Below are 108,042 nucleotides of genomic sequence, written 5' to 3'. Positions count from 1 at the left end.
TAACCCAAAATTGATGCACATGATGTGGAGATGCTGGCATTGGACTGGGATGGACACAGTAAGAAGTCTCATTACCAGGTTAAAGTCCAACAGGTTTATTCGGAATCACATGTTTTCGGAGCGCTGCTCGTTCACCAGGTGAGAAATTGATATAAACAGGTAGTAAAATACGAGTTTAAGATGTCGGTACTCGAAAAACATGGATTTAAAGTCAAAGCTGTAAAAAGTTTGTCTTCAATTCACCACTGGTTTTGTACCAGTGTCAAGGCAATTGAGGGGATAGAGTCAATATTTCTCAGGAACCACAGAGGTAAATCTGACAGCTGAAATAACAAGACACCAGTTTCTTCAACTGATGGTAGATCCGAGGCCATTATTCAAATCAATTATCGTAAGATTTGAAACAAAATAGCAGACATTGTGAAGAAATTCCCATGCACGCATCATTCTTTGGTGATCAAACACTCTGAAGTAAATAAAAACTTTTTTTTCCAATATTTTCCCAGCTGCAACAGAAACCAAATTACCAGTTCAATGGAATAGTTGATTTCCATCTAGTTTTGTTTGCTATAGGCTGGGAAGATCTGCCCATACTTGAACCAATTCCTTATTCTGAAAAAAGCCCTTCATTTTAAAATAATAGCAAATGCGGTAAATGTCCAGGTTGAGTTTGCCAGACTTTTGAAAATGAGCTTGCATTTTAGCTCATTCTGTATTTGCTGAATCATGGTGTGCAACAAAATTAGATTATCAATAGTTATTATTTGTAATAGTATCTTGTTCTAATTGTCAATAAAGTTGCATTATTCTAGTTTAATTTACTGCAGATATGACTGATTGCAATTCTTGACTCCTTCCCAGAAGCATGATGTCTTACTGAGCTCATATTTAGGTCTTTTACAATACGGCCAAAACAATGTGTCTTTTCTGGGACTGTGCTTGGCACAGGCATTGTGCAGAGGAAAGATGTTGGTGACTAAATTGCTGATTTTTTTGGTCGGGAAACAATTTCACATTTCGCTTGAGCTATACAAGGTCTTACCAAGAGGAAATTATTTCACAGAAACTGTAGAGTTGATAATGACAAGGGTGTCTAACTAAAACCCATTTCAAGCATGCAAATGCAATGTTTTCATTTCATATTTGATTTCTGTATGTGGGAAAGCCTGCAATGATGATGTTTCTCTAAATGGAAGCCAAAACAAAGCAGCTCTCCAAACATTGTCATGTTTCCCCACATTTGTTTGGCGGGTATTTAATAAATATTGCTCATTGAATGCATTGCTACAGAACTGGGTTATCTGTTATTACTGCAGACAGTGGAGAATGAGAAAACTGAGGTTTCCACAAATTCAGCCACACCATCAATGTAAATAGACCATGGTCCCACCACCCCCATCCCCTCCTGTAGCCACACATACTCACCATCCCAATGGAATCCTGGATTCACATTTGACCTGTGTCTTGCAAAACATTGGTTTTTCAGAGTTAAAATCAATGAATATAGAGGAGGTCTGAAATGTCAGCATTGCCAGTTCTCATTTTCCATCACATTGGCTGATAGTAGAACATAGAACATTACAGCGCAGTACAGGCCCTTCGGCCCTCTATGTTGCACTGACCAGTGAAACCAATCTAAAGCCCCTCTAACCTACACTATTCCAATATCATCCATATGCTTATCCAATAACCATTTGAATGCTCTTAATGTTGACGAGTCCACTGTTGCTGTAAGGCAGGGCATTCCACGCCCTCACTGAGTGAAGAACCTACCTTTTTTCCAATTGACGAAGGATGTCCAGGGTACGTGGGGTCCTTAAGTATGCTGGCTGCTTTTCTAAGGCAGCGGGAAGTATAGATTGAGTCAGTGGATGGGAGGCTGCTTTGCGTGATGGACTTCACCCAACAGTTAGAAAGCTTCCACACTGTAACTCCTGCCAATGCAAGATGTTCATCTTTCTCGTGTACTGGGCTAGGCATGTACAGACTGCCAATGACTGTTATTTAGCTATGTCCAGCCTGCCAATAACACCTCTGCACATGTGTGAATAGTTATGAAGCTCTTATAAGAAACTGTTATTCAGTAAACTCTAAATGCATTACATCTGCCTTTGTTACAACACCGAGGATTCTTGAAATGCGTGGGCTAATCTGAAATTTTAGAATACTTTAAAACTGCAATTATGCAATAAAAGCTTGTAAAGCTATTGCTGTTCTCTGCCCACATAAGGGGAGATGACATCTAGCCTGTGCACAGTGGAATTCTGTCAGACACACAATATTAGACAGCAGTGGCTTCCCTGCAATCTTTAGAGTAGATATTTGGAGTTATTTAATTTCCCATTCCAATTTCAATGATCTGTAAAATTGGCAAATGTGACTTCCATCTTCCCGATCCCTTTCGCATTGATTTTTTTTTTCCTAAGGTCCTTGTCAGTGCTCAGACAACGTTGTTAAGGAAAGTCCCCAATTCACACAATAATATAGCCCCATAACGGATAAATAATTCCCAATTTTTTTTTGCAAAATAGTGGGATATAAGATATAGCAGCAGAATTAGGCCATTCGGCCCATTGAGTCCGCTCCGCCATTCAATCATGGCTGATATGCTCCTCGTCCCCATTTTCCTGCCTTCTCCCCATAACCTTTCAACCCATTACCAATTAAAAATCTGTCACTCCTCAAATTTACTCACTGTCCCAGCATTCACTGCACTTTGGGGTAGCGAATTCCACAGATTCACAATCCTTTGGGAGAAGTAGTTTCTCCTCAACTCTGTTTTAAATTTGCTACCCCTTATCCTAAGATTATGACCTCTCGCCCTAGAATGCCCCACAAGAGGAAGCATCCACTCCACGTCTAATTTATTCATATCTTTTGTCATCTTGCATACCTCAATTTGATCTCCCCTCATTCTTCTAAATTCCAGAGAGTATAGGCCTAAACTGTTCAATCTCTCTTCATACGACAAACCCCTTATCTCTGAAGTCAATCTAGTGAACCTCCTCTGAACTGCCTCCAACGCCACTAGGTCTCTTAAATAAGTGGACCAAAACTGCACAATACTCCAGGTGCGGCCTCACCAATGCCTTGTATAGTTGCAACAATACTTCCTTACCTTTTATATTCTATTCCTTTAACTATAAATGCCAACGTTCCATTTGCTTTCCTTATTATCTGCTGAACCTGCATGCTAGTTTTCTGTGACTCATGAACGAGACCACCAGATCCTTCTGCTCCGGAGTACCCCAAAGTGTCTCCCCATTTGGACAATGTCGCCTTCCCATTTTTCCAACCAAAATGCATGACTTCTCACTTATCCATGTTAAACTGCATCTGCCACATTTTGGCCCACTCTCCTCATCGATCTATATCCATTTGTAAGGTTCTTATTTCCTCATTGCAGCTTACTGTGCCGCCTATTTGTGTGTCATCTGCAAATTTGGCTATAGAGCCTTCTATCCCTGTATCCAAGTCATTAATATAGATTGTAAAAAGCTGGAGCCCAAGGACTGAACCCTGTGGCACCCTTCTCATTAGTTACTTGCCATCCAGAAAAAAAAACATTTATCCCGACTCTGTCTTCTGTCCATAAGCCAGTCACCCATGCCAGCAAATAAATGACCCCTAATTCCATGTGATCTAACCTTGTGAATTAACCTTTTGTGCGACACCTTATTAAACGCCTTCTGGAAGTCTAGATATATCGATAGGATCCGCATTATCCACTTTGCTTGTTGCATCCTTGAAGAACTCTAGCAAATTAGTCAAACATGATTTGCCTTTCATGAAACCATGCTGACTCTGATGAACAGCGTTTTGACTTTCCACATGTCCTGATATTGCTTCCTTGATAATTGATTCCAACACTTTCCCAACAATAGATGTTAAACTAACTGGTCTGTAATTTCCCACATTTTTCCTCTCTCCCATTTTGAATAAGGGCATTGCGTTAGCATTTTTCCAATCCATTGGAACCTTTCCTGTGTCCAGGGAATTTTGGAATATTATGACCAATGGATCCATTATCTCCGCTGCCACTTATTTTAATACCCTAGGATATTGGTCATCAGGCTCGGGGGACTTATCAGCCCTCAATCCCAATAGTTTGCTGAGCACCTTTTCCCTATCGATGTTGATTGTTCTAAGTTCCACCTTTTCTATTACCTCTGAGTTGCCCGTTTCTCTAGGAATGGTACTAGTGTCCTCCACTGTGAAAACTTAAGCAAAGTATTGATTTAGCATCTCTGCCATTTCAGTGTTCCCCACTATTAACTCTCCAGTTTCATCGTCCAAGGGACCAACATTCACCCTAGCGACTCTCTTCCCTTTTATATACCAATAAAAGCTTTTGTTATCCTTCTTGATATCTTGCGCTAGTTTTCTTTCATAATTTATCTTCGCTCTTTTTATTACTTTTTCAGTATCCCTTTGCTTATGTTTGAAAGTGATTCAAATATAATATGATTCAAGACTTGGCAATACTAAACTCTGTTGCAGCTTGGCCGTGTGGCTTAGTGGGCTGACGTTCTTGCTTAATGAGCAGGAGATGCTGAGTTTGAACATTAGTGGTATCTCTGCCTCCTCCTGCAAATGTGATGAATCCAATTAATATTTCAAATCTAGATTGCAAGAACAATATTTGGCTGGAAGCTTTGAACAGGTTCCTCAGAGAAGGGCAAGACAGTTTTCCATAATATGTCACAGGATCCAGATTTCTTGGCTCTCGACTATTTTACAGGAAAGTATCTGCTATTGCACAGGAACAAATTCCAAACTATTAGCAAATGTTCAAACTCCTTTGTATTACATGTTCAGTGTTTTAAAATGTTGACCAGTATCACTTAATGTTCCTATTTTGCAAATGTTGCTGCCTGAGGGGTGGAGAAGGAGGGACTTGGCTTAAATTTGTGTACTAAATTTAGAGTAAATATGCTTGACTTTTGGATGTTTGTTAATTTGCAAATGCTAAAACCGACTCTAGTTAAATGTGTGAATCACTGAAACATTGCTTATTTATGTGACTATAGCACAAAAATTGATGAGAGGGTATGTTTAATAATGGAAAGTAGGGAGCTGGCAGATGAACTGAATTTTGCATCAGTCTTCACTATGGAAGATGCACCTAACATCCCAGAAATAGCTGGAAATCAGAAAATGGAAGGGAGGGAGGAACTCGGAAAAATTACAATCACCAGGGAAGTGGTATTGAGCAAATTGGTGGGGCTGTGGATGGATTTCATGCTAAGGTCTCGAAAGAGGTGGCTACAGAGATCGTTGATGCGTTGATTTAATTTCCCAAAATTTTCTTTATTTCATTAGATTGGAAAATAGAAAATTTATTCGAAAAGGGAGATGGAGAACTGGAAACTACACACCAGTAAGCCTAACCTCTGTCAGAGGAAAAATGTTAGAAGCTATTATTGAAGATTTTATAGCAGGACATTTAGAAAAATTCAAGGCAGAGTCAATGTGGTGAAAGGAAATCATGTTTAACCAATTTAGTGAAACTCTTTGAAGCAGTCATGTGTGCAGTGAATAAAGAGAACCAGTGGATGTACTTGGATTTCCAGAAGACATTTGATAAGGTGTCAAATCAAAGGTTATTGTGGAAAATTAAAGGTCCTGGTGTAGGGGGCAACATATTGGCATGGATTGGAGATTTGTTTCCAGTTATTTAGCTAGAGAGTAGGCAGGAATGAGTCTTTTTCTGGTTGGCAGGATGTAACAAGTTGTGGGCCATAAGGTTCAGTACTAGGACATCAACTTCTAACAATTTACGTAAATGACTTGGATGAAGGGACCAAAGTTATGGTTGTGAAATTTGCTGATGACAAAAAGATAGGTCAGAAAGCAAATCGAGAAGAGATCAAAAAGAGGCTGCAAAGGGGCATAGGCTAGGTGAGTGGACAAAGATCTGACGAATGGAGTATAATGTGGGAAAATGTGAAGTGGTCCATTTTGGCAGGAAGAATAAAAAGATAAACTTGTTTTTATTCCATTTGTGGAATGTGGGTGTCCCTGGCTAGGCCAGCTTGACCCAGCAATAGTAAAAGAATAGCAATAAATTTCCAAGTCCGAATGGTGAGTGACTTGGAGGGGAACATCCATGTGATGGTGTTCCCATGTATCTGCTGCCCTTGTCCTTCTCGATGATATTGGCCGTGGGATTGGAAGCTGTGGCCTACAGAAACTTGGTGGGTTCCTATAGTGCATCTTGTAGATGGTACACACTGCTGGCACTGTGGATCAGTGTTGGAGGGAGTAAATATTTATGGATGAGATGCCAATCAAGTGGGCTACTTTGACCTAGGTGGTTTCAAATTTTTTGAGTGTTTGTTGGAGCTGCATTCCATCTCCTGACTTGTACCTTGTAGATGGAGGACAGGCTTGGGGAATCAAGAGGTGAGTTACTCACTGCATGTTTCTGAACCGCTCTTGTAGAGACAGTATTTATCTGGCTAGTCCAGTTTGGTTCCTGGTCAATGGTAATCCACAGGATGTAGATAGTAGGGGATTCAGCAATTGTAATGCCATTGAATGTCAATCGGTGAAGGCTAGGTTCTCTCTTGTTGGTGATGGTCATTGCCTGGCACTTGTGTGGCGCGAAAGTTACTTGCTGCTTGTCAGCCCAACCTAGATATTGTCTAGATCTTGCTGCATTTGGACATGGACTGCTTCAGTATCTGCAGAACATTGAATGGTGCTATCTGGGGAGAGATTGCAGAGCTTAGATTCAGAGAGATCTGGGTGTCGTTGTGCATGAATCACAAAAGACGACTATACAGGTACAGGTATTATGAAGGGAATTAATTATGAAAGTAGGGAAGTTATGCTTCAGTTGTACAGAGCATTAGTGAGGCCACATCTAGAGTATTGTGTACACTGTTGGTCTCCTTAAGGAAATATGTAACTGCATTAGAAGCGGTTCAGAAAGTGTTTGCTCGACTAATACCTGAAATGGGAGGGTTGTTTTATGAGGACAGGTTGGGCTTGTTTTTCTGGAGTTTAGAAGAATAAGAGATGACTTAATTGACACCTTTAAGATCCTGTGGGGTATTGACAGGGTGGATGTGGAGAGGATGTTTCTTCTTGTTGGAGATTCTGGAACTAGGTCATGGGGGTCACTCATTTAAGACAGAGATGAGGAGAATTTGTTTGAGGGTTGTGCGTTTTTGGAACTTTGCTTCCAATGGCTTTTTGAGGAAGAATTATTGAATATTTTAAAGATGGAACTAACTTCTTGATTAGCAAAGGGTGAAAATTTAGGCAGGAATTTTTTTTTATTATTCATTTGTGGGACATGGGTGTCGCTGGCTGGCAGCATTTATTGCCCATCCCTCGTTGCCCAAGGGCAGTTGAGAATCAACCACATTGCTTTTGTTCTGGAGTCGCATGTAAGCCAGACCAAGTAAGGACAGCAGATTTCCTTTCCTGAAGGACATTAGTGAAGCAGATGGGTTTTTGCAACAATTGACAATGGTTTCTTGGTCATCAGTAAATTCTTAATTCCAGATTGTTTTTATTGAATTCAAATTTCACCATCTGCCATGGCGGGATTCGTACCGGGGTTTCTGGATTAATAGTTTAGTGATAATACCACTGGGCCATCACATGAGAGGTTGAGATTACAATCAGATCTAACGGAATGGCGGAACAAGCTTGAAGGACCAGCGGCCGACGATTCCTCCCAACTTATATGTTTTAAACACCAATTGCAGATGTAGAGGTGGAAGTAATGGATAACAGATAACTCAAAGCTACTGGATCAGGGAGTGAAAATGCAGCTGTGATTACTTGAGCAGTGCCATTTTTGGTTCTAGAACATAGAACATAGAACATAGAACATAGAACATAGAACATAGAACATTACAGCGCAGAACAGGCCCTTCGGCCCACGATGTTGCACCGACCAGTTTAAAAAAAAAACTGTGACCCTCCAACCTAAACCAATTTCTTTTCGTCCATGAACCTATCTACGGATCTCTTAAACGCCCCCAAACTAATAGATCTGGCCTCAACTACCCCATCACTTTTTATGATGTAAAGGAACAATGGAATCGATTGCACATGTTCGACATTGGCAGCAAGAGCAAGCTAAATTAGTTTGGCAGTGCTTCGCAAACAGACCTAAGGCTATTTCTATTTTCTATTTTGCACTAACTGACTATCTGACCCAGAGGGAGAGTTGGTTTGATTAAACTGACACACTGTATGATCTTCTGAAATTGGGAGTATTATTGTACACTTGACTGGATGTCTGAACTCCAACACTATTGCTCTTCCTTTTCACAAGCATGAGAAAAAAATAACATGCTCATGTTTTGGTATGTAATAAAACTTGGTGTGACCCAGACTTTCTGCCAAATTTGTGTTGAAATGGGAAAATTGATCTGTGGTTTTATTTTTCAGAACCCCATACAAGCTGCTGCTGCTTTTGGAGTTGATAGTAACTAAATGAATGCATAAATGCCTTTGACAAGGTACCGCATGGTAGGTTGTTGCATAAGGTTAAATCTTACGGGATCCAGGGTGAGATAACTAAATGGATACAAAATTGGCTTGATGATAGAAGCTAGAGGGTGGTTGTAGAGGGTTGTTTTTCAAACTGGAGGCCTGTGACCAGTGGTGTGCCTCAGGGATCAGTGCTGGGTCCACTGTTATTTGTCATTTATATTAATGATTTGCATGAGAATACAGGAGGTATGGTTAGTAAGTTTGCAGATGACACCGAGATTGGTGACATAGTGGACAGTGAAGAAGGTTATCTCGGATTGCAACGGGATCTTGATCAATTGGGCCAGTGGGCTGATGAATGGCAGATGGAGTTTAATTTAGATAAATGCGAGGTGATACATTTTGGTAGATTGAACCAGGACAGAACTTACTCAGTTGATGGTAGGGCGCTGGGGAAAGTTACAGAGAAAAGATCTCGGGGTACATGTTCATAGCTCTTTGAAAGTGGAGTCACAAGTGGACAGGGTGGTGAATAAGGCATTTGACATGCTTATTTTCATTGATTGGAACATTGAATACAGGCTTTGGGACATCTTGTTGAAGTTGTACAAGACATTGGTAAGGCCACACTTGGAATACAGTGTACAGTTCTGGTCACCCTATTATAGAAAGGATATTATTAAACTAGAAAGAGTGCAGAAAAGATTTACTAGGATGCTACTGGGACTTGATGGTTTGAGTTATAAGGAGAGGCTGGATAGGCTGGGACTTTTTTCTCTGGAGCGTAGGAGGCTGAGGGGTGATCTTATAGAGGTCTATAAAATAATGAGGGGCACAGATCAGCTAGATAGTCAATATCTTTTCCCAAAGGTAGAGGAGTCTAAAACTAGAGGGCATAGGTTTAAGGTGAGATGGAAGAGATACAAAAGGGTCCAGAGGGGCAATTTTTTCACACAGAGGGTGGTGTGTGTCTGGAACGAGCTGCCAGAGGTAATAGTAGAGGAGGGTAAAATTTTGTCTTTTAAAAAGCATTTAGACAGTTACATGGGTAAAATGTGTATAGCCGGGATATGGGTCAAATGCGGGCAATTGGGACTAGCTTAGGGGTTTAAAAAAACAGGGCGGCATGGACAAGTTGGGCCGAAGGGCCTATTTCCATGCTGTAAACCTCTATGACTCTAAATAGCAATGGGGTATTTGAAAATATTTCTTTTTAGCAACCCCTTCCATCCTTCACCAAAGATAGTTGCCACTTGTTTAGCTTTGAATTGAGATGTCAGGAAGTCTTTAAAACTAAAGTTAGTGAAACTCCCATCAATCTTCTAGAACTGCATAGAAATGAGAAAAGTAAAACATGTCCTTTGGTCCAACCAGTCTATGTTGTTTTTGTCTTCCACATGAGCATTAATCCTAATTGCATGTGCCCATGCTACTTCCATGTCTACGAAAGCAAAATACTGCAGATGGTGGTGACCTGTAATAAAAACAAAAATGCTGGAAATATTCCACAGTCAAGCAGCATCTGTGGAGAGAAACAGGTCGATGTCCGTTCACTTTCTTTTGTGTGAAACATCAACAAGGAATAGTCTTGAAAATGTTCTACTTCCAGCTGCTTTTCTGATCTTGAGCTAACGAGAGGTGCAAAGCAGCTGCCAATTGAGGGAAATTTTCAACCGTAACAGTAAGTAGCCTTTAATTGTCTGCACTGAGCACCTGACCAATGGGCTTAGAATCATACAAAGGTGGAAGCTAAACATCACATTGGCTTTTGAGTCCTCTCTCTCCAGTTTACAGTCAGTAGGGCTGAGTGGATGATCCATCTTGGCCTAGCATCACATGCAGTCTTCAGCCATTTCTTGGTTTCATTTGGGGTGAATTGAATTAGCTGAAGGTGCTAGGCGCACCAAATCTGTGGACAACATCCCAACTACAAAGCAACATTGCAGGATTGTTGAGTGAAGACAGAAGGAAGGCACAATTAAGGAAACCATAATGAGGTCCAAAGATGTATGGGTTAAGTGGATTGCCCATGCTCAATTGCCCGTTAGTGTCAGGGGGACTAGCTAGGGTAAATGCATGGGGTTATGGGGATAAGGCCTGGGTGGGATAGTGATCAGTGTAGACTTGATGGGCCAAATTGCGGCCTCCTGCACTGTAGGATTCTATGAATGACAGTTTGTCTTCTCCTACCTCAACTCAGTGAAGCAATGTGTCAGACACTCCTGCTTCCCAAAGTGGACTGTCATCCAACTTCTTCATCTGCTGCAGTCACAATTTGAGCTCAAAATGAGCTTGACAGTCTATGGCTGTCAAAGTTGCAACAGACTCCTTCCACGCTGAAGCAGATGACATCAGTCTTTTTTTTTTGCTGTGCTCCGCTGTCATGAATATCTCTCACCATCCATACCAGGAGGAACATCCATGTCACCTCGACAATGGATAGAGTGGAGCAGAATGGGGGAGCACTGCATCGCAAGGTCTAAGCATTTTGTTACACACCTCTCTGCTGCCCCCTCTGTTTGGGAGGTGTAAATAAAGTTAGCTCAATGGCTGTCTGCTGTTAATCTTTGAAGGATGGCAGTTATTGTTCATTTTAACAAATTAAGGACTGAAGACACACGTTTTGGAATATCTATAGTTGGTTTTGAGGAAGTTTGAGCAGTGTGAAAGTTTGTTCCATGTACACGTTGTATTCAGGGATGCTAAGTCAGCACTGTATGCAACTGAAAACTGGCACTGAGGGCATATTTGGGACAATGGGGGAATTCAACCCTAACAACGAGGACTGGGAGGAATAATGAACAGAGCATACATGTTTAGTTGAGAGCAAATAAAACCAGAGATGAGGGTAAAGTAAATGTTTTCCTTACGATGACGGTGCCAGTCTGTGGACTCTTCTAAAATTAGCGATTCTGAGTTCATATTATAGCACAACCAAGAATGATAGTGCACTGAGTTACATTCTGTCAAAGGAAACAGTTGCCAAGTGAAACTGTTGCAGATTGCATTCCCAAATGGGAGAAATTCACTCTCTTCACTGAGTATGGCGCAAACTTAGAAATTGACCTTAAAGACCTGTTTGTAGGGGGCCGAAAGAACAATGAGATCTGAGCTAAGCTTTTGAGCAAATGCAATAAGTGGGGCCTGTGTTGAGGCCAAAGCCTTGGAAGTGGCAGAAAGAAAGAGATGCAAGTTGTAAGGGAGTTCTGTTCCTGAGCTGGCAGGGGAGGTCCACCAGATTTCAATTAAATCTTGGTCATGGCAGCCAAATTCATTGTCCAAATCAGAAATTTACATGTCACTGTTGCCATGGTAGCCACCAACTATTTAAATGCCCAGTCAAAGAGCTATGCATGTGGGAAAGTCCATTATATCCATTCGGCATGCTGGAGTAGAGCAAACAATAACCCTCTAGATTGTAGTCATGCACCAGATTGTGGTTAATGTCATGATCGATCTAAAGCTAGTTCAGAGTCTCAAAATCCTTGAATGCATGTCTGGTAGTTGTGGAAACAGAAGTTGATGTTACCGCTTATGAAGATCACAAATTATACTCTGTCAGAGAGCAAGAAAACAGCACATGTGAGATGAGAGTAATAGGGCTGAAGATATAATTCCAGTATCCACATTGAGGATGAAAGTTGGAAATCTACAACGTGCTTTAATAATTGTTAAAGCTGCAGCCATGTCTATTATCTCATGAGGAGAGTATAAGAAATTTCTAGTCACATTTCCTTATACAAAACTGATGTGAAACTATCCATCCAATAGCAGTATTCTAGTATTAGGAAAAGTTAGTGTTAGGAATATGGTGATGCTTCCTCTTGCCAGTGGGAGGAGGGAACAAAGTCTCCCTGATGGGAAGGGCTTGGTTGAAGAAGATACAGTTAAGCTGGACAGTTATTTACGGTCAGGATCAGTAACAGTAATTCTGACATTGAGAAAATGCTCAGAGAGCACAAAGTGGTCTTTGAGCAAGGAGGACCAAATGATAAAATTAGGCACCACAAGGCCAAAGTCAAGATAAAGGACAATATACAGCTGACATTTTCCAAGGCTAGAACAGTGCCTTATTCACAATAAGTAAAGAGCTGAATAGATTAGAAAGAACAGGGGGTGATTAAGAAGGTGAAGCGCAGTGAATGAGCCACACGCACCCTTTGTGGTTGTTCAATAAACAGACGGGTCCATTTGGATTTGTGGAGATTATAAGCAAACAATAAATAAAGTGATCGATAATTACCCATTGCTTATTGGTGAAGATTTGTTTTCTAATTTAGGCAATTGCTAGGTGTTCAGGAAGATAGATTTGTCAAATGTTTGTAATTAGAATTAACTAACAAGAACAAAGAACTGCTACCATTCATACAAAGGGTTGTACCTGTATGAATGGTTACCATTTAGGGTGTTTACTGCTCCCACTGTTTTCTCATGGATTAGGTATTAAATGGGATGAAAGTAGTGTGCTGTTTCTTAGATGACATTCTAATTAGCAGTAAGACAGAGAAAGAGCACATTGTAAGGTTGAATGAAGTCCTAGATCAACTTCAGGAGTGTGCTAACAAAGGTTTAAAAAAAAGCACAGTGTTGTTTCTTAGCATTCAGTATAACATTTGATCATCAAAAGGTGATCCTGTGGTACATCCCTGGCTCAGGGCAGCTCTGCTTGCTGTTTAGAAAATCACATAATAATGAGCAGAACATACACACAGACGGGTCAGGTGATGGTATGTTTGCATTATTTAGTTTATTAAAAAAAGGCATCATCCAGTCCATAACATTATAAGAATCGACATCTGGACAAGTTGTTCCAACTGACCTACGACATTGTAGTGCTAATTATGTCGATACCTTCACAATTGATGTGATAGTGAAGGTATCTACCCAATGCAGGTGAAGGTCGAGGGGATTTTGAAAGCAGAGACCATAGAACAAAGAAAAACTTTCACAATCCCGATGAATGAATCACTGCACGTTCCATCGTTCCAAATTCATAACTTACGTTACAGATGGGGAGAGGTGGTGGGATAACTTTCACCCGTTCTCTTCACCTCTTGACCAGATGTGCTCCAGAGAGTGTGTTTCGAGCCTTTGTGTTATGATTTTCCATAATCACAAGGCAGACTTTCAGGTAAGTTTAAATAAAAAGGAAGGAACTACCCAAAATATGAACACAATGAAGCAAACTCACTCCCTCAGACATCCAGATAGACAAGTAAAGATGCATTCTAGGTTAAAAAGCATGCGTAGGGTTATTAGCAAAGGAATACACAAGAAATAGATCATGTGTCCAAATTTCATTCCTTTAGCAGGCCTGGATGGATTTTCTCTCCTGGTTCTTTTGATTAATGGAAATTGTAAGCCTCTGGGTCTCCAGATGAAGTCATGGCCAAGCTTTATGGAGCCTAAGCTTTACAACTGAAAATGAACTGATCCCTTTCTCTCTCACTGTCTGAGTTGACAATGGTATCATTCACTTGGCCATTCATAATACCTGCTGTCTATCTCATAGCTCCAACCTGACTGGTCACTTGCTCAAAAGTTAAAGCAAGTCTTGTGAAATTAGGTAAGTGGGGTGTACTCCCATGGAGTTGGGGGGAGGGAGGGGGTGGGGGGGCTGTATGCTTCAAATTGGGCAAACAGAACATCTATCTGTGTAAAATTCACAGTAGCTTGATTCGTAATTATGGCCATAGCCTTCCTTGCATATCTGACACCAACTAATTAACTTGTAATTGAATGTAGATATGGATATTAAACATGGAGGGAAAAATCTGTTGTATTCTATTTTACTTTGCGAGGTGGATTGATGATACTTAATGTATTTATTCCTACTCCAAAATATTGGGACTATACTGGTAGCTATTGTAAGATGGAGATTTTGTGGTGCAGTGGGCAGTGTCTCTGCCTCTGAACCACAAGTTCCAGATTCAAGTCCCACTCCAAGCCTTGATAGCCAAGGAGTGTGCATTCATAATACGGCCAAACAAGTCGAGTATCTAGTAAATCCTTCCAATGAGCATCCATATCAGCTGGTAACAGTGGGAAATATTCTTGATCAGCCAAATGATGGAAAGAGAATTGAAGCCATTCAGGCTGGGGTGGATTCCAGGACCTCATAGAATCCCTACTGTGCAGAAGGAGGCCATTTGGCCCATCGAGTCTGCATTGACTCTCTGACAGAGTGTCTTACACAGGCCCTTTCCTCCACCCTATCCCTGTCTCCTTGCCCTATCCATGGCAAAGGTTGTGGCACTATAGATCAGACCTGCCTTTGGGCAGAGAATTATAAAGGTGATTTTTAAGGAGATTGTGATGAAGTTAATATACTTTTAAAAGCATAATAGTCAAAAACATCATGTAGATGACGCAAAGGATAGAAGATAGAATTCCTGGGCCATTCAGAAAAATGTGATCAATTTATCTTGATTCCTAAATTGCTAGTATTTTCCAAAGATAATTTAAAAGAATGCAGTAACCCTAAGGCTGAATGCATGGTTCATATTTAACGTTTTTCAAAAGCGCCTTGCTTGTAGGTCAATGAGATGTCCATACTCCCCAGGGCTTGTCCAACACATTGCTGAACTCTGAGGATTCCTTTCATTTGGCACTTCTGCCATGTTAAAGGTTTGGCAAATAAATTTTTGGTGTCTGTAGTTCAGATACAGAAAGGTTCTGACTTTACAGAAAACAGTTTCTCACACTTATTATCTGAAACGGCTTTGTGACAATCTTTCTCCCACTTATTTTTGAGCTTTGCAGTGATCACTGGATATATGCCAACATAATTCTGAAATTGCCTTGATCTCCATGTGATTACTATTCAAAAAAACTCCAGAAGGGTGGGTCAGTATGAAATAAATTATGACAAAATAGCAGTAGAAGTATTGCTTGTCCGGGTCTCATGATTAAAGCAGAGTCCAACTCCTGGAAAAGAAAAGATGATGAATTAAAGGCATTGGAGAGACGCCAAAAGATCAAGAGTTTCAACATTGTGACCAGATTTTTCCTGCAGGTTCCTGTATAATTGTTTTTGCTTTACTCGTGCACAAAAAACATAGACATCCTCGGAATAAATGTAGAACCAGTTGAACTGTATCGCCATGTTGGTAATGTAATGTAGAATTGACGATGCAGAAAAAGGCCATTTGGCCCAATTGGTTTGTGACAGCGCTTGTGCTCCACAGATTTCCCTACACACCATGTCAACATATCCTTCCATTCCTTTCTCCGTGTTGCTTATCTAGCTCTCACTTATGTGCATCTAAGCTATTTGCCTGAATCATTGCATGTTGCACTGATTTTCACAGTCACAGCATTCTCACTGAGAAATGAAGTTGCTCCTGAATTCCTCATTATGGTTGGCACAGTGGTTAGCACTGCTGCCTCTCAGTGCCAGGGACCAGGGTTTAATTCCAGCCTCGGGTCACTGTCTATGTGGAGTTTGCACGTTCTCCTCGTGTCTGCGTGGGTTTCCTCCGGTGATCGATCTGTCACTTCCTGATTTCTCTCTCCCCTGATACACAAACAAAAGTGTAACATTTCAACGCTCCAGTCCTCTGGCACCATCCCAGTGTTCAGTTTGGATTCTGCCAGAGCTACTCAACTGCTGACCTCATTACTGCCTTGATCCAAATGTGGGATAAACAAGAGCTGAACTCAAGAGGTGAGGTGAGACTGACTGCCTTTTACATCAAGGCAGCAGTTGAGCGAGTCTGGCATCAAGTAGAACCCGTTTCGGCATGGGTTTCCTCCGGGTGCTCCGGTTTCCTCCCACAGTCCAAAGATGTGCAGGCTAGGTTGATTGGCCATGCGAAATTGCCCCTTAATGTCAGGGGGATTAGCAGGGTAAATCTGTGGGGTTACAATGATAGGGCCTGTTACAAGTTTGATGGGCCAAATGGCCGCCTTCTGCACTGTTGGGATTCTATGTTCTATATAGAAGAAATTAAATATAACAGGAAAGTTTATTATCTGGGCTGAATTACTCTTACTGGTATAAATCTATTGCACTATGCAGCCACCTCCAACAAAGAATTGGAAAGGCATATTGCTGCAGTCCACCGCTACCATTCTGTCAGTTTACTCTTACTATATTCCAGGATGAATCCGGCAGAGACTGGGGACTCGTCTTGAGAAGCACTAACCCAAATAGTATTGTTCTCTCTCCTAATCTGCTAAAATACCAACTCCCTGATCACTAGGCCATGATAAAGCAACAAGATGGAACAGTGATAAATCAGCCATAAAATGTGCATTTATCCCATTTGTCACCTCGGGCGAGCTTTTTAACTTCTTCCTGCAACATGAGCTACAATAAGGCCCTCCAGTGAAGCAAATCCTGGTGAAGTTATACCAAGCAATGACATGAAGGTCAGTCAGCAGGTGAAAGGTAAGGTAGTGTTTTCTATTGATCTCTTAATTTAAACAAAAACTTTTAAGTATTTTCAAAAGTTTGTGAAACCTTTGAAATAATTTAATGAGCCTGTAAAAACTTCTAAAATGTTTAAATAATTGGAAAAGCACATTGTTCTGTCTTTAAAAAAGACAAAGCAAGTAAGTACAATTAATAATTTTCTAAAAATCACTTATTTACTTGCTTACAGAGAGTAAGATGGCAGTGCAAAGAGATGATGAGAAAAAGAGGTATCAAAGCTTTACTGATGAAGACTTCAACACTCTTCTCAATGAGATGGAGACCAAGTGTCACCGGCTTACCAGTAAGGATAAATGTAGGGTGCATAGAAAAATGAACATCTTGGTGGAGAAGGAGGTGGTGAAGCCTATGACTGTCAACACATCGTTCCAAAGATCACGGAGCGATATCGCAAGGAACTGAATGATTTGACACAATCTGCCAGCATTTGCAGAGTTATTGGAAAATTTTGTCTTTAAAGCTTCATTTAATATTTAAATGGTTGTTTCTTGGTGATACGTTTGGTGTTAGGTGAAGTCAAATGATCATAAAATTCACATAGGATTTTAAAATGTCATATAGGTTTTTTTTAAAAAGTCACTTCAATCTTGTCTAAGAGTCTCAAACATCAAAGAAGAGCAATCTGCTTTGGCAGAAGGACTGAGAACCAGAGGACACTAATTTAAAACGATTGTCGAAAGAAGCAGCAGCTTTTGGGGAAAAATGTTTTTAAGCAGCGAGTGTTTAGGGTCTAAAACGCTGTCTTTGATTTTCCTCAGGTTGCTCATAAATCTCCTTTCTGCTCCTCGCCTATTCTGAACTATTTCTACCCTTCTCACTTCAGCCGGTTTTACCCACTTCTGTTTTTTCTAGTTATACAGTATGATTCCTGTGCTGTTTATATGCTGCAATGGATGGCGTGGGCATTAGCAGGGCTGGTACTAATATCCTGGCAGGGAGATTTGCTAGTGCTGTTGGGGAGAGCTTAAAGTAGCTTGGCAGAGGAATGGGAGCGTGAGAAGGAGCTCAGGGTGGAGAGAAACAAATCTAGTATCGGGAACTGGAAAAGTAGTAAATTAAGTTAGAAGGCAGAGGAAGAAAAAGCCAGCATCAAGTAGTATCAAAATGTGAAATAATATTAAAAAGACAAAGTTGAGGGCACGCTATCTGAATGCACGCAGCATTCACAGCAGGGTAGATGATTGAAAGGCACAAATAGAAGTAAACAGCTATGATTTAGTTCTCACTGAGGTCATGGCTACATGGTGACCAAGACTGGGAGCTGAATATCCAGCGATATTCAATATTTAAGAAGAATAGGCCGAAAGGAGAAGGAGGTGAGGTACCGCCATTAATAAGGGAAGAAATTGGTATATTAATGAATGGAGATTTTAGATTGAAAGATCAAGATGTAGAATCAGTTTGGGTGGAGCTCAGAAACAGTAAGGGGCAGCAAACATCGGTGGGAATTGTTTATAGGCCAGCAAACGGTAGTGGTAAGTTGGACAGGGTATAAATCACGACAATGGTGGTGCATTTAATAAGGGTAATAAAGTAATCATAAAATCACAGAATTGTAGGGCACAGAAGGTGACCATTTGGCCCATTGTGTCTGCACCAGCTCTCTGAATGAACAACTCATGTAGTATCAATCCCCTGCTTACTCCCCATGACTGCATGTTCTTCCTTTTCAAATAACAGTCTAATTCTCTTTTAAATGCTTCAATTGATACTGTCTCCACCACACTCTCGGGCAGTACATTCCAGACCATAAGCACTCGTTGTGTGAAAAAGAATCTCTTCACTATTTTGCTGCTTATACTAACTACATAAATCTATGTCTTCCTGTTCTTGATCCTTCCACAATTGGGAACAGTTTCACCCTATCCATTCTGTCCAGACCCCTTATGATTTTGAAACCTGTCAAATCTCCCCTCAGCCTTCTCTTCTCCCAGAAAAACAGTTCTAACTTCTCCAATCTATCTATGTCGCTGAAGTTCCTTATTCTTGGAACCATTCTCGTGAATCTTTGCTGTACCCTCTCTAAACTTTCTTAAAGTGTGGCACGCAGAAATGGATGCAATACTCCAGCTAAGGCTGAACTAGTGACTTATGTAAATTAAACATAACCTCTTTCTCTTGTACAGCATGCCCCTATTAATGAAGCCCAGGATACTGAGCTTTTTCAGGCAGCATGATGGCACAGTGGTTAGCACTATTGCCTCACAGCGCCAGGGACCCGGATTCGATTCTCAGCTTGGGTCGCTGTCTGTGCAGAGTCTGCACGTTCTGTGTCTGTGTGGGTTTCCCCCGGATGTTCCAGTTTCCCCCCCACAGTCCAAAAAACGTCAAGTGCATTGACCATGCTAAATTCTCCCTCAGCGTACCCAAACAAGTGTTGGAATGTGACAACTAGAGGATTTTCACAGTAACTTCATTCAATAATTTATATATATGTACACATCCAGGTCCCTCTGCCCCTGCACCTCCTTTAGAGCTGTGCTCTTTGTTTTGTACTCTCCATGTTCTTCCTACCAAAATGTATCATTCCACATTTTCTGCATTGAACTTCATCTGCCACCTGTCCGCCCATTGCACCAACTTGTCTATGTCCCTTTAAAGTTCTACACTATCCCCCTCACAGTTCACAATGCTTCCATAGGAACAAGAGTAGGCCATTCAGCCTGTTGAGTCTACTCCGCCATTTGATTTGATTATGGCTGATAAAACACTTAAATGCCTTTTGCACTCACTATCCCCATAACCCCTTAATGTTAGTTAGTAATCTATATCTCTCTGCTTTAAACATACACAATGACTGAGCTTACACTGCACTTGGGCAGAAAATTCCAAAGATTCATAACCCTCTGTGTAAAGAAATTTCTCCTCATCTTGGTCCTAAGCAGCATCCCCCTGATTTTGAATTTGTGTCCCATGGTTCTAGACTCTCCAATCAAGGAAAACATCTCAGCTGCATCTACTCTGTCTATTTCTTTAAATATTTTGTAGATTTCAATAAGATCACACCTCATTCTTCAAATCTCTAGAGTGTACAAGCCCAGTTTGTCCAATCTCTGTTCATAAGACAATTCCGCCATCCCCGGAACATGTCTGGTGAACCTTTGTTGCAATCCCTCTATGGCAATAATATCTCTCGGATAAGGGAATCAAAACTGCACAGCTACTCCGCAGATGTGGTCTAACCAAGCTCCAATACAATTCAAGTAAGACTTCACTAATCCTGTACTCAAATCCTCTTGCATTCCCAATAGCTTGCTGCATCTTCATGCTAGCCTTCAATGACTTATGGACCAGGACAAGGTGCCTCACGGGGCCTGGGTTCAATTCTGGCCTTGAGTTATTATCGATGTGGAGTTTGCATGTTCTCCCTGTGTCTGTTTGGGTTTTCTCCCGGTGCTCATAGTCCAAAGATGTGCAGTTTAGGTGGATTGACCATGCTAAATTGCCCCTTAGTGTCCCAAAATATGTAGATTAGATGGATTAGCTATGGTAAATGTATGGGGTACAGGGAGGGGGCTTGATAAGACACTCAGAGTTAGTGCAGACTTGATGGGCCAAATGGCCGCCTCCTGCACTGCAGGGATTCTATGACACCAAGTCATTTTGTATATCTATATTTTCTAATTTCCTACTGCAGCAACGTGGCCCCTATATTGGGCGATCCTTCACGGGCCACATGACTGGGTTGGAACCAATGAAGCATGAGTGTGAGTGCGCAAACATGAGCCAATCTGGAGTGAGGGTGCGCATTCCTTGGGCTAGAAGGCTTCAGTTGCAGTCAGGGCATTGTCGGGAGTAGACCTGTACAGTTGTGCTGTTAAACCCTAGTTGTACATAGTCCTTCTCTGTCAATAAAACTTTTAGGTTGTTACCTGCCATATTAAGTTGCCTCAAGTTACTACATTGGTGACAAGGACAAACTGGATCAGTCATTGAAAGCCCACATTGCAGTGTTAGAGGGGAGGAGAGTGATTACTCCAAGATTTCACTAGAAAAAGCAATAAAGGTGGCCCAAGCAACTGAGTGCACTGAGTAAGGCGTGTGTGAGCAGCAAGGTGTGCAGAATGAGGTGACCCAGTTGTTTTGGGAACCAGCTGCTGTCAGGAACAGCCCATGTGGGGGCGCAGCGGAGCCTGAGAAAATCGATTTAGCATTTGGGTCCAAGGCATGCTGTTGGTGTCGGGAAGACCACCCCCAAGAGATGTGCCATTGCAAGAATTTTATCTGTTTCAGATTCAAAAAGAAGGGTCACCTGCAATCTAGGTGTAGAGTGAAGCAGGTTCCACAGACACTCCAAAAAAAAAATGAAATGATGAATACAGCCCCTGTGAATAAGCTGGCGAGGAACCGAAGGAAGGGGCCAAGACTTGCACAATCAGTCAGGTCCAACTGAGCAAGATACCTCCTATTGAGGAGAGAGCGGGTAAATGGAGTTGAAATCAACCATGATTGAATGGTGGAGTGGACTCGATGGGCCGAATGGCCTTACTTCCGCTCCTATGTCTTATGGTCTTATGGTATTGAGATTGTTTTAATAGTTTACGGCCATCCCCTGAAAATGAAAGTTGACACTCATGCTACGGCTGCTGTCATTGGTGAAAAAACATTCAAACATCTTCTGAAGTGACTGCAACCCTTCTCAAATCTTATACTCTGATGTTCTCCCTAAATACACAGTCCATGTAAACCAAGAGGTGAAATGTGGTCAGACACACCAGACTCCAAAGCCAAGTGATAAATGCCACCAAAACAACTTCTGTGGATTTCTCATCAAATCCCCCAGATGCTTGTTATACTGTGAGCCAACTGGTCTCATTGGAACTCTGAATTCCACACAAGGATTTCCAAACTCCATTCTCAAACAACACACTTGGAATCTTGTACCAAGGAACACTTGCTCTTGGATGCCTTTACCAAGTATCCACATCCAAGACTTCAACTTTTCAGTATTCCTTTGCACTGGAAGACCCGGCCTATGGGTTTTGACCAGGTGTCTTGTTAACTGAATAGCTTTATTTGAAGCCACCCAGTCACATGATTGAAACTTGAACTATTTGAATTGCTCAAGCTTTGAGTTTTATCTTTAGTTGTAGTTTAACCTCCAAAGAGAAGTGGACTCTAAGCTAGCAGCCTATCTTTGACCTCCATCTCTTTCCAAGTCTGATCTCCAGAAAGAACTCTATATTTTGCCTATAGAATGAGCTAATTTCCAAGATCAAAAATACTTGGCTGAATCTTCAATGGACTCAACCGGCAATCGAGTTCCTAGGACCAAGACGAGGATTTCTGCCAAACAAAGTTACTTGAAAGTACTTTCATTGGACACTGACTTATTAGACTCTGGACTTGTATGAAACCATAATTATTTTTATGGTGCTCTTTGACTTGAATCTTTTTCCCTTATCCCTGTTTTATCGTATGAGGGGTGGATGTTGCAAAACCTCTTCCAATGTTGTGTGTGTAAAATAATCCAACCCTCTTATTTCACTTTATCTCGAGTTTGCTGTGGGGTTATTAATAAAGGATTACATCATTCCAAAACTGAAGAGTTGAGGGAATATGTCATCACTTATAAAGGGGAGGAAATCAAAAACATCTTTCTGTTTGTGGACAAATAGTGAATGGAGAAATCAGGGCTGTTTTAAATTAAGCCCCTCCTGTCTTTAACAGCTTATATCTCTGCAAAATCTCGAAACACACCACACAAAATGTGCTTTTCAAGGGAAGTTGCTATTTTCACGTTGGCAATAGATGGTGTGGCTGTTAGATATCAAAGCAACTATTAAATATTTGCTGGAAGATGGCACCACCTAAACATTAACGCCAAATTTCAAACAACGTGGCATTCAAAGGTCTGACTGCAACATGAAAGAATTCTTATGATGTAAATCATTGCTCAGGTCATTAATTTTGAACTAGAGAATTTGATCTCTCCAGATTGAGCAACACAATGGCCTTTATGACATTGCACCGTAATGTGTCACAAAAAGCTGCTTCCTCAAAACGTCCCAGCAATTATACAGTTGTGGAAGGAATACATTCAAACATGTACTTAAACCTCATGGATTAATGCTCTTCCTTTTTTAACATCTTGTATATCCAGTATCTTGTGGTGTACTTGTGTGTATTGTGCACTACACAACCTTAAAATAACATCTGATGATGTAGCTTTTCAAGAAGAGAGGAGACTTCCGAGGGCAATAATGTAGGTTATAGTTCAGTTTCTCTAGGCACAACAGAAAAATATTAGGTTAAAGTCCAACTAGTTACACCAGGATCTGCAATGCCTGCCCAATTATAAGGCTCCGAAATCCTGGGAATCAACTTTATCATACTAATGAAATGAGTTTACCAAACCAATTGGGACTTCATATAACATTGTCTTGTCAGTTTCCCTCATTGCTTCAGTCCTCTATGCTGTTTGGCTATTGGCAAGAGTAGATTATAAATTTCATGGAGTTGAAATAATATGAGGAGAAAAACCATAACTCGCTCTGATGGACAGACATCCCAGCTGTCACAAGGTTTCATTGGTCTTTTATCATGTCAATGTGTTTTCATCGTTCACACTTTTGGCAGACCACTTGAAATCTTCTTGCACTTGTCTTTTGCCCCCACCACAAACTTTACATCCTTGCCACTGATTCCATCTCACTCCCCAGGTACTGTCTCGGGCTGAACCAGACTGCTCGCATCCTCAGTGCCTTACTTTGCCACAAACCGAGCTCTGATCCCATATTCTTTTCATCACAAAGATTGCCTACTTCCATTTCTGTAAACCTGATTCAGTCCATCTGCTGCTCAAATTCTCATATGTGCCTTTGTCAACTTCATGCTTGACAATTGCAATGCTCTTCTGACTGTCCTCACATTATCAATGCTTTGTAAATCTTAGATGCCAAAACTCTGATGTCCGTATCCCATTCTGCAACAAGTCTCACTCATCCATACTGACGTACATTGACTCTATTTTCTAATGCTTCCAACTTAAAATTGTTATAATTGTATATAAATCGTTCAATGGCCTTGCCTCTCTTCATTTCTGTAACCCTCCGGAGCTTCGCAATCCCCAGAACTCCTAACTCCTCTCTCTGGCCTTTATGCATTCCTCCCTTCTGCCCATTACTGGGAACATGCCTTCAGATGTTTTAACTCCATCATTCTAAAATTAGTTTCTTAAATCCCCCTCTTCTCCACTCTCTCCTAAGACTTGCCTCTTTGACAATACACCTCTCTTAAAATCTGCTTCTTCAGCTTGGTGTCCATTCTTTGTTGATGACTGTTCTTTGAGACACCTCAGTGTTTTTTCTACATTAAGGGCATTATGCCCCTTTAGAGAGGAAATCTGTTATCCTTACTTGGTCTGGCCTGCATTAGAATCCAGACCCACAGTAATGTGACTCTTAATTTCCCTTTGAAATGGCCTAGCAAGCCATTCAGTTCAAAGATAATTTGGGATGGGCAATAAATTCTGGTGTTACCAGCAATGCCCACATCCCATGAAGAATACATTTTGAAAAAAATATATAAATACAAGCTGTTATTATAAAATACTGTTTGCTGCCTATTTCAGTTTAGCAAAACTCCTGTGCAAGGCAGATAATTTCAGATATAAAAGCAGCAAAATGTTGGAACAACTCAGCAGGTTTGGCAGCAACTGGAGAGAGAGAGAGAGAGAGAAACAGTGTTATCGTCTCAAATCCAACATGACCCTACTTCAGGCCGCCTTCAGCAGCCGGTTCCACAGAAGAGTCATGTTGGATTCGAAATGTTAATTTTGTTTCTCTCTCCACAGATGCTACCAGCCCTGCTGCGTTTTTCAAGCGTTTGCCGTTTACATTTCAGATTTTCTGCATCTGCAGTATTTTGCTTTAATTTTGGTAGATAATTTCGGCTATTGATCTGGCTGGATATTTGGTCACACTTAGCTACCAAAAATATATTCTGGTAATTTAAGCACTTGCACATTGCAACAAGAGGATACTCTAATAGATTTGATGCATTTCTGTAGCTGAAGGGTCTCTGATGAGCGGCCATAGTGGCAAGATTAAATGTAAAAGACATTGGGCCGGATTCTCCAACCTCGCTTGCAGCCGGGATACTCCCGTCCTGCTGGTGCGAACGGAGATTTGGCTGAGCGCCAAATTCTCCATCCCCGCTGGCAGGGGCGACGGGCATGAACGGCTGGATAATTCCAGTTATTGAGTAAAAGGCAAGGGAAATTTTTCGCATAGTGTTGTGAGTTTCTGAAATTTATTTTTAGAGTTATTACTTGAGGCAGAAGCTATGTTAACATTCAAGTTTTGATTTGATAGCTGGATGGAGGGGGAAAAAAGGCAAGTGACAATGATTAGGGCTAGTTGTTCATGTGGAGGGTAAACACCAACATGGGCTGGTTGGACTATGTGGCCTGTTTGAGTATTGTAACATTGATAAAGGTGACCAACTGTCCTGTATTTTAAGGGACTGTTCTTTATTTTGACTCTTTGTCACCCGTCCTCTCAAATGCAGCTTTGGTGCCATATTTCTCGGAGAGTGCCTGTGGGAAACTGAGAGTGGGAGTCTCAGTTCAGTAATTTGAGCTGCTCTACAAGTCTGAGAGTCAGCCAGCTGAGATGACAATGTTGCGGCTCCACAAGATACACTATAAGTTTTGATTGTTTAAAAGACCGTCGCCACCCCCCACTCCCACTTCTCTTCTGGTCACCAGAACACTGCCAAGTACCCACCCCACCCTGCCTCCGCTCTCACTCACCAGTAACCCCAAACCCACACTTCTGGTCACCAGCAACCTCGACCCTCCCAGTCCTTCATTTTGTTTCATATGAGTTCGTCACCATGACTCCTATATATATTTCTGTGCAGTAATTTCTTGAGGCTGTGTGATTCACTGCTTATGATACTGTTGGGTATGGATTTCTTTCTGCCTGTTGTACTGTGTATCAAGAAGATGCACAAAGCCCTCTCTTATGGCAGACTGTGTCCTTTTCTCAAACATGAGACAAATGTTACCGTTAAAAAAAGAATCATTTTCTCTTCCTGTCTTGAGGTTGTGGTTCTTGAACAGGCAGAATGGATATCTTGTACACTAGCTGACATAAAGGTCACACTTCACGTGTAAACCTAGATAGTGAGCAAGTGAAGGCCATTTGTTCATCTGTGACTAGTTTTGGACTGTTAGTTGGTCTCAGTAGGGGGCTGCAGTTAGCAGTCTAGGTGCTTCTGAACTGGGAAGTGGAGAAGGCAGTCAGTGAGCCATGTTGGAAAGTTTTAAATTTATTTATTGGTGTTACAAGTACGCACCTCAGGAACACTGAAGGAGAGTTTAGCATGGCCAATGCATCTAACCAGCGTGTGTTTTGGACTGTGGGAGGAAACCAGAGCACACGGAGGAAACCCACGGGGAGAATGTGCAAACTCCGCATAGACAGTGACCCAAGCCGGGAATTGAACTCGGGTCTTGGGCACTGTGAGGCAGCAGTGCTAACCACCGTGCCACCGGTGTTGTTACTACACGAGGTCTGACTCAAGCTCTGTCCTTCATCTGTATCCATAAAAGAAGCCACATGGATCTGGATCCATGCAGCAGGAACCCAGGTACTCTTCAGAAAAGGCTTTAAAAATGAAATTTAATTTGTGTTTGTTAGAAGGATGACACAGTGGTTTATTTAATTTAACACACTGTCTTATGTAAGTCTGAAACTTTTTCCATGATCTATCGGACCACAATATTCTCCAAGCTTGGGCAATTGTTATGCATTCAAAACACTAGTTTTATAAAAAGAATAAAGTTTTCGACTTTACTGATTAAACAAACTTATATAGCCAAAGGCAGATTGCCATATTGATTAAATTATTTTCCTGATAGCCTTGTAGTTGTGATTTTTGTCCAAATGTTCTGAATTATCAATGCAAATACAATTACACCACTCTTATGACACTCCTGTACTTTGCGCTGTTACACATGTGGCAGAGTAAAAATCATAAAATCTTCTGTCATGTGCTTTATACTATGTGCTATTGTGGTGAAATCCAGAATGATCTTTGGTTGTCACACTTAGTGATAAGTGAAGAGTGTTGACCTAATTTCACATTTATGTCAATAGTAACGTTTTCTGACCATTATTTCTCTTTTTACTGGGTATGCGCACTTGTATTCATCAACTTGAAGGATGACAATGTTGGGAAATTGAACTGACTTTTGAGATATTTCTGACAATGTCCATATATCTCCCAAGTACATGATAGTATCATCTTTCTGAGGAAGGTTGCCAAATCAGTGCAGATTGTTGCTGTGTGAGCAGGAAACACGTACTGCTAAATAACACCAGGTTAGCCATAACAGGAATCTTTGATTCTGTTTTTTGTCAGTTTGTTATTGCAGAAGTATGACTTGGAATATTTATTTTACCTCAAAAATTTCAATCAGCTAAAAAGATCACTGTGAACCGAACATTATCCATTGGACAGAGTAAGCTCAGTGGCTTAGTTTAATCGAGTATCTCTGTGTCTTAAATAAAGAGCTACTTAGGAAAAATGCATGAACCAGACCTCTGCCTAGATTAAAATTGATATTAAGATTGGTGTATTTGCTTTTCCTTTGTTATTAAAATATTTAAAAGGTTTTATCATCTAGATCAGCAGCAGTCTGGAAGACAATAGTTTTGTGCTGTGATGGAACAAAGAACAAAGAACAGTACAGCACAGGAAACAGGCCCTTCGGCCCTCCAAGCCTGTGCCGCTCCTTGGTCCAACTAGACCAATCGTTTGTATCCCTCCATTCCCAGGCTGCTCATGTGACTATCCAGGTAAGTCTTAAACGATGTCAGCGTGCCTGCCTCCACCACCCTACTTGGCAGCGCATTCCAGGCCTCCACCACCCTCTGTGTAAAAAAACGTCCCTCTGATGTCTGAGTTATACTTCGCCCCTCTCAGCTTGAGCCCGTGACCCCTCGTGATCGTCACCTCCGACCTGGGAAAAAGCTTCCCACTGTTCACCCTATCTATACCCTTCATAATCTTGTATACCTCTATTAGATCTCCCCTCATTCTCTGTCTTTCCAAGGAGAACAACCCCAGTCTACCCAATCTCTCCTCATAGCTAAGACCCTCCATACCAGGCAACATCCTGGTAAACCTTCTCTGCACTCTCTCCAATGCCTCCACGTCCTTCTGGTAGTGCGGCGACCAGAACTGGACGCAGTACTCCAAATGTGGCCTAACCAGCGTTCTATACAGCTGCATCATCAGACTCCAGCTTTTATACTCTATACCCCGTCCTATAAAGGCAAGCATACCATATGCCTTCTTCACCACCTTCTCCACCTGTGTTGCCACCTTCAAGGATTTGTGGACTTGCACACCTCGGTCCCTCTGTGTTTCTATACTCCTGATGACTCTGCCATTTATTGTATAACTCCTCCCTACATTATTTCTTCCAAAATGCATCACTTCGCATTTATCCAGATTAAATTCCATCTGCCACCTCTCCGCCCAATTTTCCAGCCTATCTATATCCTGCTGTATTGCCCGACAATGCTCTTCGCTATCCGCAATTCCAGCCATCTTCGTGTCATCCGCAAACTTGCTGATTACACCAGTTACACTTTCTTCCAAATCATGGTCAACTGTGTTCAGCATTGCCCGTTGTGACTCAGCAATCCACCATTGGCATGGTAATCTCTGCCACATTTGCTGCAGAGGATGACAGTGGGCTGAAAAGGTGAATGATTCACTGGCCTCTATTTTCTCTGGGCTCCCTTCTCAACAGCTGACCCATACCTCATGGTCCATGCCCACTATTGTGTGGAAATTTCTCTGTAGGTAAAGAAAGATATTCTGTTTGAGGGATTCTGCTAACAGCAGTGTCAAGTTCCTCTGAGAACAGGTCTTTTGCCTTTATGTTGGTGCATAGCTTTGGAGCATAGATCCTCATGAGGTTAACCGACCCTGTTTAAATTGAGAGGCGGAGCAAGAACATGTTCTGAACCATTGTGCATATCCTACAATGGAGTAATAGGCAAGAAAGCAAGTCCAGAGCTAAAGGACAGTTCTAGAAATTAGAGGATTAAGAGAAATTTCCAGGAACATTGATGTAGAAAGGAACAAAGAGGAATGCTATTGGAACTGGGTACTACTCGTTGATAAAGTCAGAGCTGAAAAGTGCAGACCTGGCAGAGTTAGCTAGTGAAAAGCTCTATTGGAAATGCACCTAAGGTTGGTGATCTTACCCCAGCATGTGAAGTAAAAGGTTGAAGCAATTATGAAGCCATTGGTGGCTGGATCCCTGAGAGAGTGTGAAAGTTTGAAAGCTCATCTGCTGCTGAAACCCTCATCCATGCCTTTGTTACTTCTAGACTTAACTATTCAAACACACCTCCTGCCTATGCAATACAAAAGAATACTTAAAGGCGAGTTGGAAAACCTGGAGGCGAATCCTTGCTGAAAAAAGCTGAGGGAAAGCATTTTTTTGAAAGAAGATTCCAAGGTATGCTTGTTTGAGAATGGAGTTCGGAGACACTCGGGTGGAAGCTGACGTCCAATAAGATCTGTTGGCTCACAGTGTAACAGTCATCTGGGGGGATTTGAAGAGAATTCACAGAAGATCAATTGAGTGACTTCTGCCACATAGTTTCAGAGTGAAGTTTCTGAGTCTGACCACAGTTAGCCTGTTGGGTTACAGGGATGGTGTATTGCTGAAATATTGTGTAACCTGTTTTATCTTTCAAATCTGTGTACATTTGTGAAGATAAGTGGTAGTGAAGGAATACTGTATTGTAGTCAAACTTTTCATGTTTAATAAATGTTTTTTTGTTAAAAGCTATTTGGTAATCGTGTGACTCTGTTCATCCATGCTTTCCAAAAAAAGTAAAAGTTGTGGACCTTTGAGTCAGTGTTCTGTCCCGGGGACTTCCCATCCAGTAGTAACACCAACTGGGGGAGATGGAGTCCAGTGGCAGGTGCACACATCAAAGAAAAATGGCTCTGTACTGCATGGTGTCAACCTTCTGAATTGTTGGTAAGGATAGATCCTTGGTGTGTCCCAAGGATGTTTCCTTTGTCGTCTCCTATTGCTTTTGTATGTCCTGCCCCTAGGCAATATAATTCAACAACTGGATGTTAGGTTTCACACGTACACCAGCAACGCCACAATACTGGTACACTGCTTTTAACTTACCATCATTTACGTCGACCCTTCACTGTTTCCAGACTGTTTATCTTATATCTAGTACAGAGTACTGAATAAACTGAAATTTCCTCCCAATTAACTATTGGGAAGACTGAAGCTATTATCTTTAATTTCTATCACAAACTTCGTTCCCTATTATTGTCTCCATCCCTCACCTTGGCAATTGTCTGGACTGAATACGATATTCACAATCTTGGTGCCATACTTGACCCCAAGATGAGTTGTTGACTACAGATTCATACCATCATGAGGCTTCCTATTTCCACCTCTGTAATATTGCTCGACTCCATCCCTGCCTCAGCTCACCTGCTGCTGAAACCCTCATCCATGCCTTTGTTACTTCTAGACTTGACTATTCAAACACACTTCTAGCTGACCTCCTGCTTTCAACTCTCCATAAACTTGAGGCCATCCAAAACACAAACCCAGCTTGCAGTTATGATGATGTCCTCATTATTCAAAACATCCTCTCAGTGCAAGTTTTGTCAAGAACACAAAAACATAAGAAATTCGAGCAGGAGTGGGCTATTTGCTCCCTTGAACCTGCTCCGCCAATTCAAAAAGATCATGCCTGATCTGATTATGGTTTGACTCCACTCTCCTGCCTGTCCCTATTAACCCTTGATTCCCTTGTAGATCAAATATCTGTCCAACTCAGCCTCAAATACATTCAATGACCTAACTTATACTGCCCTCTGGGAAAGAGGATTCCAAAGACTAATGCCCCACTGAGCAAAGAAATTTGTCCTCATGACAACTTAAATGTTGGATCTCTTACTTTGAAACTGTGTCCCCTCGTTCTAGACATCCCTACAAGGGGGAACATCCTCTCGACATCTACTCTGTCAAGTGCCCTTAGATTCTTAAATGTTTCAATGAGATCATCTCTCTGATTACAGGCCCAACCAGCTCAACCTTTCCTCAAAAGACAATCCCTTTATCAAGGATCAACCCAATGAACTTTCTCTGAATTGCCTCCAATGCAAGTATATCCCTCAAGTGAGAGGACCAATGCTGTATGCAATTCTCTAAATATCATCTGATGAATGCCATGGTCAACAATTGTAGCAAAACTTCACTACTTTAATACTTTATTCATCTTGCAGTAATGACTAACATTCCATTTGTCTTAATTACTTACTGTACCTGCATGCTAACTTTTTGTGATTCATGCATAAGGATACTCTATCCCTCTATACCGCAACATTCTGCGTTCTCTCTCCATTTAAATAATAGATATGAGCTGATACTATCCCAGCTGAGGTCCACAGGAATGGAGGTCAATGCCTGGTCAAGTGGCTCACTGAACTCTTTTGGTCTACGTGAGAGCAAGGAACTATCCCGCAAAGAAAACAAAAGATGTCTCCATTGTATACCTGTACATGTGGAAAAGAATTTGCCAATCTTGTGATAATCGTAGAGGAATCTCATTCTTCTCCATCATCAACAAAATCTTCACAAGAATCCTTCTCAAACACAATGCAACATCTCAACTAGGATCTGCTGCCAGAGACTCAGCTTCAGAAAAGGTCGAGGGACCACTGAAATGGTGTTTGCACTTAGACAGCTCCAGGGGAAATGCCAAGAACAAAACCTGAACCTCTACACCATGTCTGTTGACCTGACCAAGGCCTTTGGCACAGTCAACTGTGAGTGCCTTTGGAAAGTAACAGGGAAGTTTGGCTGCCCTGAAACATTCACCATGATGGTTCAACAATTCCATGACAGCATGCTCAAGTGTGCTCTGGATGATGATCAGTCTTCTGCCCATTCTCATCCATTAATGGAGTTAATCAAGGCTGTGTCAGTCCTCTTCAGCATGCTTTTATCTGCCATGCTCTCTAATGCCTTCCATGATGGTGATTCTGGCATCCAAATCAGATACCATATGGGCAAGAAGCTGCTCAATCTGAGATAACTCTGGCCTCCGAGGATATACTTGATGATTTCCTGTTTCGCAATGACTGTTCACTAGCTGCTAGTTTAGAACTGGACATACAATGCATGGACTTGGTCTCCAGTGCAAGTGACAACTTCAGCCTTGCAATCAGCACAAAGAAAACTGAAGTAATATCGCAGACTGCTTGAGGAAAGCTCTACCTTGACCGGCACCACATTCTCTTGAGCTGTCTATATTGATGACGAGACACAGGCAAGAATTACCAAAGCAAGTCTGGCATTCAGCCGATGTTGAACCTCAATCTGGGAATGAAGAGGAGTAAGTCTGGCTACCAAACTGAAAGTCTGTGGAGCAACAGCCCTGCCCACCCTGCTTTATACATGTGAGATTTGGACTGTTTACCTGCACTACGTCAAGCAGCTTAACCACTTTCGCTGGAGCTGCCTTCAAGAGTTTGAGACAATCAGATGGCAGGACAAAATACCAGACACTGAGGTGCTCACTAGCTGGTATGTCAAGCATCCGCACCATATTGAGACAGTCACAACTGAGTTGGGCTGGTCATGTAATCAGAATTCTGGACACTCTCTTATGAAAGCACATCTTCTATGGAGAGCTTGAGTCAGAGGTGCACTGTTTTGATACTGACTTTGAGTTCTGGGAGAAGATTATCCAGGATCACTGCACCTGACACAACCAAAAGGAAACAGTGCAGCCTCCTTCAAAAACAAGTGTAGATCAGAGGCAGAGAGAACACCAAGGAGATGAAATCCTGAGCTAGCAACTCATACAAAACTCAATCTCCCGCAGTGTCCTTGTTGTTACAACAAGGTGAGGATGGATATGCTGGTTTTCCTCTTTTGCCACTCACCGTTTGGTTGTAGCAGAAATTTTGAATTTTAAAAGGATGCAGTATTGCCAATTCACTGTGTGCAGTTTGGATAAGAATTATGCCAAGCAGGTATTCTTGAGTCAAACACATAAGAGGATTGTTTTATTGTGCTAAAATCCATCCAGGGAAAAGAAAATTAACGATGTTAACATGTAATTACGCCTTACTTCTCACTATCTGCACAAACATGCACACAAGCATGCAGGAAAAATAAAGTATCAGATGTTAACCTTGGTCGAGTAAGAGGCAGATTAAAAAGATAAAATCAGTAAAAATTCAGATTGTGTCTGGACTCGGGTTGTTCACAGCTTTTCAGTTGTGCTTGGTAGATCCCCTTTTCTAATGGAATCATTGTTATAGAAAATCCAATGACATTTTCATGGAGTCTCTGTTTGCTGTAGGAATGTAGACCCATTTATATCTCAGCAAAACTTGGGTGGAATACTTTATAGAGAGAGAAACAGCCATGCTCTCCAATGACTGGAATATTTCTGCCTCTTTGTTCAAAAATCTGGCAGTTGCACAAAAGCGGGTCACGTGCCCTCTTGTTTAGTCACAGCAGTTCAAAGAAATCAATTGTGAATTCCAAAGGAAATTGGTTACCCATGTCTGGCCTTTTAGTCGAGATAATTATTTTTTAACATCCCAGCCATTAACTCCTGAGTGATCCATCCCCCATCTTGATGAGTTAGGAAGGAGCTGTACACATCTCCTTGGTCTCTGTTGTGATCTCCATAGTAAGGAGTCTAACAACACCAGGTTAAAGTCCAACAGGTTTATTTGGTAACAAACGCCACTGGCTTTCGGAGCTCTGCTCCTTCGTCAGATGGAGTGGAAATCTGCTCTCAAACAGGGCACAGAGACACAAAATCAAGTTACAGAATACTGATTAGAATGCGAATCTCTACAGCCAACCAGGTCTTAAAGATACAGACAATGTGAGTGGAGGGAGCATTAAGCACAGGTGGATTTCCACTTCATCTGATGAAGGAGCAGCACTCCGAAAGCTAGTGGCGTTTGCTACCAAATAAACCGGTCGGACTTTAACCTGGTGTTGTTAGACTCCTTGCTGTGTTTACCCCAGTCCAACGCCGGCATTTCCACATCGTGATCTCCATATACATTGTTTCTCCAATGGAATGGAATGCGACTTCATAGGTGCAAATTAGTAGCTATTTCAAGTCAATATCTTTTGTTTAGCAAAAGTTATTTTTAGAAAGGTTTTTTTTACATATATATATATGACCAACTGATGAAATTACAAATTAATATTCTGTATAACATGTCTTCATAGTACTTTCCTGTTTGTGATCGAACCTTGTGTGTGCAGATGGGCCTTAGCTGTCACTTATGTACCCACCGGAAATTTACCAAATACCCCAGATGGTGAACATGGTTAACTTCGACTCAAAGAACAAACAAGAAATAATATTTTGCTTTTTTTCCTGCCAAAGTGGACAATCTCAATGTTTTCCCACATTATACTCCATCTGCCACGTTCTTGCCCATTCACTTAACCAATCTGACACTCTATGTCCACTTCACAACTTACTTTCCCACCTGTCTTTGCCTTGTCAGCAAATTTGGCTCCAATATACTTGCTCCTTTCATCCAAGTCATTAACTTAGGTTGTAAATAGTTGAGGCCCCAGCAGTGATCCCTGTGGCAACCTACTAGTTACAATGGGCCAACCTGAAAATGACCCACTGCTCGAAGAAACCGACATATATACACCCTATGAACTCATTTTCACAACTACCTTTGCCAATTTATTGGTCCACTCTATGTGAAAATTAAAATCGTCCATGATTATTGCAGTTCCTAGCCTAAAAGCCCCCATTATTTATTGATATATATTCTGTCCTAGTGTAGCTACTGTAAGGAGAGGAGTTGGGGAGGCTGTAGCTAGGCCTAGCATTGACTATTTCCCTTGCTATTTCTTATCTCAACCCAAACTGATTCAATAGCTTGATCTTCTAAGCCAAGACCATAGCAGTTCCTGAGGATTTGCAAGACCTTCTCTGGGTCATACTAAAGTGCTCCACTGGAGTGGCCTAGGTATCTAAATCTCACATTCAGCAACCCAATGACCAGTTGGAAGGTTGCTTGGGTGAACCCATAACAGGTATTGAACTTCCCTTCTGTTGCAGTGTCCTGGTTCCTCACAGGCTATGAGCAACCATGCCTTCAGTAGGTATTCTTTGTCCCTGAGAATCTATCCCTGAAGGTGGGCTCGAACAGCTCTGAAACTTGGAAATATCAGAGAATTGTGGCTACTTCCAGGGAACCTTGCACATACTTGAAATATCCAGTTTTGATGACTGGAGACTAGCTGGACATTGTTGGAATGGAAGCCCTTCCTAATAATCAAGGCCACTGGCTGGACCTGGGGAGTCTTGATGGCCGCAATCATGGAATGAATGACAGCCCACACCTGAGGGAATCCAGCAATGGCCCTGAACCCAGTGGATCTCTCTGCCAGACTGTTTGGGTTGGTGTGATAGCATACCCACCCTTTGAACAGGGCATTGGCTGCAGCCTGGGAGATCCCACACAGTTCTCTCATGGATCCAGAGGAGTAGCATTTGAGAGCCACTGTAACGTTCAAAGATTAGGTGTTCCCCCATGGTTCTCAGTTCATCCTGCATGGTATGGAGATCAGTGATCGTCTCCTTGGGGAGTCTCAGCCTGCACTGACACTGCTGTTTGGTCTTCCACAGATGGTATGACTCTTTCCTGGGGATAGGCCTGTCATTGCACAGGAGGCACACGGTGCTCCTCTCTGTCGTTTTCTTCAGCGTGGCTGCCCATATTGTTGCTCCTAATGATCCTTTTCTGCCCTCACTGGTGCCTGAACCTCCCTCCCTCTGAGCTGTTCCTCAGTCAGTGATCACAAAGACTCGGTGGATTAAGCCCATAGAAGATAGGCTCTCTCTTGAGTTCTGAGTGTCTGTACAGCCCATCTCCCCTCATACCTTGGAAGCAAATGCTACTCCAGACAGCATTCTCCCTCCATTATCACTGGTGGCAGCATTCCTCTCTTATCCCTGCTAGCTTCATCCCCTTCTGCCAATATGGGGCAATGCCCTACTTTCACTACCCTTTCCGAGGTCAACATCGCAGACGTCAGAGCAGCCTTCTGGAAAGTCAACCCATGGAAAGCGACTGGCCTGGATGGGGCCAGCTCTCAGATCCTGCGCAGACCAGTTGGTGGAAGTATTCACAGACATCTTTAATCTCTCTTTATACCAATCTGAGGTCCCAAACTGCTTCATGAAGACAACCATCATCCTGGTACTAAAGAAAAGCCAAGCAGCGTGCCTTAATGACTATCATCCAGTGGCTCTGACATCCATCATTATGAAGTGCTTCGAAAGGTTAGTCATAGCTCGAATGAATTCCAGCCTCCCAGTTGCTTGATCCACTACGGTTCACCTACTGCCGCAACAGGTCCACAGCAGACGTCATCTCCCTGGCCCTGCACTCAACGCTGGAACACTTAGATAACAATGACACCTATGTCAGACTCCTATTTATCAACTATAGCTCAGCCTTCAACACCATTATTCCTACAAAACTAATCTCCAAATCCCATGGCCTGGGGCTTGGCTCCTCCCTCTGTGACTGGATCTTCGACTTCCTAACCCACAAACTGCAACACCACCTCCACGATCATCCTTAACACCGGTGTCCCACAAATCTGTGTCCTCAGGCCCTTACTATACTCCTTTATACACCTCTGACTGTGTGGCCAAATTCCCCTCCAACTCGATTTTCAAGTTTGCTGATGACACCACCGTAGTGGGTCGGATCTGAAACAATGATGAGACGGAGGGCAGGAAAGAGATAGAGAATCTGGTGCGATGACAATCTCTCTTTCAATGTCAACAAAAGGAAGGAGGTAGCCATCAACTTCAGGAAGCGTAGTGGAGGAAATGCCTGACTACATTGAAGGGGATAAAGTGAAATGGTCAAGAGCTTCAAGTTGCTAGGTGTCCAGATCACCATAAGAAATACGAGCAGGATTAGGCCACTCAGCCCATCGAGTCTGCTCCACCATTCAATCGTGGCTGATATTTTTCTCATCCCCGTTCTCCTGCCTTTTTCCCATAACCCCTGATCCCCTTATTAATCAAGAATCTATCTATCTCTGTCTTAAAGACACTCAATGACCTGGCCTCCACAGCCTTCTGCGGCAAAGAGTTCCAGAGATTCACCACTCTCTGGCTGAAGAAATTCCTCCTCATCTCTGTTTTAAAGGATCGTCCCTTTAGCCTGAGGTTGTGCCCTCTGGTTTTAGTTTTTCCTACTAGTGGAAACACCCTCTCCATGTCCACTCTATCCAGGCCTCACAGTATCCTGTAAGTTTCAATAAGATCCCCCCTCATCCTTCTAAACTCCGTGTACAGACCCAGAGTCCTCAACCACTTCTCCTACGACAAGCTCTTCATTCCAGGCATCATTCTTGTGAACTTCCTCTGGACTCTTTCCAAGGCCAGCACATCCTCCCTTAGATACAGGGCCCAAAACTGCTCACAATACTCCAAATAGGGTCTGACCAAAGCCTTATACAGCCTCAGAAGTACATCCCTGCTCTTGTATTCTAAACCTCTCGATATGAATGCTAACATTGTATTTGCTTTCCTAACTGCAACTGAATCTGCACGTTAACCTGAAGAGAATCTTGAACACTGACTCCCAAGTCCCTTTGTGTTTCTGATTTCCTAAGCATTTTCCCATTTAGAAAATAGTCTATGCCTCCAATCCTCCTTCCAAAGCGCATAACCTCACACTTTTCCACATTGTATTCCATCTGCCACTTATTTGCCCACTCTCCTAACCTGTCCAAGTCCTTCTGCAGCCCTCTGCTTCCTCAATACTACCCGTTCCACCAACAACCTGTCCTGGTCCCTCCATGCAGACACTATAGTTAAGAAAGCCCACCAAGTTTCACAGTAACTTCATTCCGGTGTTAATGTAAGGCTTACTTATGACTAATAAATAAACTTTTAGTTCAACGCCTCTACTTTCTAAGGAGGCTAAGGAAATTTGGCATGTCCACTACGACTCTCGCCAATTTTTGCAGATGCACCATAAAAAGCATTATTTCTGGTTGTATCAAAGCTTGGTCTGGCTCCTGCTCTGTCCAAAACTGCAAAAAACTACAAAGGATCATGAATGAAGCCCAATCCATCACGCAAACCAGCCTCCTGTCCATTGACTCTGTCTTTACTTCCTGCTGCCTCGGAAAGGTAGCCAGCATAATCAAGGACCCCATGCACTCCGGACATACTCTTCCATCTTCTTCCATTGGGAAAAAGATACAAAAGTCTGAGGACACATACCAACCGACTCAAGCAGCTTCTTCCCTGCTGCCATCAGACTTTTGAACAAGCCTGCCTCGTATTAGGTTGATCTTTCTCTACACTTTAGCTATGACTGCAACACTATATTCTGCGCACTCTCCTTTCCTTCTCTATGTTAGGTATGCTTTGTCTGCATAGTGCAAGAAGCAAAAATTTTCACTGTATACTAATACATGTGACAATAAATCAAATCAAAACCTCGCATTGGCTCTCTGGATGTGTAGCTGGCAGAGGAAGCACTGAACTGCTTACCACCTCCTTTAAACAGGGGACGCTCTGAAACCCCATGGCCCACTGATAATATTAGAAATGGGTTAATTGACATCTGTCCCGCCACATCAATGTGAGACATTTGTGTTCCAAGATTTCCACTGCTTGTGACATCTGTCAGGACATTAGGCATTTGATTGAATGTGCCCTAGTCACAACTTACAGCAACAGCACCACCGCACGCCCCCCCCCCCCAATCTACTGCCTCCAAACTGACTCTTAATGCCCCAGACTATGGATGTGCAGTTGATATGCACCCATCGGAGTAGAATCATGCACATCTACACTTATTGGTATACAGCTCCAATGATTTTTTATTCACAGAGAATCAATGGCATCTGCATTGTGGGAAGACTGCATAGATGGTTGCTGAGGGTACCAGGACCTTTTGGGAGCTTTGATTAGGATCCTAGCTATAGAGAGCTTCAGTTATTTGGCAAAGCGGGGGTATATGACAGTACAGTTCAATCCAGCCAAGGTCTCCAAGAATATGGTAGCCCACAAACTCCTTAGCCATTCACTCCATCACTCTCCCAGACGAGGTTGCAGGCTACATTATATCGTTTGCAACCTTGGCATCATAATTGAATTTGAGCTGAGATTCTGAATCTATTTCCTCTCCAATACCAAAATGGGCTATTTCCTAACACTGTAACTCTCTACCTCAGCTCATTTGCTTCAGAGACCTTCATCTATGACTGTGTTACCATTAGATTCTATTGTCCTCCTGGCCAGCCTCCCACCTTGCACCCTTTGTAAACTTAAACATATCCAAAGCTCTGCTGCCCTTACCTTAACCTGCACTAACTCCCATTCATCCAGCATTCCTGTGTTCACTGACCTCTATTGGCTTCCAACTTCACAATTTAAATATTTTTACACAAATATTCTTATTATTGTTTCAAATCCATCCATGGCTTCATCATGCTCTGGTTTCATTCCACAGTCCAAAGATGTGTAGGTTAGATGGATTGGCCAAGATGGATTGGCCATGATAAATTGCCCCTTAGTGTTCACAGATGTGTAGGTTAGGGAGATTAGCCATGGTAAATGTGGAGTTAGGATGGGGGGAGGGAAGTAGGCCTGGGTAAGAGTCAGTGCAGACTGGATGGGCTGAATGGCTTCCTTCAGCACTGTAGGGATTCTATGATTGTGTGTGTGTTGGGCAGCCAAAGAATAATCTAACAAGGAAATGGGATGTGAAAGCTGTGCTTAAACTAATGGTAGGACTTCCCTTAAATAATTCGGTGACTGTCTGCCACCTTGATAAAAGCAGGAATTTAGTGGCAGGAGGAATGCTGAGACAGCAATTGGGAGGGAGAGGGGTGGAAGGTTGCTGGCTACAATGGGGAGGAGGGATTCTGTTGATGAATGACAGCAACTGGGAAAGCTGGTGGGCAAGGTCGGGGAGGCCAAAGACTTCCACTTGAGACCAGGGGGGAGCATTCCTGCTCCTAAACATGCAACCAATCTGAAAACATATGTGAGCCTCTTCTGACCACTTGACCCCTTCACATCATGTTGCCACTGCCAGGCAACCCCCTTATTCCACGCCCCCCACCATCCCCCCCCAACCATCACCCCCCCCCCCCCCCGCTTACCACCCACCACCACCGTGTTGAGGTTAAGAATAAATTGCCTTCTTGATATTCCCACTTGTTGTGGATCCTTCACCAGAATCCCAGTCGGCTCTAACCTCACGAGCCTGCATTTTTCTCTTCACAGTTGCTAACCGATCTGTTATGGTATTGCAGCATTCGCAGAGATTTGACTTGTCGTGACCCAGAAGTCAGGAATGTGGGGCAGAAAGGCTTAAGAAAGGAACCTGTGCTATTGCGGGAATGCCGGCTTAAACTTCGGTGGGCCTCTTTGGGTAGGGGGAAAGGGCATCGCGAGTCGGTGCAGTTTTAGAAAAAAAGAGAAACGCTTAGCAGCAAAAAAAAGAAAGGCTGGTGTAAAACAGATGACGAGTAATTGTACCAGTCGAAGCTGAGGGCGTTATTGAACGGAAGGCTCTGTGGCCATTGGAGAGTGTGGGGGCGGAGGCAGTTGGTTTTCCAATCACATTCTTTGTGCTTACTGGTAAAGACGCCATCAATATATAAGATTGAGTGCACATCCTCCCAGCTCACATACACAGCTCTGCTTCCCCGAACTGCTGGCTTGTGTGTGAGGGGGAATTTTCAAACCAGAAAGAACATTTACAGCTACCAACTTCAAGAAACCGTTGACAAACACATCTCTTCAAGATCTGTAGATTCCTCAGCCGACGTTTGCTTTCATTATATATATATATTAAAATTGTATTTTTTGACATAGTTCAAAAGAAATAATTTTAAGATATTGATTTTTTTTCCCTCTTCTCCCGCAGAGATAGGTGTGGTTTTAATAGACTTTGATTTTTTTTATCTCTTTCTCTCTCTTCCCTCCCTTTGTCTTCCAGCTTTTTTTTTGGAAAAAGGAAATCTTTTGTTGCTGGGAGTAAGAAGAGTTAAAGGAGGGGATTCATTCCGACCGTGAGGAAGGGGAGGTTCCCCCACCCCCGACCCGCGTTTTAAGTGATAATTGCAATTTTTATTCTTTCCCACCCCCGTCAATATAAATGAAAACCAAATTCCCCAGCGCAGTGGACACTCTGGGGATGGGGCTACTAATCGCACAGAACGGGATCCGCGTTCAGCATGAGGAGACCACCGAATACAAAGCGGGAAGGCAAGACGTACCCGACCCCCAGACCAAGCATAAAGCTTATCTCTGGTGCAAAGAGTTCCTTCGAGGTGCTTGGAAAACCTTGTCAGAGGACGAATTTCAAATTAGCATCATAAGGTTTGTGTGTGTGTGTGTGTTTTTAAAAATATTACCTTCTTCGTGATAGCGTCTTTTTACGTTGCCTGAATTGTTTCTGATATTTTTTTTAAAAATGGAGTAACCGTGAATCTACTGAGTTCATTGAGGGGCACGAAAAAAAATTAAACGTGTTGATTGAAAATGGAGGCTATGCGACATCCTGCGTGGGGGGAGGATCCGAAATGATCTGCAGCATAATCCACGCCAGTAATTTTCTTTCGGTATCACAGTTTGTATGGTTTTCAAACGGAACTGTCAATGAGGAAAACCAAGAGTGGTCACTAAGGCTTTTCTGATCGCTCCGTGATAACACTAGCAACCTTTTTACCTTGTGCTCAAATGGGGAAGTGCGTATGTCTCTATGGCGGGGGAATAACACTGGATTATTTCAAAAATATAAAATCCAAATTCTATGTGGTATAGTGGTTTGAAATATATAGAATGAATGCAGGTTTACCCCAAGAAAGGGGATCTTTTGACTCCAGCAGAATTTGATCCAGCATTGTTCTCATCACAGAATTGCGAGGGTGCAGAAAGAGGCCATTTGGTCCATCCTGTCTGCACTGCTTTCTCCAGTGAGCAACTCGCCTACTTCCATTCCATGCCTCCCCACCCCATAACCCTGCACAAGCTTCCTTTTGGATGCTTCAACTGTGAACCTGCCTCCACCTCATTGTCGGGCAGAGCATTTCAGACCTGAATCACTTGCGTAAAAAATGTTTTTTTTTCATCTTACAATTGCTGCTTTTACCAATTAAACCTGTACTCTCGTATTCTTGACCCCATCAATAGAAACAGTTTCACCCCATTTACTCTGCCCAGACTCGTGATTTTCAATATCTCTAGCAAATTACCTGTTAGCCTACTTTTCTCCAAGGGAAACAGACCCAGCCTCTTCAATCCATCTTCGTAACTGAAGTTTCTCATCCCAGGAACCATTCTCGTGAATGTTTTCCCCACTCTCTCCAATGCCTTCACATCCTTCCTAAAGTGCGAGACCCAGAACTGGGCGCCCTGGGCGCAGGGCGGCACGGTAGCACAGTGGTTAGCACTGCTGCTTCACAGCTCCAGGGACCTGGGTTTGATTCCCGGCTTGGGTCACTGTCTGTGTGGAGTTTGCACATTCTCCTCGTGTCTGCATGGGTTTCCTCCGGGTACTCCGGTTTCCTCCCACAGTCCAAAGATGTACGGGTTAGGTTGATTGGCCATGCTAAAAATTGCCCCTTAGTGTCCTGAGATGTGTAGGTTAGAGGGATTAGCGGGTAAATATGTAGGGATATGGGGGTAGGGCCTGGGTGGGATTGTGGTCGGTGCTGACTCGATGGGCCGAATGGCCTCCTTCTGCACTGTAGGGTTTCTATGATTCTATGATACTCCTGCTGAGGTGAAACTAGTTTTTTTTAAGTTCAACATAACCTCTTGTACACTATGCCCCTATTAATAAAACTCAGGATACTGTATGCTTTATTAACCATTCTCTCAAGCTGTCTTGCCACCTTCAATGACTTGTGCACAGATACACCCAGGTCTTCTGCAATTACCCCCTGTTTGATAGTGTCCACATTCTTTCTACCAAAATGAATCATTTTGCACTTCATCTGCTATCTGTCTGCCCATTCTATCAGCTCTACACTGGCCTCCTCTGTTTACAATGCTTCTGAGTTTTGTGTCACCCCCAACTATTGAAATTGTGCCCTTACTCCAATCTAGATCATCTATAATCAGGAAAAGTAAGGGTTCTAACACTGACCCTTGGTAAATTCCAATATAAAAAAATTCACCCAGCCTGAAAAACATCGATTAACTAGAAGTCGCTGTTTCCTGCTACTCAGCCAATTTTATTTCCACATTGTTATTGACCCTTTTATTCCATGAGCTACAACTTTGCTCACACGTCTATTGCGAGGCATGGTATCAGACATCTTTTGGAAATCCATGTACACCACTTCAACAGCATTGCCACCTTCAACCCTCATCTCTTCAAAAAACTGCAAGTTAATTCAACGTGATTTTTCCCTAAAGAAATCTATGCTGGCTTTCCTTAATTAATTAGCCTGCATTTGCCCATGTGACTATTAATTTCTCCACCACTGAAGTTAAACTGACTGACCTGTAGTTGCTTGACTTATCCATACACCCTTTTTTTTTAAATAGGTTGTTATGTTTACAATTCTCTAGTCCTTTGGCACTACCCAGAATCTAAGACTGAAAAATTATGAGCAGTGCCTCTGCAATTTCTCTCTTGGGTGCATCTCATCTGGTCCCAATGCCTTATTAGCTTCAAGTACAAATTGCCTATCCAATACCTCTTCCAATTTAAATCCTTCTAGAGTCTGAACTACCTCCTATTTTGACCAGGGCCTCAGTAGCATTGTCATCTTTTGTAAAGTCAGATGCAAAGTACTTATTTACTATCCCAGCTATGCCCGCTGCCTCTATGTAAATTCCATTTTTGGTCCCTCAATATCCCTACTCTTACTATATATATATATATTCCTACAGCAGACTTTGGGATTTCCTCATGTTAGGTGTCAGTCTCTTTTCATACTCCCTCTTTGCTTCTCTTAGTCCCTCCATCTGCCCTCTGAACCTTCTGTATTGAGCCTAATTCTAATTTCTACCTGACACCTGTCATGAGCACACCATTTCTTCTTTATCTTAATTTTTCTGTTATCCAGGAAGCTCTACATTTGTTTGCCCTACCTTTTACTTATGAGGGAATATTCCATGACTGCCCAAATTAGCTCCTATTTGCAGGTACCAAATTGATCAGCGACTGTTTTTCCTGCCAATCTTTGACTCCAGCTTATTCAGCCAGATCTGTTCTCATCCCTTCATAGTTGACTTTCCTCCAGTTAATTATCTGTACTGAGTTATTCCTTGTCATTTTTTCATAGTCAGCCTCAACCTTATGATACAATGACCACTGCCCCTTGACTATTTCCCCACCAGCACTTATCGACTTGGCCCATCTCATTTCCAAGAATCATGTCTAACAGTGCCTCCCTTTTCAATGGGCATACTGCTGAAAAAAATTCTCCTGAACACACTTTGCTCATGTCTGCTCTTTACACTAATACTATCCAAGTCTATATTCAGATAATTAAAGTCCCTCATTATAAGTACTCTTTTTTTGCACCTCTGTAATTTCCTTGCAAATTTGTTCTCCTGCATCCTTCCCACTAATTGGTGACCGATACACTACACTGAGCAATATAATTACACGTCTTTTACTCCTTAGCTGCAGCCAAATAAATTCTGTCCTTGACTCCTTGGAGTTATCATCTTTCTCTAGCACTGCAATGCTCTCATTAATTGATATCACCACCCCTCCTATTTTTCTTTTCTGTACGACTTGTATCAAGAATATTTAACACACAGTCCTGCCCTTTTTTTTGATGTAACCTGGTGTTGTGAGACTTCTTACTGTGTTTACCCCAGTCCAACACCGGCATCTCCATATCATGACTTTTTTTGAGCCAGGTCTCTTATTATCACCACAGTATCATATTTCCACATGGCAATCTGCATCTGTAATTCACCAGTGTTATTTGCCACACTTTGTGCATTCACATACCTACACAGTAACCCTGAGTCAGACTCTGCTACGTTCTTTTCCTTTGACACCACCTATTAACTTGCTATTTCCCCACTCTCTAGTGCTATCTATCTTTCCCAATATTCTATGTACCTTGATACTCCTCTCTGGTATTATCTCCTGGTTCTCACACTCCTGCTGAATTAGTTTGAAACCTCCCCAACAGTATAAGCAAAATGCCTTGCAAGGAACTCAGTCCTGCCCTGGCCAGGTGCAACCTGTTCAGCCAGAATGTTCAAAATGCATTCCATTTGAAGCCAATTTCTATTAGACTTAACAATGTTTATTTGATGGAAATTTAAAATGTACCCATTTAATTCCATTCCAAATACAAATGATATGGTGTTAATTAGTCTAATTCTGATTTGGAATAATAACAGGAGTGGACCATTCAGCTGCTTGGACTTGTTCTGCTTTTCAGCTAGATCATGACTGAACTGTAACTCCGCTCCATTTTCTCACCTTTATCCCATATCCCAGAACATCCTTGCCAAATAAAAAGCCATCTATCTCAGTTTTGAGAGCTCAATTTTCTTCGAGCATCCACATCAATTTGGCAGAAGAAGTTCCAAATTTCTGCTCCCTCTGTGTGAAAAAGACTTTGCTGATTTTGCTTTTGTATAGCCTAGCTGTGATACTAAGATTCATTTTGCCACCAAAGGAAATAGTTTCTCAATATCTATCCTGTGAAATCTTTTTAACATTATAAACATGTTAGTCCTCAATCTGCTATACTCATGCCAGGTCTCTGCAATATTTTCTCATAATTTAGCTTTCCCAAGTCCACTAATTTTCTTTCTCCTGACTTTAAAAAAAAACACTATTCAGGTAAGTGGAAATATTCACTCTCTAGAAAATTAACTGGTGTGGCTATGGAGTGTATAACATCCATGCTGTGCAGAATACATTGGAGCAACACGTAACATTGGGAATACCTGCAATGTTGAATTGCTCAATATGGGTGGCGCAGAAGGCTTGGTAGTCTGTTTGAGGAAAATATTGTAGTTAGTTGTTGTGTATGCTGCAAAAAATCCCTTGTATTAATGCATACTTTACACTGTCAGGTTTTCAGATCACAAAAAAAATTGCATGAAGTTGTGACTTTCAACAGCAGAACATTCACTTTTAACTTGGTCAAATTTGAAACATGACTTCTTTTGGAGAAGGTCAGAAACTATGTTTGAACAGTGCAACAGTTCAGGTTTTCTCTCAGTGCCTTTTTTTTTCTTGCAATCACAGGAGAGATAATTTCGGTAAGAATGCCAAGTCTCCATTGAATTGCAACCTGCAAACTTGTGCATGTTGCGTGCCTCAGAACCGCCAATAAGATTTCCTTGATATAAACTTTGTCTAATTCCCCAATCTTTCCATTGCATCTGTTAGCATTTCAAACAATCATGCAGCCAACAGACAAATTTTAATTAAATTGAGTTGTTAAGCAGTACTGAAGTACCAAAAAAGAACATTAATTCCTGGTTCCAAAGGAATTGGCTCCAACAATTGCTGTTCTTCTTACGGACATTTTCGAGAGCTCCGTTCACACAGGCCAAATGTCAGAGAGTTCAGAGGTAGCAAATGTCTCCCTCCTGTTCAAAAGGCAGCAAGGGATGAACCATCAAATTGTTACTTTTCCAACAGTGGAATAAAGCTATCATGAGGGATGATACGAGAGTATCTTGAGGAGTATGAGCAAATCAAAGGGTGAGCATGGTTTTAGGAGTGGGTGGGCATGTCTAGCACATTGCATTTCTTTGAGGAGATGATGGACTTGGTGGATAAGGAAGAGGCCGTTGATGTTATCTACCTGGGTTTCAAAAGGCATTTGATACTATCCTAAAAAGTAGATCATGAGACAGATGGAAATATATTAAAATAGATTGCAAATGATTGCTGGATCACTACAATGGTTCCCAGGCAATGTTTTCTAAAGAAGCAGATAGAATTTTGGAATGCATTGCAAGGGATATAAATCCTGAGGTGATTTTATAAAGACAAATTCAGTCCTGGTGAGACTGAATTTGGAATAATGCATGCAATTTTTCAGTTTTAAGGGTCAACATACATTATTCCCTTAAATTATGGAATCAACTAAGAGGAAAGATGGACTATCCTGGGTCTATTCTGCCAAAGAGAAGACTGAGTATGACACACCTCAATAACAAAAGAAAAGAATGATTTGGGCAAATTTGATTAAAGTAAGAATTTAAGAACAGTTTTTTAATACATTTACAAATTCAGAATAATAAAGGAAATACAGGATTAATAATTTAAAAGCATTGGAATTATAATTAACTAATCATAGTCACTGGTGGTGGAAGAATAAATGTTTGAAATTTTCAGGTATGGCTGAGAAGGTTCTTGTCAACAGAAGGCATTTTGTGCTGATTTGCCTGCATACCAGTGAGTAAACAACACCTTCAGAAGAGATTTGAGGTCTCAAAATTTATAAGAAATTAAAGTCTTCATAAAGGAGCAGAACATTATTTGTGCAGGTTAAACTGACTTTTGGTCAAATTGCACTGACAAAAACACCATAGCAACTGTGAAGAAACTCTACCCCAAGATACTTGGACCACTTATAAAAATGGCTAGTGTTGCTGTACCCATGAGAATATCTAAGGCAAGATCTCAATTTAGAGCAACTAAATAATATTTCTTGACCTGGCATATCATTTTGTAACTAATTTGGCTGCAAAACCTTCAACCATCCCATTTTTGGTTTTGTATTTGTAATTTTCTGTAATTTCTTTATTATTTTACAGGGGTGGTCTTAGTAATCTACTTTTTCAATGCTCATTGCCTGATACAAAAAGCTGTGTAAAGGATGAACCACGGTGTGTTCTCCTTCGATTGTATGGTGCAATTCTTCAGGTGAGACTGCGTTTCCCGATGTGGGATGTTCATTTATGATGTATGTCTGTCTGAGAGCTAAAGATGTGTCCGTTAAGTATTAGAAATTAGTGAGAAATTGTAATGGAATAAATGATTTGATTGAATAATAAATTTTCATTGAGTACCATTTTTATTAACTAAGAATGGATTTTAACTTGTATCCATGTGAATCAAAACCATTCTGCATCAATAATAAAGTTTTAAAATATGATTTTAAAATTGCACTAATCTTGCTTTGCTCTGAGCAAGAGTAAATGACTTTTATTCAATAAATTGGTACAAATGTATCTCGTTGTTGAAATTCCTTGTGAAATAAATATACTGAGCTTCTTGTTTAATCTACAATATGAGCAGAAACAGAAAACAATGGATGTAATACACCGAGATGCTTAAAATACCTCCTTCTAATGAAAGATTTGAATTAACCAGTTTGAAGAGAAGTACATAGAAAAGTAATGCAAATTAGTCATTTTGTGTGACATGGAATATTTTAATATCCAGTAACTGACGTAAGTGTAGAATAGAGTAAATGGCAATCCAGATTGATGTAAAGCTCAATGAAACATTTAATAGTTCACTGGAATTGAGAAATATAGTAGCTAATAAGAAATCTGCTTCTTTTCAGAAAAAGTGCAACTGAAAATGACCACTTTCCCAGCAGATTACTGAAACATTAATCATGAAAATGCATATAAAGGAAAATCAATTTTTTAATATTCCATTTTCAATACTGCTAGACATGTTACTGATTTGGCCTTGCAAACATTGGGTCATGGTGATAGAACTGTTTGGTTTAGTTTCATGTTCTTTAGACCAGACCCGTAAACAAATACTTAACAGTTTAGAAGAAACGCCTGTTACAAATGATCAAAAGGTAGGATTCTACATTTATACGTCAGAGCTGTGTTGAACTTTATGCTGAGAATTCTAATAATTAATGGTGGTCATGCGCTTATTATTGGATATGTGAAGAGTGAAAAAAATCAAAGACAAGTCAATCTTCCATGTCCCTGGTGACCTTTGTGTATGGCTATGGTAGTTAATCATTACAAAGAGTGCCAATTGCCTTTAACTTGCAGTGTTTGCCATACAATCAGCAACTAATGGGAAAAGATGTAATTTGAGACAATTTTGAATGTTCCTCTTGTACAATAAATGATCCGCAGATCACCACAGATACAATAATGCACACAGATCCTATTTCTCCCTATATATTCTGATGGAAACAATGATCATGGAGCAAATGTATAAATCTAACAGTTTGTAGCTGTTATTGACTTGTCACAGGAAAGCCATGAAATGGCTCAAATTGATACACTGCTTATGATAAAACAAATTATTTTCAAGTGATTGGATGAACTAATCATTTATAAAAATGATCTTCTTGCAAAATACAATCTTTGTACTTCCTCAGTTTTTCTCCTTTTTCCCTCTTTTCCTGAGCTTGCATAGATTTATTTAGAATATACAGTACAGAAGCAGGCCATTCAGCCTAACTAATCCAAGAAGGTGTTTATGCTGCACGTGAAACCTCTCTCATTCTTCCTCATTTAACTCTACCAGAATAACCTTCTATTCCCTTCTCCCTCATATGCAAACTTACCCTCCCCCTAAATGTATCTTCATTATTCACCTCCAATACTTTCAGGGGTAGGGTATTCACCAATCCTCATGGAAGGTAAGAAGTTTTTTTTTAATCCCCTATTTGATATCTTGGTGACTTACAGTGATGGCCTCTAGTTTTGCTCTTCCCCATAACTAGAAACATAGGATGGGATCTTATGGTCCAGCCAAAGACAAGCCCCTCCCTCCGCCCCCCCACACACACTGGATTCTCTGGGGGGGCGGATAAGCCACACAAAAGCTGTAGACATTGGTGGGTAAATCCTGCTCATACGCTCTGTGTTTATCCTGTCAAAAATCTTTCACTGCTATAAAGATCTCTATGAGCTCACCTTCAGCCTTTTGCTCTCAAGATAAGAGACCCAGCCTGTTCATCCTTTCTGGATCTGTATATTCATGCATTTCTGGTATCACCCTTTTAAATTTTTGTTACATCTTCTCCAGTGTCTTTTCATATCCTTTCCATAATATAGTGACTAGACTATGCAATACTCCCAAGGATATACTAAGCAAAGTTCAATAAAGCATAACTTCTCTACTTTCCAATTCTATCCCTGTAAAAAAAAAAAATAACCCTAGAGTTTGGTTTACATTTGTTATGGACTTATTGACCTTAATCAGAATTTGCAGTGATTTGTGTATTTGTACTCCGTAGATCCCTTTGCTTCTTGAGCCCATTTAGACTCTTATTTTAAAAGTAATAGGTGATTTCCTAAATGTTGATACTCATTTAATGGTCGTATGTTCATTTTGCACACCTTTTTGTCACTTTTGCATTCCGCCTCAGTGTTGACCATCCCTCCCATTTAGTGTTGTCCACAAATTTAGAAATTGGTACTTTTATTCCGAAGTTTGAATTTTTGGTATGAGTAGTGAACAAGAGGTCTCAGCATTGATCCTTGTATGACAAACTTTCCATCTTTTGCCACTGTGAATAGATACCCCTTGCCTTCGTCTCTATTTCCTGTCTTACAACCAACTAGCTATTCTTCCAATTCGTTGACTCATGCTGAGATGCAAGCACAAAATCAGTGTCACTCCACTCGGCTCACTTGACAAGTGCAGGTTGGAAATCTGGTGCACTGTTCTCAAGTCATGTCTTGATTACATAATGAGGTGCTCTTGCTGAGTAAAGCTGATACCTATATTACTTGGTAAATTTTCACCTTATGTCCTGGGGTGGAGTTTCCATATTTGGAATACAGAAATGAGAATTTGGGGCCTTCTGAAATATGCATTCAGCATGTGCATCTCTGTTCCAAAGTGAAAATATTAACTTATTCATGTAAGATTGATCATCAAAGGAGCTATCTGTCCAAATTTATTTTTGTTTCTATTGCATCTAACTTTGGTGGACTGCAAAAATAACTGTCTGCTACACTCAAGACTGTTCTCTTATCATCCACAAAAATAGAAGTTGCATTTTACAAGATCTTACAGTTCATAATCTGATTACTCCAGACCTCATTGCACATATATATTACAATTATTTTGGTAGTAACTCTGTTTGTAATAGACACTAAAGCAGGTCTTTCAGACTTCCAAAACTGTTCTACTATTCAGTTAGATCATAGCTGATCTGTACCATTCACCATCTTTTCCCCCATATTCCTTAATACCTTTAGCCTCGCAAAACTCTTGTCACCTAGTCATGAAAATTGCAATTAATTTGGCATCTGCAGCTACTTGGGGGAGAAAGTCCCAAATTTCCCCATACTGCAAATAGATCTTTATTTCTGGCATGTTAAACTTACATTTTTCATGAATGTAGAAAGTAATTCTTGGAAAAATTAGCTGCTTTGCTTCACAGTACCAAATTAACATTACCTTTGAAAGCATATGTACATGTATAAATTCAATAATATGTACTTTTTCCTGTTGTGGATGATTTTCAGTAATGGTTTGTGCCTTGATGGCTACATGTGTTAATTTATGATTTACATAGTCAGAAAAGATGAAATCAATTGTTTCAAAGGAGTGCAGAAACAATGGATAAATTCTTCAAAACATTGAATGGGCATGTACACATTCTCAAAAAATTGTCATCCAGTCAGAAGATAAAATCAACCATTGTCATCCATTTTGTAGCAGAAAAAAAACAGGAACAACTATTTCACACAATTGCAATATCATTCATCAAATGAAGTGTTTCAAACATAGATAAGATCAAGATTATAAAAGTTAATCTTAATGAAGCATCAGACTAGCACATCCATCATGTAAAATAGTGTGGTTTATTTAAATGATAGAGCAATAAATATTAGTAAAAAATAAAGTTATCAGAATAATGCAAAAGAGTTAACATTGGGGGTTGGGAGGAGGAGAAGAAAAGCAGTCTAGTTTCAACCTTCAAATAAAGCAGTGGGACTGGGAATATGCCGATGGACATACACTTAGGAAAAATAAATTTAACAACATTTATGGCAGCACAATATTTATTTCGGTAGAATGAAGGTGAGAATTCTGTATTCAAATTATTAAACAGAAAATGCATAGAGATTTAGTAATCCTCACAAAACTTTCTTCAATAATTAAAAAATTTAATCATTATACCATTGTGTAGAACAGTTTTATTAATCACAAGTACAGTTTTCTTTCAAACATTTGACAGTCTATTCTCTTGCGTAAGTGGAAAGTGTATTTTTGTAAACTATTATTTTAATGTGATGATGTGGACTTGAAATGAAATATTTCCAATTAATGTTTAGTGACATTAAGAAATGTTAAATCCACGTTTTATCCACATGAGGTTCAAAACTATGATCCTCCCCAACCACGCTAAAGGATGATCAAAATAATTAACCTGCTGATGATTTTCCCCACAGTTCATGAAGAACTTTGATACTGAATGGCCAGCTCTAGTTTTGCACTTGTACCCTCTTGTTCTGGACTCCCCCACCAGAGGAAATATTTAAATGGCTAATCTCTTAATTGCCTTAAATACCTCAATTGATCCCTTAACCTGTTGTAATTAAATGAATACAGACCTACTTCACACAACCTGCCTTCATAATTCAACCCTTTTAACCCCAACATCATTCTGGTGCATCTATGGCACCCACCTTCTTAGTGTAAACATGTGAAAGTTTGGTACTGCTTGGATTCAAGTTGGAGCCTAACTTACTAATTACAAATAAAACTACAGGGTACAGGTTTTGATTGTGTAGTTTTTTTCACTGTCATGTACCAATTTTATTTTTATTTGTACATGACGAACACCAGACTGCAATACTTACAAGAATTGTGTACAGCAAAATGTCAAACAGAAGTAATTAACTTCTAAGCATTTTAAGTAGGCTTGGATTTTTAAGTAACTGATCGCCGAGTCCTGTATTTCCATCTATCTTTGCCCAAGTACATCAAGCACAATAAATTGAACAAGCTTTGTTTTCCTGTTAAAGTATTATACAGAATAAAGCAAAATATTTGCTGATGATTCTTATTTCCTCTGATAGTTTGAAATAACTGAATATTGATGGGTGATTGTAATTTAACACCCGTTTATACTGATTTCACATGGGCTACCGAGTTTCCATTCTCTGTGATTCTAGCCAGTACCTTATTTAATTCATTAAGGTTAAATAGATCTTGAAACTAAAAGTTCAAGTAACTTGGATGTTCTTATTTGTAATTTACAATTTAAAAGTGTATCTTAATACACTTGCAATTCCATCTAAAAGATGCGTGAGATTTAATAATTAGTTTGGAAGAAATGCCTGCAGCATTTACTTGTTTTACTTTGTTCTGTATGGCTGAAGATTTGCATAATTCACACGTTGTCCACATTGGAAATCTGTGGTTCTTGTATTGCAGAATGCACTCAAAAGTTTAAATATTTCCAACTGAATATCTTTTAATATAGTTATAACATTTTAAAATGTGAGTCCGAGTCAAAATACCACGTGTCCACTGCCAATTACTTATTCATTCTGTACCTTCATAGAAATCATGCTGTTAACTTCCTTCACATACATTCTAAGCAATGTATATGAATTTTGTATTTGTAATAACAAGCATGTTCATTGGAAAACTTAACTTGTTCAGCGTCTTCACATCCACAAAGAATAGCTGAATAAAAACCAAACATTTTATTGTGAACTCATGATGCAGTTCTTCTGAACACAGAGCTCCTGCTTGCCATTTAGATTGGACCTTGCCAACAAAAACAGATACGCACTACTAGATGTGGGAGAGGAGGCAGAGTGAGAGAGAATCATATGACCAAGTGAAGTTGCCATAACCTGATGCTTTATTATAAGTAGATTATATTGTTGTGCATTACAACACTAATAAGAAAGCTGAAATGAACTGATGTACAACCTACCCCCCCACCCCCAAAATCTTAAACAGATATTTTTAGTTGGCATGGATGTAATGATCAGTTTCAATTTCAAAATTGCTACAAAGATTTGTGACAACCTGCCCTACCAAGTCCAAATAACAACAAAAAATTGTTCCTGTGCATTTAGCTGACAATCCATGGGTAGGGCTACGGAAATAATAGTTTTGTTTTAGTCATATGTGGAAGGTTTTCTTTGTTAATTGACAACTGTGCTAGAAATTCCATAGAAATTAAAAACAAAATTGATGGCAATGATACTAAGTTACTGAAGCTGTATCATTGGAATGAATCAAGGTTGGTTAATTTACAGTTTAAATATTTGAGTAAAGACAATGTTGAACTTCTCAAAACCAACTTTCAGCTTTTCAGTTTGTTAACATCTTCAGTTTTGATAATGTTTGTTGTAATCAAATGAAATATTGACAGTAAAATAAAAAGTCAGTGTGCACAAACTTTTAAGTACAGCTATAGATTCTATTTATGTTGATACTTCTGGTTGCATTCTCTACAGAATGATGCAGTAAGTATTCTACAATATATCTTTTTTTTATCTTTTTACAGAAATTCCGGATAGTGTCAGAACTTCATGTGCCAAAACTGGCATGGCATATGCATGCTTGCAGTTCAAACTGCACAATTCGTTTGATTTGTATAATGCAAAATTGAAAACAAGTTGATTGCTGTATGAAACAGCTTTTTTTTAAAAAAGATATTGTACTTTCTTCATATTTCTTTTCAGTAAATATCTGATCATAGTTGCTGTGTTTAGGAAGGTGTAAATTGGAAACAAAATGATTGTCCAGAGGAAAGGAAAATTTTAAGGGTCTGTGACCAAATATTTGCCTCCCACTCCTGGCCTCAACATCCATTACTACGCACTCAATCTGAGTATAGAGGAGGCATGGGAACGAAGTGCCTACCAGTCCTTTTACTCATTCAATGGTGTTGATTGGTATCAGACGGTAGAGAAAGATCTTTTTATGTTTTAACAAAAGGTACGAAGATTACTTCATTTTTATTTCCAAATGTAAATGGTAAATTAGATATAATACATGCTTACATTATTGGAGCCCCAACGAGTAGAATGATGCATAATGTACTGTAATTTATTTCAAATTGGGCTTGGAAGGTTCAAATTAAATGGAAACATTTGGAAATATTGATCTAGAAGGTGGCCATTCAGCTTAAAGCGTCTGTGCTGGCCCAAAACAGCTGTCCATCCAATCCCACTTTCCAGCTCTTGATAGATTACAGCCCTTGAAGTGCATTCCCAGGTACCTTTTTTTTAAAAAAGCAATGAATTTCAGACCGTCACTAACCTCTGAATGAAAACATTTCTCCTCAGTTCCCGTCTAATCCTTCTGCCCGTTATTTTAAATTTAAATTTATTCCAGCCTGGTTATGACCACACTGTCAAGGGAATAGGTCCTCTATCAAGGCCTTGAGAATTTATACACCCCAATTTAATCTCCCTTCAGTATCCTCTGTGCCAAAAGAAACAAGTGCAGCCTATACAGTCTTTTTTCATACCTAAACTCCTTGTTCCTGCAATATCCTCTTGAATCTCCACTGTATCCTCTCAAGTGCGATCAGATCCTTGCTGTAATGTGGTGACCAGAACTGTACTCAGTAGTCTACTTATGGTTCAACTAGTGTTTTAGACGATTCTAGCAGAATTTTCTTGCTGTTATATATCTTGATAAATTACAATGACAACACATTTAACATAATCAAGCATTTCAAGGTTCTCTGCAGGAACGTTAGAGAACAAAATATGATACTGAGCCACATAGGTTGATGACCAAAAGCTTGGTCAAGGAGCTGGGGTCATAGGAGGAAGGCGAGGTAGATAGGCCTGGGGAAGGTATTGCAGAGCTTAATAGGCAATTGAAGGTGCAGCCATCAATGGCAGAGCGATTAAAATTTGGGATGGCCAAAATTAGAGGAGTGCAGATAACTGAGTGTGTGGCTGGGGGAGATTCTAGAGATAGGAAGGGTGAGACCATAAAGAAATTTGAAAACACTGAATTTTAAAACCAAGTTGTTGCTTGACCACTGGCCAGTGCAGGTTAGTGAGCACAGGGGTGATAAGTGAATGGGATTTGGTGTGAGTTAGGGCAATAGCATTTTGGATGGCCTCAAGTTTATGGAGGCTTTAATGTGGGAGGCCAGTCGGAACTGCCTTGGGTAGTGAAGTCTAGAGGTAATAAAGGTATGAATAAGGATTTCAGTAGCAGATATATTGAAATTGGTGAAGTAATGGAGGTTAAAATAGGCAGTATTATTGGTGACACAATGTAGTTGGAAGCTCATCTCTGGATCAAATATAAACATACAGGCTATGAACAGACTAAGTCTTGACTGTTGCCAAGGAGAGGAATGGAGTCAGTAGTTAGGGAATGTAATTTTAAATAGCGACCACAAATAATGGCATCAGCCTTCCCAATATTTACTTGGAGAAATTTCTATTGATCTTGTATTGGATATTGGAAAGGTGAGATAAAGAGAGAGGAAGTTTTTAAAAAAAAAAAGTGGAAAACAAGTGATGGCTAAAGGAAAGTGCCATATGTCTTAACCACCTTTATTTACTTGTCCTGCTACCTTTAGGAACTTGTAGACTTGTACACCAAGATCCCTCTGTTCCTTCCATATGTTATGGTTTATTGTTTATTCCCTTGCCTTGCTTGCCCTGACCAACTGCATTACTTCGCATTCGTTCAGATTGTGTTCCATTTGTCACTTTTCTGTCCGCCTGACCAGTTCATTGTTATTGTCCTGCAGCAAGTTTCTCGCTGTCAATCACACGGCCAATTTTTGCATCATCTGCAAACTTCTTAACCATTTTCGCCTACACTTGAGTCTAAATTATTGATCTGCCCTCCTATTTTAGCCCCTTCTTTGCCCTTTCTCATATTTCTGTAACCAGGAATCTTAAGCTGTCATCACTGCCCTTTAAACCATGTTTCAGTAATAGCTATACTCATAAGGTGTCAGTGCCCACTTATCTGCCTTATTTACCAGACACCTTGCTTTGAATAATTATTTATTTTCTTGCATTTGTTTCCTAGACCTTGAATATTTGCTTCCTAAGTTTCTGCCTTCCATTTACAACTTCACTTCTCTCTCTCCCTGAATGAAACCCATACCCCTACTATTCTAATCTCAACATTCAAGATGCTATTTATTTTGTCAGGAGTAGATTTTCTTCTGTCTTACATTATAAATGAAGAGCAGAGTTCACTGGTGTCAAATTAGTGTCACCTGATCACCTCTACAAATCCAATAATCATATTCTTCCTTTTCCCCCTTGAAGCCAATAAAATAATCTATTATTGAAGTCTTAAAATATTCTTTAGACTTCATCTAAAATTTGTTTTACAGTCAAATGTAAGATTGATTTTTTGATTAGGAAAGAACAGTGCTATTGAAAATATTTAAAGTTTTTTTTCTTTCTGTAACTTGTGTTGTGAAAATCCATGTCAACATTGAGATCACTAAATATTGGGGTTTCAAAGTTACAGGTGCTACTTTTTTCACCAGCTCCATACCCACCTCCTGAATATGATTCATACAGGTGGGTTCAGTGGGGCGCTGGCAGCCCTCATTCAGGTATGCCTTTAAACCATTGATGTTCCAGGTTGTTTGTCCTGGGTTTGATTTTCGCCATAACCATCGGCCAAATGCATGTTTTCCAAAATGATTTTTGGGTAGTGATTAAGATCAGGTTCCTTGGTTGAATTTTTTGTCTCTTTCAATTATGACCCCATTCCCATGTGCTGCTGTTGTCATTTCAGGATTAGGTTAACTCACTTGACAGAGAGTGAGATTTAACCTGGAATCATCCTTGACTGTATGACTCAAATGCACCTGAACTTGCACATGCCATTAAACTTTCAATGCAAGATTTCAATTTTATTATTTAAATTGAATATCTTTTATAAATATTGCGTGTTTATAATGGAAAGTTAATCTTCAAAACTGAATTAGAGCAAATAGAGCTGTTTTTATTGTCAAAGGAACATACTTGACTGTAGAATTTCAATTCTGGCTGCTTATTTATTTTCTAATCACCATGTTTGAACAAAAATATTTAATTTGCTGTGTACATGATTTGAATAATACTTAAAGTTCCAATACCTCCAGTAACATAAATGTTGAAAAAAGTGATAATCATCTTAATTGAATGAATAATATAGCAAGATTAATAACCAAAAAAAAAACAACTGATTAGTGAAAAATCATAGGCATATATGTTAGTTTTTACTTTGTGTATATGCTACAGTACAAGTTGGTATTGAAATATATGACCTCCCAGTATGAAAGATGATCAGCAGTTCTATTGTATGCTGTGCCTGGTTGAGTTGTTATGGCTCAAAAGAAATAAATAGTAAATATATCCTACTGAGTTGTCCCATAATCACAAATGTTACATATATTTGTACAACTTGTCAGTGTCTCTCCACAACTTCTTGTTCCTCTGTTTAATGCTTTAAACTTGGAAGCAAATAGTTTGTATAGAACTATCCCTCCTGCTGTACAGTGGATTGAGGTCAAAGTTTCTGATTTCACTGAAGGAGTATTTTATAATTTTGTATGAGGAATAAAATATTCCTGCACAGATTGTCTTCTTCCAGGTTACCTTGAAACATAAAATTTGGTAACAAGCGCTGTTGAGAGACATGGAGAAGTGTGTAGCTAACTCCCTTTATAAGATTTTAATTTGTCAGGCAATGTAATACTTTTTAAAAATATAATCCTAGTGCTGGTATGTAGCAAACACAGTAGTCGTGATCAATTTTACCTTTTTATTTAATTGCTGAAATCTAAAATGGGGATAGTTGTAGAATCTTTGTGCAGGCGGTCAGTGCTTACAGTCTTTGTTTAGGATGAAAAAGTCATTTTTTTGTTGAGCACTTGCAGAGAATTTCTGATTGGGGAAGAGCTGTGCTGAGACTTAATCAACATTCCCAAAGGGTGAGTGAGTTATGTCATTCCTGAGGTCATGAGATAAATTTGTTTCCAGTTGATCTCAATTCTCAACTGGCAATTTTATTTTAACTGTATAATTCTGTACAGGTAAATAACATTACAATTAATAAAACAAGTGAGACCTAAAGGCTCAGCAAGTTTATCCAGTGAAAAGCAAGCTATGCAAAGCAGAATATCACAGGTTTAATCTTAAATCTATACATTGTTAGCTGATTTCAGGTAGGGGACTAGACCGCAATGGTTCCTGCTCCTGACCACAGTTTTTAGTTGGAAGTTGAATTTCAACATCCAGTGATGACTGGGCCATCTCAACTGTTAAGTTGCAATGCACTTAATAGCCAGCTGACACTCATGGCTAAATTTCACACATGAGAGAATGGCCATTTGGGCAAAGATATCTCGGGGAGCCTGGTGCCTGTAGAAATATGTTTGAGAAAATTGGGCAAGCCAAAGGGTTAAAATTTGGCAAGCCAAGACTAAAGGCATGTGATGGTCATATGATCTGAAATCACATGATCATCTTTTACTTCCGAGTTGCATAATCTGTGCAAAGGATTTAGGATGATTTTGATAACAAATGTTTCAAATTCAAGTACAAGTTTGAAACCTAATTATATTTGTGTGGTACAGGAATAATAAATTTCTAGAATGCATTTAATTGGCCAAGTGAACTAAAATGTGAAGTATAGTTACAACTTTAAAGGCACTGGTAAGTAAATCTAGCCCTCTGCTGATGGCCAGTAGTTAAAATAGCTTGCCAAATTCATTTCATTATAGATTTTTAACTACACAAAATTATGGAACACAATAAAATCATAAATTTGTTTCACCTTTAGTTTGCTATCATATAATGTCACCTGGTCAATGCCCAAGTTGTAGCGGCTTGTGAGAGGTTTCATGTCCAAATAATGTAACTTTGTTGCTGAACAAAACCTTTAGATAGAAAAATGGAAGATGTGTAAATTACTGTTTGGATAATGAGCTAAAAGACTGAAGCACAATGGAGAAGCTTTGTTGACTCAGTAAATCTTTTGCTGTTGCCACATCCCTTTTAGCTTTGTACCATGTGTTCCACTATTCAAACCAACTACAGTATCTAATAGAATTCTATTTTTTCAAGTTAGAAAAAAGTACTTGGAAAAATTAAATTAAATCTGCTTCGCAAATGACAAACATATAAACAAGAACAGTACTACAACAAGGCAGCAATTATTTGCATAATATCGTAAATGTTGTTATAAATTTGATGTTTTTCAAATGAACTTCATGATGTCCAGAATTATACCCAGCTCAGCTGTTAGTAATGTATTTTTAAACCAACTTGGATTTAGTTAATTTGTCAACAAAAAGCCATTTGGACTTGCAAGTATGACCAAATTAATCCCATCTAACGTGATAGGCTATCCCTCAAGAATTGAAATATGACCAGGTGAAATCTGACTAGGCAAATTAGGCTGGTTGGTTTATTGATAATTTTTAAGAAATCTTGTAAAATGATATCATTTAAAATTATCTTTGTGAAAGAAACCGGATCTCAATCTGTGACGTCTTTGCCGTAATGTCTGATGTGTGGAGTTGCGTATGTTGTGGGGGTTCTATACCACCTTGGCTGTACTTGCATATGTTCTCTGCTGCAGGCTCCCATGCGATCGTGCCTTTGCGATCGTGCCTTGAGCACTCTGGTTTCCAGGTGACAGACACGATTCACGGTACAGTATCTGATCTCTGACGTTGCAGCATCTTCTACAGTTGTAAACAAATCCTACTATATTTTTGTCTCTATTTAAATTGGACCTTTAAGTTCACTGTAAAAATATTTTGCTCAACTGTAATTTTTTTTTATTTTGGAAGTAATTTCAATTTAGGCTTTTGTATAACTGGTTTACATAATGGTTTTGGAATGTGCTTGATAGCAGACAGTGCAGTATGGTTTAGCACAAAAAAATGCCTTCCTGCTTTGAAACTTCAAAAATCAAGTGGCCATGCAGAAGAATGCATTGACTCATTAAAGAGTGGTCAGATACCAGACCCTAACCTGTGATTCCTCACATCGTGAGTTCTCAATCTCAAGGGAGGAGAACTGCCAAGTGAAAGCATAGAATTCCCTTTAAGGGGAAATAAAATGTAGAGTAAGTTGGCCTGGGTTACTCTCATATGGCTCCTTTAGCTGACCCAAGTGTGGCATTGGTAGAACCCTGGGAGCAGGGTGCTTGATGGCCTCAGTCAGTATAATGGAGGGTGACAGCAAGTGAGAGAAAAGTGACCTGCTGTAAGGAAAAGGGAAGAATGTAAGATTAAAGATCTTTTTGTGTAAAAAGCAATGTGCCACCTAGGGAAAAGCTAAACATGGTAAAACATTATGCATGTAAATAATAATGGATGACTGGTTACATTAAATATAACTTTATTTGTAAATCCTGGAAAACCAAATAAAGCCCAAATTTCATTCATGCTGAATGTTTGGCAAAAAGTTTACAACTTGCTTCCAGCGAGCCTTCATTTAAAAACCTTCCCATCTATGGGAATCTGTATATCGACTGAGGTCAAAGGGCTCCATAGGTAACTGCTGTTTGCAATTGCTTATACTGACAATTATATGAATTGACATTGAATGTGCTGTAAAGCATCTCAATATCTTGCACCCATCATTTTATAATCTAATTCCATAAATTTCTCATGAGGTGATAAGTGAGTGGAATGCCACAAAAAAATCCTATTCGTTTATGTTTGAGTAAATCTCAACTACTTAGAATGTCCTGTGGATGAAAGTACAGAGAATTCTTGTGTAATCTTTAGTTTTTCCAATTCCCGTCAGGAACTTGAAAAATCTTTACTATTGGAAGTACAAAGGCCCATTTTGCTCCTGGGTTTGGAATGCAGAGATGGGAGACCACCTGGCAGCCGATAGTTATTTTCATTTCAGGGAGTGGGCTAGATTCTAAGTCGGGCCTGCTGCACCTGGAAATAACAAGGGCCGATTCTTTTTAATGTCACACTTTTTGGTTAAAAAAATTTGAAACCCAGCAGAGTTAAATCCCTTTGACAGCTTGACATTTCCAATGAGTTTATGCAATTTTTATGCGCACATGTTTGTGTTTAACAATTTCAAAGGTTGTCTTTTCCCCTCCCTAAAAGGTTCCTTGCCTTACTCAAAAGTCTCCCAGGACTGTATCCAATGGTGTGCCTTACCTTTCTGGCTATCGAAACCAATCTGCCAAGTTCACACTGGTTCTTGGGGTCCTGGCCTGCCAAAATCTCACCTCAGTAGAGGGAGCTGATGATTTAAATACCTCCATGGAACACACATGCATAGACTTCAGTCCTGTCCCCACAAAAATAGGAAATGCCTTGTTTGGGAGCAGGACTTCCAGCAATTTCCACTATTTTTGCCATGGTGGGGAGCCTCTCTATCTGAGTGAAATTGTTAATTATTTTGAAAACACCTCATGGTTATTTAATAAGAAGTCTGATTTTTTTTCCTAAGTAATGTAAAAACGTTACTATAAATTAGCAGTGTGATTCCCTGCCTATATACGTGTGCATCTCTTGTGCACTTGCCCTGTTGAGTCCCAGTCTTTACTGCCCACTGGTTTATCTATCTCTTTGATGTAGTTTGTTTGTCTATCTTGCTGTAACACAGATTTTAAATGGATGGTTATGGAAATCTGATTTATTTTGTGTGTGGTTTCACACACCCTCATTCTGTGCTTGTAACAGTATTTTTGCCAAATATTCAACTTCTGGCAAAAGGTTCTAGAGGAGTGCAAGACGAATAGTATGACAGCAAAATTGTTAATATATTTCTTTGTCCAAAGGACCCGGCTTAAACCCAGGTGGCACTACTTTTTACAAAATTTGTAGTAACTGACATCTATATGTTTAAAGGCACAGCATTGTACTTGTGCCCTAGCATTAATATTTTTAGATGTTGAATCTCAGATCAGTTTTTAGCAACTATATTAATGGTTTTTTTGCGTGGGGAGGGGGGGGGAGCGGTGGGGGGGGGGGAGCGGTGGGGTGGGGGGGATGGGGAGAGGAGCATCAAATATAAATGGGGCGTAGGCTTGCTTTACTTTTCATTTCTTTTAAAAATGAGTTGCTTTCTGTCTTGTTAGATGACCTGTAATAAAGGGGAGTCCAAACAGACTAACCAGGACACATTTTCTATTCGGGTAAGTTTGTCTTAATTTAAAATTATCTTCAGAAATTATTAAATCTTTATACCCATTTGCAAGGGGCGGGGGGGCTCCTTTTTTTGCCAATCTCTTACCAAGTTGGACAGATACTTTGTTCAGCTGTCTCTGCTCCTTCTGCTTGCCTCCTAGGCCATATTTCCTCCAAGGCTCCCCGGCCTTAGCCCTAAACTTGCAGCTTTCTCTCCTTTCAACACTCGTGCCCTCTCTGAGCTTACCTTGTTCATGAGACCCACCTCCTATTCACTCGATCCTTTTCCCACTAAATTGCTGACCACCCAACTTCTTTCCTTGACTCCATTTTATCTGATGTTGCAATGGTTCTCACAACTCCAGGTATTGTCCTTTTTTCCCCTTCAACATTTGACCCCTATCTCTTTGCAAACTGCTCTCCCATCTTCAATCTCTCTTCCCTCACTGAATTCTTTCAACGTGCTGTTGCCTCCCAAATCCGAGTCCATCTTGTGTCTATCATTGAATCTCTAAGTAGGTTTTCACCATTGTCGTAATCCCAAATTGGCTCTTATCAGAGTCACATATGATATCCTATTTCATCATGACCATGGTAAACTATTCCTCCTTGTCCTACTCTACTGATCTTCAACCGTTGACATGTTCTCCACTCCATTCTCCTCCAACATCATATCCCTACAGTGCAGAGGGAGGCCATTCGGCCCACAGAGCCTGCACTGGCTCTCTGAAAGAGCATCCCACCCAGGCCTTCCCTTTCGCCCCATCCTTGTAACCCTGCACATTTGCCATGGCCAATTCACCAAACCTACACATCTTTGGAAACTAAGGGGCAATTTGGGCACCTACTTGCCATGGCCAATTCACCTAATCTTTGAGCTGCAGGAGGAAAACAGAACACCTGGAGGAAACCCACATAGACTGGGGAGAATGTGCAAACTACACACAAGTCACCCAAGGCTGCAATTGAACCTGTCCCTGGCACTGTGAGGCAGCAGTGCTAACCACTGTGCCACCTTCCTCAATCTTTCATTTGCCTGGTTCCACTCATATCTGCCCAGTTGTCCAGAGAATCACTAATAAAGTTTCACTTGAGGCTCATACAGTTACCTCTGGTGCCTCCCAAAGATCTGTCCTTGTTCCCTCCTAGTTCTCCCCTGCATGCTACCTTCTGTGACATTATCCAAAAACATGATAGATTCCACATATTTTCTGATGACTCCCAACGTTATCTCATCATCACTTCACTTGAATGCTCCGACTGGGTCAGACTGTTTATCTGATATTGGATGAGTAGAAATGTCTTCCCAGTTAAATCTGGGGATGATGTAGGCCTTTGACAATTCACTCCACCAGTCTTCCCTAGCCACTGACTCTATCCCTCTCCGTGGCAACTATCTGAAGCTGAACCAGATTGTTCTTGTATGTTGAAACTGAGGTGAGCATCCTGTCACGTAAAGATGCCATCACCTACTTCCAGCTCCGTAACATTACCTGACTACCTCTGCTAAACTTGTGTTGAAACCCTCAACCTTGCTTTTATTAAATCTAGGTTTGACTCTTTCAATACACTCCTGGTCAGATTCCTTTCATCCATACTCTAACTTGTACCAAGTCCAGTTCACCCATTACCCCCTTTGCTCTATACTGGTTCCTGGTTGAGCAATGCCTCAATTTTAAAACTTTCATCATTTCAATAGACCTCTCCCCACCCCATGCCTAATCACATACAGACCTACAAAGCTCAGATATTTGAGCTCCTCCATCTCTGATTTCTTGCACATCCCCAATTTTAATCGCTCCTCCTTTGGCAGCCATGCCTTTAGCTGCCAAGGACCCAGTTCTGGAATTCCCTCCCTTAAAGTTTTTGCTGCCTCTCCTAACTCTCTTTCCTCATTTAAGACACACTTTCACAACTACAGCTTTGACCAAACTTTTGGTCACCTGGCCTAATATTGCTCCATGTGACTTGGTGTCAGATTTTGTTAATACTCTAGTGAAATGCCTTGGAAGTTTTTACATGTTAGAGGTGCTGTATAAATGCAAATTGTTATAGTCCATTGATGTCCAGCTCGTATGTTTTAGAAGTATTGAAATTAGTTACCATTTCATCTATCTGATTACAAGGGATTTATGTGAAATGAGTTGGACTGTCTCAATCCAGTTTAAGTGAACATTGGACAGCATAAACTTATACCTAATTTGCATTAAATTGACCACCTCTCTGATTGCTGTCAGAAATGTAAAACTGATCTAGGATCCAAGTTTGAGATATTTATTGAGAAAGAGCAGAGGGAGCCTGACGTAAGTAATGTTTTATCTGGGATTGCTTGATGTGGTAACTGAATACATGAAGTAAATATTTCATTCCTCACACTAATATGGTTTATGTTATGAGCACGAAATTCAGGACAAAAGAAAAGGTGAGAAAGGCATGGATATTAGGGAACTTGGGGAAATGAATAGTGATGTCTTGAGGAATGTACATATTACAGAGAAGGAGGTGCTGGAAATCTTTAAGTGCATCAAGGTAGATAAATCCCCGGGACCTGATGAAGTGCATCCCAGGAGGTTGTGGGAGGCTAGGAAGGAAATTGCGGGGCCACTAGAAGAGATAGTTGAATCACCAACAGTCACAGGTGAGGTGCCTGAAGATTGGAGGGTGGTAAATGTTGTGCCTTTGTTGTAAGGAGGGCTGCAGGGAAGCCTGGGAACTACAGGCCGGTGAGCCTAACATCTGTAGTGGGTAAGTTGTTAGAAGGTATTCTGAGAGGCAGGATCTACAGGCATTTAGAGACGCAAGGACTAATTAAGGACAGTTAGCATGGCTTTGAGTGGAAAATTATGTGTCTCAAATTTGATAGAGTTTTTGAAGGGGTAACCAAGAAGGTAGATGAGGGCAGTGCAGTTGATGTTGTCTACATGGACTTAAGCAAAGCCTTTGACAAGGTACTGCATGGTATGTTGTTGCATAAGGTTGAATCTCACGGGATCCAGGATCAGGTAGCCAATTGGATGCATACAACATTGGTTTAACGACAGAAGACAGATGGTTTTTCAAACTGGAGGCCTGTGACCAGCAGTGTGCCTCAGGGATCGGTGCTGGGTTCACTTTATTTGTCACTTGTATTAATGATTTGGATAAGAATTTAGGAGGCTTGGTTCGTAAGTTTGCAGATGGTAGCAAGATTGATGGTACAGTGGACTATGAAGAAGGCTATCTAGGATTGCAACGCCATCTTGATTAATTGGGCCAGTGGGCTGATGAATGGCAGATGGAGTTCAATTTAGATAAATGCAAGGTGATGCATTTTGGTTGATTGAACCAGGGCAGGTCTTACTCAGTTAATGGTAGGACATTGGGGAGAGTTATAGAACAAGGAGATCGAGGGATACAGGTTCATAGCTCCTTGAAAGTGGAGTCACAGGTGGACAGGGTGGTGAAGAAGGCATTCGGCATGCTTGGTTTCATTGGTCAGAACATTGAATTCAGGAGTTGGGCCGTCTTGTTGAAGTTGTACAAGACATTGGTAAGGCCACACTTGGAATACTGTGTACAGTTCTGGTCACTATTATAGAAAGAATGCAGGGAAGATTTACTAGGATGCTACCTGGTCTTGATGTTTTCCGTTTTAAGGAGAGGTTGGATAGACTGGGACATTTTTCCCTCGAGTGTAGGAGCTTAGGGGTGATCTTCTGAGGGTCTATAAAATAATGAGGGGCATAGATCAGCTAGATAATCAACATCTTTTCCCAAAGGTAGGGGAGTCTAAAATTAAAGGCAGAGGCTTAAGGTGAGAGATACAAAATGGTCTAGAGGGGCAATTTTTCAGATGATGGTGAGTGTCTGGAACAAGCTGGCAGAGGTGGTAGTAGAGGCGGGTACACTTTTGTCTTTTAAAAAGCATTTAAACAGTTACATGGGTAAGACTGGTATAGAGGGACATGGGCCAAATGCGGGCAATTGGATTGAGCTTAATGGTAAAAATTGGGCGGTATGAACAAGTTGGGCCGAAGGGCCTGTTTCTATGCTGCAAACCTCTATGACTCTGAATGTTTTGCTGTTGTCACTAACAAGAGGGGGGATTAATTTAAACAGCACTAATTTTTCCCTTCATCCATCCTAAACAGTTTTTGTTTTGATTTGCTTCCCCCTTTTGTAAGCAGTTTTGGTGTGATCCACTTTTTAGTACTAAACCCACAGAAAATTTGAGATGGGATGAACTCTGAGGGTTTATTTGCAAACTCAGAGGGAGGAGGGTCATAATGTTGCTTCCTTTCTATTCGTATTGTAAAAGGATAGAGCAAAAGAAGATTTGCAACGTAGAGACCACAGAGAAAGTAAATATTGGCCAAAATTGTCTGCCACTTCTCGCTGACGGGATTTTCTTGCTATGCCGATGGCAACTTCCAAGGTGCATTCCCTGGTGGCAGAGGATGCAGAGCATGCAAAACCCTGTGGAGACCAGCGAGACTGAAAGATCCCACAGCTGGCTAATGGCGGGTCACCTCTGCCACCAGAAAGCTTCCAGACTGCAGAATCAATGTTCAATGAGGTATTCCTTCACAGAGTTCAATTAGATGAGAACCAATGCTAGATGATTCACTTTTTCCAGTGGTATTAATTTCATGTAATGAGATAAGCATGCAGAGATGAATCAGTTTTGTAGGCAATGATACAGAATTTCCAGCAGAAGCAATGGAGATGGGGTCTCGGCTGTCCAACCTGGGCCAGAGTTCCTTGTCCGTGAGACTGCTATTCAGATGATAAGGCAGACTTGAGACTTTTCAATTCAACAAAGCAATACTACCGATTCTACAAACTAGAGGTCTATGTCACATGACTCCTACCGCTCTACACTGGCTTTGACAAGGGATGTGTAACCCTTGTCCATGTCCTTCAGAGTGTTGAATGTCTCATCCATTAAGAGGTGAAAGGAAGGTTGTGGGCCCTTTGCCTTAGCAGACAAAGCAGACTCCTGTTTGCCAGCCTAGGTAATGAAATATAGGTGGCCTTTGTATAACTCCATTTGAATTTTGGCCTGTGCAGTCGAGGTGCGAGTTTCTCCTATACTACCAGGCAACTCCTTTTGTTCAGGGTCACAAACAGGCATAGATTCAACCAATTTAGGTATTTGTCCAGTTTGAAGTTTTTAGAGATAGCAATAAGCAAATCTCTGTATATTTTATAAGATACACAGTGTGAAATCTTACTCCCTCACACTATTTCATTACAGATTGTACACAGCTACTAATTATACCAATGGGCAGGATTTTACAGCTTCGCTCGTCCCATAGAATCGTAGAAACCCTACAGTGCAGAAGGAGGCCATTCGGCCCATCGAGTCTGCACCGACCACAATCCCACCCAGGCCCCATCCCCACACACCAATCCCACTAACCTACGCATCACAGGACTCTAAGGGGCAATTTTTAACCTGGCCAATCAACCTAACCCGCACATCTTTGGACTGTGGGAGGAAACCGGAGCACCCGGAGGAAACCCACGCAGACACGAGGAGAATGTGCAAACTCCACACAGACAGTGACCCGAGCCGGGAATCGAACCCAGGACCCTGGAGCTGTGAAGCAGCAGTGCTAACCACTGTGCTACCGTGCCGCCCCAAAATCGTAAAATCTTGCCCGAGGTTAAAGTTCCGGCCGTTATGTTAGAATATAAGTTTCTAGCAGTCAATATTGATTTGCCATCCTTTACAATAGGAGGAAATAACTATTCCTGAAAACTTTTTAATTTTAAGTAATGCATTTCACAATCTCAGCATGTTGCAAACATGCCAGCCAATTCGTGCACATCAGGGGTCCACAAACAACAATGGCATAGAGACCAGTTAATCTATTTTGGTAATACTAAAGGCTAAGTGCTGACCACATTGTGGATGAGATACACAGTCACTTTTAGAGATCCATTATCAGAAATTGTAGTTATTTCAACTGGGTTGTGAAAGGGAAGAGGCAGTGTTAATATTGATGTGGTAACACAATGGAACAGGCTAAGCTGTTGCTGCAGTAACACTATCTGTTGGGGTCATCAATAATTCCAAATGCAGGAACTATGCTTAGTTCCCTTTATTTCTCCCGACAATAGTAGCATAGTCTGCAGGCTTGCACATTGTAGCTGTAAATGTTAAGCATGGAATCATAGAATGGTTACAGCACACAATAATGTTGGCACAATTAAGATGGTTCTGTTTTATTACTTGAGACACATTCAATATGGATGGTGATCATAAATGGTTGTTCTGCTTCATGGTTTTCTCATATTTATGACTCCATTCCTTGCAACCTGTTACTGAATTTGCTTCCAGTTTCCTGTTAGAAATTTTGGAACCTGTAAATCACAATATTTTACTGAAATTGCTTTTGTATCTGGTTTAAAGGAAATCTAAAAAATGTTGCTGTTAATAAGGTTAAACCTGTCGTTGTTATTTGTTTATTCCACATTTCCCGTTAGAGCAGTTATTTTTATGCCAACCTACAGAAGTTGGAGAAAAGCTGACAAAACAGTTTCTAAACAGCTAATCTGGCATCCTAAAAAAGCTGACAACCCACAAAGCAATGTATAACTCAGAGACATCCCTGAATAAAGGTTTGTGACCAAGGTCACGGTTTCAAGCTCATAGAATAAATTTAATCACAACACTTTATTGGATTTTTATTAGAGCTTTGAGACAATTAGGTTTGCTTTTCTGCAAAAAAATGCGAAACCCTATGGACTTGTGCATGAAGTACGAAAGGAAGTGGTTACAATGGGAGTGCAGTGAGACACAAAATTGTGACCTTTTAGCTGCAGCTATACACGATCAGGTGTGCTATTTGGAAATATAAACACAAAATATGATTTTTGTTTTTGCTGCGATTAACTTAATTTAAAAAAAAAAACATATTTGGCAGAAGATATTTTCCTGTGGAAATCTGGAGTCAGACTTCCTCTAGAAGTTTTGATGTTGACACTTGTGCATTTTGAAGTGTATTGGATGAAGCATTTGAAATCAATAATTTATCCTTTTAATGGTTATACTAGATGTTAGATTAAAATTAGTTCCTACAATTTGCAATTAATCCTTGAATGCTCAAGCTCATTTGATCTACTGAAATATCAGGTTTCTGTCTTGTGGTGGAAGACTAAAGCCATTATCTTTGGCCCTTGCCTCAATCTCCATTGCCTCGGCCCCAATTCCAAAGCCCCCTTTCAGAGCAGTGTCTACAGCTGAACCAGAGCATAATAATGTCCATCTCTGCCTCTGTCTCAGCTTATCTGCTGCAGAAACCCTCATCCAAATTCAGCTATTCCACTATTTGCCTAGCCAGCCTTCCATCTTCACCCTTTCATAAACTTCAGCTCATCTAAAACTGTGCTGCCATTGCGTGACTCGCACAAAATTCCACTTACCTGTCATCCATGTGTTTGCTGACCCAAATAGACTTCCAGTTGCTGAGTGCCACCTTTTTAAAAATTCTCATCCTCCTCTTCAAACCTCTGTTTGGCCTCAACCCTTCCCAATCTCCCTCAGCTCCTCCAGTACCCTGAGAAATTGTATTTGCTCCAAAACTGGCTTCTTGCCATTCTCCCACTTCCTTCACCCATCAATGGCTGCCATGCTATCTGCCTTCTCAGCTCGAAGCTCTGCAATTCTTTCCATAAATGTCTCCACCTCTGTCTCCTTTAGGTCCCTCTTTAAATATTTCTCTCTGACCATGTTTATTGCTTACCTCTCATAATGCTGCCCTTCTTTTGGTTTGGTGTCAACTTTTGTCTGATCGGACTTTTCTGAAGCACCTTGTGACGTTTTGCTATGTTGAAAGAATCAACTAAATGCAAGTTGTTGTGGTTGTAAAGTAGATTAACATGAATGGCTCTAGCCCTTGCAGTTGTTGGGAATTGCTGGGTACAAATTTCACTGGCCCCCAAAAACAGTTGTGGCAATTACAAAACGGGGTTGACCCATGCCGATTTCTTCAAATACAGGCAGCATGTACACTTTGTGCTGCCTGCTCATTTAATTATTCCTGCATGCAGCTCAATACTAACCGTACTGCTGTATGTTTGCATGCCTCAGCTGAGGGCCAGGTTTATGCTAGGCTACCATCACTTAAAGCCAATCTGCACCACTTAAAGGACTCGCTCATGGACATACTTCCCTCTCTCTTTCAGGACAAGATGTCATTCACTGGAAGCAGCAGGAGCTAACTGGCATAATGTCAGTCATCTCCCTTATGCAACGCTGGACAGCAAGCTGGGAGATGTTGCCTGCTCCAGTAGGGAAGGATCCTGACTTGCTCTGCCGGAATTGTGCGCACACGCCACAGACGGCATTTGAAACCAAAACGGCCCCTGGAGCGCTGAAGCCACATTTTATGGCTCGTATTTTAAAGAAATTTAGTGAAGTTGTACAAACCTTGAATGTTGGGTGCTGTAAGTCTTGAGTATACATTTGGCTGAAATTCGTTCATTATTTTGTGTACACATCAGTAACAACTTGTTTTCACAAATTGGTTGACATTTGTTCTCGTGACTGCAGGAATTAAACATTATCTGCCATCGCGTTGTATGGCATGATCCAGTGAACAAGTTAATGAAGCAAGAAACTGATAAATTCATTGCCAGCAAGCTTGGAATGCAAAGAACTTGTGTAAATAAGACCATAGAGCCAGTAATTCTAACATAACAAAATTATGGCTAATATTTGTATTAATATTTAATTTTTATATTGTTCCTTTCTGACTGGTAATCACTCCCTGATAGTTTACATTGAAATGTGCTAAACCTCCTAGAATGAGCATCATTGGCCTCTGCCTGTAAACTCTGTTACTCTGTCTTAGGATTCTAACCATACCCTGGTTACTTTTGTAGCCCATCTTCATGCAAACAGTTGGCAATGATGCAATTGCCGTATTAAGTAAATATTGTCTGAACAGCTCATTTCTTCAAATACTATCACATGATCTATTACATCCTCCTGAGAAGCAGATAGGGTCTTAGTTTAAAAGTTTAAGTTTTGAAGTTTATTTATTAATGATTTTGAACCATGGGTGAATTCTTGTCAGCGTCAGCCTGGACTAAGGGCTTGAGTCCTGAAGTGGGTTTGAACTTGTGACTTAGCCAAGAGGACCATTACTGTGCCAAGTCTGCCATTAGCAGACATAACCATTATATGATACGTGTGCACATCATCATACCTTGTACAGCGGAGTTCCACATTTCTGCCCTGGTCTTCCAATCTCTGCGTCTTCAGAAATGTGGAGCATACACTCAGTCCAGCTGCTTCTTCATAACACTGGACCATCAGGAAGATAAGCCAAGCCGCCTTTTAACTGCACAAGCTGCTGTATTCTGGTAAGTGTTCACTAACACAATGAAAAGCTGGGATATTTAATTGCTTTTCAGAGTATTAGTGTATGGGTGAATAAGTAGGTGTATAAATGGTGGGTGAGGTAAGTGGATAGAGTGGTAGGTGGGAGTAGGGTGGCTGGTGGGTAAGGTGGCAGCTAGGTTAGGTGGGTCAGAGCTAGGCAGGTTGGGGTGGTTGTCAGCTCAGGGTCTCGTCAAGTTGGGCTGACAGGGCAACTGTCGGGTCAGGCAGGGGTTGGGGAAAGTCAGGAAGGATTGGGTGGTATGGACTAGTCAGGTAGGGAACACTGGGATCGGTGGTCAGGAGGTGAGTCGGAATAGTCAGGGAGGAGTGGGAGAGACAGTGAATGTTCAGGGGATCAGTAATATAGTTACCTCTAAGTAAGCCTAGAATGTTTCTGTCCAATATTTCCTGGTAAGTAAGTCAGAATCATCCAGAGTCTCCGACTAAGTTGGAGACTTTTTTTGGAAGGTCCTAGGCAGCAGGGGAATTACCAATCAAAATTTCAAATTTCTGGGCAATTCCAACAATGATCTGGAGACTGGAAGATTTGGGACTTTCGGTTTAACAAAACGTAAGCAGTTTTTTTTTGGTGAGCGTTCTGGAATGTATTTAAGAGTATATTTTAACATCCCAAATCTTTAAGTTCCTAGGATGGAATTTTACTACCCCTTCTGCTGGCAGGATCTTCCAGTCCCACCAAAGTCAATAGACTTTTGAGCCCTGCCCTACCATGATAGGGCCATAAAATTCAGTCACTCGGGTTTTTTAACAACTTCTCAGCAGTTAAGTACGTGTTCGGCCCGATTTTACCATTTTGATTCTAAGTGCTGAACCTGGGAGTGTTTCAGATACGACTTGTAAACCTGTTCTCAGGCACCCCCATACGCACGCTGCCTGAAAAAAACAGCAATGATTCTGAATCACGCTGCAGAAGCCTGTGAGCAGGGCTTATCGTGCCTGAAATGCTGCAGCCCCAGGGCGTATCGTGCCTGAAATGCTGCAGCCCCCCCCCCCACTGATCGCACGCAGAGTGGCAGCAGACTCCCCTTCCCATCAGAACGATCTGACCCCCCCCCCCAACCACCCCAGAGATCCATCTGACCCGCCTCTCCTCCTCTTTCCACCCCCCCCCCCCCCCGCACGAGTGAGCCATCTGACCCACAGCCCCCCCACCACCGATCTGAGTTAGAGAGCCTCTGAAAGCTCTAAACTTAACTCCTCAGAAGCTGGAGCGTCCGAATCAGACTCTTGCGCACCATGTATGTTTCATGCCAAATCTGGATGGGCGAATGCGGTGATAAAGGAGGAAATGCAGGTAAGGTTGAGTCTAGCCCATTAAGTCAATTTAAATGCTTGCAGATACATTTAAGTTGCCCTCATGCCCGTTTCAAGCGCAGTCCTGATCGTGGCCATTTTAGACACTTAGTAAAGGGGGAACGGGCACGAAGGTGGTCACGGATCACGCTACTTGCCTCACGCCTGACTTTACCAAGTTTTCGCACCTGAAAACGGGCACAACTTGATGGTAAAATCGGGCCTGTTGAGTGCCTTTCAGTCCATTGTAAATATCTTCAACAGTTTGTCACCAACACAGCATATTTTAAATTCGGATGTTTGAGTGAAAATTTGTGAAGTCTTAATTTCCATTAGAACAGTGGCAAAGGAGGAGGAGAACGGAATTATTTTAAAGTTAAGAACGTAAGAAATAGGATCAGGAATAGGCCATTCAGCTCTTTGATCCCACTCCGCCATTCAATCAGATCATGACTAACCTTCTACTTCACATTTCCCTGCACTATCTCCATAATCCCTTGATGTTTTTAATATGTACAAGTCTATTGATCAGTCGTGAACATACTCAACAACTGAGTCTCCACAGCCCTCCGGGGAAGAGAGTTCCAAAGATTCACCACCCTCCGAGTGAAGAAATTCTTCCTCCTCAGTCCTAAATCTCCTGCTTCCCCTTCTGTGACTCTGTCCCTGATTCCAGGCCCTCAGCCTAAGGAAATGTCCTTCCTGCATCTACCCTGTTAAGCTCTGTAAGAATTTTGTCTGTTTGAGATCACCTCTTATTCTTCTGAACTCCAGAGAATAAAGGCCCAGTCAATTTAATCTTTACTTGTGGGACACTCCCGCCACCTTTGTTGCACTCCCTTAATGGCAAGTATATCTTTTGTTAAATAAGGAGACCAGAACTGCACACAAGACTCTAGGAGCGGTCTCACCAAGGCCCTTTGCAATTGCAGTAAGATACCTTTGTTCCTATACTTAAATCCTCTTGTAATAACGGTCAACATACCATTTGCCTTCTTAATTGCTTGCTGTACTGATAGGTTAGCTGTCAGTGACTCATGAACAAGGACACCCAAGTCCCTTTAAAAGTTGAACATGTCCCAGCCTCTCACCATTTAAGAAATACCCTACACCTCACTATAAGAAGGATGTGGAAGCGCTGGAAAGAGTGCAGAGGAGATTTACCAGGATGCTGCCTGGTTTAGAGGGTAGGCCTTATGAGGAAAGGTTGAGGGAGCTAGGGCTGTTCTCTCTGGAGCGGAGGAGGCTGAGGGGAGACTTAATAGAGGTTTATAAAATGATGAAGGGGATAGATAGAGTGAACGTTCAAAGACTATTTCCTCGGGTGGATGGAGCTATTACAAGGGGGCATAACTATAGGGTTCGTGGTGGGAGATATAGGAAGAATATCAGAGGTAGGTTCTTTACGCAGAGAGTGGTTGGGGTGTGGAATGGACTGCCTGCAGTGATAGTGGAGTCAGACACTTTAGGAACATTTAAGCGGTTATTGGATAGGCACATGGAGCACACCAGGATGATAGGGAGTGGGATAGCTTGATCTTGGTTTCAGATAAAGCTCGGCACAACATCGTGGGCCGAAGGGCCTGTTCTGTGCTGTACTGTTCTATGTTCTATATCACAAGACTTGCGTTTTTCATAATTATGGACAAAGTTCCTGGGGACTGAATATGAGCAAAGTGAATTGTCATTAAAAATATTTCTAGTTCCAAGACGAGGGGGGGGGGGGAAAGAAAAACAATCTGGACTGAGCAGAATGGTGGTGAATGAATCTAAATGTTTGGAGCTGTAAGCAGATTTATGAAATCCTGAATGGAAAATATGAGGATTACTGACACTATTCACTTCCTTTCCGCTTATTTGCTAGTTACTATGGTTACAAGTTTGACCTAATGAATTGAGCATTAGTAAAATTGAAATACTTCACACCATGGGTCCAGTTTTCATTGTTGAGTCAGGAATTTTCCTAACCTCAAAATTCAGTTTTCAACGTGGAGGTGCCCACCCCCCTATTTTCATGGCATGGAGGTGGGTTTCTGCTGGAGACTGACTTGCAGATTGTGAAGGCTCCAGATGCAGGCAGATAGTTATTGCAGGCCCAAGATAAGGCCACCTTCTGACGCTAGCTTCTGCACAAGGCATTGTGACATCTGTCTGAAAATCAAGTGCACACTTGTCGGAATCTCCTCTTGTTGTCTCACACCATTAATAAAATGTCTGTATAAATCAGAATGTCCTCTGGTTTCTAAATCATTTGGGCTTGATAGTGGAGGTCCCGATCACCACACCTGCAATCAATTGCTCCTTGCACCTGGGGAAATTTGGCTACTGCAGTGCAGCAGTGGACTGCCATTTGTGAAAAGCTGCACAGATTGGCAGTAGAGTCCTGGAATGAACTAGCTGCAAAAAGATTTTGGGCTACCGTAACCTTGACTGTTATTGTCTGAGCCTGTCATCTGTTGGTTCAAGGCACCAGTTCCTCCTGCATGATTCCATAGATTTCTGTGACCATCTATCTAGACGTTCTCAGCCTTCTCCTGCACTGGTGACTATACACTGATTAATGCTCATCCAGATAGCTGTGCTTAACACGATCTTGTAATTGGAGGCCTCCTTCAGAGAGATACAGTTTCTGTGTTGGCCTAGCCGGTCTGCCTGGCGCCCACTTTACTGCCAGGTAATGTTGCAGCTCCTGAGGTGACCCAGCACTATTCCCTTCCACCTCCCGACTAAGGCCAGCACTTTGTCCTGGTAATTTAAGCAAACTATTAACAGTTTGACTAACTTTATATAACGTTTCACCACCTGCAGTCTGCTCTCCCAACAGCATTCCATGACACCTTGATAAGGAGGTGTTTTTGTGTCCTTTTCTGCAGCACCAAGCATAATGAAAATGGGGTCTGAAATATTTTTCTAGTACGGGCAGTTGCTCCTCAAATTTCCCTCCGAACTCGTACGTGAGTTTTTCCCCACACAGATGAAAATCTGCATAGGCAAAAATGGAGACAGGACTTTCGCATCTGTATCCTGTCCGCCTTTCTTTTCGATCCGCCAATATCCCGATGTGGATTCAGGTATGGAAATACGGGCCCATGGCTATTCCATAACATTGAAGCATTGCTCACAAGAATGAGCAAGGTCTTTTGTACCAATGCCACTATCCTAAATCAAAGAACTTTAAAAAAAACAAATCAAAATACAACAAAGAAAATTACAGCCCAGGAACAGGCCCTTCTGCCCCCCAAGCCTGCACTGACCATGCTGCCCGTGTGAAATAAAACCCCCCTACCCTGCCAGGGATCATATCCGTCTATTCCCATCCTATTCATGTATTTGTCAAGATGTCCCTTAAAAGTCACTATTGTATCTGATTCCACGACCTCCCTAGTAGCAAGTTCCAGGCGCCCACCACCCTCTGTGTAAAAAAAAATACATCAACATTTGTCAAACAAGTGGGAGGGTCCATTTCATAGTCAAACACACAGATGGTCTTAATGCGATTAAGCAGTTAATTTTATAAAAATCTACTAGTTCTTAAAATATATTCTCTAAACAAGCAAAACAATCCCATCTGTTGCACAGAGTTGAAATTCAATCAAACTAACTGGTGCAGGCTTGGAAAGGCTGCCACAATGTGTGTGGTGGTTTTGAGTGAAGATGACTAAGTTTGATGTGCAGTGGGAGACGTAAAAAGAAAACACACATGTTTGAACTCATTTGAGTAAGTAGTGTGGAACTCTAGGGAAGATCTTCAAAGAGAAAGATAATCATTATGTTAATGGTATATGCCTTGGTAATACTGATTAAACTTTTTGATAGGAACATTGGCTGAATTTTCAGGCCCTGCTGACTTTGGGAATGGAGGTGGATGGATCTGAAAGTTACGAGGCCAACGAGCCTGCATTTTTCACAACCTGTTCTCGATGTCAGCCATTTTGGCAGAAAATGCAGAAAACTCTCAGCAGGTCTGACAGCATCTGTGAACAAAAACAGAAAAGGCTGGGACTTTCCAGCATTTTCTGTTCTTGTTTCAGATTCCAGTATCTGCAGTAATTTGTTTTTAGGAGAAGAGAGACCTCCAGTTTCCCAAAGTGACAGTGGCAGATTAAGTACCTGAAGGTGAGCACCCAGTGGCAGGCTGGGGTGCCAGCACTCCTGGCAGGCCTACAGGCTGCCTTTGTCTGCCTGGGTGAGAATACAACCAAGGAATGCCACCTCCTTGGCCACCCACATACATACTCATCCACACGTGCATGTTTCCTGGCTGCTTTTTGTGATTTTTTAAAATCGAAGCTTTTTAAGAAGTGGCTGAGAGGGTACCTTCTTGTTGAGGTGCTCTCCCAGTTACTTACCTTGTACTGCAGTCAGGTGCTTCTCTGATTGTCCCTCAAGCTTTAAGAGCTTGCCCTTTGCCCCTAATTGGACAGGGAACCAATGTCCATGCCAATTAAGGGCTTAACCATGTTCCAAATCTTGACTTTAATCAGCTTCCCACTGTAGGTGGATTTGGGATCCAAAACAGACCTGACTCCTGTTCTTGCTTCCATGGGGAAAATTCAGCCCGTGCATTCAACTTTTATCTGTGAAGAGTTTTGTCTTCCATTGATTATCATCATACCCCTTATGTGATCACTTTGTAATTAATAGTACTCGGTCTTTTTTTCTTTGAAGCAGTATGTATACTTGTAGCTTATTTGCAAAAGGGAGAAAAGTAAATACATTAACTCTGCTAGGATGATGTGGAAAGTGGGTGTTTTTAGGTCAGATTGACATATACTTGAGATAACTGTCCTGTTTTTGTGATGTTTCATTATCAGTCTGTGAAGTGACAACTGCAGTGCACAATTCCTACGGAATGTTAAGGAAAATCTTCCTTGCTGCAGAAAGATCCGTTGTATTATTTTGTTGACTGGATTGAGAGTCCAAGGTGCACTCCACTTTCTACTGCATTGTAGCTCAAAGTCCATTCATCTGGTTTTGTTTTTACGTGCTGTTTTGTTCTTGGTCTGGTTTCTAAAAAAACATTGTGATAACATGGAAGGATTATAGTTGTTAGACTCAATTTGAAGACTGCAGTTTGCTTACATTTTAATTTTGTTTCCCTGGAATATGTTGACATCAAAAATTTACCATGGCTGTGCAAAAATTTCTCAAATACATATTTTTCTCATCGATGCAGTTCCTGTCCTAAACCGCCTCCACGGAGAATAATATGAGTGGAAGAATCTACAAAAGATCTGCACTAACTTCCTTCAAACCGCTATCATCAAACACTGTTACGGCACGGATTACTTTAAAAAAAACATATTTTTCCCAGAAATTGCTTGATAGGGGTCCGAATTACTGTGGCTGGCTTTAACTGGCGGTTAGAAAACTGGATCACTTGCAATCCTTCTGCACTAAAGCTGGCTGAGATGTTAAAATATGACTAAGATTTTTCTACATCAGACCCAACATGCTAACAGTGTTTTTATTGTATTTCTCAGCAAGGCCATATTCAAACCTTGGCAACAGATGTTGGAATTCAGTGTTTGGATACATCTCTGGAATACATCCAGACAATATGCTGTTACTGTGAGATTGTGTCCTATCTTGTGTTATGGCTAGGGTAAAACCTGGAATATTTAAATTTAGAATCTGTATGTTCCAGTGCTTCAGGATAGCAGTGTTCTGTGGAACAGTTCAGGTCCCATTTCCATCAATAGCCCATGTCACCCTGGGGAGTGAATAATGTTTGCACAGAATCTCATTTAGTCTGCTTCAATAAACCACAGTGGAAAAACACTGCGTGTGAGTAGACTATGTGAAAAGAAATAGGGACAGCTAAATGGATCAGAGGGAAAAACTGGCAGTGGGTGAGAAACTGTAAATTATTGGCAAAGAATTGAGGCTTTGTTGACTGTATAACCCTTCAGCAGCTGTCAATAATAGTAAAATTCCCAGTTTTAACCTTTTATGAATTGCCTAATGTAATACCAGTACGCACACAATAGATTCAGTTAGCAAGTGATTTGGGTTAGGTTTTCGGGAGGTAACATTGTACCATTGTATTGTTCTCTGCAACCCCTGCTGTAACACTGTATTTTTAGTGTTCTTTCTCTTGATATCCCAGTATGTGTTTCAACTGTTGTGTAAAATTGTAACAATGAGAATGGCATTTTGGTATGCTATTTGTGACTCTCCCACACCCTGCAATTTTTTTTAGTGATGTTGTGTAAAGCTGAACCTAGCCAACAATGGAAAACAGTTGCACAGGTTTTAATTGCTACTCAAGAGTTTGAGGTTAGATAAAGTTGGTGCCAATCTTTTGCGTTCCTAACTTGGGTATATTGAATCATCCTGGTACACAACATCGAGAAAAATTGGGTGAGGAAGCCAATTTCCCATACATTCGTTTAAGTGAACAGAAAGTTGGGCTGGTTCCACATAGGGTATGTGGTCCTCAAAATCTGTTCTTAATTTTTCTGGCTGTGTCCAGCGCTGGGACTTTCTGGTCCCTCTGCAGCGGCTGGGGGGAGCCGTTCACATGTCTGTTGACTTCAACGGGACTGAAAGATCCTGCCGGTAGGGAGGGGCTGGAAAATTCCAGCCCAGGTGTTTCAGTACCTTCAGAAGCAGGAACAGGAAAAATCTGCTCTTTTGCATTTTAAAGGGAGCTTGAACCCTCCAACCTCGACGAGAGTTATCCAGACTCGAAACATTGGCGGCACGGTAGCACAGTGGTTAGCACTGCTGCTTCCCAGCTCCAGGGTCCCGGGTTCGATTCCCGGCTCGGGTCACTGTCTGTGTGGAGTTTGCACATTCTCCTCGTGTCTGCGTGGGTTTCCTCCGGGTGCTCCGGTTTCCTCCCACAGTCCAAAGATGTGCGGGTTAGGTTGATTGGCCATGCTAAAAAAGAAATTGCCCCTTAGAGTCCTGGGATGTGTAGGTTAGAGGGATTAGCGGGTAGGGTATGTGGGGGTGGGGCCTGGGTGGGATTGTGGTCGGTGCAGACTCGATGGGCCGAATGGCCTCCTTCTGCACTGTAGGGTTTCTATGATTTCTTTCTATGATTGGCTCTATTCTCTCTCCACAGATGGTGTCAGACCTGCTGAGATTTTCCAATGTTTTCTGTTTTTTGTTTCATATTCCAACATCTGCAGTATTTTGCATTTATCTTGCAAATATGCTGGTTTGTTTGAAATGGGTGCAAGGTGGTTTCCATGTGAGATCACCCAATTTTAAAGGGAAAATAGATTTTCTTTTCTCCCACATAGATGTGTCTGAATTATTACTTTCACAGTTATTTCAGCTGTTTGCTGCTGAATTTTTGCAGTACAAGGCTCCCTTTGAACAAATCTCCAGTCTCAGCATTGTTGCTGCCATTAGCTGTCAACCCCCGGTTCCAACCACAGTATTAACATTCCATTCCTCCTGCCAGAAGGCTATCATGGATGTAGAAAAGGAAGAGGTAAGAAAGAAAAAATAGGCATCTGATGCCTGATTGCAGTTGACATTCCGACACTAGGGGGGGGATTTTCCCCTCCCGCCCACCATACGAATCATTGGGGGGCGGGGGGAGGATGTACGGACGACCATGCAAAGGTCCGTGGAGCTCAAGCGGGTTTGCTGATTTTGGGCCGAGAGCGGCTGCGAAATCCTGCCCCAGCATACCAGCTGATCATCTTGCTGTCACAAGAAATGTGGCCATGGCTTTGCTGTCTGCTGGAATTGGATTGGCAGATGAGATTTAACACATGGGGGTGGCCCTGCATGGCATGGTGGAAGTTATTATTGGATTGAACTTCTATTACACCAGATCCTTTCAGTGATTAGTTGTTAGTCAGACTTTGGTCCACCGATGCATTGAGCGAGTAACAAATATTCGTCAGAGATAATGTTTTTGTTTCCCTGTGGAAAGGAGTTCATGGTATTACAGGGTGCCTGGCTTTTTACCAAGTGTCAGCCTTCCCCAGAACACTGGGATTTCATTGGCACGTGTTGCCATCAAAGCCTTCACCCACTCTCTTTGTGGCCTTCATCCAGTAATTTGTTGGGCGAAGCCTTGCAGGTTGGTATGTCTGCCACTGCTAATTTTGAGCAGTCTTCTTTTTAAAACCAGACATAACAAATGCTTTCAGCATTAGAAATTGGCAAGAGTTGCAACTCAAGTGCTAGTCTAGAAAAGGTGTTAAAGAATAATTACAGATTGTGAAAGTAGTTTGAGAGGCCACAGGCACTTTCTGGCAAAACATACAAGACAAAGGATGAATTTTCTTTTTGAACCCAAACTTTACAGACATGATAACTCTGAGGTATGGGGAACGTGAGAGGCTGGGTCAATGATTTATCAGCTATGATGTTGATGTGGTACCATGGTGGATGTTCACTCCATCCATAGGATGGCATTCCTTTCCTTTTGAATCAGAATAATTCAGAAAATGACAGCTTGGTGCTGTTTGTCAGACTGGAAAATTCATTTATTGTTTCCCAGTGGACATGGAAACTGCAATTTACATGGTTTCCTACCTCTTGTCATGCTGGCTGTACATTGAATTAGGTGAGAGTTTTCCCCTCAGCCATATAAATGAACAATAGTTTCTGCTTTGTGTTCCTTAGCTTACCTAGAATTCCTTCTTGAAGGAAGTGGTGATTCTTTCACTGCCTCCACACATCCGGCTTTATGTCTAGAATTATAGAATCCCTACAGTGCAGAAGGAAGCTATTTAGCCCAACGAGTCTGCGCCGATCCTCGCCCCCCCCCTCCCCCACTGCCAAATAGCATCCTACCCAGACCTACCTACCCCCCCCCCCCCCCCCCCCCCACCCCGGCCTCATCCCCGCAACTCAGCACATCCATCATAGCTAATCCACCTAACCTCTACGCTAAGGGGCAATTTAGCATGGCCAATCCACCTAACCTGGACATCTTTGGACTGTGGAAGGAAGCCCACACAGACACAAGGAAAATTTGCAAAATCCACACACAGTCACCCAAGGTCAAATTTGACAAACTTAAACTGCTTTGAGATGTTCACTGGTCATGAAAAGCACTGTATAAACAGAAGTCTTTCTTTACCACCCTAAGATAATGCAGATAAAGAACATGGGATCACATCCAAAACTGATTATCGTGAATGCTTTTCCCTAAAAAGAAGTGACACTGATCACTACATTACACCCGGTCCATGCTATCTTCTTGAGAAAAGAAACATGACCAAGAGATATAGGTCGCATTCTGGGGACGAGTGACCATAATATGGTAGAATTCTTTGTCAAGGTGGATAGTGATGTAGTTGATTCTGAGACCAGGGTCCTGAATCTCAATAAAGGTAACTATGATGGTATGAGGCATGAATTGGCCATGATTAACTGGGAAACATTACTGAAAGGAAAGACAGTGGACCGGCAATGGCAGGCATTTAAAGAATGAATAAGTGAACTCTAGAAGTTGTTCTTGTTTGGCACAAGAGTGGTCAGGGAATTGTAGCCAAACCATGGCTTACAAGGAAAATTAGAGATAGTATCAGATTCAAGGAAGAAGCATACAATTAGCAAGAAAAAGCAATAGGCCTGAGGATTGAGAGCCGTCTAAAATTCAGCAAAGGAGGACCAAGGGATTGATTAAGAAGGGAAAAAGAGTATGAAAGTAAATTGGCGGGGAACATAAAAACTGACTGCAAAAGTTTCTATAGATATGTAAAGAGAAAAAGATTGACAAAAACGAATGTAGGCTCCTTACAGTCAGAAATGGTTAAATTCAGAATGGGGAATAAAGAAATGGTTGAAGAATTAAATTTGTACTTTGGCCAGAAGTGCTGAGAGAAACGTGTTTTAGTGAGGAGCTGAAGGAAATCGGCATTCGTAGAGAAATGGTTTTGGGGAAATTGTTAGGATTGAAGGTGGATAAATCTCCAGGTCCTGATAATCTTCATCCCAGAGTACTGAAGGAAGTGTCCCTGGAAATAGTAGATCCATTGGTGGTTATTTTTCAAAATTCTTTGGACTCTGGAATAGTTCCTACAGATTGGAGGGTAGCTAATGTAAGCCCACTATTCAAAAAGGGAGGTAGAGAGAAAACAGAACTATAGACCAGTGAGTCTAACATCGGTACTGGGGAAGTTGCTATAATCTACTTCAAGGATTTCATAACTCAGCATTTGGAAGGCAGTGGTATAATCAGACAATCAGACATGGTATTTGCTACCAAATAAACCTGTTGGACTTTAACCTGGTGTTGTTAAAACTCTTACTGTGTTCACCCCAGTCCAACGCCGGCATCTCCACATCATAATCAGACAAAGTCAGCATGGATTTACAAAAGGGAAATCGTGCTTGACTAATCTATTGGAACTTTTTGAGAATGTAACTAGTAGAGTTGACTGAGGAGAATCAGTGGATGTGGTTTATTTAGACTTTCAGAAGACTTTTGCAAGGTCTCCCACAACAGACTACTATGTAAAGTTAAAGCACATGGGATTGCAGGTAATGTCTTGAGATGGATAGAAAACTGGTTAGCAGAAAGGAAGCAAAGAGTTGGCATAAATGGGTCTTTTTCTGATTGGCAGTCAGTGACTAGTGGGGTTCTGCAGGGATCTGTGTTAGGACCCCAACTGTTCACATTATATATTAATGATTTGGAAGAGCTAACATTTTATCTCCAAATTTGTAGATGATACAAAATTGGGAGGGAGGATGCAGTGATGCTTCAGTGTGATTTTGACAGGCTGAGTATGGGCATCTGCATGGTAGATGCAGTATAATGTGGATAAATATGAGGTTATCCACTTTGGTAGCAACAATAGGAAGACAGATTATTACTTGAGTGGGTGTAAATTGAGAAAGGTGAATACTCAACGAGAGCTTGGAGTCCTTTTACATCAGTCGCTGAAAGTAAGCGTGCAGGTATAGCAGGCCGTAAAGAAGGCAAATGGTATGTTGGCCTTCATAGTGAGAGGATTTGAATATAGGTTTAGGGATGTTTTGCTGCAATTATATAGGGCATTGGTGAGGCCAGACGTGGAGTATTGTGTACAGTTTTGGTGTCCTCATCTGAGGAAGGATGTCCTTGCCATAGAGGGAATACAGCAAAGGTTTACCAGGCTGATTCCTGAGATGGCAGGTCTGTCATAATGAGGAGAGACGAAATTGGTTAGGATTATATTCACTGGAGTTTAGAAGAATGAGAGGGGATTTCATAGAAACTTATCAAATTCTAACGGGGTCAGACAGGGTAGATTCAGAAAGAATGTTCCCAAAGGTGGGGGAGTCCAGAACTAGGGGTCATAGTTTGAGGATAAGGGGTAAACCTTTTAGAACTGAAGTGAGGAGAAATTTCTTCACCCAGAGAATGGTGAATGTGTGGAATTCACTGCCACAGAATGTAATTGAGGCCAAAACATTGTCGTATTCCAAGAAGAAATTAGATATGGGTCTTGTGGCTAAAGGGATCGAGGGATATGGGAGGTGGTGGGACAGGATATTGAATTGAATGGTGGAGCAGACTCAGAGGGCTGAATGGCCTACTCCTGCTTCTAGTTCTATATAATATCCTTGTTTGTGGAATACCCTTTACTTCAACCCAGTCCTAAACATAAACTTGACCCATCAGGAAATTATTTATAAGTTCATTGTGCAATTGTGTGTCCATGCACATGTATTTTGTAACATTTTAGCAGGAGGCATTTACACACTTTTTAAAAATATTTGTTTAAAGGCATTTGTATTTGTGGTTGGCTTAAATTCAGATAACTGGAGCTGCATTAAACATACTGATACCATTGTTCCAGAAATTTTAATGATGTACATAAAGCTTACGTTGGATAAATGATGTGTTACTTTGATTTAAATATAGCTCTGGTAAATAAGATTTATGAACTTGAATGGTGGGAAATTGAAATGCTTTTGCATTGATGTAGCAATGTCATTACTAAGACAGATTACTCCTAGTAAGAAAATACCTTTCATACAAATCTATCTTATTCTGTTTAACTCTGTGCTATGCTAAGGTAGTCTGTTGGAGAATTATCATATTTGTAAATAAGCAACATAATGGTAGATTAAAAGGGATTTTTGGTGAACTTGTACCAATTTTACAGCGGCAGAGAGTGTGGCACCAAGGAAATCACCAGCTGTGTTATTCTTCGTTAATGAAATAAAAATTCCCTATTTTTTTTCACTTTGGATTTGTATCATTTGTATTATGTTTTCAGTGATATTTAGGTATCAGATTTACCCCCTCTGACATTTTAATGGAGCATTAACTGATATAAGTTGTCATATAATTTTATCTTTACATTAATTAGCAAGAATTAATGTTGTTTGGCTATTTAAATAAAATTATAATATTTTAGTGCATCCCATTTACGCACCATTTAATGCTGCCTGAAACTTGGACATTCTGTTAACGCTGTAAATGAGAATAGCCAAGTCACTCTGATTTCTGTGAGATGCTGTTCATCATAAATTGCCAATTTCAGTAGCTATTATTAATTAGTACTATCTGCATTCTGTTAAGCCTACTTTGTATTGACACACTGTCAATGAGCTAAACCAACTGCTCATAATCGGCAATGCTTTGTAATCTAAGGATATCTCTGGCGCAGATATTGGGTTGCCAAGTTGGGCCCCAACCATCAACAGGGTCCCAATTAACTATCACTAATTTGGTCACAATTCATTTTCCTAAGTGTTTAGCTTCCTCCTCAAAGGATGTACATCATTCATCATGATGAAGAGAACTTGCAGTGATCAGTGGTAATGTCCCAGTGGTGTGGTGAACTAGGTTTGAGTGTATTCATTAGTGTCACAGGTAAGCTTACATTAACACTGCAATAAAGTTACTGTGAAAATCTCCTAGTCACTCTGGCACCTGTTTGGGTACACTGAGGGAGAATTTAGTTAGCGTGGCCAATGCACCTAATCGGCACATCTTTCAGACTAAATAGATTGTTCTTCAGACTGGGATCAAAAAGTGTTCAATTTGCAGAAAGAAGTCACACCCTGCAATTTCAACCCCTATTTTATTCAGCTTGTTGAGCATAAAAATTCCCAAATTCAGTTCTGGTTTATTTTTAATGAGAATGAATAGTTTTGTAAGAGCCACAAGTCATTTCAAAATATCTGACACCTAATGGACATAAATTAATTTTAGAATTATGCCTATTAATGTGTTTATTTGTCCCTTTCACACAGGGAGCCGATGCCATGGTGTTGGAAAGTGTTATGTTTGCTATCTTGGCAGAACGATCACTTGGTCCGAAGCTATATGGAATCTTTCCTCAGGGTCGTTTGGAACAGTTCATTGCAGTAAGTCTGATTATCTCTGGCAGTGTGAATCATTGATTGCATTCTGTTGCCTCTGAGCTACTGCTGCTTGTGGAAAATGAAGGACGTGGGAAAAATATCTTGGCAACAAGCCATTAGCTGCGTGTTGTTAGTGTTATTAAATGTTCCACGGTAAAAATTTAGCCCCTCAACCGAACAATCTCATTTGAGCATATTTTAAAAATTTACATGTTACTCAAGTTGCATTTTACTAAGGTAGTCACACCAGTCTACACAGGAAGGAATCCACCCTTCACCCCCAAAATGGAAGCTTTTTCCCAATCTTAAAGTATAAAAGTTGTCTTTTGTGCTGAACTACTGGGCAGTGGACTGTACTTACATAAATAGTGAAAAGCCAGTGAACACCTTTTAAATTTAAATTAATTTGTGGCCAACCAAGATATTTACATACCAATTGAGTGAAATTTCGTGGGCCTTGCTTAAGAATCTACATTTCAATTAGGTCTGCTTAGTGTAAATAACATTTCCTGGGATTGTCAGTTTACCACAAGTGTCCCCAAATAGCAACATTAGTTTGGAAAGATCATGTTCAGCTACTTGGCATTGTAATCGATTCAGAGTTCATAGTCTCTTGATTTGTATATCCCTTGCTACTAGTTTAATACACATCAACAAATTGATTGCAGACAAAATCTGGTAACGTTCATTGACAGTATATAATAATGTGTGTGTGTGCTCGAGGTATCAGTGTATAAATGAATAATCTCTCTTGAGATTACACTTTCCAATCTTTTAGTACATGATGCACAGGTATGCAAACACAATTAACAAAAGAGGCAATAACGCATGCTATAAAAAGCAGTTAAATGTAAGAAAAAGTGTGAATTTTTGAAAATGAATGCAATGTTTTCAGACTGCACACTGGCAGTTTGTATATAAGGGCATTTATCATAAATTTTGCATATTGGTGTAAAATAACAGCTAGCTAGCCTTCAGCATATTGTACGTATTTGCACTTGTCTCACAAATATTGTATTACTTTACTTCAGAGTCGGAAATTGGAGACCAGGGAATTGGCTATTCCAAGTATTTCAGCAGAAATAGCAAAAAAGATGGCTACATTCCATAGAATGACGATGCCATTCAACAAAGAACCAACGTGGTTGTTTTGTACCATGGAGAAGTGAGTACTTAACTGGCACATTTAACTTGCACATTACCTTTTAAACAATATTTGAATGTTAAACAGACTAGTTTTAACTTGATTGTATTTTATGGGTGAATAAATTAAATTTTTGAAGGTTGATTTTGGTTGATTATTCTTCCATCTATTGAATTTAAAGTAGAAGGTTATTCTGAATGTGATTACAGTTCCCACCACTTACATGCACATATTTACCACCGGCAATTAACAATAACCATTTCCATCACGTATTACAAAGGCTTCGTTATTTTCAGCAATTCATTAAACTCTTTGCACCACTGAAGTGCAATTACTTAATCTTTTGTACCTACTGTTTAATGGCGCTAATCATCGTAGGTTGAAAGGAATAAATTAACTTTGAAAACAGTGACAGATTTGCATGTTAATTGAAACCCTCTAAAATGTCCTAACATTTCAGTGGTAATGCCACCCGGGGAGGGGGAGGAGAATTAAACAAATCATAAGGAACCATTACTTACTTCACAGAAATCTCAATAACAGAGTTCTTAAATTACAACAACTATCCATATTTGCACTTAAAGTAAAAAGAACATTTTGATTGCATGGATTAATGAATTCTACGATTTTTTTTTTGAAATTGCATACTTTGAACTAGATCAAAATATCAGTAATATATTAATTACTGGGCGGCATGATGGCAGTGATTAGCACTGTTGCCTCATAGGAACAGGGACCCGGGTTCCATTCCCGACATGGGTCACTGTCTGTGCAGAGTCGGCAGCTTCTCCCTGTGTCTGAATGGGTTTCCTCCCACAGTCCGAAAGATGTGCCTGTTAGGTGCATTGGCCATGCTAAATTCTCTCTCAGTGTACCCGAACAGGTGCCGGAGTGTGGCAACTAGGGGACTTTCATAGTAACTTCATTGCAGTGTTAATGTAAGCCTACTTAGGACACTAATACTTAAACTTAATTCAAATTTCAGGAAGAGATATTAAACACCAAAAATAGATATTTTACATCATGAACGGGTTTATTTGTTTTGTTGAATTATGCACTTTGGGCACTTGCCCACTAAAGTCTTGTGTACACGTCCTCCTCCAAAGAAGCTTAGAAATTACATTTTACCATCCACCACTTACAGCAGAATAATTTAACACCATTACATCTGTGACAAGTTCTATATTGCCATTGACATTTGTGGAATAGTTGTGCAGAAACTGCACCTTGGGTTTGGCAGTTATAAAAGCAGCTTTGAGATATGGGTTAAACATACTTGCCTCCAGAGTTTTTCTTCCTTTTTCCATCACCAATTCTCTTTCCTTACCTTCCTCTCCTGAAATTAATGGTTCGTGGTTCCGTGTAAGATATTGGCATTATGTAAGTGGACGTGACAGCTTCTTCCCTGCTGCCATCAGACTTTTGAATGGACCTACCATATTTAAGCTGATCTTTCTCTACACCCTAGCTATGACTGTAACACTACATTCGGCACCCTCTCCTTTCCTTCTCCTCTATATGTACTCAATGAATGGTATGTTTTGTCTGTATGGATGCAAGAAACAATACTTTTCATTGTATCCCAATACATGTGACAATAATAAAATCAAATCAGAGTTATTTATGAGAGATCCAGGAAAAGCATTGTTCCTGGCCCATTTGCCTGGAGAGAACATCAATACCAAGTCTAACTTTATCTGAATCCTCATTCACACAAATTCAGCTTTGATCAGTGAACACTACTAATCAAGAGAGGGAACTGTGTCACAATTATTTCTGTCCCCCAATGTCCCAACTTGGAGATTCTGTAACTAGGGATTTGACCTTGTCCTTTAATAAACTGTGGCAATATTTGTTTTGAGATTTATTGTATGTAAAACAGTGAATTTGGACATATCCTTGCTTGCCATTTGACACTTTTTGATTATCCAAATATTTTAATTGCATCTAACAAAACATAAAGGGTTAAGAATTCTTCAGAATAGTCTATGTGGTAATGGTGCATGTATGAAGATTTCAACTGCTTTATATCTCGAATAGATTTTGCACAGATAGTGAACAGAAATCTTCAGAAACGCATTTAAAACTGTGCTACAAATAGCAGCCTGAGAAATTTAAAGTTCAATGATTACATTGGTTCCTGCATTTCAAACTTAACTGTACTTTTGTCAAAACAAAGCATTTTGTATGTCTATATACTGTTGACTTGTATCACAATATTGCGTTGATTTTTCATTAATGATAGGTACTTACAGCAAGTGATGCGAATCAGCTTTACAAGGGAGTCTCACGTTAGAGTGTTCCATAAACTTCTCAGTTACAACCTGCCACAAGAAATGGAGAAGCTGAGGTAGTGCTTTATTGAATTAATAACATTTGCCATTGTGCTATTAAAATCTAAAGTTTTAAACTTTCCAATGTTTTAAAAAAAATTGAGTCAAATTTGTCTGTTATAAAAAGGCTGTATGAGTTTCACAGTACTTACACATTTACCAGCTCTGATACAATATATCCTTTTAGATTTAGTGTCTGCCATCACTCGTTAACAGATTTTGTGTCTCATGTGATCTACCGTGCACCATTGCTGATCAATATTTAGTTTAAAGAAAAGTAGTGTGAGCCAGAGATCTTAACAGAACTCGGGGCGGCACAGTGGTTAGCACTGCTGCCTCACAGCGTCAGGGACCCGGGTTCAATTCCAGCCTCCGGTCACTGTTTGTGTGGAGCTTGCACTTACTCCCCATGTCCGTGTGTGTTTCCTCGAGTGCTCCGGTTTCCTCCCACAGTCCAAAGATGTGCGGGTTAGGTGGATTGGCTGTGCTAAATTGACCCTAGTGTCAGGGGGATTAGCAGGGTAAATATGTGGGGTTACGGCCGGGTGGGATTGTGGTCGGTGCAAACTCGATGGGCGAATGGCTTCATTCTGCACTGTAGGGTTTCTATGAATCCTGCTGTTTGTAGCAGCAGTGGTAATATTGCTTATGTAGCTACGTGTGTTTTCATTTTATGGAAGGCAAACTGAAAAATACTTTAATGAAGTAAAGTATTATTGTAAACCAATAGATCTGTTTACTTGCATGAATACACAAGAATTCAGTTTTCAGTGTGATTCACCTGTTTCCCATAGTTATTGTACCAGAAAATAATAAAGCACACGACTCCATCACTGTTCTAAGAAAACACTTTCAAACTAACTGGCTGTGTTGGTCTTTGCCTCCTACTGTGTCACTTTGGGGTGAAATTGATCTTTTCTGAAAATGCAAAACAGCTGATAGCTAATCAGCAGCCTGTTTTACACCAAATCTGATTTTCTTTCTCCAAAAACGGAAACTAAAATCAGACAATTGGGTAAAACAGGCTGCCAATCAGTTATTTCACAGCAAGTTTTACCAATCATGAAACCTTCCAGGAGACTATGTGAATAACTCAGTAGAGGATGCTTCTTGGGGAGACCAAAACTCATTATACCCCAGCTGTTGCTTCTTCCCACATAAGCAAATATTCACTCCAGAAATAGGCTGCCTTCTTTTCAAAAGCCCTCCAGTACACACCTGCAGCAATGGCTATTTTATACTATCTTAGTTCAATTTTAGAAACTTTGTAATTCTATCTTCTGGGGTTAACCTGAGCCGACCCAAACTATGCTATATTATGCATCACCTGGTTTGGTACAGATTGGGCAAGTATTATGAATGCATGCTGCCGGCAATGAGCCTTGCTCATTGCGAATAATCACAATCAAGTTACTCAGAATTTCTCATCTAGAAATGGACAGCCAAGTATTTGGGTGCGGGGGTGGGGGGTGTGCTGAATCTTGACCAAATTTGTATTTATATCCCTGGATTTGTTTTTACATGTTCACAACTTTATGTGGCTTTTTCTACAGTGAGGTGCTTTAATTCTGTCAACATCTTGAGTGAAAGAATAACTAGAAATGCTGTGTTTAAAGAAGTGTTGTTGTAAAAAAAAAAGATACTAACTTGACCGTAAATGTTTTGCAGGTCTGTTAGTTATTGAAAGATCTGTTTTTAAAAGTGCAACATTGCTATTTATTGCGAATGCTGGTGTTGTATCTCGCAGAAGTAACACAATTGTATCTACTTCGTAAGAAGATAGCTTGAGCATTTTAAATTGCAGAAATGCTTCTAATGAGCGCAACTTTTGAATAGCAAGATGTGCACTGGTTTTACTACATGACCCTCAAACCAAATTAGTGTATCAGTACATTCTCTCCACGAGCCATGGTAAAATGTAATTCCTTCATCAGTTAATATTGCGAGATAATGGCATCTGTTGCATTTGAGAATCCAGCATTGGAAGCTCAAGCTTTACCAAATCATTTAATGTCACTCTCATTCTGCTCAGGTCTCTGCTTCAAGCAACTCCTTCGCCAATTGTTTTCTGTCACAATGACTGTCAGGAAGGTAAGATGGTTTATACTTAATGCATAAAAGTAAAAGTGGTTCATTTGATTTATTATTGTCACATGTACAAAGTTTCTAGTTTGGACCAGGGAGCGGCGCGGGCTTGGAGGGCCGAAGGGCCTGTTCCTGTGCTGTATTGTTCTTTGTTCTTTGTCTCGCACAGTGAAAGGTATTGTTTCTTGCGCGCTATACAAAGCATACCGTTCATAGAGAAGGAAACGAGAGAATGTAGAATGTAGTGTTACAGTCATAGCTAGGGTGTAGAGAAAGATCAACTTAATGCAAGGTAAGTCCATTCAAAAGTCTGATGGCAGCAGGGAAGAAGCTGTTCTTGAGTCGATTGGTACGTGAACTCAGACTTTAGTATCTTTTTCCCAATGGAAAAAGGTGGAAGAGAGAATGTCTGGTGCGTGGGGTCCTTAATTATGCTGGCTGCTTTGCCAAGGCAGTGGGAAGTGTAGACAGAGTCAATGGATGGGAGGCTGGTTTGCGTGATGGATTGGGCTACATTCACGGCCTTTTGTAGTTCCTTGCAGTCTTGAATTTGCCTTACCATAATATTTAATCTCTTTTTGGAAGTTATTTTAATTTGGAATTATCTGCAGTGCCCAATTAGGCCAAAGTGTAAATTCTTCACTTTTAAGTTCATAATCTCAGCATCATGACAATAGCTCGTCTGTAAAATGGCAGATTATTGGGGAAGGTTTGGCACAGTGGTTAGCACTGCTGCCTCACAGCGCCAGGGACCTGAGTTCAATTCTTTGGTCACTGTCTGTGAGGAGTTTGCACATTCTTCCTGTGTTGGCGTGGGTTTCCTCCGGGTCCTCTGGTTTCCTCCCACACTCCAAAGATATGCAGGTTAGTTTGATAGGCTATGCTAAATTGCCCCTTAGTGTTGCGGGGGATTAGCAGGGCAGATGCGTGGGGTTACGGGGATAGGGCCAGGGTGGGATTGTTGTCGGTGCAGGCTCGCTGAGCTGAATGGCCTCCTCTTGCACTAAAGGGTTTCTAAGGTGCAGCCTGTATCCAATATATCATTTGACTTTTACTTTTTATCCCAGGCAATCTCCTGCTGTTGGAACACACTGAGAACTCTAGTGATCAGAAACTCATGCTCATTGACTTTGAATACAGCAGCTATAACTTCAGGTAATTGTGGTTTTGTTTGAAATGCAGATGAGATTAATGGGAGGGAGCTGTACTCCTGATTGTATGTAATTGGAGTCTTCCCGTAGTATCTGATAACCAGTCATCCCTGGTTATACATAACAGCTTCTCATGAAATCTTAATTTTTAGAATGTTTTGCACAACCTATTCTACCGAATCCTTAACCCATGAAATTTGAATATTTCTGGCATCTGGATGTTGAATCTCTCCTGGTTAGAAACTGATTGACTGACTGGATCTTTCATCAGTTCAGGTAATTGGATTGAGAATATTACAGCAAGGAATATTGTGGTTTCTGAGAGAGTTGTATTGGGACTGCAGATTTTATATGACCAACTCGAAGATGTGTCTTATCCTCGTTAAACTTGGGGATTAGAGTCAACAAGCTGCTGGAAATAATCAATTTGGGTTGATTGAAAATTCGAAGTAAAAATAGAACATTTTGAAGATGCACATCACACTTGTCATTATCCACAAAGGAAAAAAGACTGGTTATAATGTTTCAGCGTGCTGAAGGCCAAGAGATAAACTGGCATTCTATAGAGATTGGAAAACAGACGAAGGAGCAAATGGATGATGTGGAAAATTGATGAATATACCAAATACGAAGACAGAGATATATCAAAGGGGTTGGAGTGTAGGGGTAAGAAAGCCCTGCTGCAGTTGTTTAGGGCTTTAGTGAGCCACATCTGGACTATTGTGTACACTTTTGGCCTCCAAGGATACGCTTGACTTAGAAAAATTGAGAGGAATATTTGGAGAAACACCTTTGTGTACTGTTGCCTTTTGAATACTGTGGCTTGCAATAGTCACATGACCTCAGGTCATCCTTGGTAATACAAAGGATTGAGGCAGAAGCCATTTTTACATACCTTAAGGGGTGGGGGGAGAGCGCGGGAGAATGGCATTGAGAGAGAGCATCAACCACGATAACATTGAATGATGCAGCAGGCTCGAATGACCTACTCTGCCTATTTTTTATGTGTCTACATTGAATAAACACCTCCTCTGTCTCTATATGACTTGGTGTCAAATTTTGTTTGATAATGCTCACGTGAAATGCCTTTACATCTAAGGCAATATTTAAATGGAAGCTGTTGTTGTTTAAGCTACTCAGCTTAGCAACTTGTTTTTGCAGCACTCTTGATGTAATCGGAAGTCCCAAGGTTCTTTACAAAAGCATGATAAAACAAAACGGCACGGTAGCACAGTGGTTAGCACTGCTGCTTCACAGCTCCAGGGACCTGGGTTCGATTCCTGGCTTGGGTCACTGTCTGTGTGGAGTTTGCACATTCTCCTCGTGTCTGCGTGGGTTTCCTCCAGGTGCTCTGGTTTCCTCCCACAGTCCAAAGATGTGCGGGTTAGGTTGATTGGCCATGCTAAAATTGCCCCTTAGTGTCCTGAAATGCGTAGGTTAGAGGGATTAGTGGATAAAATATGTAAGGGTATGGGGATAGGGCCTGGGTGGGATTGTGGTCGGTGCAGACTCGATGGGCCGAATGGTCTCTTTCTGCACTGTAGGGTTCTATGGTTCTAAAACATGACAGCAGGCTATATAAAAAGATATAAAGTCAGATAGTCAAATGCCTAGTTAAAGAGATGGGTTTTAAGGAGTGCTTTAAAGGGGGAACGTGAGCTAGAGAGGCAAAAAAATGCAAGGAGGAAATTCCAGAGCTTTGGGCCCAGGCAACTGAAAGCGCAGCAATTGATGGAGTAATTACGATTGCGGATGTTCAAGAAGCCAGAATTAGATGAACACAGATCTTGGAGGTTGTGGGGCTGAAAGAGATTACAGAGCTATGGATTTGCAAGATAATGGGAGGATTTCAAAACAAGGATGAAAATTTTAACATCAAGACCATGTTTGACCAACTTAAGTAAAAACCTAAATTGCATTTATAGCTTTAACGGTCTTTCCTGGTCCCATGCTAGCAAATCTGTGCTTGCATCTCTTCCATTGTATTTATATCCATTCTAATATGATGTGCCCAAAATTGCATACTGTTAACTTCAGTCTTATAAGGCCTTGCACAAATTCAACTTCACCACTGTGTTTATGCATTCTATGCCTCTACATACAAAACTAAATGTTCAATTTGTCTATATGGGGCCTTATTTACTTGCATTGCCACCTTTTAATGACCTGTATATCTTCCCACCATTGTCCCATTTTATGTGCACTTGCCTTGCCCATTATTACATGCAAAAATGATTAACTTCATATCTTTCTATCTTGAACTATGTCTATTTGGCCACCTGCTAGAGTATCTATATCCACCTGCAGTATTTCACTGCTTGCTGTACCCTGTCCCCATCACAATCTGATATCTTTTGATAATTGTGCCCTTCCATTCATGTATTGGACAGATTTAACTGTGGCTTTCAAAATAGAGGTGGGTACAATTTTGTCTTTTAAAAAGCGTTTAGACAGTTACATGGGTATGGAGGGATATGAGCCAAAAACAGGCAATTAGAACTGCTTGGAGGTTAAAAACAAAAAGGGGCAGCATGGACAAGTTGGGCTGAAGGGTCTGTTTCCATACTGTAAACCTCTATGAATCTGAGAATGCAGGATTAAGGGGAAAGATCAGAGGGAGTGGAACTAGCTGAATAGTTCCTGCAGAGAATCAGTGTGGACTGGGCACTTTGAATGGCCTCCTTTGGTGCTGTAACCATTCTATATCGTAAATGCGGATGCAAACCCTCTGGAACATCTCTATCACTGCTTTACGAACCCGAATTATAAAGAAATATTGCAGGAGAGTAATTTAAATGGGTTTTCTGTTTGTGAGAAACACGAGCTATCTATAAAGTAAGTATTATAGGAAGATGCTATTAGACAAATTTGGTCACTCCATTCGTAGAAAGAGGAAATTTCCCACAAAAGAGATAGGATATTCATATTAGGTTATCACAAATATTTGGTTGTGACAATCCTTAGTTCTTTGTTGCGTGCATTAAAAACTGAGATGTGGAATGAATAAATAGTACTCCAGTTGCCAAAAACATTATTTTTTATTCCAGGGGGTTTGATTTTGGAAATCACTTCTGTGAATGGATGTATGACTACAATTGCGATGAGTATCCGTTTTTCAAGGTCGATATCAAGAATTATCCTTCCAAAGCACAGCAGGTATGTTCTTTAATTTCAAGTGAGTCCTTCTTTATTCCAGTTGGAAGTACACAAATCATTGAATTCCAAAGCACAATCTGCAGTGATTCAACATTTTAGCCTAAAGTTTTCAACCATATTGCTGATTTGTAAATCATTCATTTTCCTGAGTTACTGTAACTATCTCAATACCTCAACCCCTGGTTTTATTTCTAGATTGTCATGTTTAACAGTTTAATAAATAAAAATAAGATCGATTCAAATGCAGTTTTAAGATAATTTATTATATTGCATTTTCTGGTGCCCGCCTGGAGTCTGCACTTGATGTTATGCACTGATCATTGTACAATGCAAATCTCATCAAATGGACCCTGTTTTCCATCTGGCATGCTTGAGGAAGGTACCAACCAATCAGCAAAAATAGATGTTGGGGTTACATATTGGTGGCATTCACTTCCCAGACTGCCCTTGAGCAGTTTGGCCTAAAAAGGTTGACATCATCCATCATCATCATCAGCAACCCCAAAAAATGGCGGCCAAAGGAAGTGCAGGTCTCTGCATCCTGCTGATGCCAGGCGTCCTTCCCCATGACCTCAGTGATAGCCCTGCGTGCTATTAACAAGATGCTGGGAACAAAACTTCAGCATTGGAACAGGTTGCACATTATCACGGTCAGCTTGTTTGTGAAAAGACACACACTCTAGCTCTGGAACAAGGGCCAGGCTTGGCACATCTCAGATTGAGGATAAGGGTGGGTTTCCATGTAGGAAATGTATATGGAATTAGGAAGTTCCAGCAATTTCAAAGGAGGAGAGACTTCTTAAATATTTTGAGGCCTTGTGTGTGGTCACAGTACTACTATATTACCATTTGCATTAATGCAACTTGATCCCATATGTGCATGGACTTTTGCAGAACAACTTTACATTCGCCCTATTCTATCTACTCAACTCCACTATATATCCAGGAATGTGTGGAGCTGTGAAGTTCCTTGGTGCTGAAAGAGTTGTGTGTATGTCAGTAAGTGACAGAACAGCAAGGTTGTTTTACAGTGACATTGGATGAAATAGTCCCAACTTAGTCATAGTCCCTGGCCAAACGGTGGGAGCAGTAGTGGGTTGGGAACACAAAAGGTAAAGGAACAGGTGCTCACACTCTTTAACTGAGTCATGGCATTAGCAATCGTCCAGTCTGGATTCCCAATTGATCCGGAAGGCAGGAAGGATGACATGGTGACTCAGTCAAAAGATTAATTTCTAATTATGGGGACCCTGGAACAGGCTGGTTACTTGTCCACAGTGGCAAGTTGCTGACGGGCTGGGAAAAAAGTGCCTGGCTATTTAAGCCAGAATGCTAAGTTAAAACTGCTGTTAAGTTTATTGTAATATTTAAATGCCTTACCTGACAACTGCTCGGGTGTTCCCCACTCTCCTTCAAACCTCCAGTGAAATCCGGAAGTGGGTGGGATGATAGTGGAATCCCAACCCAATGCCACTTTTAGGTGATTTAACTCCCCCATTGGTGCTCAACTCTGCCTCCTCTCGCCTGGGAAAGCTCCACCATAGGGCAAGATTCTTGTGTTCTTGCTGGTGGTAAGCTTGGAGGCAGGAAGGGCATGCACTTGGGTGGGATGGTGGTGTACCCTGAATGCCACTTGCTGTAAAACATGATATACAATCGTCCTCCTGAGGAAGATGCTGAGCAGTATGACTACCTTCCTTGCACCTCCACATTGTAAGTAAGGGTTATAATATAAATCTAGGGTTTCTGTACAGCACAATAATGTCATTTTGCTCACAGACTCCGTTTCCTGCTTCCACATTCATTCGATCCTCCACCGCTTTATTTTTAGCTAGTCAATTCTTGCTTCATTCACCCTTTTGAAAAGACTGCAGAACAATAGGGGTGCGTGGCCCTTTAAGGACTGATGACGCAGACTGTTGTGTCCTCTCAATTTCCAGCCTCTTGAGTAGGTGATTGGGCAGCAGTCGGGTTGGATTGAGCCTGTAGGTGGAAACCTGCCAGGCCACTAGATTTTAGAAATACAAACTGGTTTAGCCCTGCCCAATTTGGATGAGGTAAGCTCCTAGTGCTTCATTGACAGAAAATAGTTGTATTCCACGATTTTAATAATATTAGAGTTCTTCAGGATGGCTGTTCAAGAAAACAGCATTACTTATAGCATCAAAAAATTCTGCCGAAATGCCTGTGGTTAATGCAAAGCAGTGTAGGTTGGATTTTTATTCAGCAAAGTTCAGAAGGTGAATATAGATGAGGGAGACAATTGGCCCATCTACTTCAAATCCATGATAATCTACAACTCCACATGTCAAAACATTTGATTCTTTCTTAAACATTCGACTTGAGCTTTCCACTTGGAAAACCATTCTGGATAATTATTATGCTGTCTGAAAAAGTACCTCCTAACATCAAATCTGAATTTATTTTTTGTCAGATTGTACCTTTGATCTCTCCATCTTGCAACTGTAGGTTAGCATAAAATAGTGTTGGGAATTAATCTTTTCCACTCTGCCTAACTTGCACACATCTCAAGCTGCAATTACTTAAGTGTTCTGATTATAGACTTTGTCAGTGATGTCAAACCAACAAATAAAAAATTTTGCAATTGCTTTATTTAATTTGAATATCTTTATTGCAGACTATATAATCTGTGCCAAACTAGTTTCTCACCCAAATACTATTTTATTATTCTATTGACAGCTCCATTTTATCAGAGTTTACAGTGCTGAATTCCAGAATGAATTTGACGACTTGGATGACAAACAGGTGGCAAAAATGGAGGACCAAATGCTAGAAGAAATAAATAGGTAATTATAACAATTGGTGACACTTTTTTTAAAAAAAAACTTTTTTCATCCTGTATGATTTTTAAAAGTGCAACCTGCTTCTCATGAATTTGTACGGTAAAACCAAATTCCAAAGTAGGAAAACATTCCAATGAATCCAGAGGGATTATAGACAAAGTGAGTGTGCAATGACCGGAAAATGGAGTATAACGTGTGAACATGTGAAATTGTCCCTTTTTCACAGGAAAAATAAAAAAAGCACATTATCTAAATGGCGAGAGATTGCAGAGCTCTTGAGATGCAGAGGGATCGAGGGGGTTCTAATGTATGGTTCACAAAAGGCAACTATACAGGAAATTAGGAAAGCTAATATAACATTACCATTTATTGCAAAGGAAATTGAATGTAAAAGTAGCAAGGTTATGCTTCACTTATACAGGGCATTGGTGAGACCACATCTGAACTGCTCTGTACACTGTTGGTCTCCTTTATTTAAGGAAATATGGAAAGAAGTTCGGAGCAGGTTTACCAGACTAATACCTGGAATGGGCGGATTGTCATTGAAGAAAGGTTGGACATGCTAGGCTTGTATCTGCTGGTGTTTGGAAGAGTTAGAGGAGACTTGATAAGTTCCTGAGGGTTTTGTCAGTGATGTGGAGAGGATGTTTCCTCTTGTGGGAGAATCTAGAACTAGGGGTTTGTCCACTTAGGACAGAGATGAGGAGAATTATTTTCTCTCAGGCCTGAGAATCTTTGGAACTCTCCCTCAAAAGATGGTGGAAGCAGAGTCTTTGAATATTTTTAAACAAGAGGTAGGTAGATTCTTGATAAGAAAGGGCTGAAAGGTTATCAGGAATAGGTGGGAATGTGGAATTCAGGTTATGATGAGATCAGCCATAATCTTATTGAATGGTGGAGCAGGCTCAAAGGACCCAGTGGCCTACTCCTGCTCCCTCCCAATTCATATGTTTGTGTGAATCAGTTCAGTCAACAGATAACTGGGTGCAATACCATTTCTGTTATGGAAAATGGGTACCCAGACTCCGATATTACTTTTAAGGAAGTATATTTGAAGTGCTCTTTTTAAAGATTTGTAGCATCATTTTAAAGCTACTTTAGAAACCTTTGATAGAGTAAAATTCTCCAGGTTACTTAACCACTCCAAAGTTGACTGGGTGGAATTTTAAGTTGCTCTCCTGAGCAACCAGAAGCAGTGCCCACCCACGGCCAGCACGGTACTTCCTGCAAGTGCATCAGCTTTCAACTCAGCAGCCTGTGCAGAATGTGGGGGTGGATATCCTGCTCGACCTCTTGCAGTTTGTGTTGTACCTACCCCCCCCCCCCCTCCCCCGACACCTTGTGAGGCCAGGGGAAACAGGTGTATTATTCCAGGGTTCGCAGTGAAAGGTAACACTTGCCCTGCTGTGGACCATTGCCACACAGTTGCTCTCAATCTCCACGGGACAGTCCAGCTGCCAATTCTATTGTGTACCTGATCCCCGGGCTCACATTGCAGCGGTTCAGACAATATGCTGTCCAGCTTGCCTTCCCTCCCCAACTGCAGAACTCCCGCCTTGCATTAAGATTTATTTCCCTTTGTCTGCAATAATGGTACAATGGATTTCCACATCATCTGCCTATTTGTTCATTTTTTGGGGGGGGGAAAGTAGAAAAATACTAAGCAGGTCAGGCTGTCCTAAAGGTTTACTGTGGCGATCAACGCTCGTAAGGACAGGTTTCATGACCTGATGATGATTGTGTGGTGTGTCAGTACCATCCATTGCACTCTTTCAGCCTTATCATCCACTTCCTTCCATGTATGTTTCAAAACCATGCCCTGAGAGGCAAGCAGGACTCCCTTCCTTGCCAGTAATCTGCATCATCTCTATTTTGTGTTGTCCCACCACAGATGATGACCCCAAACATTTATTTTGTCCGCCACCAATTTTTCTTGTTGGCCAAGGTTGATTTTCATCCCATTTGGATCCAACTGGATTCAAACACAGCTTCTAGTGCTGTAAGGACAGTATTTAAACCCAGTATATGGTAACCTCAAATTCTCTGACATACTGTTATCTGTAATTCAGATCATATGAAATTTAGCTATTTTCCAGGGTACATCTTCAAATTTGGTTGCTTCTATGTGGTTTTAAAATATAAAATCTCTCTGCTGTGATTGAAGCTTAAGGAATATGTTATGGGCGGCATGGAGGCACAGCGGTTAGCACTGCTGCCTCACAACATCAGGGACCTCGGTTTGAATCCTGGCTTGGGTCACTGTCTGTTTGGAGTTTGCATGTTCTCCCCGTGTCTGCGTGGGTTTCCCCAGTTGCTCCAGTTTCCTCCCACAGTCTGAAAGATGTGCTGGTTAGGTGCATTGGCCAAGCTAAATTTTCTCTCCATGTACCCAAACAGGCTACACAGGGGATTTTCACAGTAACTTCATTGCAGTATTAATGTAAGCCTACCTGTGACACTAATAAATAAACTTAATTATAAGGAGATGAATTAAGTTTTGATAGGCAGCAAAGGCAATGTAACCATTGCTGAATTCTACAAGCTTCCATCACCTCAAATACAGAATCAAAATGGTATTTAGCAATCTTTTAAGTGGTATTTAATAACTAAAACATGACTGGTAAGCATTGTGATTTTATTTTCATTTTACCATTTTTCATCAAGTAATTAACAAGTAGGTTGTATCTGGGATAGTTATGGTATATTGCTCTTTTAGGATGTTTAAATGCATATCTGCTTTTGAAATAAGCTTGTGGAATGGATAGTGTTGGCCCAGTACAATAGCTTTTTCTTAAAATACAAATGAGGGTAATGAGAGTGTGTAAAGCACAATATATTTTAGACCAGTGAAATTACATGTCATGGTATTTTATAATCCTGTTTATTCCTACATTGCTGTGTTAAGCTATTCCTTTTTAATCTGTTAATTCAACTGTGCACGTGTTAATATTTCTATGTATTTAAAATTTTCAGATATGCACTTGCATCACATTTCTTTTGGGGCCTGTGGTCCATTATTCAGGCTCGGATTTCAGCAATTGAATTTGGATATTTGGTGAGTGAAATATAAAGGTTAAAAGTTTGGAAAGAGAGCACGTGTGGCTTTAATTTACCTTCATACACTTATTGTTCAAAATGGTAGCATTTTTGATCTTGAAATTGAATACCTTCTCAATAATAGGAGACAGGATATAAGCAAAACACAAATTTCCATTCTGAAATATTTTCAGTTGTTAATGATTTCTTCCACAGGATTACGCTTTAGCAAGATTTGAAACGTACTTTGAACAGAAGAAGCAGCTAGGCGTTTGATGATTGGAAAATATGCGGGAGAAGTCAGCGTCGTTCAGTAAAGACGAAGACACGAGCAAATTTAAGTGTCGGGGTCAACTATGGAAAACCACAGCAGTGTTCAGCAGAGATATGGACCGTGTGGATTTGTTTCATGTGGTAGAAGTTTAGAAAGTGGATCTGTAGAATTAAAAACAAATGATATAAATTTATGGTCTGCAAGAAAAAAATGAAGACATGTTTACTCTTTCAGAACTTGCTTTGTGAATAGAACTTTGAAAACTGCAGTAATGTAATATTAATCTGTGCAAAATTGCTAATTAATTCTCTGGAATAGCTTCCATTTGTTAAGTAGATGTTTAGTGTAGTGTACATCAAAACCTTCCTCTGGCTGGAAAATGTGGCTTATCATTTTGAAATGCTTTTTACATGTTTTATCTTTTGTGTTTTTTGGGGAGAATGACTTTTGGGTAAAGTAACACAATACAAGTCAGAGAAAAGTTTAAACTCTGAAGTACTTGCCTAGAAATCTATGTTAAGACAGATTTGTCGCTATATGTAGTACAATGTGAAAATCAGTAAACCTACTGAAGCCAAGTTTGGATGTACAATACAATATAATTTTGCTTTATTAATAACACAGCGAGTGAAAGAATATTGGAACCAAGCTGTGGTAATACAACAGATTGATATCTGAGCCACACAGGGCAGTAGTACCCTTGACCCTGTTGATGATGGACCAGTTAGCTGACTGACGGGACCCAAAGGGATAGACCTGTCACTGAGGAGGAGGCAGGAATCTTTCCAATTGTCTTCAGATAACCTTACAATAAGTTGATCCTAGCTGCTTAAGCACCGGAATATTTTTCCATGAGCTCTGCATGTTTTTAACCTGTTAAACCCCATGAGTACCGTTATATACACTTGGATAATCTCTAGTTCTTAGCTGGTACCAACCTGTGCCTACACTTATTTTGAACTTTTTTGGAGTATGCCGCTATGGGGAGAAATGTCTGGCAATCAAAAGTCTAATAATGTGCATTTCCCGTTAAACACATATGGAAAGTTAAGAATGGTTATAGTTTAGAAAACTAGTTTAGAAAAAAAGATCATTGTTTAGGATATTAATTTGTAGTGGTTTTTTGGGGTTTTTTCCTTGTTGTATATTATTATGTAGCTGAGCCTCTGTTTGAAAAAATACAATTGCATTAATGTTATTATTCCCTCGTACTAAATAACAAATGTAAAATAAATAAGGTGATATGCATTTAATGGTTGGTAACAAGAATTGTAAGTTTGGAGCCTGTTATTTACAGCCAAATCTCTGAAATGAATTGGCATAAGTTCTCTCCTGCTTCAATACTACAGTGAAAAAAGGTAAAATTCAGTTTCAGCAAGAATGCAAGATGCATAATGGAAGATTAGTTGCCCATTATATACCCCACCCAATTTTTCTTTCAGTCAAGTCAAAGCGAGCCAGGCAGGATGTAGAATGGGCAGCCAGTTTGCCATCACATGTGTTGCTCTCTTGCCGAAACTGAATTTCAACTCCGGTACGCCACTTGCTAACATTTTCTGAGGTGGCCAATTCTGCAGTTCAATTTGCAACTTTTAATTTCCAGGAAAACTGCAATGTGAACTTTTGAGTACTACTGTTGTCAGTTTGCTGTGCATGAGGTAGAATAACAGTGACCAATATTTATTCATAGTTTTGTATTCTATTGCTTATTGTCTGTAACCCAATTGATGTGCCCACATGGAGGCATTTAAGCTAACACCTGAGCCTTTTCCTTTGTCTTGTTGAACATGGAATACTGTGTATATAGTATGGATGACATTAAGACCAAAGCCAAACTGATTGGAACGAGATACTTTGCAAATTAGGGAAAGTATCTGATGATATGTCTGCCTTGACACTACTTCTTGAAGTATCTTGAGCACAATACTATTAATGAAGCTGCCACTAACATACAAGTTAATACATACATGTAGGCTTGTAATTTTTTTTGCAGTAGGTGATGCATGGTAAATGTGTAGGTTTTAGCTCGTCATAGCAGTTAAATTTCTTACTGGACGTAGATATAAAAACCCAGTGTCCGGTCAAGTTCCAAATCCCAATGTAATAAATTGTTTTAAAGAGCTGTCTCCAAGTTAAACTAAGCTAATGACACTCAGTTTAAAATGTGAAATTTAAGTATGGTATTACATTTGGGGAGCACTGAATAATTCTTAGTGCAATGTTGCACTGTTTCTGACAATAGCCAACATTGTTACTTTTGTGTAGTACTTCTGCTTTACTAAGAAGGTGCATGGGCACCTTAAATGGTGATCTTTTCTGTAAGCCAGAGTAATTGCACTATAAGCAATCAGAATTTACCTTGTGTGTTGATTTGTTATAAAAGATATGAATGCTTTTACATTTTTAATGCAGTGAGGTGGTGCATTATGTTTATTATGTTGATGCCAAATCAGTTGTATTTTTGTAAAATGTCACTGTATGCACAGTTTCTGTACTGACATCAAATCTTTTATTAAAGCTTTTTTTTTCCTGGTGGCATAAGGAAATACTGGTTGTAGCATATTTGCTTTACTGCTTTGTCTCGAAGTGGCTAAAGGTGGCCATAAATTCCTGTCAAATTAATGGAAATTTATAAATGCAAGTAGTTCCTTGCACTGTGATTGCATTGGATGCAGAGCATTGAAACTAAAATCTCCAGTGGATACAATCGTCTTTTCTTCCATTTTTAATTATTCAATGTAAGATCATATTTCTGCCATCTTGTGCAATAGTTCAAGGCTTGTTGAAATAGGGCTTCTGAAATAGGAAATACGAACAAAGCCTATGAAATAGATATGGGTGGGAATATAATGTCTTTCCAAGACGATGGCAAAATTCCGAATGGAAAGACCATAAAGTACTTTCACTAGCTTTGAAACCCATAACTTTCAGAGCTCTCTCTTCCTCCTGGTACTTCATCTTCACTGTCAAGTGGGTCTTTTGAGGGGAACATGAAGACTGAAGATAACTGAAGCCCACTGAAGATGATTGTGGTAGACAGGAAATTCAGTCTTAGTTTCTTAACTAAGGAGGTGATAGCCCCAGCAGAGGGTATGTAAGCTGAGAGTGAGCTTCTGCAACATGTCCAAGCAATAGTGCCTCAGGAAGCTCAGGTGTCAGGAAGCAGATTTTCTCCCAAGAGGAGCAGGAGGCATTGGTTTTCAGGGTGACTACAGCCCTGAATTTCTTCAACTGTAGCTCTTTCCAAGGACTCTTAGGACATATAGAAACCCTACAGTGCAGAAGGAGGCCATTTGACCCATTGAGTCTGCACCAACAACAATCCTACCCAGGCCTCATCCTCACATATTTACCCCACTAATCTACAAATCCCAGGACACTAAGGGGCAATTTGACATGGCCAATCTACCTAACCTGCACATTTTTGGACAGTGGAAAGAAATCTGAAGAAACACAAGCAGACATGGAGAGAATGTGCAAACTCCACACAGTGACCCAAGCTAGGAATTGAACTCTGGGTCTCTGGAGCTGTGAGGCAGCAATGCTAATCACTGTGCTGCCCTAAATACCTCCAGCTGCTTGCAAGTGAAGCAGCCAGGTCATCATCTTTGCCAAGGTTGTTAATGATAACTTTTCCATGGATGAGGCCACTCGAACTCTGAGGTTGTTTGTTGCCATCAGCTGCTGCAGTGGCTGGATTTCCAGAAGTCCTGGGGCAAGATTATAGTACGTATGTGGCAATCAAAGTGTCTTCAGATCAACAGACATCTGGAATTGGAAAGACTTCCACTCCTTTAAAGTGTCCAATTATTTTGGTTACCACATCTGCCATGTGGCCTTTCCACCAAAGTTGAATCCTAGGAGTCAAAGGAGCTACCAATCAAATACCGTGGCAGATTTCTCCAGTCTCACCTGTCCCCTACTGCTGCCAGTAAGAACGGAAACTTTGGCATTCAGCCAAATCTCCATTCAGAGCTGCAGTACTGGATAATTGCAGCCATGGGTGAGGTCAGAGAATTCTGACCATTGCTACCAACCCCAGTAAGGAACACTAACAATGAGCCACAGGAGAGATGTAACAGGAACCATCTCATCAACAATAGAGCAAGCCATGAGGCATGGATGACTGAAAAGCTGGCATCTGAAAAGGAAAAATAGGAAAGACTTGCATTTATCATAGAATCATAGTGCAGAAGAGGCCCTGTGGCCCAATAAGTCTGCACCAACACATTAGAAACACCTAATTCCATTTACCAATACTTATCCCATAGCCTTGAATGTTATGACGTGCCAAGTGCTCATCCAGGTACTTTATAAAGGATGTGAGGCAACTCGCATCTACCACCCTCCCAGGCAGCACATTCCAAACCGTCATCACCCTCCAGGTAAAAAGCTTTTTCTTCACATTCCTTCCCCCCCCCCCCCCCCCCCCTTAACCTCCTGCCCCTCACCTTGACCCTATATTCTTTCGTGACTGACTCTTCAACTAAGGGGAACAGCTGCTCCTTATCCGCCCTGGTCACGCCCCTCATAATCTTGTACACTTTGATCAGGTCATCCCTCAGTCTTCCCTGCTCCAACAAAAACAACCCAACCCTATCCAACTTCTCTTCATAACTTAAATGTTCCATCCCAGACAGCACCCTGGTGAATCTCCTCTTCACATCCTCCAGTGCAATCACATCCTTCCAATAATGTGGCAACCAGAACTGCGCACTGTGGCTTCACCAAAGTTCAATACAACTCCGACATGACTTCCCTGCTTTTGTAATTATGCCTCGATTGACAAAGGCAAGTGTCCCATATGCATTTTTCACCGCTCTACCAACATGTCCTTCCACCGTGTTTGTCCATAGTGATCTATGGACAAACATGCCAAGGTCCCTTTGTTCCACAGAACTTCCTATTGTCATACTGTTCATTCTATACTTCCTTCCTTCCAAATTGTATCCCCTCACTTTTCAGGGTTAAATTCCAGCTGCCACTTATATGCTCATTTGACCATCCTGTCTATATCTTCCTGCAGCCCAACACACAGCCTCACTGTTAACCACCCAGCACCTTTTAATGACCAGTGGATATTTCAAAGCAATTTACACCTAATTGAATAATTCTTGAAGTGTAG

General features: G+C 40.8%; 1 protein-coding gene across 4 annotated transcripts; it reads left to right on the top strand.

Moving 5' to 3' along the window:
* Positions 1 to 40,592: 40,592 nt before the first annotated feature.
* chka (choline kinase alpha) lies at positions 40,593 to 105,452 on the top strand. Of its 4 annotated transcripts, none has more exons than XM_078220669.1 (12): positions 40,593 to 41,337; positions 47,719 to 47,827; positions 62,918 to 62,974; positions 86,824 to 86,937; positions 87,966 to 88,099; positions 90,324 to 90,428; positions 92,444 to 92,502; positions 93,564 to 93,651; positions 96,695 to 96,803; positions 99,504 to 99,610; positions 102,581 to 102,662; positions 102,860 to 105,452. In XM_078220669.1, the coding sequence occupies exons 1-12, from the start codon at positions 41,114 to 41,116 to the stop codon at positions 102,917 to 102,919; spliced, it is 1,248 nt and encodes a 415-aa protein (XP_078076795.1). In that variant the 5' UTR covers positions 40,593 to 41,113; the 3' UTR covers positions 102,920 to 105,452. The 4 variants fall into 4 exon arrangements, with proteins under 4 accessions (XP_078076795.1, XP_078076796.1, XP_078076799.1 ...); XM_078220673.1 differs by lacking the exons at positions 40,593 to 41,337; positions 47,719 to 47,827 and adding exons at positions 58,409 to 58,787; positions 60,440 to 60,511; XM_078220670.1 differs by lacking the exon at positions 62,918 to 62,974.
* Positions 105,453 to 108,042: the final 2,590 nt, after the last annotated feature.

Source organism: Mustelus asterias, chromosome 9, assembly GCF_964213995.1.
Source record: "Mustelus asterias chromosome 9, sMusAst1.hap1.1, whole genome shotgun sequence".
NCBI classification, from domain to species: Eukaryota; Metazoa; Chordata; class Chondrichthyes; order Carcharhiniformes; family Triakidae; genus Mustelus; species Mustelus asterias.
The sequence above is the reverse complement of the archived record's forward strand: the minus strand, read 5'-3'. Positions and strand labels throughout refer to the sequence as shown.

What these genes read in the sequence shown, in the direction of transcription:
- chka (XM_078220669.1), top strand. Translation starts at nt 41,114, where the DNA reads ATGAAAACCAAATTCCCCAGCGCAGTGGACACTCTGGGGATGGGGCTA. An exon ending in TGTATGGTGCAATTCTTCAG is followed by an intron (nt 47,828 to 62,917) that starts GTGAGACTGCGT and finishes CTGTCTTGTTAG; the next exon opens with ATGACCTGTAATAAAGGGGA. An exon ending in ATGCTAGAAGAAATAAATAG is followed by an intron (nt 99,611 to 102,580) that starts GTAATTATAACA and finishes TAAAATTTTCAG; the next exon opens with ATATGCACTTGCATCACATT.